General features: G+C 59.5%; 6 protein-coding genes, 1 non-coding gene and 20 pseudogenes across 9 annotated transcripts in view; 1 reads left to right on the top strand and 26 right to left on the bottom strand.

Moving 5' to 3' along the window:
* Window positions 1-1,889: 1,889 nt before the first annotated feature.
* On the bottom strand, window positions 1,890-2,068 carry LOC138940907 (U2 spliceosomal RNA; annotated as a pseudogene).
* Window positions 2,069-8,358: 6,290 nt separating this feature from the next.
* Window positions 8,359-8,538, bottom strand: LOC138940933 (U2 spliceosomal RNA; annotated as a pseudogene).
* A 6,280-nt stretch (window positions 8,539-14,818) lies between these two features.
* LOC138940906 (U2 spliceosomal RNA) lies at window positions 14,819-14,997 on the bottom strand (annotated as a pseudogene).
* Window positions 14,998-21,299: 6,302 nt separating this feature from the next.
* On the bottom strand, window positions 21,300-21,478 carry LOC138940905 (U2 spliceosomal RNA; annotated as a pseudogene).
* A 6,295-nt stretch (window positions 21,479-27,773) lies between these two features.
* On the bottom strand, window positions 27,774-27,952 carry LOC138940904 (U2 spliceosomal RNA; annotated as a pseudogene).
* Window positions 27,953-34,252: 6,300 nt separating this feature from the next.
* Window positions 34,253-34,432, bottom strand: LOC138940922 (U2 spliceosomal RNA; annotated as a pseudogene).
* Window positions 34,433-40,730: 6,298 nt separating this feature from the next.
* Window positions 40,731-40,909, bottom strand: LOC138940946 (U2 spliceosomal RNA; annotated as a pseudogene).
* Window positions 40,910-47,215: 6,306 nt separating this feature from the next.
* LOC138940903 (U2 spliceosomal RNA) lies at window positions 47,216-47,394 on the bottom strand (annotated as a pseudogene).
* On the bottom strand, window positions 47,221-52,466 carry LOC138940820 (uncharacterized). The gene is made up of 2 exons (XM_070310041.1): window positions 48,090-52,466; window positions 47,221-47,328 (listed from the first exon to the last, which is right to left on the bottom strand). Exons 1-2 carry the CDS (start codon window positions 52,464-52,466, stop codon window positions 47,221-47,223), a joined length of 4,485 nt encoding a protein of 1,494 aa, XP_070166142.1.
* Window positions 52,467-53,685: 1,219 nt separating this feature from the next.
* Window positions 53,686-53,866, bottom strand: LOC138940915 (U2 spliceosomal RNA; annotated as a pseudogene).
* A 6,299-nt stretch (window positions 53,867-60,165) lies between these two features.
* LOC138940909 (U2 spliceosomal RNA) lies at window positions 60,166-60,344 on the bottom strand (annotated as a pseudogene).
* Window positions 60,345-66,655: 6,311 nt separating this feature from the next.
* Window positions 66,656-66,835, bottom strand: LOC138940932 (U2 spliceosomal RNA; annotated as a pseudogene).
* On the bottom strand, window positions 66,661-71,884 carry LOC138940819 (uncharacterized). Its single transcript, XM_070310040.1, has 2 exons — window positions 67,508-71,884; window positions 66,661-66,768 (listed from the first exon to the last, which is right to left on the bottom strand). Exons 1-2 carry the CDS (start codon window positions 71,882-71,884, stop codon window positions 66,661-66,663), a joined length of 4,485 nt encoding a protein of 1,494 aa, XP_070166141.1.
* Window positions 71,885-73,113: 1,229 nt separating this feature from the next.
* On the bottom strand, window positions 73,114-73,293 carry LOC138940931 (U2 spliceosomal RNA; annotated as a pseudogene).
* On the bottom strand, window positions 73,119-78,357 carry LOC138940818 (uncharacterized). Its single transcript, XM_070310039.1, has 2 exons — window positions 73,978-78,357; window positions 73,119-73,226 (listed from the first exon to the last, which is right to left on the bottom strand). Exons 1-2 carry the CDS (start codon window positions 78,355-78,357, stop codon window positions 73,119-73,121), a joined length of 4,488 nt encoding a protein of 1,495 aa, XP_070166140.1.
* A 1,220-nt stretch (window positions 78,358-79,577) lies between these two features.
* LOC138940930 (U2 spliceosomal RNA) lies at window positions 79,578-79,757 on the bottom strand (annotated as a pseudogene).
* LOC138940816 (uncharacterized) lies at window positions 79,583-84,821 on the bottom strand. Its single transcript, XM_070310038.1, has 2 exons — window positions 80,442-84,821; window positions 79,583-79,690 (listed from the first exon to the last, which is right to left on the bottom strand). Exons 1-2 carry the CDS (start codon window positions 84,819-84,821, stop codon window positions 79,583-79,585), a joined length of 4,488 nt encoding a protein of 1,495 aa, XP_070166139.1.
* A 1,220-nt stretch (window positions 84,822-86,041) lies between these two features.
* LOC138940923 (U2 spliceosomal RNA) lies at window positions 86,042-86,223 on the bottom strand (annotated as a pseudogene).
* Window positions 86,224-92,522: 6,299 nt separating this feature from the next.
* LOC138940939 (U2 spliceosomal RNA) lies at window positions 92,523-92,703 on the bottom strand (annotated as a pseudogene).
* A 6,271-nt stretch (window positions 92,704-98,974) lies between these two features.
* Window positions 98,975-99,153, bottom strand: LOC138940963 (U2 spliceosomal RNA; annotated as a pseudogene).
* Window positions 99,154-105,437: 6,284 nt separating this feature from the next.
* LOC138940962 (U2 spliceosomal RNA) lies at window positions 105,438-105,616 on the bottom strand (annotated as a pseudogene).
* A 6,290-nt stretch (window positions 105,617-111,906) lies between these two features.
* LOC138940945 (U2 spliceosomal RNA) lies at window positions 111,907-112,085 on the bottom strand (annotated as a pseudogene).
* Window positions 112,086-114,123: 2,038 nt separating this feature from the next.
* LOC138940938 (U2 spliceosomal RNA) lies at window positions 114,124-114,304 on the bottom strand (annotated as a pseudogene).
* A 6,293-nt stretch (window positions 114,305-120,597) lies between these two features.
* On the bottom strand, window positions 120,598-120,778 carry LOC138940935 (U2 spliceosomal RNA; annotated as a pseudogene).
* A 6,288-nt stretch (window positions 120,779-127,066) lies between these two features.
* On the bottom strand, window positions 127,067-127,259 carry LOC138940925 (U2 spliceosomal RNA). The gene has a single exon (XR_011448089.1). It is a non-coding gene; the product is annotated as a U2 spliceosomal RNA (small nuclear RNA).
* A 2,285-nt stretch (window positions 127,260-129,544) lies between these two features.
* On the bottom strand, window positions 129,545-134,395 carry LOC138940731 (acyl-CoA:lysophosphatidylglycerol acyltransferase 1). 2 transcript variants are annotated; one of them, XM_070309874.1, is made up of 6 exons: window positions 134,076-134,395; window positions 132,035-132,252; window positions 131,740-131,954; window positions 130,223-130,511; window positions 129,953-130,104; window positions 129,545-129,875 (listed from the first exon to the last, which is right to left on the bottom strand). In XM_070309874.1, exons 1-6 carry the CDS (start codon window positions 134,174-134,176, stop codon window positions 129,639-129,641), a joined length of 1,212 nt encoding a protein of 403 aa, XP_070165975.1. In that variant the 5' UTR covers window positions 134,177-134,395; the 3' UTR covers window positions 129,545-129,638. The 2 variants fall into 2 exon arrangements, with proteins under 2 accessions (XP_070165975.1, XP_070165976.1); XM_070309875.1 differs by having other exon boundaries at window positions 130,238-130,511; window positions 134,076-134,386.
* Window positions 134,396-138,003: 3,608 nt separating this feature from the next.
* LOC138940689 (fumarate hydratase, mitochondrial) overlaps window positions 138,004-140,172 on the top strand; it is a 2,988-nt gene continuing 819 nt past the window's right edge. The window contains exons 1-6 of one of the 2 annotated variants that reach the window (XM_070309808.1): window positions 138,004-138,125; window positions 138,214-138,292; window positions 139,046-139,183; window positions 139,261-139,461; window positions 139,596-139,878; window positions 139,965-140,172. The exon at window positions 139,965-140,172 is cut by the window's right edge and continues 55 nt beyond it. In XM_070309808.1, coding sequence (XP_070165909.1) covers window positions 138,290-138,292; window positions 139,046-139,183; window positions 139,261-139,461; window positions 139,596-139,878; window positions 139,965-140,172 — 833 coding nt within the window. In that variant the 5' untranslated portion in view covers window positions 138,004-138,125; window positions 138,214-138,289. The other variant, XM_070309807.1, reaches the window with a different exon arrangement.

Here is a 140,172-nt window from a genome sequence, read left to right as displayed (position 1 = left end):
GCGGGGTGGGCGTCCTCGCACCACCCCTCGCCCCCCCGGATGCCTGCAGCGTCAGCGCGGCACTGAGATTCCGTACCGCGGTGCCAGCTGGGGATGTCATCGCTGGCTGGGCCCCTCTGGTGTTCCTCCCTGAAGAAGGGGGCCCCCGCGGTACGCCCCTGGCCGATGGTCGGGCCAGGGGGCCCGTCCGTGGCGCGCACTTCTCGGCCGGCACGCTTGACGCCCGAGATCTGCTTCTTGTTGTGGGACCCCCACAGGATGTCGTCGGGGGGGTCCTCTCGGGCGTCCTCCTCCATGCGCCCCCCATGCCGCCGAAGGATGGTGATTCGGCGGCAGGGGACCTCCTGGGGGGCGCGCGTGCCGGCCTGGATGCGCCGCTCTTCACGAGAGGCGCGCTCGTGGAACGCCGCAAATTCCTATTAAATGGGGGCCCCGCCTGGCTGGTGGTTGACGGCGGGGCCCCTGCGGCACTCCCTGTAGATGATTTGCCCCCGCTGGATGGTCTGCGGGGGCTTTTGCGCGCCTCTCTTGCCGCTTGTCCGGACGGGCATCTCCTATTGGCCGCGCCATCTTGGGCTGTGGATCCGCCATTATCCTGTGGATGCGCCTTACCTTTAGTTGCGGCGGCCGACGTCCTCCTAGTGGCGGCACCCAATATGGCGGCTGTCATGGCGGCCTGGGATGTCAAAATGGCCGCCCCACGTGTAGTTGTTGTGGCCAGCGACGAAGATGATGTGCGTGTCGCTGGCCCCGCTGCGGTGACAGCCGCGTAGGAGGGGGACTCTCCTGCTGCTCCGGATGATGTTCGAGCTCCTGTGGATGTTGTTGTTGCAGGTGGTGCGTGTGCTGTTGACGTCGTGGCCGCGGAGTGCGACGTGGGTGGCCGCGAGGAAGTGAGGCTTCGCGACGATGCTCCAGCCGACGCCGATGCAGATGGGGCCGATGCAGAGGCCCGGGTCCGCACACCTGAAACACCACCAATATTATTCAGAGTTCTTTGTGCTCCGCGTACTGTGCGACACGCAGCTTCTGTCCGGGGGACGTGCTCCTTCTCAAAATGTTCTTTAACGCGTCGGTAGGGGACCGCGCCTGTCCCCCTATAGTCGCATATGGAGCACACATACGCTATTGTGTCCCCCGGATGAAATTTACGAATGTGACGCGATAAATGCTGCGTGTCGCAAAAGTCGCCCCTCGACCTGACGTTTCGGTCGGTGCTGCCCCAGCATCGCGGGCAACATACCCGCTCCGCCAAGGGGTACGTCAGCACCACCTCGAGCGGGCTCTGCGCCATACCAATAATAAATGAATAAATAAATATAAACAATAAATAAAATTACGACGCGCGGCAAGCGCGGAACCCCGCGCGCGGGACGCGGAGGCGGCACGTGGCGGGATAACCTATGCAGGCACCCCGCGGCGGCGGATCGCGATGCGGCGCCCCGCCGTCACAACAACAGGTGCAACGATGCACCGCCGCACCGCGATGCACCACACGCACGCACCACACCCGCGCACCGCACACTCACCGCACTGCCGCACGTCACTCTCGGCGCAGAGCCCCAGGTCGAGGGAGCCCTAACCACAAACTCGCGGAGCACACGCGTCGCGGCACTTCACTTATACGCGCGCGGACACGAAAACACAAGTCGCTTCCCGGCAAAACGAATATCGCGGACACTCACTCGCGGAATATATAAATATACAATAAATAAAACTCTTCTCTGAGCTAAGTCTAACACTCTAAAGCCCACGCGCGAGAGAGAGGTTAGGTGCGCGTGGGCACCCCGAGGATCCAGTCTACCGCGCTGATTTCCGGAAACCTGGTGCAAGCAGGTTATCTGCCACGGGGTTGATACCTAATAACCTGATGGGGTTGTGCTTTACCAGATTATTAGGCCGTTCCTGACGGTACTGCAATGCCAGGCCGACCCGCGGCAGAGTCGGAGCAAGCTCCGGTCACCCGCCAGGTTCCAAAAATCAGTTTAATATTCTGAATCCCCTATGGGGATTGTATCAGATATTAAGCTGATAAGAACAGATAAATTGCCGTTTATTTTCCAGTTAATGTTCCCCGGGGGGACAGCACCCCCCCGGGGTGCGAATACAATTAAAAGCGGCAATTAGCCGCGCGCTAAAGAATTAAAATTATGGGCGGGAGACATTGGCCCCTCCCGCCAGTGGGCACTACAACTAACGCTCTGGGGGAGCACTAGCCTCCCCCAGGTCGGAAGAAATAAAAAGTTGATAATAAATTGCCCCGGCTGACAGACCGGGGCAATGCATATCAGTATCACAGCATTCGCCCCCGGGCCAATCACAGATAATGGGTCGGAGATAAAAGGACCCGGGGGCGCGCACGCGGCAAAAAATAAATAAAATTAAATATGTAAAAACGCGACGCATTCATACTCGACTAAAAAATAATATTAGGTACGCGGCATTCACACTCGGAACAGAAAGGCCCACACAACATGCAATAAAATAAATAAACATAACAGGTTAAAATAATAGATGGAGCAGGGCATAACCCTGCCCCCTCGCCGCCGCGAGCAAATAAATAAATAAAGTGGGCAAGACAACGCACTTAATAAATTACGCGACACACACACTCGGAACGCAAAATAAATAGATAAATAAAAACGAGGACGTTGGAAGTGCCGCACCTACGCATTGGTGGGCCAACGCCGGCGAATCGCGCGGGGGGGTGTCGCGAGCACCCCCTCAGCCGAGGGGCGGGAGGGAGCGGCGTACTGGCGCACGCCAGACACGTGCTCCACGTAGATGTCCCTAGCCCAGCGAATGGTATCCGAGACCATGAGGCGGCGCATCATCGAGGCGTAGGCGTTGCCAATCCTAAGCACTCTCAACACCGCCTCATTCCTCGGATCCCACGAGCCAAGGGCACCGACGACGAAGGCCGTCACTACGACGCGATATCCCCGCCGCTGGAGCTCCTCAGCCAAGGGCGAGTATTTGGCGACTTTCCTCGCCCTAGCCTCATCGAAGGACACCCAGCGGTTTTCGAAGGGGATCGTCACGTCGCAGATGACGACGCACTTGGAGCGCTCGTGCCAGACCACAAGGTCGGGCCGTAGCTCCCCAAGCTCGCCCTCCATGCCCTCAACCCGCCGGTTTACCCGCTTCTCCCCAGGCATACGGCAAGCCTTCCAGAGGCGGTGCAAGACGGTGTCATGTCTCAGCTGAATGGCAGCGGAATGCACCCCGCAGTGCCCTAAGACATGGGGAAGGGTCTCGGCTGCTGCCCCGCAACGCCGACACCTTCGGTCTGCCTCCCCCCAACGGCGTGCACCGTTGAGAGGGAGGACATCCAACTTGGCACGATGGATAAAGCGCCAGTCGGCGAAGCGAGTGAAGCTGCCGCCGCGGACATAGTGATTGCTCACACCCGCCCGCGACGACACCTCAAACACCTTCCCCTGATCGGGTTTACGCAACAGCGTACCCGCGTAGAATGCTGCCACCGCTGAGCGCAGACGAGTGACCACCTGGTTACGGGCTCCAGGTGGCACCTTTACCGCGTCGCCTCCGGGACGTCGGCACCCGACAATGAGCTCCTCGGTCGCCTCACACCATTCCCACCGAAGGGACAACCTCTCAGACTGCCTCCGCGCAGCATTCCGAGCCGTCGACCACAGGGAGCGCTCCCCTCCCTCGCGTAACCTCCCCTCCTGCGAACCAGAAAGGAAGGCCGCGATGTCCTCGTTGGTCGGAGGACCGCCAATCCGCCTGGCCACAACTCCCCGCAGAGACGCCCACGCGAGCGTCCTGACCGTCGCGTCGCCAGCCGTAAGCATACGGAAGACGTGCGCGACGGACAGGACGTCCGCGAGGTCAGCTAGCGGAAGTAGCCCACAACCCCCTCGTTTCGGGGGGAGGTAGACCACCTCCGCGCTGGCTCTCTGCGGGAGGTTGAGCCAGGCCTTGGCTTTACGGCGGATCTCTAGGTCCGCCGCCTTCAGGGGACGCTTCTCCACTGTGGCCCCCCGCAGCAGAAAGTCCATACGCGGCAGGATGTTGGTTGCCACTACCTCCAATTTCTGCCACGGGGCAAGGAGGGATCGGTCAACCGCGCGGAGATCCTCAAGGAGGCCCCCGATTGTGGCGAATGGCGTTTGGTCGACCGAGCAACCCGTCGGGATACCGAGATGGTGATACGGCTCACCGGACGCAAGGGGATGGACGGGCTCTCCCTGGATTTCGAAGGTCGTCGGTAGGACCCTGCCGCCTGCTCCTGCACCGATGTGCAGGGTGGCACATTTAGCAGGGTTGAACCGCAACCCCACCGACGATGCTCCGTCCTCTGCAGCAGCCAGAAGCCGCTGCATTCCCTCGGGCGTATCGGCAACGAGTGCAATGTCGTCCGCATACGCTAAAACGCTAAAGCGCGAGCCCAATAGATCGAACCCCGCATCGACATCGGTAATTGCACGCAGTACCGAGTCGATAGCGAGGTCAAATACTATCGGGCTCAGCGGACAACCTTGCCGAACCCCCGAACGAACAGGGATGGGGTCGGTGAACCCGTCGGCCGCGCGCACCCGCGTGGTGCATCCCTCATACATGGACTGCCATGTACGAACGATGCCCCCCGGCACCCCGGAGCGAACGAGAGCGCGGCGGATCACCGCGTGCGGGACCGAACCAAACGCGTTGGAAAGGTCCAGCCACGCGACGACCGCCTGCCGCCTAGTCCTCCGCGCATCAGTCAGGATCTCCTGCAGGACAAAGTTGTGCTCAAAGCACCCCTCGTCCCGCAGGAATCCCTTCTGTGCCGGACTAAGCTTGTTGTTGGTGACCGCCCAGTCGGTCAGACGATCGGCAACGAGCGCCGCGAAAAGTTTGGGGGCAGTGTCCCCCAGCGCGAGAGGGCGCCAGTTCTCCAACATATCCCGATCGCCTTTTTTGTACACCAATACGGTGTTGGAGGTCTTCCAAGACGCTGGGACTGCCTCGAGCCGATAACACGCGTTAAACAACGCGGTGAGGAGCCGCACTCCCGGATCCGCTCCACGGAGGTCACGGTAAGTGATACCGTCGGGACCCGGCGCAGAGTTCGTCATACGCCGGAGCCGACGGTCCACCTCCAACTCCGTGAAGGGATCCAGGAGCGCGGACTCCCCCTCATCGGCCAAGGGGTCAGCGCGCTCCACCTCCGCGCCCAGATTGTCCAGGAGTTCGCCGCCGCGGTACAGCCCTTCGAAGTACGCCTGAACCCGCTGTCTCGGCACTTGGCACGATTCAGCGGGCCCCTGCAGCACTTCTCGGACTGCCTTGCGACGGTTCGCCCTGTACAACGCCTGTATGCGCGTGGCTTCGCGCACCCAGCCCCCGCGCCCTTCTCCCTGCTGCTGGGGACCAGCCGGTGCCGGCCCCCTCCTGACGCCGTCTCGCGCCGGCACTCCCCCCTCACCCCGACGCGCCCGCGCCTCACGCGACCGATCCGGACGGTCGCGGGCGCCGGGTGCACCCCCGCCAACCGCTCTCGCTGCATCCTCCCCGAAGAAGGTGGCGACAGCAGCCGCCACCTCCTCCAGGTCCGCAATCGAGGCGACGGCCTCCACCCGCCCGACCAGCGCGTCACGAGCAGCCACACGTTGCCGCCTGTGCTGTCTTGCGACAGCCGCAGGGGCCGGTTGGCCACCGGACGGCAAGCCGGGCGGGGGGTTAGCACGCCGCGGGTTTCGGTGGTGCCCCCCGCCCCCGCTCCTAGAGACCGGCGGTGCCTCGCCGCTCGCTCCGGAGCCGCCGGCTACGGGAACGCCCCGCCGACGGCCCATCACCCCAGGGACACTTACTTGGGCACTCGGATGTCCCGCGATGCCTTCTTCAGCACGCTCTCCCGGTGCCCTCTCCACGCTTGTCCCCGGCTGTGGGATGCCCGCGGCAGCCCCTCGAACAGAGCGGATCAATGTCCGCTGAAGGACGACCGCGCAGGGTCGTATGTTAGGCGTCGAAGTTGTATTCGCCGGCGTTTGTGGCGGATGACCGGGCGTCCGCCTCAGCCCCACCGGCGTCGGGTCGTCGCTCCCGCTGGAGTCGCCGCTCCACCTCCTCCTCGCTCTTCGCCCCACGTGCCTCCTCCACGGCCCACCAGAGTCCCCCTCGTCCTCCGATGGCGATGAGGGGGGCGCCGCCCCCTGTTGCCGCCGCTCCTCCTGCCCTGGTGTTGAGGGTGTTGAAGGAAGGCGCATCCCGCCGACCACCTCCAACGGTGACCCCTCCAGGATGGTAGGGAGGGGGGAGGGTCTCGATGGTGTGACCCTCCCCGCGGTGTACCCCGTGGCCATCACGGGGGACCCGCACGTTGATGTGGTCACCGTCTGGGTGGTCAGCGTGGCGGATCCCGACGCTGCAGGCAAAGCTGGAGGTGTAATGACCCCCGCGCACACGCCGCAGATGGAAGGCGGCGTGGTGGGGGTCATTCGGGGGGGCGGGGTCCCTCGTTGCGGGGTGGGCGTCCTCGCACCACCCCTCGCCCCCCCGGATGCCTGCAGCGTCAGCGCGGCACTGAGATTCCGTACCGCGGTGCCAGCTGGGGATGTCATCGCTGGCTGGGCCCCTCTGGTGTTCCTCCCTGAAGAAGGGGGCCCCCGCGGTACGCCCCTGGCCGATGGTCGGGCCAGGGGGCCCGTCCGTGGCGCGCACTTCTCGGCCGGCACGCTTGACGCCCGAGATCTGCTTCTTGTTGTGGGACCCCCACAGGATGTCGTCGGGGGGGTCCTCTCGGGCGTCCTCCTCCATGCGCCCCCCATGCCGCCGAAGGATGGTGATTCGGCGGCAGGGGACCTCCTGGGGGGCGCGCGTGCCGGCCTGGATGCGCCGCTCTTCACGAGAGGCGCGCTCGTGGAACGCCGCAAATTCCTATTAAATGGGGGCCCCGCCTGGCTGGTGGTTGACGGCGGGGCCCCTGCGGCACTCCCTGTAGATGATTTGCCCCCGCTGGATGGTCTGCGGGGGCTTTTGCGCGCCTCTCTTGCCGCTTGTCCGGACGGGCATCTCCTATTGGCCGCGCCATCTTGGGCTGTGGATCCGCCATTATCCTGTGGATGCGCCTTACCTTTAGTTGCGGCGGCCGACGTCCTCCTAGTGGCGGCACCCAATATGGCGGCTGTCATGGCGGCCTGGGATGTCAAAATGGCCGCCCCACGTGTAGTTGTTGTGGCCAGCGACGAAGATGATGTGCGTGTCGCTGGCCCCGCTGCGGTGACAGCCGCGTAGGAGGGGGACTCTCCTGCTGCTCCGGATGATGTTCGAGCTCCTGTGGATGTTGTTGTTGCAGGTGGTGCGTGTGCTGTTGACGTCGTGGCCGCGGAGTGCGACGTGGGTGGCCGCGAGGAAGTGAGGCTTCGCGACGATGCTCCAGCCGACGCCGATGCAGATGGGGCCGATGCAGAGGCCCGGGTCCGCACACCTGAAACACCACCAATATTATTCAGAGTTCTTTGTGCTCCGCGTACTGTGCGACACGCAGCTTCTGTCCGGGGGACGTGCTCCTTCTCAAAATGTTCTTTAACGCGTCGGTAGGGGACCGCGCCTGTCCCCCTATAGTCGCATATGGAGCACACATACGCTATTGTGTCCCCCGGATGAAATTTACGAATGTGACGCGATAAATGCTGCGTGTCGCAAAAGTCGCCCCTCGACCTGACGTTTCGGTCGGTGCTGCCCCAGCATCGCGGGCAACATACCCGCTCCGCCAAGGGGTACGTCAGCACCACCTCGAGCGGGCTCTGCGCCATACCAATAATAAATGAATAAATAAATATAAACAATAAATAAAATTACGACGCGCGGCAAGCGCGGAACCCCGCGCGCGGGACGCGGAGGCGGCACGTGGCGGGATAACCTATGCAGGCACCCCGCGGCGGCGGATCGCGATGCGGCGCCCCGCCGTCACAACAACAGGTGCAACGATGCACCGCCGCACCGCGATGCACCACACGCACGCACCACACCCGCGCACCGCACACTCACCGCACTGCCGCACGTCACTCTCGGCGCAGAGCCCCAGGTCGAGGGAGCCCTAACCACAAACTCGCGGAGCACACGCGTCGCGGCACTTCACTTATACGCGCGCGGACACGAAAACACAAGTCGCTTCCCGGCAAAACGAATATCGCGGACACTCACTCGCGGAATATATAAATATACAATAAATAAAACTCTTCTCTGAGCTAAGTCTAACACTCTAAAGCCCACGCGCGAGAGAGAGGTTAGGTGCGCGTGGGCACCCCGAGGATCCAGTCTACCGCGCTGATTTCCGGAAACCTGGTGCAAGCAGGTTATCTGCCACGGGGTTGATACCTAATAACCTGATGGGGTTGTGCTTTACCAGATTATTAGGCCGTTCCTGACGGTACTGCAATGCCAGGCCGACCCGCGGCAGAGTCGGAGCAAGCTCCGGTCACCCGCCAGGTTCCAAAAATCAGTTTAATATTCTGAATCCCCTATGGGGATTGTATCAGATATTAAGCTGATAAGAACAGATAAATTGCCGTTTATTTCACAATTAATGTTCCCCGGGGGGACAGCACCCCCCCGGGGTGCGAAGTACAATAAAAAGCGGCAATTAGCCGCGCGCAAAATTAATTAAAATTATGGGCGGGGGACATTGGCCCCCCCCGCCAGTGGGCATTACAACTAACGCTCTGGGGGGGCACTAGCCTCCCCCAGGTCGGAAGAATAAAAATATGATAATAAATTGCCCCGGCTGACAGACCGGGGCAATGTATATCAAATCACAGCAACCGCCCCCGGGCCAATCACAGATAAAGGGTCGATAAAAAAGACCCGGGGGCGCGCACGCGGCAAAAAATAAATAAAATTAAATATGTAAAACGCGACGCATTCATACTCGACTAAAAAATAATATTAGGTACGCGGCATTCACACTCGGAACAGACAGGCCCACACAACATGCAATAAAATATAAAAACACAACAGGGTAAAATAATAAATGGAGCAGGGCAAGACCCTGCTCCCTCGCCGCCGCGAGCAAATAAATAAATAAAAGTGGGCAAGACAACGCACTTAATAAATTACGCGACACACATACTCGAGACGCAGAATAAATACGAGACGAGGACGTTGGAAGCGCCGCACCTACGCATTGGTGGGCCAACGCCGGCGAATCGCGCGGGGGGGTGTCGCGAGCACCCCCTCAGCCGAGGGGCGGGAGGGAGCGGCGTACTGGCGCACGCCAGACACATGCTCCACGTAAATGTCCCTAGACCAGCGAATGGTATCCGAGACCATGAGGCGGCGCATCATCGAGGCGTAGGCGTTGCCAATCCTCAGCACCCTCAGTACCGCCTCATTCCTCGGATCCCACGAGCCAAGGGCACCGACGACGAAGGCCGTCACTACGACGCGATATCCCCGCCGCTGGAGCTCCTCAGCCAAGGGCGAGTATTTGGCGACTTTCCTCGCCCTAGCCTCATCGAAGGACACCCAGCGGTTTTCAAAGGGGATCGTCACGTCGCAGATGACGACACACTTGGAGCGCTCGTGCCAGACCACAAGATCGGGCCGTAGCTCCCCAAGTTCGCCCTCCATGCCCTCCACCCGCCGGTTTACCCGCTTCTCCCCAGGCATACGGCAAGCCTTCCAGAGGCGGTGCAAGACGGTGTCATGTCTCAGCTGGATGGCGGCGGAATGCACCCCGCAGTGCCCTAAAACGTGGGGAAGGGTCTCGGCTGCTGCCCCGCAACGCCGACACCTTCTGTCCGCCTCCCCCCAACGGCGTGCACCGTTGAGCGGGAGGACGTCCAATTTGGCGCGGTGTATAAAACGCCAGTCGGCGAAGCGAGTGAAGCTGCCGCCGCGGACATAGTGATTGCTCACACCCGCCCGCGACGACACCTCGAACACCTTCCCCTGATCGGGTTTACGCAACAGCGTACCCGCGTAAAATGCCGCCACCGCTGAGCGCAGACGAGTGACCACCTGGTTACGGGCTCCAGGTGGCACCTTTACCGCGTCGCCTCCGGGACGTCGGCACCCGACAATGAGCTCCTCGGTCGCCCCACACCATTCCCACCGAAGGGACAACCTCTCAGACTGCCTCCGCGCGGCATTCCGAGCCGTCGACCACAGGGAGCGCTCCCCTCCCTCGCGTAACCTCCCCTCCTGCGAACCAGAAAGGAAGGCCGCGATGTCCTCGTTGGTCGGAGGACCGCCAATCCGCCTGGCCACAACTCCCCGCAGAGACGCCCACGCGAGCGTCCTGACCGTCGCGTCGCCAGCCGTAAGCATACGGAAGACGTGCGCGACGGACAGGACGTCCGCGAGGTCAGCTAGCGGAAGTAGCCCACAACCCCCACGTTTCGGGGGGAGGTAGACCACTTCCGCGCTGGCTCTCTGCGGGAGGTTAAGCCAGGCCTTGGCTTTGCGGCGGATCTCTAAGTCCGCCGCCTTCAGGGGACGCTTCTCCACTGTGGCCCCCCGCAGCAGAAAGTCCATACGCGGCAAGATGTTAGTAGCCACTACCTCCAGTTTCTGCCACGGAGCAAGGAGGGATCGGTCAACCGCGCGAAGATCCTCAAGGAGGCCCCCGATCGCGGCGAACGGCGCTTGGTCGACCGAGCAACCCGTCGGGATACCGAGATGGTGATACGGCTCACCGGACGCAAGGGGATGGACGGGCTCTCCCTGGATTTCGAAGGTCGTCGGTAGGACCCTGCTGCCTGCTCCTGCACCGATGTGCAGGGTGGCACATTTAGCAGGGTTGAACCGCAACCCCACCGACGATGCTCCGTCCTCTGCAGCATCCAAAAGCCGCTGCATTCCCTCGGGCGTATCGGCAACGAGTGCAATGTCGTCCGCATACGCTAAAACGCTAAAGCGCGAGCCCAATAGATCGAACCCCGCATCGACATCGGTAATTGCACGCAGCACCGAGTCGATAGCGAGGTCAAATACTATGGGGCTCAGCGGACAACCTTGCCGAACCCCCGAACGAACAGGGATGGGGTCGGTGAACCCGTCGGCCGCGCGCACCCGCGTGGTGCATCCCTCATACATGGACTGCCATGTACGAACGATGCCCCCCGGCACCCCGGAGCGAACGAGAGCGCGGCGGATCACCGCGTGCGGGACCGAACCAAACGCGTTGGAAAGGTCCAGCCACGCGACGACCGCCTGCCGCCTAGTCCTCCGCGCATCAGTCAGGATCTCCTGCAGGATAAAGTTGTGCTCAAAGCACCCCTCGTCCCGCAGGAATCCCTTCTGTGCCGGACTAAGCTTGTTGTTGGTGACCGCCCAGTCGGTCAGACGATCGGCAACGAGCGCCGCGAAAAGTTTGGGGGCAGTGTCCCCCAGTGCGAGAGGGCGCCAGTTCTCCAACATATCCCGATCGCCTTTTTTGTACACCAATACGGTGTTGGAGGTCTTCCAAGACGCTGGGACTGCCTCGAGCCGATAACACGCGTTAAACAACGCGGTGAGGAGCCGCACTCCCGGATCCGCTCCACGGAGGTCACGGTAAGTGATACCGTCGGGACCCGGCGCAGAGTTAGTCATACGCCGGAGCCGACGGTCCACCTCTAACTCCGTGAAGGGATCCAGGAGCGCGGACTCCCCCTCATCGGCCAAGGGGTCAGCACGCTCCACCTCCGCGCCCAGGCCGTCCAGGTGTTCCCCGCCGCGGTACAGCCCTTCGAAGTATGCCTGAACCCGCTGTCTCGGCACTTGGCACGATTCAGCGGGCCCCTGCAGCACTTCTCGGACTGCCTTGCGACGGTTCGCCCTGTACAGAGCCTGTATGCGCGTAGCTTCGCGCACCCAGCCCCCGCGCCCTTCTCCCTGCTGCTGGGGACCGGCCGGTGCCGGCCCCCTCCTAACGCCGTCTCGCGCCGGCACTCCCCCCTCACCCCGACGCGCCCGCGCCTCACGCGACCGATCCGGACGGTCGCGGGCGCCGGGTGCACCCCCGCCAACCGCTCTCGCTGCATCCTCCCCGAAGAAGGTGGCGACAGCAGCCGCCACCTCCTCCAGGTCCGCAATCGAGGCGACAGCCTCCACCCGCCCGACCAGCGCGTCACGGGCAGCCACACGTTGCCGCCTGTGCTGTCTTGCGACAGCCGCAGGGGCCGGTTGGCCACCGGACGGCAAGCCGGGCGGGGGGTTAGCACGCCGCGGGTTTCGGTGGTGCCCCCCGCCCCCGCTCCTAGAGACCGGCGGTGCCTCACCGCCCGCTCCGGAGCCGCCGGCTACGGGAACGCCCCGCCGACGGCCCATCACCCCAGGGACACTTACTTGGGCACTCGGATGTCCCGCGATGCTGTCTTCAGCACGCTCTCCCGGTGCCCTCTCCACGCTTGTCCCCGGCTGTGGGATGCCCGCAGCAACCCCTCGAACAGTGCGGACCATTGTCCGCTGGAGCACGACCGAGCAAGGTCGCGTGTTATGCGACGTTGTTGTATTCGCCGGCGTTTGTGGCGGATGACCGGGCGTCCGCCTCAGCCCCACCGGCGTCGGACCATCGCTCCCGCTGGAGTCGCCGCTCCACCTCCTCCTCGCTCTTCTTCCCACGCACCTCCTCCACGGCCCACCCGAGTCCCCCTCGTCCTCCGATGGTGATGAGGGGGGCGCCGCTCCTTGATGCCGCCGCTCCTCCCGCCCCGGTGTTGAGGGGGTTGAAGGAAGGCGCATCCCGCCGACCACCTCCAACGGTGACCCCTCCAGGATGGTAGGGAGGGGGGAGGGTCTCGATGGAGTGACCCTCCCCGCGGTGTACCCCGTGGCCATCACGGGGGACCCGCAAGTCGATGTGGTCACCGTCTGGGTGGTCAGCGTGGCGGATCCCGACGCCGCAGGCACAAATGGTGGTGTAATGACCCCCGCGCACACGCCGCAGATGGAAGGCGGCGTGGTGGGGGTCATTCGGGGGGGCGGGGTCCCTCGTTGCGGGGTGGGCGTCCTCGCCCCACCCCTCGCCCCCCCGGATGCCTGCAGCGTCAGCGCGGCACTGAGATTCCGTACCGCGGTGCCGGCTGGGGATGTCATCGCCGGCTGGGCCCCTCTGGTGTTCCTCCCTGAGGAAGGGGGCCCCCGCGGTACGCCCCTGGCCGATGGTCGGGCCAGGGGGCCCGTCTGTAAAGCGCGCTTCTCGACCGGCACGCTTGACGCCCGAGATCTGCTCCTTGTTGTAGGACCCCCACAGGATGTCGTCGGGGGGGTCCTCTCGGGCGTCCTCCTCCATGCGCCCCCCATGCCGCCGAAGGATGGAGATTCGGCGGCAGGGGACCTCCTGGGGGGCGCGCGTGCCGGCCTGGATGCGCCGCTCTTCACGAGAGGCGCGCTCGTGGAACGCCGCAAATTCCTATTAAACGAGGGCCCCGCCTGGCTGGTGGTGGACGGCGGGGCCCCTGCGGCACTCCCTGTAGATGATTTGCCCCCGCTGGATGGTCTGCGGGGGCTTTTGCGCGCCTCTCTTGCCGCTTGTCCGGACGGGCATCTCCTATTGGCCGCGCCATCTTGTCCTGTGGATCCGCCATAAGACTGTGGATGCGCCTTACCTTTAGTTGCGGCGGCCGACGTCCTCCTAGTGGCGGCACCCAATATGGCGGCTGTCATGGCGGCCTGGGATGTCAAAATGGCCGCCCCACGTGTAGTTGTTGTGGCCAGCGACGAAGATGATGTGCGTGTCGCTGGCCCCGCTGCGGTGACAGCCGCGTAGGAGGGGGACTCTCCTGCTGCTCCGGATGATGTTCGAGCTCCTGTGGATGTTGTTGTTGCAGGTGGTGCGTGTGCTGTTGACGTCGTGGCCGCGGAGTGCGACGTGGGTGGCCGCGAGGAAGTGAGGCTTCGCGACGATGCTCCAGCCGACGCCGATGCAGATGGGGCCGATGCAGAGGCCCGGGTCCGCACACCTGAAACACCACCAATATTATTCAGAGTTCTTTGTGCTCCGCGTACTGTGCGACACGCAGCTTCTGTCCGGGGGACGTGCTCCTTCTCAAAATGTTCTTTAACGCGTCGGTAGGGGACCGCGCCTGTCCCCCTATAGTCGCATATGGAGCACACATACGCTATTGTGTCCCCCGGATGAAATTTACGAATGTGACGCGATAAATGCTGCGTGTCGCAAAAGTCGCCCCTCGACCTGACGTTTCGGTCGGTGCTGCCCCAGCATCGCGGGCAACATACCCGCTCCGCCAAGGGGTACGTCAGCACCACCTCGAGCGGGCTCTGCGCCATACCAATAATAAATGAATAAATAAATATAAACAATAAATAAAATTACGACGCGCGGCAAGCGCGGAACCCCGCGCGCGGGACGCGGAGGCGGCACGTGGCGGGATAACCTATGCAGGCACCCCGCGGCGGCGGATCGCGATGCGGCGCCCCGCCGTCACAACAACAGGTGCAACGATGCACCGCCGCACCGCGATGCACCACACGCACGCACCACACCCGCGCACCGCACACTCACCGCACTGCCGCACGTCACTCTCGGCGCAGAGCCCCAGGTCGAGGGAGCCCTAACCACAAACTCGCGGAGCACACGCGTCGCGGCACTTCACTTATACGCGCGCGGACACGAAAACACAAGTCGCTTCCCGGCAAAACGAATATCGCGGACACTCACTCGCGGAATATATAAATATACAATAAATAAAACTCTTCTCTGAGCTAAGTCTAACACTCTAAAGCCCACGCGCGAGAGAGAGGTTAGGTGCGCGTGGGCACCCCGAGGATCCAGTCTACCGCGCTGATTTCCGGAAACCTGGTGCAAGCAGGTTATCTGCCACGGGGTTGATACCTAATAACCTGATGGGGTTGTGCTTTACCAGATTATTAGGCCGTTCCTGACGGTACTGCAATGCCAGGCCGACCCGCGGCAGAGTCGGAGCAAGCTCCGGTCACCCGCCAGGTTCCAAAAATCAGTTTAATATTCTGAATCCCCTATGGGGATTGTATCAGATATTAAGCTGATAAGAACAGATAAATTGCCGTTTATTTTCCAGTTAATGTTCCCCGGGGGGACAGCACCCCCCCGGGGTGCGAATACAATTAAAAGCGGCAATTAGCCGCGCGCTAAAGAATTAAAATTATGGGCGGGAGACATTGGCCCCTCCCGCCAGTGGGCACTACAACTAACGCTCTGGGGGAGCACTAGCCTCCCCCAGGTCGGAAGAAATAAAAAGTTGATAATAAATTGCCCCGGCTGACAGACCGGGGCAATGCATATCAGTATCACAGCATTCGCCCCCGGGCCAATCACAGATAATGGGTCGGAGATAAAAGGACCCGGGGGCGCGCACGCGGCAAAAAATAAATAAAATTAAATATGTAAAAACGCGACGCATTCATACTCGACTAAAAAATAATATTAGGTACGCGGCATTCACACTCGGAACAGAAAGGCCCACACAACATGCAATAAAATAAATAAACATAACAGGTTAAAATAATAGATGGAGCAGGGCATAACCCTGCCCCCTCGCCGCCGCGAGCAAATAAATAAATAAAGTGGGCAAGACAACGCACTTAATAAATTACGCGACACACACACTCGGAACGCAAAATAAATAGATAAATAAAAACGAGGACGTTGGAAGTGCCGCACCTACGCATTGGTGGGCCAACGCCGGCGAATCGCGCGGGGGGGTGTCGCGAGCACCCCCTCAGCCGAGGGGCGGGAGGGAGCGGCGTACTGGCGCACGCCAGACACGTGCTCCACGTAGATGTCCCTAGACCAGCGAATGGTATCCGAGACCATGAGGCGGCGCATCATCGAGGCGTAGGCGTTGCCAATCCTAAGCACTCTCAACACCGCCTCATTCCTCGGATCCCACGAGCCAAGGGCACCGACGACGAAGGCCGTCACTACGACGCGATATCCCCGCCGCTGGAGCTCCTCAGCCAAGGGCGAGTATTTGGCGACTTTCCTCGCCCTAGCCTCATCGAAGGACACCCAGCGGTTTTCGAAGGGGATCGTCACGTCGCAGATGACGACGCACTTGGAGCGCTCGTGCCAGACCACAAGGTCGGGCCGTAGCTCCCCAAGTTCGCCCTCCATGCCCTCAACCCGCCGGTTTACCCGCTTCTCCCCAGGCATACGGCAAGCCTTCCAGAGGCGGTGCAAGACGGTGTCATGTCTCAGCTGAATGGCAGCGGAATGCACCCCGCAGTGCCCTAAGACATGGGGAAGGGTCTCGGCTGCTGCCCCGCAACGCCGACACCTTCGGTCTGCCTCCCCCCAACGGCGTGCACCGTTGAGAGGGAGGACATCCAACTTGGCACGATGGATAAAGCGCCAGTCGGCGAAGCGAGTGAAGCTGCCGCCGCGGACATAGTGATTGCTCACACCCGCCCGCGACGACACCTCAAACACCTTCCCCTGATCGGGTTTACGCAACAGCGTACCCGCGTAGAATGCTGCCACCGCTGAGCGCAGACGAGTGACCACCTGGTTACGGGCTCCAGGTGGCACCTTTACCGCGTCGCCTCCGGGACGTCGGCACCCGACAATGAGCTCCTCGGTCGCCTCACACCATTCCCACCGAAGGGACAACCTCTCAGACTGCCTCCGCGCAGCATTCCGAGCCGTCGACCACAGGGAGCGCTCCCCTCCCTCGCGTAACCTCCCCTCCTGCGAACCAGAAAGGAAGGCCGCGATGTCCTCGTTGGTCGGAGGACCGCCAATCCGCCTGGCCACAACTCCCCGCAGAGACGCCCACGCGAGCGCCCTGACCGTCGCGTCGCCAGCCGTAAGCATACGGAAGACGTGCGCGACGGACAGGACGTCCGCGAGGTCAGCTAGCGGAAGTAGCCCACAACCCCCTCGTTTCGGGGGGAGGTAGACCACCTCCGCGCTGGCTCTCTGCGGGAGGTTGAGCCAGGCCTTGGCTTTACGGCGGATCTCTAGGTCCGCCGCCTTCAGGGGACGCTTCTCCACTGTGGCCCCCCGCAGCAGAAAGTCCATACGCGGCAGGATGTTGGTTGCCACTACCTCCAATTTCTGCCACGGGGCAAGGAGGGATCGGTCAACCGCGCGGAGATCCTCAAGGAGGCCCCCGATTGTGGCGAATGGCGTTTGGTCGACCGAGCAACCCGTCGGGATACCGAGATGGTGATACGGCTCACCGGACGCAAGGGGATGGACGGGCTCTCCCTGGATTTCGAAGGTCGTCGGTAGGACCCTGCCGCCTGCTCCTGCACCGATGTGCAGGGTGGCACATTTAGCAGGGTTGAACCGCAACCCCACCGACGATGCTCCGTCCTCTGCAGCAGCCAGAAGCCGCTGCATTCCCTCGGGCGTATCGGCAACGAGTGCAATGTCGTCCGCATACGCTAAAACGCTAAAGCGCGAGCCCAATAGATCGAACCCCGCATCGACATCGGTAATTGCACGCAGTACCGAGTCGATAGCGAGGTCAAATACTATCGGGCTCAGCGGACAACCTTGCCGAACCCCCGAACGAACAGGGATGGGGTCGGTGAACCCGTCGGCCGCGCGCACCCGCGTGGTGCATCCCTCATACATGGACTGCCATGTACGAACGATGCCCCCCGGCACCCCGGAGCGAACGAGAGCGCGGCGGATCACCGCGTGCGGGACCGAACCAAACGCGTTGGAAAGGTCCAGCCACGCGACGACCGCCTGCCGCCTAGTCCTCCGCGCATCAGTCAGGATCTCCTGCAGGATAAAGTTGTGCTCAAAGCACCCCTCGTCCCGCAGGAATCCCTTCTGTGCCGGACTAAGCTTGTTGTTGGTGACCGCCCAGTCGGTCAGACGATCGGCAACGAGCGCCGCGAAAAGTTTGGGGGCAGTGTCCCCCAGTGCGAGAGGGCGCCAGTTCTCCAACATATCCCGATCGCCTTTTTTGTACACCAATACGGTGTTGGAGGTCTTCCAAGACGCTGGGACTGCCTCGAGCCGATAACACGCGTTAAACAACGCGGTGAGGAGCCGCACTCCCGGATCCGCTCCACGGAGGTCACGGTAAGTGATACCGTCGGGACCCGGCGCAGAGTTAGTCATACGCCGGAGCCGACGGTCCACCTCTAACTCCGTGAAGGGATCCAGGAGCGCGGACTCCCCCTCATCGGCCAAGGGGTCAGCACGCTCCACCTCCGCGCCCAGGCCGTCCAGGTGTTCCCCGCCGCGGTACAGCCCTTCGAAGTATGCCTGAACCCGCTGTCTCGGCACTTGGCACGATTCAGCGGGCCCCTGCAGCACTTCTCGGACTGCCTTGCGACGGTTCGCCCTGTACAGAGCCTGTATGCGCGTAGCTTCGCGCACCCAGCCCCCGCGCCCTTCTCCCTGCTGCTGGGGACCGGCCGGTGCCGGCCCCCTCCTAACGCCGTCTCGCGCCGGCACTCCCCCCTCACCCCGACGCGCCCGCGCCTCACGCGACCGATCCGGACGGTCGCGGGCGCCGGGTGCACCCCCGCCAACCGCTCTCGCTGCATCCTCCCCGAAGAAGGTGGCGACAGCAGCCGCCACCTCCTCCAGGTCCGCAATCGAGGCGACAGCCTCCACCCGCCCGACCAGCGCGTCACGGGCAGCCACACGTTGCCGCCTGTGCTGTCTTGCGACAGCCGCAGGGGCCGGTTGGCCACCGGACGGCAAGCCGGGCGGGGGGTTAGCACGCCGCGGGTTTCGGTGGTGCCCCCCGCCCCCGCTCCTAGAGACCGGCGGTGCCTCACCGCCCGCTCCGGAGCCGCCGGCTACGGGAACGCCCCGCCGACGGCCCATCACCCCAGGGACACTTACTTGGGCACTCGTATGTCCCGCGATGCCTTCTTCAGCACGCTCTCCCGGTGCCCTCTCCACGCTGGTCCCCGGCTGTGGGATGCCCGCAGCAACCCCTCGAACAGTGCGGACCATTGTCCGCTGCAAGACGACCGAACACGGTCGTAAGTTAGGCGTCGTTGTTGAATTCGCCGGCGTTTGTGGCGGATGACCGGGCGTCCGCCTCAGCCCCACCGGCGTCGGACCATCGCTCCCGCTGGAGTCGCCGCTCCACCTCCTCCTCGCTCTTCTTCCCACGCGCCTCCTCCACGGCCCACCTGAGTCCCCCTCGTCCTCCGATGGTGATGAGGGGGGCGCCGCTCCTCGATGCCGCCGCTCCTCCTGCCCTGGTGTTGAGGGGGTTGAAGGAAGGCGCATCCCGCTGACCACCTCCAACGGTGACCCCTCCAAGATGGTCGGGAGGGGGGAGGGTCTCGATGGGGTGACCCTCCCCGCGGTGTACCCCGTGGCCATCACGGGGGACCCGCATGTCGATGTGGTCACCGTCTGGGTGGTCAACGTGGCGGATCCCGACGCCGCAGGCAACAGCGGTGGTGTAATGACCCCCGCGCACACGCCGCAGATAGAAGGCGGCGCGGTGGGGGTCATTCGGGGGGGCGGGGTCCCTCGTTGCGGGGTGGGCGTCCTCGCCCCACCCCTCGCCCCCCCGGATGCCTGCAGCGTCAGCGCGGCACTGAGATTCCGTACCGCGGTGCCGGCTGGGGATGTCATCGCCGGCTGGGCCCCTCTGGTGTTCCTCCCTGAAGAAGGGGGCCCCCGCGGTACGCCCCTGGCCGATGGTCGGGCCAGGGGGCCCGTCCGTGGCGCGCACTTCTCGGCCGGCACGCTCGACGCCCGAGATCTACTCCGTGTAGTTGGACCCCCACAGGATGTCGTCGGGGGGGTCCTCTCGGGCGTCCTCCTCCATGCGCCCCCCATGCCGCCGAAGGATGGAGATTCGGCGGCAGGGGACCTCCTGGGGGGCGCGCGTGCCGGCCTGGATGCGCCGCTCTTCACGAGAGGCGCGCTCGTGGAACGCCGCAAATTCCTATTAAATGAGGGCCCCGCCTGGCTGGTGGATGACGGCGGGGCCCCTGCGGCACTCCTCGTAGTCGATTTGCCCCCGCTGGATGGTCTGCGGGGGCTTTTGCGCGCCTCTCTGGCCGCTTGTCCGGACGGGCATCTCCTATTGGCCGCGCCATCTTGCCCTGTGGATCCGCCATAAGACTGTGGATGCGCCTTACCTTTAGTTGCGGCGGCCGACGTCCTCCTAGTGGCGGCACCCAATATGGCGGCTGTCATGGCGGCCTGTGATGTTAAGATGGCCGCCCCGCGTGTTGTTGTTGTGGCCAGCGACGGGGATGATCTTCGTGTCGCTGGCCCCGCTGCGGTGACAGCCGCGTAGGAGGGGGACTCTCCTGCTGCTCCGGATGGTCGGGATGCTCTCGTGGATGATGTAGTTGTTGCAGGTGGTGTCGATGTGGATGTCGTGGCCGCGGAGTGCGACGTGGGTGGCCGCGAGGAAGTGAGGCCTCGCGACGATGCTCCAGCCGACGCCGATGCAGATGGGGCCGATGCAGAGGCCCGGGTCCGCACACCTGAAACACCACCAGAATTAGTTAACGTTCTTTGTGCTCCGCGTACTGTGCGACACGCAGCTTCCGTCCGGGGGACGTGTTCTTTCTCGAAATGTTCTTTGACGCGTCTGTACGGGACCGCGCCTGTCCCCCTAAAGTTACATATAGAACACACGTATGCTATAGTGTCCCCCGGGTGGAATTTTCTAATGTGTCGTGATAAATGCTGCGTGTCGCAGAAGTCGCCCCTCGACCTGACATTTCTGTCAGTACTCCCCCAGCATCGCGGACAACACACCCGCTCCGCCAGGGGGTACGTCAGGACGACTTCGAGCGGGCTCTGCGCCATAACAATAAATTAGTAATAAATAAATAAACAGTTAATAAAATCTAGACGCGCGGCAAGCGCGGAACCCCGCGCGCGGAACGCGGAGGCGGCACGTGGCGGGATAACCTACACACGTGTGTATGCAGGCACCCCGCGGCGGCGGATCGCGATGCGGCGCCCCGCCGTCACAACAACAGGTGCAACGATGCACCGCCGCACCGCGATGCACCACACGCACGCACCACACCCGCGCACCGCACACTCACCGCACTGCCGCACGTCACTCTCGGCGCAGAGCCCCAGGTCGAGGGAGCCCTAACCAACAAAACTCGCGGAGCACACGCGTCGCGGCACTTCACTTATACGCGCGCGGACACGAAAACACAAGTCGCTTCCCGGCTAAACGAATATCGCGGACACTCACTCGCGGAATATATAAATATACAATAAATAAAACTCTTCTCTGAGCTAAGTCTAACACTCTAAAGCCCACGCGCGAGAGAGAGGTTAGGTGCACGTGGGCACCCCAGGGATCCAGCGTACCGCGCCGATTTCCGGAGACCTGGTGCAAGCAGGTTATCTGCCACGGGGTTAATACCTAATAACCTGATGGGGTTGTGCTTTACCAGATTATTAGGCCGTTCCTGACGGTACTGCAATGCCAGGCCGACCCGCGGCAGAGTCGGAGCAAGCTCCGGTCACCCGCCAGGTTCCAAAAATCAGTTTAATATTCTGAATCCCCTATGGGGATTGTATCAGATATTAAGCTGATAAGAACAGATAAATTGCCGTTTATTTTCCAGTTAATGTTCCCCGGGGGGACAGCACCCCCCCGGGGTGCGAATACAATTAAAAGCGGCAATTAGCCGCGCGCTAAAGAATTAAAATTATGGGCGGGAGACATTGGCCCCTCCCGCCAGTGGGCACTACAACTAACGCTCTGGGGGAGCACTAGCCTCCCCCAGGTCGGAAGAAATAAAAAGTTGATAATAAATTGCCCCGGCTGACAGACCGGGGCAATGCATATCAGTATCACAGCATTCGCCCCCGGGCCAATCACAGATAATGGGTCGGAGATAAAAGGACCCGGGGGCGCGCACGCGGCAAAAAATAAATAAAATTAAATATGTAAAAACGCGACGCATTCATACTCGACTAAAAAATAATATTAGGTACGCGGCATTCACACTCGGAACAGAAAGGCCCACACAACATGCAATAAAATAAATAAACATAACAGGTTAAAATAATAGATGGAGCAGGGCATAACCCTGCCCCCTCGCCGCCGCGAGCAAATAAATAAATAAAGTGGGCAAGACAACGCACTTAATAAATTACGCGACACACACACTCGGAACGCAAAATAAATAGATAAATAAAAACGAGGACGTTGGAAGTGCCGCACCTACGCATTGGTGGGCCAACGCCGGCGAATCGCGCGGGGGGGTGTCGCGAGCACCCCCTCAGCCGAGGGGCGGGAGGGAGCGGCGTACTGGCGCACGCCAGACACGTGCTCCACGTAGATGTCCCTAGACCAGCGAATGGTATCCGAGACCATGAGGCGGCGCATCATCGAGGCGTAGGCGTTGCCAATCCTAAGCACTCTCAACACCGCCTCATTCCTCGGATCCCACGAGCCAAGGGCACCGACGACGAAGGCCGTCACTACGACGCGATATCCCCGCCGCTGGAGCTCCTCAGCCAAGGGCGAGTATTTGGCGACTTTCCTCGCCCTAGCCTCATCGAAGGACACCCAGCGGTTTTCGAAGGGGATCGTCACGTCGCAGATGACGACGCACTTGGAGCGCTCGTGCCAGACCACAAGGTCGGGCCGTAGCTCCCCAAGTTCGCCCTCCATGCCCTCAACCCGCCGGTTTACCCGCTTCTCCCCAGGCATACGGCAAGCCTTCCAGAGGCGGTGCAAGACGGTGTCATGTCTCAGCTGAATGGCAGCGGAATGCACCCCGCAGTGCCCTAAGACATGGGGAAGGGTCTCGGCTGCTGCCCCGCAACGCCGACACCTTCGGTCTGCCTCCCCCCAACGGCGTGCACCGTTGAGAGGGAGGACATCCAACTTGGCACGATGGATAAAGCGCCAGTCGGCGAAGCGAGTGAAGCTGCCGCCGCGGACATAGTGATTGCTCACACCCGCCCGCGACGACACCTCAAACACCTTCCCCTGATCGGGTTTACGCAACAGCGTACCCGCGTAGAATGCTGCCACCGCTGAGCGCAGACGAGTGACCACCTGGTTACGGGCTCCAGGTGGCACCTTTACCGCGTCGCCTCCGGGACGTCGGCACCCGACAATGAGCTCCTCGGTCGCCTCACACCATTCCCACCGAAGGGACAACCTCTCAGACTGCCTCCGCGCAGCATTCCGAGCCGTCGACCACAGGGAGCGCTCCCCTCCCTCGCGTAACCTCCCCTCCTGCGAACCAGAAAGGAAGGCCGCGATGTCCTCGTTGGTCGGAGGACCGCCAATCCGCCTGGCCACAACTCCCCGCAGAGACGCCCACGCGAGCGTCCTGACCGTCGCGTCGCCAGCCGTAAGCATACGGAAGACGTGCGCGACGGACAGGACGTCCGCGAGGTCAGCTAGCGGAAGTAGCCCACAACCCCCTCGTTTCGGGGGGAGGTAGACCACCTCCGCGCTGGCTCTCTGCGGGAGGTTGAGCCAGGCCTTGGCTTTACGGCGGATCTCTAGGTCCGCCGCCTTCAGGGGACGCTTCTCCACTGTGGCCCCCCGCAGCAGAAAGTCCATACGCGGCAGGATGTTGGTTGCCACTACCTCCAATTTCTGCCACGGGGCAAGGAGGGATCGGTCAACCGCGCGGAGATCCTCAAGGAGGCCCCCGATTGTGGCGAATGGCGTTTGGTCGACCGAGCAACCCGTCGGGATACCGAGATGGTGATACGGCTCACCGGACGCAAGGGGATGGACGGGCTCTCCCTGGATTTCGAAGGTCGTCGGTAGGACCCTGCCGCCTGCTCCTGCACCGATGTGCAGGGTGGCACATTTAACAGGGTTGAACCGCAACCCCACCGACGATGCTCCGTCCTCTGCAGCAGCCAGAAGCCGCTGCATTCCCTCGGGCGTATCGGCAACGAGTGCAATGTCGTCCGCATACGCTAAAACGCTAAAGCGCGAGCCCAATAGATCGAACCCCGCATCGACATCGGTAATTGCACGCAGTACCGAGTCGATAGCGAGGTCAAATACTATCGGGCTCAGCGGACAACCTTGCCGAACCCCCGAACGAACAGGGATGGGGTCGGTGAACCCGTCGGCCGCGCGCACCCGCGTGGTGCATCCCTCATACATGGACTGCCATGTACGAACGATGCCCCCCGGCACCCCGGAGCGAACGAGAGCGCGGCGGATCACCGCGTGCGGGACCGAACCAAACGCGTTGGAAAGGTCCAGCCACGCGACGACCGCCTGCCGCCTAGTCCTCCGCGCATCAGTCAGGATCTCCTGCAGGACAAAGTTGTGCTCAAAGCACCCCTCGTCCCGCAGGAATCCCTTCTGTGCCGGACTAAGCTTGTTGTTGGTGACCGCCCAGTCGGTCAGACGATCGGCAACGAGCGCCGCGAAGAGTTTGGGGGCAGTGTCCCCCAGCGCGAGAGGGCGCCAGTTCTCCAACATATCCCGATCGCCTTTTTTGTACACCAATACGGTGTTGGAGGTCTTCCAAGACGCTGGGACTGCCTCGAGCCGATAACACGCGTTAAACAACGCGGTGAGGAGCCGCACTCCCGGATCCGCTCCACGGAGGTCACGGTAAGTGATACCGTCGGGACCCGGCGCAGAGTTCGTCATACGCCGGAGCCGACGGTCCACCTCCAACTCCGTGAAGGGATCCAGGAGCGCGGACTCCCCCTCATCGGCCAAGGGGTCAGCGCGCTCCACCTCCGCGCCCAGATTGTCCAGGAGTTCGCCGCCGCGGTACAGCCCTTCGAAGTACGCCTGAACCCGCTGTCTCGGCACTTGGCACGATTCAGCGGGCCCCTGCAGCACTTCTCGGACTGCCTTGCGACGGTTCGCCCTGTACAACGCCTGTATGCGCGTGGCTTCGCGCACCCAGCCCCCGCGCCCTTCTCCCTGCTGCTGGGGACCAGCCGGTGCCGGCCCCCTCCTGACGCCGTCTCGCGCCGGCACTCCCCCCTCACCCCGACGCGCCCGCGCCTCACGCGACCGATCCGGACGGTCGCGGGCGCCGGGTGCACCCCCGCCAACCGCTCTCGCTGCATCCTCCCCGAAGAAGGTGGCGACAGCAGCCGCCACCTCCTCCAGGTCCGCAATCGAGGCGACGGCCTCCACCCGCCCGACCAGCGCGTCACGAGCAGCCACACGTTGCCGCCTGTGCTGTCTTGCGACAGCCGCAGGGGCCGGTTGGCCACCGGACGGCAAGCCGGGCGGGGGGTTAGCACGTCGCGGGTTTCGGTGGTGCCCCCCGCCCCCGCTCCTAGAGACCGGCGGTGCCTCACCGCCCGCTCCGGAGCCGCCGGCTACGGGAACGCCCCGCCGACGGCCCATCACCCCAGGGACACTTACTTGGGCACTCGGATGTCCCGCGATGCTGTCTTCAGCACGCTCTCCCGGTGCCCTCTCCACGCTTGTCCCCGGCTGTGGGATGCCCGCAGCAACCCCTCGAACAGTGCGGACCATTGTCCGCTGGAGCACGACCGAGCAAGGTCGCGTGTTATGCGACGTTGTTGTATTCGCCGGCGTTTGTGGCGGATGACCGGGCGTCCGCCTCAGCCCCACCGGCGTCGGACCATCGCTCCCGCTGGAGTCGCCGCTCCACCTCCTCCTCGCTCTTCGCCCCACGTGCCTCCTCCACGGCCCACCTGAGTCCCCCTCGTCCTCCGATGGTGATGAGGGGGGCGCCGCTCCTTGATGCCGCCGCTCCTCCTGCCCTGGTGTTGAGGGGGTTGAGGGAAGGCGCATCCCGCCGACCACCTCCAGCGGTGACCCCTCCAGGATGGTAGGGAGGGGGGAGGGTCTCGATGGGGTGACCCTCCCCGCGGTGTACCCCGTGGCCATCACGGGGGACCCGCAAGTTGACGTGGTCACCGTCTGGGTGGTCAGCGTGGCGGATCCGGACGCCGCAGGCACAAATGGTGGTGTAATGACCCCCGCGCACACGCCGCAGATGGAAGGCGGCGTGGTGGGGGTCATTCGGGGGGGCGGGGTCCCTCGTTGCGGGGTGGGCGTCCTCGCCCCACCCCTCGCCCCCCCGGATGCCTGCAGCGTCAGCGCGGCACTGAGATTGCGTACCGCGGTGCCGGCTGGGGATGTCATCACCGGCTGGGCCCCCCTGGTGTTCCTCCCTGAAGAAGGGGGCCCCCGCGGTACGCCCCTGGCCGATGGTCGGGCCAGGGGGCCCGTCCGTGGCGCGCACTTCTCGGCCGGCACGCTTGACGCCCGAGATCGGCTCCTGGTCGTAGGACCCCCACAGGATGTCGTCGGGGGGGTCCTCTCGGGCGTCCTCCTCCATGCGCCCCCCATGCCGCCGAAGGATGGTGATTCGGCGGCAGGGGACCTCCTGGGGGGCGCGCGTGCCGGCCTGGATGCGCCGCTCTTCACGAGAGGCGCGCTCGTGGAACGCCGCAAATTCCTATTAAATGGGGGCCCCGCCTGGCTGGTGGTTGACGGCGGGGCCCCTGCGGCACTCCCTGTAGATGATTTGCCCCCGCTGGATGGTCTGCGGGGGCTTTTGCGCGCCTCTCTTGCCGCTTGTCCGGACGGGCATCTCCTATTGGCCGCGCCATCTTGGGCTGTGGATCCGCCATTATCCTGTGGATGCGCCTTACCTTTAGTTGCGGCGGCCGACGTCCTCCTAGTGGCGGCACCCAATATGGCGGCTGTCATGGCGGCCTGGGATGTCAAAATGGCCGCCCCACGTGTAGTTGTTGTGGCCAGCGACGAAGATGATGTGCGTGTCGCTGGCCCCGCTGCGGTGACAGCCGCGTATGAGGGGGACTCTCCTGCTGCTCCGGGTGTTGTGCGAGCTCCTGATGATGACGTTGTTGCAGGTGGTGTTGTTCTTGTAGACGTCGTGGCCGCGGAGTGCGACGTGGGTGGCCGCGAGGAGGTATGGCTTCGCGACGATGGTCCAGCCGACGCCGACGCAGATGGGGCCGACGCAGAGGCCCGGGTCCGCACACCTGAAACACCACCAATATTATTTAAAGTTCTCTGTGCTCCGCGTACTGTGCGACACGCAGCTTCCGTCCGGGGGACGTGCTCCTTCTCAAAATGTTCTTTTACACGTCTATAGGGGACCGCGCCTGTCCCCCTAAAATTGCATATTGAGCACACATACGCGATAGTGTCCCCCGGGTGGAATTTTCTTATGTGGCGCGATAAATGCTGCGTGTCACAAAAGTCGCCCCTCGACCTGACATTTCTGTCCGTACTCCCCCAGCATCGCGGACAACACACCCGCTCCGCCAGGGGGTACGACAGAACCACTTCGAGCGGGCTCTGCGCCATAACAATAAATGATAATAAAATAAATAATAACAATAAATAGAATTAAGACGCGCGGCAAGCGCGGAACCCCGCGCGCGGAACGCGGAGGCGGCACGTGGCGGGATAACCTATGCAGGCACCCCGCGGCGGCGGATCGCGATGCGGCGCCCCGCCGTCACAACAACAGGTGCAACGATGCACCGCCGCACCGCGACGCACCACACGCACGCACCACACCCGCGCACCGCACACTCACCGCACTGCCGCACGTCACTCTCGGCGCAGAGCCCCAGGTCGAGGGAGCCCTAACCAAAAACTCGCGGAGCACACGCGTCGCGGCACTTCACTTTTCGCGCGGAAGACACAAAATCACAAGTCGCTTCCCGGTGAACGAAAAATCGCGGACACTCACTCGCGGATATAAATAAACAATAAATAAATACTTCTCTGAGCTAAGTCTGGCCAACTAATGGATATAATGCCCACGCGCGAGAGAGAGGTTAGGTGCGCGTGGGCACCCCAGGGATCCAGCGTACCGCGCTGATCTTCGGAAACCTGGTGCAAGCAGGTTATCTGCCACGGGGTTGATACCTAATAACCTGATGGGGTTGTGCTTTACCAGATTATTAGGCCGTTCCTGACGGTACTGCAATGCCAGGCCGACCCGCGGCAGAGTCGGAGCAAGCTCCGGTCACCCGCCAGGTTCCAAAAATCAGTTTAATATTCTGAATCCCCTATGGGGATTGTATCAGATATTAAGCTGATAAGAACAGATAAATTGCCGTTTATTTTCCAGTTAATGTTCCCCGGGGGGACAGCACCCCCCCGGGGTGCGAATACAATTAAAAGCGGCAATTAGCCGCGCGCTAAAGAATTAAAATTATGGGCGGGAGACATTGGCCCCTCCCGCCAGTGGGCACTACAACTAACGCTCTGGGGGAGCACTAGCCTCCCCCAGGTCGGAAGAAATAAAAAGTTGATAATAAATTGCCCCGGCTGACAGACCGGGGCAATGCATATCAGTATCACAGCATTCGCCCCCGGGCCAATCACAGATAATGGGTCGGAGATAAAAGGACCCGGGGGCGCGCACGCGGCAAAAAATAAATAAAATTAAATATGTAAAAACGCGACGCATTCATACTCGACTAAAAAATAATATTAGGTACGCGGCATTCACACTCGGAACAGAAAGGCCCACACAACATGCAATAAAATAAATAAACATAACAGGTTAAAATAATAGATGGAGCAGGGCATAACCCTGCCCCCTCGCCGCCGCGAGCAAATAAATAAATAAAGTGGGCAAGACAACGCACTTAATAAATTACGCGACACACACACTCGGAACGCAAAATAAATAGATAAATAAAAACGAGGACGTTGGAAGTGCCGCACCTACGCATTGGTGGGCCAACGCCGGCGAATCGCGCGGGGGGGTGTCGCGAGCACCCCCTCAGCCGAGGGGCGGGAGGGAGCGGCGTACTGGCGCACGCCAGACACGTGCTCCACGTAGATGTCCCTAGACCAGCGAATGGTATCCGAGACCATGAGGCGGCGCATCATCGAGGCGTAGGCGTTGCCAATCCTAAGCACTCTCAACACCGCCTCATTCCTCGGATCCCACGAGCCAAGGGCACCGACGACGAAGGCCGTCACTACGACGCGATATCCCCGCCGCTGGAGCTCCTCAGCCAAGGGCGAGTATTTGGCGACTTTCCTCGCCCTAGCCTCATCGAAGGACACCCAGCGGTTTTCGAAGGGGATCGTCACGTCGCAGATGACGACGCACTTGGAGCGCTCGTGCCAGACCACAAGGTCGGGCCGTAGCTCCCCAAGCTCGCCCTCCATGCCCTCAACCCGCCGGTTTACCCGCTTCTCCCCAGGCATACGGCAAGCCTTCCAGAGGCGGTGCAAGACGGTGTCATGTCTCAGCTGAATGGCAGCGGAATGCACCCCGCAGTGCCCTAAGACATGGGGAAGGGTCTCGGCTGCTGCCCCGCAACGCCGACACCTTCGGTCTGCCTCCCCCCAACGGCGTGCACCGTTGAGAGGGAGGACATCCAACTTGGCACGATGGATAAAGCGCCAGTCGGCGAAGCGAGTGAAGCTGCCGCCGCGGACATAGTGATTGCTCACACCCGCCCGCGACGACACCTCAAACACCTTCCCCTGATCGGGTTTACGCAACAGCGTACCCGCGTAGAATGCTGCCACCGCTGAGCGCAGACGAGTGACCACCTGGTTACGGGCTCCAGGTGGCACCTTTACCGCGTCGCCTCCGGGACGTCGGCACCCGACAATGAGCTCCTCGGTCGCCTCACACCATTCCCACCGAAGGGACAACCTCTCAGACTGCCTCCGCGCAGCATTCCGAGCCGTCGACCACAGGGAGCGCTCCCCTCCCTCGCGTAACCTCCCCTCCTGCGAACCAGAAAGGAAGGCCGCGATGTCCTCGTTGGTCGGAGGACCGCCAATCCGCCTGGCCACAACTCCCCGCAGAGACGCCCACGCGAGCGTCCTGACCGTCGCGTCGCCAGCCGTAAGCATACGGAAGACGTGCGCGACGGACAGGACGTCCGCGAGGTCAGCTAGCGGAAGTAGCCCACAACCCCCTCGTTTCGGGGGGAGGTAGACCACCTCCGCGCTGGCTCTCTGCGGGAGGTTGAGCCAGGCCTTGGCTTTACGGCGGATCTCTAGGTCCGCCGCCTTCAGGGGACGCTTCTCCACTGTGGCCCCCCGCAGCAGAAAGTCCATACGCGGCAGGATGTTGGTTGCCACTACCTCCAATTTCTGCCACGGGGCAAGGAGGGATCGGTCAACCGCGCGGAGATCCTCAAGGAGGCCCCCGATTGTGGCGAATGGCGTTTGGTCGACCGAGCAACCCGTCGGGATACCGAGATGGTGATACGGCTCACCGGACGCAAGGGGATGGACGGGCTCTCCCTGGATTTCGAAGGTCGTCGGTAGGACCCTGCCGCCTGCTCCTGCACCGATGTGCAGGGTGGCACATTTAGCAGGGTTGAACCGCAACCCCACCGACGATGCTCCGTCCTCTGCAGCAGCCAGAAGCCGCTGCATTCCCTCGGGCGTATCGGCAACGAGTGCAATGTCGTCCGCATACGCTAAAACGCTAAAGCGCGAGCCCAATAGATCGAACCCCGCATCGACATCGGTAATTGCACGCAGTACCGAGTCGATAGCGAGGTCAAATACTATCGGGCTCAGCGGACAACCTTGCCGAACCCCCGAACGAACAGGGATGGGGTCGGTGAACCCGTCGGCCGCGCGCACCCGCGTGGTGCATCCCTCATACATGGACTGCCATGTACGAACGATGCCCCCCGGCACCCCGGAGCGAACGAGAGCGCGGCGGATCACCGCGTGCGGGACCGAACCAAACGCGTTGGAAAGGTCCAGCCACGCGACGACCGCCTGCCGCCTAGTCCTCCGCGCATCAGTCAGGATCTCCTGCAGGACAAAGTTGTGCTCAAAGCACCCCTCGTCCCGCAGGAATCCCTTCTGTGCCGGACTAAGCTTGTTGTTGGTGACCGCCCAGTCGGTCAGACGATCGGCAACGAGCGCCGCGAAAAGTTTGGGGGCAGTGTCCCCCAGCGCGAGAGGGCGCCAGTTCTCCAACATATCCCGATCGCCTTTTTTGTACACCAATACGGTGTTGGAGGTCTTCCAAGACGCTGGGACTGCCTCGAGCCGATAACACGCGTTAAACAACGCGGTGAGGAGCCGCACTCCCGGATCCGCTCCACGGAGGTCACGGTAAGTGATACCGTCGGGACCCGGCGCAGAGTTCGTCATACGCCGGAGCCGACGGTCCACCTCCAACTCCGTGAAGGGATCCAGGAGCGCGGACTCCCCCTCATCGGCCAAGGGGTCAGCGCGCTCCACCTCCGCGCCCAGATTGTCCAGGAGTTCGCCGCCGCGGTACAGCCCTTCGAAGTACGCCTGAACCCGCTGTCTCGGCACTTGGCACGATTCAGCGGGCCCCTGCAGCACTTCTCGGACTGCCTTGCGACGGTTCGCCCTGTACAACGCCTGTATGCGCGTGGCTTCGCGCACCCAGCCCCCGCGCCCTTCTCCCTGCTGCTGGGGACCAGCCGGTGCCGGCCCCCTCCTGACGCCGTCTCGCGCCGGCACTCCCCCCTCACCCCGACGCGCCCGCGCCTCACGCGACCGATCCGGACGGTCGCGGGCGCCGGGTGCACCCCCGCCAACCGCTCTCGCTGCATCCTCCCCGAAGAAGGTGGCGACAGCAGCCGCCACCTCCTCCAGGTCCGCAATCGAGGCGACGGCCTCCACCCGCCCGACCAGCGCGTCACGAGCAGCCACACGTTGCCGCCTGTGCTGTCTTGCGACAGCCGCAGGGGCCGGTTGGCCACCGGACGGCAAGCCGGGCGGGGGGTTAGCACGCCGCGGGTTTCGGTGGTGCCCCCCGCCCCCGCTCCTAGAGACCGGCGGTGCCTCGCCGCTCGCTCCGGAGCCGCCGGCTACGGGAACGCCCCGCCGACGGCCCATCACCCCAGGGACACTTACTTGGGCACTCGGATGTCCCGCGATGCCTTCTTCAGCACGCTCTCCCGGTGCCCTCTCCACGCTTGTCCCCGGCTGTGGGATGCCCGCGGCAGCCCCTCGAACAGAGCGGATCAATGTCCGCTGAAGGACGACCGCGCAGGGTCGTATGTTAGGCGTCGAAGTTGTATTCGCCGGCGTTTGTGGCGGATGACCGGGCGTCCGCCTCAGCCCCACCGGCGTCGGGTCGTCGCTCCCGCTGGAGTCGCCGCTCCACCTCCTCCTCGCTCTTCGCCCCACGTGCCTCCTCCACGGCCCACCAGAGTCCCCCTCGTCCTCCGATGGCGATGAGGGGGGCGCCGCCCCCTGTTGCCGCCGCTCCTCCTGCCCTGGTGTTGAGGGTGTTGAAGGAAGGCGCATCCCGCCGACCACCTCCAACGGTGACCCCTCCAGGATGGTAGGGAGGGGGGAGGGTCTCGATGGTGTGACCCTCCCCGCGGTGTACCCCGTGGCCATCACGGGGGACCCGCACGTTGATGTGGTCACCGTCTGGGTGGTCAGCGTGGCGGATCCCGACGCTGCAGGCAAAGCTGGAGGTGTAATGACCCCCGCGCACACGCCGCAGATGGAAGGCGGCGTGGTGGGGGTCATTCGGGGGGGCGGGGTCCCTCGTTGCGGGGTGGGCGTCCTCGCACCACCCCTCGCCCCCCCGGATGCCTGCAGCGTCAGCGCGGCACTGAGATTCCGTACCGCGGTGCCAGCTGGGGATGTCATCGCTGGCTGGGCCCCTCTGGTGTTCCTCCCTGAAGAAGGGGGCCCCCGCGGTACGCCCCTGGCCGATGGTCGGGCCAGGGGGCCCGTCTGTAAAGCGCGCTTCTCGACCGGCACGCTGGACGCCCGAGATCTACTCCGTGTAGTTGGACCCCCACAGGATGTCGTCGGGGGGGTCCTCTCGGGCGTCCTCCTCCAAGCGCCCCCCATGCCGCCGAAGGATGGTGAATCGGCGGCAGGGGACCTCCTGGGGGGCGCGCGTGCCGGTCTGGATGCGCCGCTCTTCACGAGAGGCGCGCTCGTGGAACGCCGCAAATTCCTGTTAAATGAGGGCCCCGCCTGGCTGGTGGATGACGGCGGGGCCCCTGCGGCACTCCTCGATGATGATTTGCCCCCGCTGGATGGTCTGCGGGGGCTTTTGCGCGCCTCTCTGGCCGCTTGTCCCGACGGGCATCTCCTATTGGCCGCGCCATCTTGCCCTGTGGATCCGCCATAAGACTGTGGATGCGCCTTACCTTTAGTTGCGGCGGCCGACGTCCTCCTAGTGGCGGCACCCAATATGGCGGCTGTCATGGCGGCCTGTGATGTTAAGATGGCCGCCCCGCGTGTTGTTGTTGTGGCCAGCGACGGGGATGATCTTCGTGTCGCTGGCCCCGCTGCGGTGACAGCCGCGTAGGAGGGGGACTCTCCTGCTGCTCCGGATGGTCGGGATGCTCTCGTGGATGATGTAGTTGTTGCAGGTGGTGTCGATGTGGATGTCGTGGCCGCGGAGTGCGACGTGGGTGGCCGCGAGGAAGTGAGGCCTCGCGACGATGCTCCAGCCGACGCCGATGCAGATGGGGCCGATGCAGAGGCCCGGGTCCGCACACCTGAAAGCCCACCAACATTAGAAATAGTTCTCTGTGCTCCGCGTACTGTGCGACACGCAGCTTCCGTCCGGGGGACGTGCTCCTTCTCAAAATGTTCTTTGACGCGTCTGTACGGGACCGCGCCTGTCCCCCTATAATTACAAATTGAGCACACGTATGCGATAGTGTCCCCCGGGTGGAATTTACGGATATGTCTAGATAAATGCTGCGTGTCGCAGAAATCGCCCCTCGACCTGACGTTTCGGTCGGTGCTGCCCCAGCATCGCGGGCAACATACCCGCTCCGCCAGGGGGTATGTCAGCACCACCTCGAGCGGGCTCTGCGCCATAACAAATATGAATAAATAAATAAATAAACAATAAATAAAATCTAGACGCGCGGCAAGCACGGAACCCCGCGCGCGGGACGCGGAGGCGGCACGTGGCGGGATAACCTACACACGTGTGTATGCAGGCACCCCGCGGCGGCGGATCGCGATGCGGCGCCCCGCCGTCACAACAACAGGTGCAACGATGCACCGCCGCACCGCGATGCACCACACGCACGCACCACACCCGCGCACCGCACACTCACCGCACTGCCGCACGTCACTCTCGGCGCAGAGCCCCAGGTCGAGGGAGCCCTAACCAACAAACTCGCGGAGCACACGCGTCGCGGCACTTCACTTTTTCGCACGCGAACACGAAATCACAACTCGCTTCCCGGCAGAACGAAAATCGCGGACACACACTCGCGGATTAAAATATACAATAAATAATACTCTTCTCTGAGCTAAGTCTAATAAGGCTAGAAGCCCACGCGCGAAGGAGAGGTTAGGTGCACGTGGGCACCCCAGGGATCCAGCGTACCGCGCCGATTTCCGGAGACCTGGTGCAAGCAGGTTATCTGCCACGGGGTTGATACCTAATAACCTGATGGGGTTGTGCTTTACCAGATTATTAGGCCGTTCCTGACGGTACTGCAATGCCAGGCCGACCCGCGGCAGAGTCGGAGCAAGCTCCGGTCACCCGCCAGGTTCCAAAAATCAGTTTAATATTCTGAATCCCCTATGGGGATTGTATCAGATATTAAGCTGATAAGAACAGATAAATTGCCGTTTATTTCAATAAATGTTCCCCGGGGGGACAGCACCCCCCCGGGGTGCGAATACAATTAAAAGCGGCAATTAGCCGCGCGCTAAAGAATTAAAATTATGGGCGGGAGACATTGGCCCCTCCCGCCAGTGGGCACTACAACTAACGCTCTGGGGGAGCACTAGCCTCCCCCAGGTCGGAAGAAATAAAAAGTTGATAATAAATTGCCCCGGCTGACAGACCGGGGCAATGCATATCAGTATCACAGCATTCGCCCCCGGGCCAATCACAGATAATGGGTCGGAGATAAAAGGACCCGGGGGCGCGCACGCGGCAAAAAATAAATAAAATTAAATATGTAAAAACGCGACGCATTCATACTCGACTAAAAAATAATATTAGGTACGCGGCATTCACACTCGGAACAGAAAGGCCCACACAACATGCAATAAAATAAATAAACATAACAGGTTAAAATAATAGATGGAGCAGGGCATAACCCTGCCCCCTCGCCGCCGCGAGCAAATAAATAAATAAAGTGGGCAAGACAACGCACTTAATAAATTACGCGACACACACACTCGGAACGCAAAATAAATAGATAAATAAAAACGAGGACGTTGGAAGTGCCGCACCTACGCATTGGTGGGCCAACGCCGGCGAATCGCGCGGGGGGGTGTCGCGAGCACCCCCTCAGCCGAGGGGCGGGAGGGAGCGGCGTACTGGCGCACGCCAGACACGTGCTCCACGTAGATGTCCCTAGACCAGCGAATGGTATCCGAGACCATGAGGCGGCGCATCATCGAGGCGTAGGCGTTGCCAATCCTAAGCACTCTCAACACCGCCTCATTCCTCGGATCCCACGAGCCAAGGGCACCGACGACGAAGGCCGTCACTACGACGCGATATCCCCGCCGCTGGAGCTCCTCAGCCAAGGGCGAGTATTTGGCGACTTTCCTCGCCCTAGCCTCATCGAAGGACACCCAGCGGTTTTCGAAGGGGATCGTCACGTCGCAGATGACGACGCACTTGGAGCGCTCGTGCCAGACCACAAGGTCGGGCCGTAGCTCCCCAAGCTCGCCCTCCATGCCCTCAACCCGCCGGTTTACCCGCTTCTCCCCAGGCATACGGCAAGCCTTCCAGAGGCGGTGCAAGACGGTGTCATGTCTCAGCTGAATGGCAGCGGAATGCACCCCGCAGTGCCCTAAGACATGGGGAAGGGTCTCGGCTGCTGCCCCGCAACGCCGACACCTTCGGTCTGCCTCCCCCCAACGGCGTGCACCGTTGAGAGGGAGGACATCCAACTTGGCACGATGGATAAAGCGCCAGTCGGCGAAGCGAGTGAAGCTGCCGCCGCGGACATAGTGATTGCTCACACCCGCCCGCGACGACACCTCAAACACCTTCCCCTGATCGGGTTTACGCAACAGCGTACCCGCGTAGAATGCTGCCACCGCTGAGCGCAGACGAGTGACCACCTGGTTACGGGCTCCAGGTGGCACCTTTACCGCGTCGCCTCCGGGACGTCGGCACCCGACAATGAGCTCCTCGGTCGCCTCACACCATTCCCACCGAAGGGACAACCTCTCAGACTGCCTCCGCGCAGCATTCCGAGCCGTCGACCACAGGGAGCGCTCCCCTCCCTCGCGTAACCTCCCCTCCTGCGAACCAGAAAGGAAGGCCGCGATGTCCTCGTTGGTCGGAGGACCGCCAATCCGCCTGGCCACAACTCCCCGCAGAGACGCCCACGCGAGCGTCCTGACCGTCGCGTCGCCAGCCGTAAGCATACGGAAGACGTGCGCGACGGACAGGACGTCCGCGAGGTCAGCTAGCGGAAGTAGCCCACAACCCCCTCGTTTCGGGGGGAGGTAGACCACCTCCGCGCTGGCTCTCTGCGGGAGGTTGAGCCAGGCCTTGGCTTTACGGCGGATCTCTAGGTCCGCCGCCTTCAGGGGACGCTTCTCCACTGTGGCCCCCCGCAGCAGAAAGTCCATACGCGGCAGGATGTTGGTTGCCACTACCTCCAATTTCTGCCACGGGGCAAGGAGGGATCGGTCAACCGCGCGGAGATCCTCAAGGAGGCCCCCGATTGTGGCGAATGGCGTTTGGTCGACCGAGCAACCCGTCGGGATACCGAGATGGTGATACGGCTCACCGGACGCAAGGGGATGGACGGGCTCTCCCTGGATTTCGAAGGTCGTCGGTAGGACCCTGCCGCCTGCTCCTGCACCGATGTGCAGGGTGGCACATTTAGCAGGGTTGAACCGCAACCCCACCGACGATGCTCCGTCCTCTGCAGCAGCCAGAAGCCGCTGCATTCCCTCGGGCGTATCGGCAACGAGTGCAATGTCGTCCGCATACGCTAAAACGCTAAAGCGCGAGCCCAATAGATCGAACCCCGCATCGACATCGGTAATTGCACGCAGTACCGAGTCGATAGCGAGGTCAAATACTATCGGGCTCAGCGGACAACCTTGCCGAACCCCCGAACGAACAGGGATGGGGTCGGTGAACCCGTCGGCCGCGCGCACCCGCGTGGTGCATCCCTCATACATGGACTGCCATGTACGAACGATGCCCCCCGGCACCCCGGAGCGAACGAGAGCGCGGCGGATCACCGCGTGCGGGACCGAACCAAACGCGTTGGAAAGGTCCAGCCACGCGACGACCGCCTGCCGCCTAGTCCTCCGCGCATCAGTCAGGATCTCCCGCAGGATAAAGTTGTGCTCAAAGCACCCCTCGTCCCGCAGGAATCCCTTCTGTGCCGGACTAAGCTTGTTGTTGGTGACCGCCCAGTCGGTCAGACGATCGGCAACGAGCGCCGCGAAAAGTTTGGGGGCAGTGTCCCCCAGTGCGAGAGGGCGCCAGTTCTCCAACATATCCCGATCGCCTTTTTTGTACACCAATACGGTGTTGGAGGTCTTCCAAGACGCTGGGACTGCCTCGAGCCGATAACACGCGTTAAACAACGCGGTGAGGAGCCGCACTCCCGGATCCGCTCCACGGAGGTCACGGTAAGTGATACCGTCGGGACCCGGCGCAGAGTTAGTCATACGCCGGAGCCGACGGTCCACCTCTAACTCCGTGAAGGGATCCAGGAGCGCGGACTCCCCCTCATCGGCCAAGGGGTCAGCACGCTCCACCTCCGCGCCCAGGCCGTCCAGGTGTTCCCCGCCGCGGTACAGCCCTTCGAAGTATGCCTGAACCCGCTGTCTCGGCACTTGGCACGATTCAGCGGGCCCCTGCAGCACTTCTCGGACTGCCTTGCGACGGTTCGCCCTGTACAGAGCCTGTATGCGCGTAGCTTCGCGCACCCAGCCCCCGCGCCCTTCTCCCTGCTGCTGGGGACCGGCCGGTGCCGGCCCCCTCCTAACGCCGTCTCGCGCCGGCACTCCCCCCTCACCCCGACGCGCCCGCGCCTCACGCGACCGATCCGGACGGTCGCGGGCGCCGGGTGCACCCCCGCCAACCGCTCTCGCTGCATCCTCCCCGAAGAAGGTGGCGACAGCAGCCGCCACCTCCTCCAGGTCCGCAATCGAGGCGACAGCCTCCACCCGCCCGACCAGCGCGTCACGGGCAGCCACACGTTGCCGCCTGTGCTGTCTTGCGACAGCCGCAGGGGCCGGTTGGCCACCGGACGGCAAGCCGGGCGGGGGGTTAGCACGCCGCGGGTTTCGGTGGTGCCCCCCGCCCCCGCTCCTAGAGACCGGCGGTGCCTCACCGCCCGCTCCGGAGCCGCCGGCTACGGGAACGCCCCGCCGACGGCCCATCACCCCAGGGACACTTACTTGGGCACTCGGATGTCCCGCGATGCTGTCTTCAGCACGCTCTCCCGGTGTCCTCTCCACGCTTGTCCCCGGCTGTGGGATGCCCGCAGCAACCCCTCGAACAGTGCGGACCATTGTCCGCTGGAGCACGACCGAGCAAGGTCGCGTGTTATGCGACGTTGTTGTATTCGCCGGCGTTTGTGGCGGATGACCGGGCGTCCGCCTCAGCCCCACCGGCGTCGGACCATCGCTCCCGCTGGAGTCGCCGCTCCACCTCCTCCTCGCTCTTCGCCCCACGTGCCTCCTCCACGGCCCACCTGAGTCCCCCTCGTCCTCCGATGGTGATGAGGGGGGCGCCGCTCCTGGTTGCCGCCGCTCCTCCTGCCCTGGTGTTGAGGGTGTTGAAGGAAGGCGCATCCCGCCGACCACCTCCAACGGTGACCCCTCCAAGATGGTAGGGAGGGGGGAGGGTCTCGATGGGGTGACCCTCCCCGCGGTGTACCCCGTGGCCATCACGGGGGACCCGCATGTCGATGTGGTCACCGTCCGGGTGGTCAGCGTGGCGGATCCGGACGCTGCAGGCAAAAGCGGTGGTGTGATGACCCCCGCACACACGCCGCAGATGGAAGGCGGCGTGTTGGGGGTCATTCGGGGGGGCGGGGTCCCTCGTTGCGGGGTGGGCGTCCTCGCCCCACCCCTCGCCCCCCCGGATGCCTGCAGCGTCAGCGCGGCACTGAGATTTCGTACCGCGGTGCCGGCTGGGGATGTCATCGCCGGCTGGGCCCCCCTGGTGTTCCTTCCTGAAGAAGGGGGCCCCCGCGGTACGCCCCTGGCCGATGGTCGGGCCAGGGGGCCCGTCTGTAAAGCGCGCTTCTCGACCGGCACGCTGGACGCCCGAGATCTACTCCGTGTAGTTGGACCCCCACAGGATGTCGTCGGGGGGGTCCTCTCGGGCGTCCTCCTCCAAGCGCCCCCCATGCCGCCGAAGGATGGTGAATCGGCGGCAGGGGACCTCCTGGGGGGCGCGCGTGCCGGTCTGGATGCGCCGCTCTTCACGAGAGGCGCGCTCGTGGAACGCCGCAAATTCCTGTTAAATGAGGGCCCCGCCTGGCTGGTGGATGACGGCGGGGCCCCTGCGGCACTCCTCGTTGTCGATTTGCCCCCGCTGGATGGTCTGCGGGGGCTTTTGCGCGCCTCTCTTGCCGCTTGTCCTGACGGGCATCTCCTATTGGCCGCGCCATCTTGCCCTGTGGATCCGCCATAAGACTGTGGATGCGCCTTACCTGTAGTTGCGGCGGCCGACGTCCTCCTCGTGGCGGCGCCCGAGATGGCGGCTGTCATGGCGGCCGATGATCCCAAGATGGCCGCCCCGCGTGTTGTTGTTGTGGCCAGCGACGGAGATGTTCTTCTTGTCGCTGGCCCCGCTGCAGTGACAGCCGCGTAGGAGGGGGACTCTCCTGCTGCTCCGGGTGTTGTGTGAGCCTCCGTGGATGATGTTGTTGCAGGTGGTGTTGTTCCTCTTGACGTCGTGGCCGCGGAGCGTGACGTGGGTGGCCGCGAGGAAGTGAGGCTTCGCGACGATGGTCCAGCCGACGCCGACGCAGATGGGGCCGATGCAGAGGCCCGGGTCCGCACACCTGAAACTCCACCAACATTTGTTATTGTCCTTTGTGCTCCGCGTACTGTGCGACACGCAGCTTCCGTCCGGGGGACGTGCTCCTTCTCAAAGTGTTCTTTTACTCTTCGGTAGGGGACCGCGCCTGTCCCCCTATAGTTGCATATTGAGCACACATATGCGATAGTGTCCCCCGGGTGGAATTTTCTTATATGGCGCGACAAATGCTGCGTGTCGCAGAAATCGCCCCTCGACCTGACGTTTCGGTCGGTGCTGCCCCAGCATCGCGGGCAACATACCCGCTCCGCCAGGGGGTATGTCAGCACCACCTCGAGCGGGCTCTGCGCCATAACAAATATGAATAAATAAATAAATAAACAATAAATAAAATCTAGACGCGCGGCAAGCACGGAACCCCGCGCGCGGGACGCGGAGGCGGCACGTGGCGGGATAACCTACACACGTGTGTATGCAGGCACCCCGCGGCGGCGGATCGCGATGCGGCGCCCCGCCGTCACAACAACAGGTGCAACGATGCACCGCCGCACCGCGATGCACCACACGCACGCACCACACCCGCGCACCGCACACTCACCGCACTGCCGCACGTCACTCTCGGCGCAGAGCCCCAGGTCGAGGGAGCCCTAACCAACAAAACTCGCGGAGCACACGCGTCGCGGCACTTCACTTTTTCGCACGCGAACACGAAATCACAACTCGCTTCCCGGCAGAACGAAAATCGCGGACACACACTCGCGGATTAAAATATACAATAAATAATACTCTTCTCTGAGCTAAGTCTAATAAGGCTAGAAGCCCACGCGCGAAGGAGAGGTTAGGTGCGCGTGGGCACCCCGAGGATCCAGTCTACCGCGCTGATTTCCGGAAACCTGGTGCAAGCAGGTTATCTGCCACGGGGTTGATACCTAATAACCTGATGGGGTTGTGCTTTACCAGATTATTAGGCCGTTCCTGACGGTACTGCAATGCCAGGCCGACCCGCGGCAGAGTCGGAGCAAGCTCCGGTCACCCGCCAGGTTCCAAAAATCAGTTTAATATTCTGAATCCCCTATGGGGATTGTATCAGATATTAAGCTGATAAGAACAGATAAATTGCCGTTTATTTTGAATTAATGTTCCCCGGGGGGACAGCACCCCCCCGGGGTGCGGATACAATTAAAAGCGGCAATTAGCCGCGCGCTATAAAAATTAAAAACTATGGGCGGGAGACAATAGCCCCTCCCGCCAGTGGGCACTAAAACTAACGCACTGGGGGAGCACCAGTCTCCCCCAGGTCGAGAAAATAAAACGGTGATAATAAATTGCCCCGGCTGACAGACCGGGGCAATGTATATCAGGATCACAGCATTTCGCCCCCGGGCCAATCACAGATAAGAGGTCGAGAATAAAAAGACCCGGGGGCGCGCACGCGGCAAAGAGTAAATAAAATTAAATATGTAAAAAAGCGCGGCACACACATACTCGGATAAAATACAATATTGGGACGCGACATTCGCACTCGGAACAGATAGGCCCACACAACATGCAATAAAATAAATAATAAACAAAACAGGGTTAAATAATAAAATAGAGCAGGGTGAGACCCTGCTCCCTCGCCGCCGCGAGTAAATAAATAAATAAAAGTGGGCAAGACAACGCACTTAATAAATTACGCGACACACATGCTCGGAACGCAGATAATAAATAAAACGAGGACGCCTGAAGTGCCGCACCTACGCATTGGTGGGCCAACGCCGGCGAATCGCGCGGGGGGGTGTCGCGAGCACCCCCTCAGCCGAGGGGCGGGAGGGAGCGGCGTACTGGCGCACGCCAGACACGTGCTCCACGTAAATGTCCCTAGACCAGCGAATGGTATCCGAGACCATGAGGCGGCGCATCATCGAGGCGTAGGCGTTGCCAATCCTCAGCACCCTCAGTACCGCCTCATTCCTCGGATCCCACGAGCCAAGGGCACCGACGACGAAGGCCGTCACTACGACGCGATATCCCCGCCGCTGGAGCTCCTCAGCCAAGGGCGAGTATTTGGCGACTTTCCTCGCCCTAGCCTCATCGAAGGACACCCAGCGGTTTTCGAAGGGGATCGTCACGTCGCAGATGACGACACACTTGGAGCGCTCGTGCCAGACCACAAGATCGGGCCGTAGCTCCCCAAGTTCGCCCTCCATGCCCTCAACCCGCCGGTTTACCCGCTTCTCCCCAGGCATACGGCAAGCCTTCCAGAGGCGGTGCAAGACGGTGTCATGTCTCAGCTGAATGGCAGCGGAATGCACCCCGCAGTGCCCTAAGACATGGGGAAGGGTCTCGGCTGCTGCCCCGCAACGCCGACACCTTCTGTCCGCCTCCCCCCAACGGCGTGCACCGTTGAGAGGGAGGACGTCCAATCTGGCGCGATGGATGAAACGCCAGTCGGCGAAGCGAGTGAAGCTGCCGCCGCGGACATAGTGATTGCTCACACCCGCCCGCGACGACACCTCGAACACCTTCCCCTGATCGGGTTTACGCAACAGCGTACCCGCGTAAAATGCCGCCACCGCTGAGCGCAGACGAGTGACCACCTGGTTACGGGCTCCAGGTGGCACCTTTACCGCGTCGCCTCCGGGACGTCGGCACCCGACAATGAGACTCTCGGTCGCCTCACACCATTCCCACCGAAGGGACAACCTCTCAGACTGCCTCCGCGTAGCATTCCGAGCCGTCGACCACAGGGAGCGCTCCCCTCCCTCGCGTAACCTCCCCTCCTGCGAACCAGAAAGGAAGGCCGCGATGTCCTCGTTGGTCGGAGGACCGCCAATCCGTCTGGCCACAACTCCCCGCAGAGACGCCCACGCGAGCGACCTGACCGTCGCGTCGCCAGCCGTAAGCATACGGAAGACGTGCGCGACGGACAGGACGTCCGCGAGGTCAGCTAGCGGAAGTAGCCCACAACCCCCGCGTTTCGGGGGGAGGTAGACCACTTCCGCGCTGGCTCTCTGCGGGAGGTTAAGCCAGGCCTTGGCTTTGCGGCGGATCTCCAAGTCCGCCGCCTTCAGGGGACGCTTCTCCACTGTGGCCCCCCGCAGCAGAAAGTCCATCCGTGGCAGGATGTTCGTTGCCACGACCTCCAGTTTCTGCCACGGGGCAAGGAGGGATCGGTCAACCGCGCGAAGATCCTCAAGGAGGCCCCCGATTGTGGCGAATGGCGTTTGGTCGACCGAGCAACCCGTCGGGATACCGAGATGGTGATACGGCTCACCGGACGCAAGGGGATGGACGGGCTCTCCCTGGATTTCGAAGGTCGTCGGTAGGACCCTGCTGCCTGCTCCTGCACCGATGTGCAGGGTGGCACATTTAGCAGGGTTGAACCGCAACCCCACCGACGATGCTCCGTCCTCTGCAGCAGCCAGAAGCCGCTGCATTCCCTCGGGCGTATCGGCAACGAGTGCAATGTCGTCCGCATACGCTAAAACGCTAAAGCGCGAGCCCAATAGATCGAACCCTGCATCGACATCGGTAATTGCACGCAGTACCGAGTCGATAGCGAGGTCAAATACTATGGGGCTCAGCGGACAACCTTGCCGAACCCCCGAACGAACAGGGATGGGGTCGGTGAACCCGTCGGCCGCGCGCACCCGCGTGGTGCATCCCTCATACATGGACTGCCATGTACGAACGATGCCCCCCGGCACCCCGGAGCGAACGAGAGCGCGGCGGATCACCGCGTGCGGGACCGAACCAAACGCGTTGGAAAGGTCCAGCCACGCGATGACCGCCTGCCGCCTAGTCCTCCGCGCATCAGTCAGGATCTCCTGAAGGACAAAGTTGTGCTCAAAGCACCCCTCGTCCCGCAGGAATCCCTTCTGAGCCGGACTAAGCTTGTTATTAGTGACCGCCCAGTCGGTCAGACGATCAGCAACAAGCGCCGCGAAAAGTTTGGGGGCAGTGTCCCCCAGCGCGAGAGGGCGCCAGTTTTCTAACATGTCCCGGTCACCCTTCTTATACACCAATACGGTGTTGGAGGTCTTCCAGGACGCTGGGACTGCCTCGAGCCGATAACACGCGTTAAACAACGCGGTGAGGAGCCGCACTCCCGGATCCGCTCCACGAAGGTCACGGTAAGTGATACCGTCGGGACCCGGCGCAGAGTTCGTCATGCGCCGGAGCCGACGGTCCACCTCCAACTCCGTGAAGGGATCCAGGAGCGCGGACTCCCCCTCATCGGCCAAGGGGTCAGCACGCTCCACCTCCGCGCCCAGGCCGTCCAGGTGTTCCCCGCCACGGTACAGCCCTTCGAAGTATGCCTGGATCCGCTGTCTCGGCACTTGGCACGATTCAGCGGGCCCCTGCAGCACCTCTCGGACCGCCTTGCGACGGTTCGCCCTGTACAGAGCCTGTATGCGCGTAGCTTCGCGCACCCAGCCCCCGCGCCCTTCTCCCTGCTGCTGGGGACCGGCCGGTGCCGGCCCCCTCCTAACGCCGTCTCGCGCCGGCACTCCCCCCTCACCCCGACGCGCCCGCGCCTCACGCGACCGATCCGGACGGTCGCGGGCGCCGGGTGCACCCCCGCCAACCGCTCTCGCTGCATCCTCCCCGAAGAAGGTGGCGACAGCAGCCGCCACCTCCTCCAGGTCCGCAATCGAGGCGACGGCCTCCACCCGCCCGACCAGCGCGTCACGAGCAGCCACACGTTGCCGCCTGTGCTGTCTTGCGACAGCCGCAGGGGCCGGTTGGCCACCGGACGGCAGGCCGGGCGGGGGGTTAGCACGCCGCGGGTTTCGGTGGTGCCCCCCGCCCCCGCACCTAGAGACCGGCGGTGCCTCGCCGCTCGCTCCGGAGCCGCCGGCTACGGGAACGCCCCGCCGACGGCCCATCACCCCAAGGACACCAACCTGGGCACTCGGATGTCCCGCGATGCTTTCTTCAGCACGCTCTCCCGGTGCCCCCTCCACGCTGGTCCCCGGCTGTGGGATGCCCGCAGCAACCCCTCGAACGGAGCGGACCATCGTCCGCTGCAAGACGACCGAACACGGTCGTAGGTTAGGCGTCGTTGTTACATTCGCCGGCGTTTGTGGCGGATGACCGGGCGTCCGCCCCAGCCCCACCGGCGTCGGACCATCGCTCCCGCCGGAGTCGCCGCTCCACCTCCTCCTCGCTCTTCTTCCCACGCACCTCCTCCACGGCCCACCCGAGTCCCCCTCGTCCTCCGATGGTGATGAGGGGGGCGCCGCTCCTTGATGCCGCCGCTCCTCCCGCCCCGGTGTTGAGGGGGTTGAAGGAAGGCGCATCCCGCCGACCACCTCCAACGGTGACCCCTCCAGGATGGTAGGGAGGGGGGAGGGTCTCGATGGAGTGACCCTCCCCGCGGTGTACCCCGTGGCCATCACGGGGGACCCGCAAGTCGATGTGGTCACCGTCTGGGTGGTCAGCGTGGCGGATCCCGACGCCGCAGGCACAAATGGTGGTGTAATGACCCCCGCGCACACGCCGCAGATGGAAGGCGGCGTGGTGGGGGTCATTCGGGGGGGCGGGGTCCCTCGTTGCGGGGTGGGCGTCCTCGCCCCACCCCTCGCCCCCCCGGATGCCTGCAGCGTCAGCGCGGCACTGAGATTCCGTACCGCGGTGCCGGCTGGGGATGTCATCGCCGGCTGGGCCCCTCTGGTGTTCCTCCCTGAGGAAGGGGGCCCCCGCGGTACGCCCCTGGCCGATGGTCGGGCCAGGGGGCCCGTCTGTAAAGCGCGCTTCTCGACCGGCACGCTTGACGCCCGAGATCTGCTCCTTGTTGTAGGACCCCCACAGGATGTCGTCGGGGGGGTCCTCTCGGGCGTCCTCCTCCATGCGCCCCCCATGCCGCCGAAGGATGGAGATTCGGCGGCAGGGGACCTCCTGGGGGGCGCGCGTGCCGGCCTGGATGCGCCGCTCTTCACGAGAGGCGCGCTCGTGGAACGCCGCAAATTCCTATTAAACGAGGGCCCCGCCTGGCTGGTGGTGGACGGCGGGGCCCCTGCGGCACTCCCTGTAGATGATTTGCCCCCGCTGGATGGTCTGCGGGGGCTTTTGCGCGCCTCTCTTGCCGCTTGTCCGGACGGGCATCTCCTATTGGCCGCGCCATCTTGTCCTGTGGATCCGCCATAAGACTGTGGATGCGCCTTACCTTTAGTTGCGGCGGCCGACGTCCTCCTAGTGGCGGCACCCAATATGGCGGCTGTCATGGCGGCCTGAGATGTCAAAATGGCCGCCCCACGTGTTGATGTTGTGGCCAGCGACGGAGATGTTCTTCGTGTCGCTGGCCCCGCTGCGGTGACAGCCGCGTAGGAGGGGGACTCTCCTGCTGCTCCTGGTGACCGGGATGTTCCTGCGGATGCTGTTGTTGTTGCAGGTGGTGTTACTCGTGACGTCGTGGCCGCGGAGTGCGACGTGGGTGGCCGCGAGGAGGCGAGGCTTCGCGACGATGGTCCAGCCGACGCCGATGCAGATGGGGCCGATGCAGAGGCCCGGGTCCGCACACCTGAAACACCACCAATATTATTCAGAGTTCTCTGTGCTCCGCGTACTGTGCGACACGCAGCTTCCGTCCGGGGGACGTGCTCCTTCTCAAAATGTTCTTTAACACGACGATAGGGGACCGCGCCTGTCCCCCTAAAGTTACATATTGAGCACACGTACGCTATTGTGTCCCCCGGATGGAATTTACGAATATGACGCGACAAATGCTGCGTGTCGCAGAAATCGCCCCTCGACCTGACGTTTCTGTCTGTGCTCCCCCAGCATCGCGGGCAACACACCCGCTCCGCCAGGGGATAAGTCAATACGACTTCGAGCGGGCTCTGCGCCATAACAATAAATTAATAATAAATAAAACAAAAACAATTAATAAAATTACGACGCGCGGCAAGCACGGAACCCCGCGCGCGGAACGCGGAGGCGGCACGCGGCGGGATAACCTACACACGTGTGTATGCAGGCACCCCGCGGCGGCGGATCGCGATGCGGCGCCCCGCCGTCACAACAACAGGTGCAACGATGCACCGCCGCACCGCGATGCACCACACGCACGCACCACACCCGCGCACCGCACACTCACCGCACTGCCGCACGTCACTCTCGGCGCAGAGCCCCAGGTCGAGGGAGCCCTAACCACAAAACTTCGCGGAGCACACGCGTCGCGGCACTTCACTTATACGCGCGCGGACACGAAAACACAAGTCGCTTCCCGGCAAAACGAATATCGCGGACACTCACTCGCGGAATATATAAATATACAATAAATAAAACTCTTCTCTGAGCTAAGTCTAACACTCTAAAGCCCACGCGCGAGAGAGAGGTTAGGTGCGCGTAGGCACCCCAGGGATCCAGCGTATCGCACCGATCTTCGGAAAACCTGGTGCAAGCAGGTTATCTGCCACGGGGTTGATACCTAATAACCTGATGGGGTTGTGCTTTACCAGATTATTAGGCCGTTCCTGACGGTACTGCAATGCCAGGCCGACCCGCGGCAGAGTCGGAGCAAGCTCCGGTCACCCGCCAGGTTCCAAAAATCAGTTTAATATTCTGAATCCCCTATGGGGATTGTATCAGATATTAAGCTGATAAGAACAGATAAATTGCCGTTTATTTTCCAGTTAATGTTCCCCGGGGGGACAGCACCCCCCCGGGGTGCGAATACAATTAAAAGCGGCAATTAGCCGCGCGCTAAAGAATTAAAATTATGGGCGGGAGACATTGGCCCCTCCCGCCAGTGGGCACTACAACTAACGCTCTGGGGGAGCACTAGCCTCCCCCAGGTCGGAAGAAATAAAAAGTTGATAATAAATTGCCCCGGCTGACAGACCGGGGCAATGCATATCAGTATCACAGCATTCGCCCCCGGGCCAATCACAGATAATGGGTCGGAGATAAAAGGACCCGGGGGCGCGCACGCGGCAAAAAATAAATAAAATTAAATATGTAAAAACGCGACGCATTCATACTCGACTAAAAAAATAATATTAGGTACGCGGCATTCACACTCGGAACAGAAAGGCCCACACAACATGCAATAAAATAAATAAACATAACAGGTTAAAATAATAGATGGAGCAGGGCATGACCCTGCCCCCTCGCCGCCGCGAGCAAATAAATAAATAAAGTGGGCAAGACAACGCACTTAATAAATTACGCGACACACACACTCGGAACGCAAAATAAATAGATAAATAAAAACGAGGACGTTGGAAGTGCCGCACCTACGCATTGGTGGGCCAACGCCGGCGAATCGCGCGGGGGGGTGTCGCGAGCACCCCCTCAGCCGAGGGGCGGGAGGGAGCGGCGTACTGGCGCACGCCAGACACGTGCTCCACGTAGATGTCCCTAGACCAGCGAATGGTATCCGAGACCATGAGGCGGCGCATCATCGAGGCGTAGGCGTTGCCAATCCTAAGCACTCTCAACACCGCCTCATTCCTCGGATCCCACGAGCCAAGGGCACCGACGACGAAGGCCGTCACTACGACGCGATATCCCCGCCGCTGGAGCTCCTCAGCCAAGGGCGAGTATTTGGCGACTTTCCTCGCCCTAGCCTCATCGAAGGACACCCAGCGGTTTTCGAAGGGGATCGTCACGTCGCAGATGACGACGCACTTGGAGCGCTCGTGCCAGACCACAAGGTCGGGCCGTAGCTCCCCAAGTTCGCCCTCCATGCCCTCAACCCGCCGGTTTACCCGCTTCTCCCCAGGCATACGGCAAGCCTTCCAGAGGCGGTGCAAGACGGTGTCATGTCTCAGCTGAATGGCAGCGGAATGCACCCCGCAGTGCCCTAAGACATGGGGAAGGGTCTCGGCTGCTGCCCCGCAACGCCGACACCTTCGGTCTGCCTCCCCCCAACGGCGTGCACCGTTGAGAGGGAGGACATCCAACTTGGCACGATGGATAAAGCGCCAGTCGGCGAAGCGAGTGAAGCTGCCGCCGCGGACATAGTGATTGCTCACACCCGCCCGCGACGACACCTCAAACACCTTCCCCTGATCGGGTTTACGCAACAGCGTACCCGCGTAGAATGCTGCCACCGCTGAGCGCAGACGAGTGACCACCTGGTTACGGGCTCCAGGTGGCACCTTTACCGCGTCGCCTCCGGGACGTCGGCACCCGACAATGAGCTCCCCGGTCGCCTCACACCATTCCCACCGAAGGGACAACCTCTCAGACTGCCTCCGCGCAGCATTCCGAGCCGTCGACCACAGGGAGCGCTCCCCTCCCTCGCGTAACCTCCCCTCCTGCGAACCAGAAAGGAAGGCCGCGATGTCCTCGTTGGTCGGAGGACCGCCAATCCGCCTGGCCACAACTCCCCGCAGAGACGCCCACGCGAGCGCCCTGACCGTCGCGTCGCCAGCCGTAAGCATACGGAAGACGTGCGCGACGGACAGGACGTCCGCGAGGTCAGCTAGCGGAAGTAGCCCACAACCCCCTCGTTTCGGGGGGAGGTAGACCACCTCCGCGCTGGCTCTCTGCGGGAGGTTGAGCCAGGCCTTGGCTTTACGGCGGATCTCTAGGTCCGCCGCCTTCAGGGGACGCTTCTCCACTGTGGCCCCCCGCAGCAGAAAGTCCATACGCGGCAGGATGTTGGTTGCCACTACCTCCAATTTCTGCCACGGGGCAAGGAGGGATCGGTCAACCGCGCGGAGATCCTCAAGGAGGCCCCCGATTGTGGCGAATGGCGTTTGGTCGACCGAGCAACCCGTCGGGATACCGAGATGGTGATACGGCTCACCGGACGCAAGGGGATGGACGGGCTCTCCCTGGATTTCGAAGGTCGTCGGTAGGACCCTGCCGCCTGCTCCTGCACCGATGTGCAGGGTGGCACATTTAGCAGGGTTGAACCGCAACCCCACCGACGATGCTCCGTCCTCTGCAGCAGCCAGAAGCCGCTGCATTCCCTCGGGCGTATCGGCAACGAGTGCAATGTCGTCCGCATACGCTAAAACGCTAAAGCGCGAGCCCAATAGATCGAACCCCGCATCGACATCGGTAATTGCACGCAGTACCGAGTCGATAGCGAGGTCAAATACTATCGGGCTCAGCGGACAACCTTGCCGAACCCCCGAACGAACAGGGATGGGGTCGGTGAACCCGTCGGCCGCGCGCACCCGCGTGGTGCATCCCTCATACATGGACTGCCATGTACGAACGATGCCCCCCGGCACCCCGGAGCGAACGAGAGCGCGGCGGATCACCGCGTGCGGGACCGAACCAAACGCGTTGGAAAGGTCCAGCCACGCGACGACCGCCTGCCGCCTAGTCCTCCGCGCATCAGTTAGGATCTCCTGCAGGACAAAGTTGTGCTCAAAGCACCCCTCGTCCCGCAGGAATCCCTTCTGTGCCGGACTAAGCTTGTTGTTAGTGACCGCCCAGTCGGTCAGACGATCGGCAACGAGCGCCGCGAAAAGTTTGGGGGCAGTGTCCCCCAGCGCGAGAGGGCGCCAGTTCTCCAACATGTCCCGGTCACCCTTTTTGTACACCAATACGGTGATGGAGGTCTTCCAGGACGCTGGGACTGCCTCGAGCCGATAACACGCGTTAAACAACGCGGTGAGGAGCCGCACTCCCGGATCCGCTCCACGAAGGTCACGGTAAGTGATACCGTCGGGACCCGGCGCAGAGTTCGTCATACGCCGGAGCCGACGGTCCACCTCCAACTCCGTGAAGGGATCCAGGAGCGCGGACTCCCCCTCATCGGCCAAGGGGTCAGCACGCTCCACCTCCGCGCCCAGGCCGTCCAGGTGTTCCCCGCCGCGGTACAGCCCTTCGAAGTATGCCTGAACCCGCTGTCTCGGCACTTGGCACGATTCAGCGGGCCCCTGCAGCACTTCTCGGACTGCCTTGCGACGGTTCGCCCTGTACAGAGCCTGTATGCGCGTAGCTTCGCGCACCCAGCCCCCGCGCCCTTCTCCCTGCTGCTGGGGACCGGCCGGTGCCGGCCCCCTCCTGACGCCGTCTCTCGCCGGCACTCCCCCCTCACCCCGACGCGCCCGCGCCTCACGCGACCGATCCGGACGGTCGCGGGCGCCGGGTGCACCCCCGCCAACCGCTCTCGCTGCATCCTCCCCGAAGAAGGTGGCGACCGCAGCCGCCACCTCCTCCAGGTCCGCAATCGAGGCGACGGCCTCCACCCGCCCGACCAGCGCGTCACGAGCAGCCACACGTTGCCGCCTGTGCTGTCTTGCGACAGCCGCAGGGGCCGGTTGGCCACCGGACGGCAAGCCGGGCGGGGGGTTAGCACGCCGCGGGTTTCGGTGGTGCCCCCCGCCCCCGCACCTAGAGACCGGCGGTGCCTCGCCGCTCGCTCCGGGGCCGCCGGTTGCGGGAACGCCCCGCCGACGGCCCATCACCCCAAGGACACCAACCTGGGCACTCGGATGTCCCGCGATGCTTTCTTCAGCACGCTCTCCCGGTGCCCTCTCCACGCTGGTCCCCGGCTGTGGGATGCCCGCGGCAGCCCCTCGAACAGAGCGGACCAATGTCCGCTGTAAGACGACCGCGCAGGGTCGTATGTTGTGCGATGATGTTGTATTCGCCGGCGTTTGTGGCGGATGACCGGGCGTCCGCCTCAGCCCCACCGGCGTCGGATCGTCGCTCCCGCTGGAGTCGCCGCTCCACCTCCTCCTCGCCCTTCGCCCCATGTGCCTCCTCCACGGCCCACCTGAGTCCCCCTCGTCCTCCGATGGTGATGAGGGGGGCGCCGCTCCTTGATGCCGCCGCTCCTCCTGCCCTGGTGTTGAGGGGGTTGAAGGAAGGCGCATCCCGCCGACCACCTCCAACGGTGACCCCTCCAAGATGGTCGGGAGGGGGGAGGGTCGTGATGGTGTGACCCTCCCCGCGGTGTACCCCGTGGCCATCACGGGGGACCCGCATGTCGATGTGGTCACCGTCTGGGTGGTCAGCGTGGCGGATCCCGACGCTGCAGGCAAAGCTGGAGGTGTAATGACCCCCGCGCACACGCCGCAGATGGAAGGCGGCGTGGTGGGGGTCATTCGGGGGGGCGGGGTCCCTCGTTGCGGGGTGGGCGTCCTCGCCCCACCCCTCGCCCCCCCGGATGCCTGCAGCGTCAGCGCGGCACTAAGATTCCGTACCGCGGTGCCGGCTGGGGATGTCATCGCCGGCTGGGCCCCCCTGGTGTTCCTTCCTGAAGAAGGGGGCCCCCGCGGTACACCCCTGGCCGATGGTCGGGCCAGGGGGCCCGTCCGTGGCGCGCACTTCTCGGCCGGCACGCTTGACGCCCGAGATCGGCTCCTTGTTGTAGGACCCCCACAGGATGTCGTCGGGGGGGTCCTCTCGGGCGTCCTCCTCCATGCGCCCCCCATGCCGCCGAAGGATGGAGATTCGGCGGCAGGGGACCTCCTGGGGGGCGCGCGTGCCGGTCTGGATGCGCCGCTCTTCACGAGAGGCGCGCTCGTGGAACGCCGCAAATTCCGATTTAATTCGGGCCCCGCCTGGCTGGTGGTGGACGGCGGGGCCCCTGCGGCACTCCTCGTCGTTGATTTGCCCCCGCTGGATGGTCTGCGGGGGCTTTTGCGCGCCTCTCTTGCCGCTTGTCCGGACGGGCATCTCCTATTGGCCGCGCCATCTTGTCCTATGGATCCGCCATTATCCTGTGGATGCGCCTTACCTCTAGTTGCGGCGGCCGACGTCCTCCTCGTGGCGGCGCCCGAAATGGCGGCTGTCATGGCGGCCGATCCCAAGATGGCCGCTCCACGTGTTGTTGTGGCCAGCGACGGAGATGTTCGACGTGTCGCTGGCCCCGCTGCGGTGACAGCCGCGTAGGAGGGGGACTCTCCTGCTGCTCCGGATGATGTTCGAGCTCCTGTGGATGTTGTTGTTGCAGGTGGTGCGTGTGCTGTTGACGTCGTGGCCGCGGAGTGCGACGTGGGTGGCCGCGAGGAAGTGAGGCTTCGCGACGATGCTCCAGCCGACGCCGATGCAGATGGGGCCGATGCAGAGGCCCGGGTCCGCACACCTGAAACACCACCAATATTATTCAGAGTTCTTTGTGCTCCGCGTACTGTGCGACACGCAGCTTCCGTCCGGGGGACGTGCTCCTTCTCAAAATGTTCTTTCACTCTTCTGTAGGGGACCGCGCCTGTCCCCCTATAATTACATATGGAGCACACATATGCAATAGTGTCCCCCGGGTGGAATTTTCTTATGTGACGCGATAAATGCTGCGTGTCACAGAAGTCGCCCCTCGACCTGACGTTTCGGTCGGTGCTGCCCCAGCATCGCGGGCAACATACCCGCTCCGCCAAGGGGTACGTCAGCACCACCTCGAGCGGGCTCTGCGCCATAACAATAATAAATGAATAAATAAATAACAAATAATAAAATCTAGACGCGCGGCAAGCACGGAACCCCGCGCGCGGAACGCGGAGGCGGCACGTGGCGGGATAACCTATGCAGGCACCCCGCGGCGGCGGATCGCGATGCGGCGCCCCGCCGTCACAACAACAGGTGCAACGATGCACCGCCGCACCGCGATGCACCACACGCACGCACCACACCCGCGCACCGCACACTCACCGCACTGCCGCACGTTACTCTCGGCGCAGAGCCCCAGGTCGAGGGAGCCCTAACCACAAAACTTCGCGGAGCACACGCGTCGCGGCACTTCACTTATACGCGCGCGGACACGAAATCACAAGTCGCTTCCCGGCAAACGAAAAATCGCGGACACTCACTCGCGGAATATAAATAAACAATGAATAAAATACTTCTCTGAGCTAAGTCAACTATTCTAACGAATATAATGCCCACGCGCGAGAGAGAGGTTAGGTGCACGTGGGCACCCCAGGGATCCAGCGTACCGCGCCGATTTCCGGAGACCTGGTGCAAGCAGGTTATCTGCCACGGGGTTGATACCTAATAACCTGATGGGGTTGTGCTTTACCAGATTATTAGGCCGTTCCTGACGGTACTGCAATGCCAGGCCGACCCGCGGCAGAGTCGGAGCAAGCTCCGGTCACCCGCCAGGTTCCAAAAATCAGTTTAATATTCTGAATCCCCTATGGGGATTGTATCAGATATTAAGCTGATAAGAACAGATAAATTGCCGTTTATTTTCAATAAATGTTCCCCGGGGGGACAGCACCCCCCCGGGGTGCGAATACAATAAAATTCGGCAATTAGCCGCGCGCAAAATACTTAAAATATGGGCGGGAGACAATGGCCCCTCCCGCCAGTGGGCACTACAACTAACGCTCTGGGGGAGCACTAGCCTCCCCCAGGTCGAAGAAATAAAAAAGTGATAATAGATTGCCCCGGCTGACTGACCGGGGCAATGTACATCAATATCACAGCATTTCGCCCCCGGGCCAATCACAGATAAGCGGTCAGAGATAAAAGGACCCGGGGGCGCGCACGCGGCAAAAGTATGATTAAAATTAATAATGTAAAACGCGGCACACACATACTCGACTAAAAAAAATAATTTTAGGTACGCGGCATTCACACTCGAGACAGGCAGGCCCACACAACATGCAATAAAATAAATAAACATAACAGGGTAAATGATAAAAATAGAGCAGGGTAGAGACCCTGCCCCCTCGCCGCCGCGAGCAAATATAAATAAAAGTGGGCAAGACAACGCACTTAATAAATTACGCGACATGTACACCCGGAACGCAAAATACAATAAATAAATAATAGACGAGGACGCTGGAAGTGCCGCACCTACGCATTGGTGGGCCAACGCCGGCGAATCGCGCGGGGGGGTGTCGCGAGCACCCCCTCAGCCGAGGGGCGGGAGGGAGCGGCGTACTGGCGCACGCCAGACACGTGCTCCACGTAAATGTCCCTAGACCAGCGAATGGTATCCGAGACCATGAGGCGGCGCATCATCGAGGCGTAGGCGTTGCCAATCCTAAGCACTCTCAACACCGCCTCATTCCTCGGATCCCACGAGCCAAGGGCACCGACGACGAAGGCCGTCACTACGACGCGATATCCCCGCCGCTGGAGCTCCTCAGCCAAGGGCGAGTATTTGGCGACTTTCCTCGCCCTAGCCTCATCGAAGGACACCCAGCGGTTCTCGAAGGGGATCGTCACGTCGCAGATGACGACACACTTGGAGCGCTCGTGCCAGACCACAAGATCGGGCCGTAGCTCCCCAAGTTCGCCCTCCATGCCCTCAACCCGCCGGTTTACCCGCTTCTCCCCAGGCATACGGCAAGCCTTCCAGAGGCGGTGCAAGACGGTGTCATGTCTCAGCTGGATGGCGGCGGAATGCACCCCGCAGTGCCCTAAGACATGGGGAAGGGTCTCGGCTGCTGCCCCGCAACGCCGACACCTTCTGTCCGCCTCCCCCCAGCGGCGTGCACCGTTGAGCGGGAGGACGTCCAACCTGGCGCGGTGGATGAAACGCCAGTCGGCGAAGCGAGTGAAGCTGCCGCCGCGGACATAGTGATTGCTCACACCCACCCGCGACGACACCTCGAACACCTTCCCCTGATCGGGTTTACGCAACAGCGTACCCGCGTAAAAAGCCGCCACCGCTGAGCGCAGACGAGTAACCACCTGGTTACGGGCTCCAGGTGGCACCTTTACCGCGTCGCCTCCGGGACGTCGGCACCCGACAATGAGCTCCTCGGTCGCCTCACACCATTCCCACCGAAGGGACAACCTCTCAGACTGCCTCCGCGCGGCATTCCGAGCCGTCGACCACAGGGAGCGCTCCCCCCCCTCGCGTAACCTCCCCTCCTGCGAACCAGAAAGGAAGGCCGCGATGTCCTCGTTGGTCGGAGGACCGCCAATCCGCCTGGCCACAACTCCCCGCAGAGACGCCCACGCGAGCGTCCTGACCGTCGCGTCGCCAGCCGTAAGCATACGGAAGACGTGCGCGACGGACAGGACGTCCGCGAGGTCAGCTAGCGGAAGTAGCCCACAACCCCCTCGTTTCGGGGGGAGGTAGACCACCTCCGCGCTGGCTCTCTGCGGGAGGTTGAGCCAGGCCTTGGCTTTACGGCGGATCTCTAGGTCCGCCGCCTTCAGGGGACGCTTCTCCACTGTGGCCCCCCGCAGCAGAAAGTCCATACGCGGCAGGATGTTGGTTGCCACTACCTCCAATTTCTGCCACGGGGCAAGGAGGGATCGGTCAACCGCGCGGAGATCCTCAAGGAGGCCCCCGATTGTGGCGAATGGCGTTTGGTCGACCGAGCAACCCGTCGGGATACCGAGATGGTGATACGGCTCACCGGACGCAAGGGGATGGACGGGCTCTCCCTGGATTTCGAAGGTCGTCGGTAGGACCCTGCCGCCTGCTCCTGCACCAATGTGCAGGGTGGCACATTTAGCAGGGTTGAACCGCAACCCCACCGACGATGCTCCGTCCTCTGCAGCAGCCAGAAGCCGCTGCATTCCCTCGGGCGTATCGGCAACGAGTGCAATGTCGTCCGCATACGCTAAAACGCTAAAGCGCGAGCCCAATAGATCGAACCCCGCATCGACATCGGTAATTGCACGCAGTACCGAGTCGATAGCGAGGTCAAATACTATCGGGCTCAGCGGACAACCTTGCCGAACCCCCGAACGAACAGGGATGGGGTCGGTGAACCCGTCGGCCGCGCGCACCCGCGTGGTGCATCCCTCATACATGGACTGCCATGTACGAACGATGCCCCCCGGCACCCCGGAGCGAACGAGAGCGCGGCGGATCACCGCGTGCGGGACCGAACCAAACGCGTTGGAAAGGTCCAGCCACGCGACGACCGCCTGCCGCCTAGTCCTCCGCGCATCAGTTAGGATCTCCTGCAGGACAAAGTTGTGCTCAAAGCACCCCTCGTCCCGCAGGAATCCCTTCTGTGCCGGACTAAGCTTGTTGTTAGTGACCGCCCAGTCGGTCAGACGATCGGCAACGAGCGCCGCGAAAAGTTTGGGGGCAGTGTCCCCCAGCGCGAGAGGGCGCCAGTTCTCCAACATGTCCCGGTCACCCTTTTTGTACACCAATACGGTGATGGAGGTCTTCCAGGACGCTGGGACTGCCTCGAGCCGATAACACGCGTTAAACAACGCGGTGAGGAGCCGCACTCCCGGATCCGCTCCACGAAGGTCACGGTAAGTGATACCGTCGGGACCCGGCGCAGAGTTCGTCATACGCCGGAGCCGACGGTCCACCTCCAACTCCGTGAAGGGATCCAGGAGCGCGGACTCCCCCTCATCGGCCAAGGGGTCAGCACGCTCCACCTCCGCGCCCAGGCCGTCCAGGTGTTCCCCGCCGCGGTACAGCCCTTCGAAGTATGCCTGAACCCGCTGTCTCGGCACTTGGCACGATTCAGCGGGCCCCTGCAGCACTTCTCGGACTGCCTTGCGACGGTTCGCCCTGTACAGAGCCTGTATGCGCGTAGCTTCGCGCACCCAGCCCCCGCGCCCTTCTCCCTGCTGCTGGGGACCGGCCGGTGCCGGCCCCCTCCTAACGCCGTCTCGCGCCGGCACTCCCCCCTCACCCCGACGCGCCCGCGCCTCACGCGACCGATCCGGACGGTCGCGGGCGCCGGGTGCACCCCCGCCAACCGCTCTCGCTGCATCCTCCCCGAAGAAGGTGGCGACAGCAGCCGCCACCTCCTCCAGGTCCGCAATCGAGGCGACGGCCTCCACCCGCCCGACCAGCGCGTCACGGGCAGCCACACGTTGCCGCCTGTGCTGTCTTGCGACAGCCGCAGGGGCCGGTTGGCCACCGGACGGCAAGCCGGGCGGGGGGTTAGCACGCCGCAGGTTTCGGTGGTGCCCCCCGCCCCCGCTCCTAGAGACCGGCGGTGCCTCGCCGCTCGCTCCGGAGCCGCCGGCTACGGGAACGCCCCGCCGACGGCCCATCACCCCAGGGACACTTACTTGGGCACTCGGATGTCCCGCGATGCCTTCTTCAGCACGCTCTCCCGGTGCCCTCTCCACGCTTGTCCCCGGCTGTGGGATGCCCGCGGCAGCCCCTCGAACAGAGCGGATCAATGTCCGCTGAAGGACGACCGCGCAGGGTCGTATGTTAGGCGTCGAAGTTGTATTCGCCGGCGTTTGTGGCGGATGACCGGGCGTCCGCCTCAGCCCCACCGGCGTCGGGTCGTCGCTCCCGCTGGAGTCGCCGCTCCACCTCCTCCCCGCTCTTCGCCCCACGTGCCTCCTCCACGGCCCACCAGAGTCCCCCTCGTCCTCCGATGGCGATGAGGGGGGCGCCGCCCCCTGTTGCCGCCGCTCCTCCTGCCCTGGTGTTGAGGGTGTTGAAGGAAGGCGCATCCCGCCGACCACCTCCAACGGTGACCCCTCCAGGATGGTAGGGAGGGGGGAGGGTCTCGATGGTGTGACCCTCCCCGCGGTGTACCCCGTGGCCATCACGGGGGACCCGCATGTCGATGTGGTCACCGTCTGGGTGGTCAGCGTGGCGGATCCCGACGCTGCAGGCAAAGCTGGAGGTGTAATGACCCCCGCGCACACGCCGCAGATGGAAGGCGGCGTGGTGGGGGTCATTCGGGGGGGCGGGGTCCCTCGTTGCGGGGTGGGCGTCCTCGCCCCACCCCTCGCCCCCCCGGATGCCAGCAGCGTCAGCGCGGCACTGAGATTTCGTACCGCGGTGCCGGCTGGGGATGTCATCACCGGCTGGGCCCCCCTGGAGTTCCTCCCTGAAGAAGGGGGCCCCCGCGGTACGCCCCTGGCCGATGGTCGGGCCAGGGGGCCCGTCCGTGGCGCGCACTTCTCGGCCGGCACGCTGGACGCCCGAGATCGGCTCCTTGTTGTAGGACCCCCACAGGATGTCGTCGGGGGGGTCCTCTCGGGCGTCCTCCTCCATGCGCCCCCCATGCCGCCGAAGGATGGTGATTCGGCGGCAGGGGACCTCCTGGGGGGCGCGCGTGCCGGTCTGGATGCGCCGCTCTTCACGAGAGGCGCGCTCGTGGAACGCCGCAAATTCCGATTTAATTCGGGCCCCGCCTGGCTGGTGGTGGACGGCGGGGCCCCTGCGGCACTCCTCGTCGTTGATTTGCCCCCGCTGGATGGTCTGCGGGGGCTTTTGCGCGCCTCTCTTGCCGCTTGTCCGGACGGGCATCTCCTATTGGCCGCGCCATCTTGTCCTATGGATCCGCCATTATCCTGTGGATGCGCCTTACCTCTAGTTGCGGCGGCCGACGTCCTCCTCGTGGCGGCGCCCGAAATGGCGGCTGTCATGGCGGCCGATCCCAAGATGGCCGCTCCACGTGTTGTTGTGGCCAGCGACGGAGATGTTCGACGTGTCGCTGGCCCCGCTGCGGTGACAGCCGCGTAGGAGGGGGACTCTCCTGCTGCTCCGGATGTTCGGGATGCTCCTGTGGATGTTGTGGATGTTGCAGGTGGTGTTGCTCTAGATGTCGTGGCCGCGGAGTGCGACGTGGGTGGCCGCGAGGAAGTGTGGCTTCGCGACGATGGTCCAGCCGACGCCGATGCAGATGGGGCCGATGCAGAGGCCCGGGTCCGCACACCTGAAACTCCACCAGAATTAGTCAATGTTCTTTGTGCTCCGCGTATATTGCGACACGCAGCTTCCGTCCGGGGGACGTGCTCCTTCTCAAAATGTTCCTTGACACGTCTATAGGGGACCGCGCCTGTCCCCCTAAAGTTACATATTGAGCACACGTATGCTATCGTGTCCCCCGGGTGGAATTTTCTGATATGACGCGACAAATGCTGCGTGTCACAGAAGTCGCCCCTCGACCTGACATTTCTGTCAGTACTCCCCCAGCATCGCGGACAACACACCCGCTCCGCCAGGGGGTACGTCAATACGACTTCGAGCGGGCTCTGCGCCATAACAATAAATTAATAATAAATAAATAAAAACAATTAATAAAATTACGACGCGCGGCAAGCACGGAACCCCGCGCGCGGAACGCGGAGGCGGCACGTGGCGGGATAACCTACACACGTGTGTATGCAGGCACCCCGCGGCGGCGGATCGCGATGCGGCGCCCCGCCGTCACAACAACAGGTGCAACGATGCACCGCCGCACCGCGATGCACCACACGCACGCACCACACCCGCGCACCGCACACTCACCGCACTGCCGCACGTCACTCTCAGCGCAGAGCCCCAGGTCGAGGGAGCCCTAACCACAAAACTTCGCGGAGCACACGCGTCGCGGCACTTCACTTATACGCGCGCGGACACGAAATCACAAGTCGCTTCCCGGCTAAACGAATATCGCGGACACTCACTCGCGGAATATATAAATATACAATAAATAAAACTCTTCTCTGAGCTAAGTCTAACACTCTAAAGCCCACGCGCGAGAGAGAGGTTAGGTGCACGTGGGCACCCCAGGGATCCAGCGTACCGCGCCGATTTTCGGAAACCTGGTGCAAGCAGGTTATCTGCCACGGGATTGATACCTAATAACCTGATGGGGTTGTGCTTTACCAGATTATTAGGCCGTTCCTGACGATACTGCAATGCCAGGCCGACCCGCGGCAGAGTCGGAGCAAGCTCCGGTCACCCGCCAGGTTCCAAAAATCAGTTTAATATTCTGAATCCCCTATGGGGATTGTATCAGATATTAAGCTGATAAGAACAGATAAATTGCCGTTTATTTTGAATTAATGTTCCCCGGGGGGACAGCACCCCCCCGGGGTGCGAATACAATAAAAAGTCGGCAATTAGCCGCGCGCAATATACTTAAAATATGGGCGGGAGACAATAGCCCCTCCCGCCAGTGGGCACTAAAACTAACGCGCTGGGGGAGCACTAGCCTCCCCCAGGTCGACGATATAAAAAGGTGATAAATAGATTGCCCCGGCTGACTGACCGGGGCAATGTATATCTAAATCACAGCAACCGCCCCCGGGCCAATCACAGATAAGAGGTCGGAGATAAAAGGACCCGGGGGCGCGCACGCGGCAAAAGAATAATAAATAAAATTAAATGTAAAACGCGACACACACATTCTCGGCTAAAATACAATATTAGATACGCGGCATTCATACTCGGAACAGACAGGCCCACACAACATGCAATAAAATATATAAAAATATAAAAACGGGTTAAAATAAAATTAGAGCAGGGCAAAACCCTGCTCCCTCGCCGCTGCGAGTAGATAAATAAATAAAAGTGGGCAAGACAACGCACTTAATAAATTACGCGACATGTACACCCGAGACGCAAAAAACAATAAATAAATAGGACGAAGACGCATGAAGTGCCGCACCTACGCATTGGTGGGCCAACGCCGGCGAATCGCGCGGGGGGGTGTCGCGAGCACCCCCTCAGCCGAGGGGCGGGAGGGAGCGGCGTACTGGCGCACGCCAGACACGTGCTCCACGTAAATGTCCCTAGACCAGCGAATGGTATCCGAGACCATGAGGCGGCGCATCATCGAGGCGTAGGCGTTGCCAATCCTCAGCACCCTCAGTACCGCCTCATTCCTCGGATCCCACGAGCCAAGGGCACCGACGACGAAGGCCGTCACTACGACGCGATATCCCCGCCGCTGGAGCTCCTCAGCCAAGGGCGAGTATTTGGCGACTTTCCTCGCCCTAGCCTCATCGAAGGACACCCAGCGGTTCTCGAAGGGGATCGTCACGTCGCAGATGACGACACACTTGGAGCGCTCGTGCCAGACCACAAGATCGGGCCGTAGCTCCCCGAGTTCGCCCTCCATGCCCTCAACCCGCCGGTTTACCCGCTTCTCCCCAGGCATACGGCAAGCCTTCCAGAGGCGGTGCAATACGGCGTCGTGCCTCAGCTGAATGGCGGCGGAGTGTACCCCACAATGACCTAAAACATGGGGAAGGGTCTCGGCTGCTGCCCCGCAACGCCGACACCTTCGGTCTGCCTCCCCCCAACGGCGTGCACCGTTGAGAGGGAGGACATCCAATTTGGCGCGATGGATAAAGCGCCAGTCGGCGAAGCGAGTGAAGCTGCCGCCGCGGACATAGTGATTACTCACGCCCGCCCGCGACGACACCTCGAACACCTTCCCCTGGTCCGGCTTACGCAACAGCGTACCCGAATAGAAAGCCGCCACCGCTGAGCGCAGACGAGTAACCACCTGGTTGCGAGCACCAGGTGGCACCTTTACCGCGTCGCCTCCGGGACGTCGGCACCCGACAATGAGCCCCTCGGTCGCCTCACACCATTCCCACCGAAGGGACAACCTCTCAGACTGCCTCCGCGCAGCATTCCGAGCCGACGACCACAGGGAGCGCTCCCCTCCCTCGCGCAACCTCCCCTCCTGCGAACCGGAGAGGAAGGCCGCGATGTCCTCGCTGGTCGGAGGACCGCCAATCCGCCTGGCCACAACTCCCCGCAGAGACGCCCACGCGAGCGTCCTGACCGTCGCGTCGCCAGCCGTAAGCATACGGAAGACGTGCGCGACGGACAGGACGTCCGCAAGGTCAGCTAGCGGAAGTAGCCCACAACCCCCGCGTTTCGGGGGGAGGTAGACCACTTCCGCGCTGGCTCTCTGCGGGAGGTTGAGCCAGGCCTTGGCTTTGCGGCGGATCTCCAAGTCCGCCGCCTTCAGGGGACGCTTCTCCACTGTGGCCCCCCGCAGCAGAAAGTCCATCCGTGGCAGGATGTTCGTTGCCACGACCTCCAGTTTCTGCCACGGGGCAAGGAGGGATCGGTCAACCGCGCGAAGATCCTCAAGGAGGCCCCCGATAGTCGCGAATGGCGTTTGGTCGACCGAGCAACCCGTCGGGATACCGAGATGGTGATACGGCTCACCGGACGCAAGGGGATGGACGGGCTCTCCCTGGATTTCGAAGGTCGTCGGTAGGACCCTGCCGCCTGCTCCTGCACCGATGTGCAGGGTGGCACATTTAGCAGGGTTGAACCGCAACCCCACCGACGATGCTCCGTCCTCTGCAGCAGCCAGGAGCCGCTGCATTCCCTCGGGCGTATCGGCAACGAGTGCAATGTCGTCCGCATACGCTAAAACGCTAAAGCGCGAGCCCAATAGATCGAACCCCGCATCGACGTCGGTAATTGCACGCAGTACCGAGTCGATAGCGAGGTCAAATACTATCGGGCTCAGCGGACAACCTTGCCGAACCCCCGAGCGAACAGGGATGGGGTCAGTGAACCCGCCGGCCGCGCGCACCCGCGTGGTGCATCCCTCATACATGGACTGCCATGTACGAACGATGCCCCCCGGCACCCCGGAGCGAACGAGAGCGCGGCGGATCACCGCGTGCGGGACCGAACCAAACGCGTTGGAAAGGTCCAGCCACGCGACGACCGCCTGCCGCCTAGTCCTCCGCGCATCAGTTAGGATCTCCTGCAGGACAAAGTTGTGCTCAAAGCACCCCTCGTCCCGCAGGAATCCCTTCTGTGCCGGACTAAGCTTGTTGTTGTTGACCGCCCAGTCGGTCAAACGATCGGCAACGAGCGCCGCGAAAAGTTTGGGGGCAGTGTCCCCCAGCGCGAGAGGGCGCCAGTTCTCTAACATGTCCCGGTCGCCTTTTTTGTACACCAATACGGTGTTGGAGGTCTTCCAGGACGCTGGGACTGCCTCGAGCCGATAACACGCGTTAAATAACGCGGTGAGGAGCCGCACTCCCGGATCCGCTCCACGAAGGTCACGGTAAGTGACACCGTCGGGACCCGGCGCAGAGTTCGTCATACGCCGGAGCCGACGGTCCACCTCCAACTCCGTGAAGGGATCCAGGAGCGCGGACTCCCCCTCATCGGCCAAGGGGTCAGCACGCTCCACCTCCGCGCCCAGGCCGTCCAGGTGTTCCCCGCCGCGGTACAGCCCTTCGAAGTACGCCTGAACCCGCTGTCTCGGCACTTGGCACGATTCAGCGGGCCCCTGCAGCACTTCTCGGACCGCCTTGCGACGGTTCGCCCTGTACAGGGCCTGTATGCGCGTAGCTTCGCGCACCCAGCCCCCGCGCCCTTCTCCCTGCTGCTGGGGACCGGCCGGTGCCGGCCCCCTCCTAACGCCGTCTCGCGCCGGCACTCCCCCCTCACCCCGACGCGCCCGCGCCTCACGCGACCGATCCGGACGGTCGCGGGCGCCGGGTGCACCCCCGCCAACCGCTCTCGCTGCATCCTCCCCGAAGAAGGTGGCGACAGCAGCCGCCACCTCCTCCAGGTCCGCAATCGAGGCGACGGCCTCCACCCGCCAGACCAGCGCGTCACGAGCAGCCACACGTTGCCGCCTGTGCTGTCTTGCGACAGCCGCAGGGGCCGGTTGGCCACCGGACGGCAAGCCGGGCGGGGGGTTAGCACGCCGCGGGTTTCGGTGGTGCCCCCCGCCCCCGCTCCTAGGGACCGGCGGTGCCTCACCGCTCGCTCCGGGGCCGCCGATTGCGGGAACGCCCCGCCGACGGCCCATCACCCCAAGGACACCAACCTGGGCACTCGGATGTCCCGCGATGCTTTCTTCAGCACGCTCTCCCGGTGCCCCCTCCACGCTGGTCCCCGGCTGTGGGATGCCCGCAGCAACCCCTCGAACGGAGCGGACCATCGTCCGCTGCAAGACGACCGAACACGGTCGTAGGTTAGGCGTCGTTGTTACATTCGCCGGCGTTTGTGGCGGATGACCGGGCGTCCGCCTCAGCCCCACCGGCGTCGGACCATCGCTCCCGCTGGAGTCGCCGCTCCACCTCCTCCTCGCTCTTCTTCCCACGCACCTCCTCCACGGCCCACCCGAGTCCCCCTCGTCCTCCGATGGTGATGAGGGGGGCGCCGCTCCTTGATGCCGCCGCTCCTCCCGCCCCGGTGTTGAGGGGGTTGAAGGAAGGCGCATCCCGCCGACCACCTCCAACGGTGACCCCTCCAGGATGGTAGGGAGGGGGGAGGGTCTCGATGGAGTGACCCTCCCCGCGGTGTACCCCGTGGCCATCACGGGGGACCCGCAAGTCGATGTGGTCACCGTCTGGGTGGTCAGCGTGGCGGATCCCGACGCCGCAGGCACAAATGGTGGTGTAATGACCCCCGCGCACACGCCGCAGATGGAAGGCGGCGTGGTGGGGGTCATTCGGGGGGGCGGGGTCCCTCGTTGCGGGGTGGGCGTCCTCGCCCCACCCCTCGCCCCCCCGGATGCCTGCAGCGTCAGCGCGGCACTGAGATTCCGTACCGCGGTGCCGGCTGGGGATGTCATCGCCGGCTGGGCCCCTCTGGTGTTCCTCCCTGAGGAAGGGGGCCCCCGCGGTACGCCCCTGGCCGATGGTCGGGCCAGGGGGCCCGTCTGTAAAGCGCGCTTCTCGACCGGCACGCTTGACGCCCGAGATCTGCTCCTTGTTGTAGGACCCCCACAGGATGTCGTCGGGGGGGTCCTCTCGGGCGTCCTCCTCCATGCGCCCCCCATGCCGCCGAAGGATGGAGATTCGGCGGCAGGGGACCTCCTGGGGGGCGCGCGTGCCGGCCTGGATGCGCCGCTCTTCACGAGAGGCGCGCTCGTGGAACGCCGCAAATTCCTATTAAACGAGGGCCCCGCCTGGCTGGTGGTGGACGGCGGGGCCCCTGCGGCACTCCCTGTAGATGATTTGCCCCCGCTGGATGGTCTGCGGGGGCTTTTGCGCGCCTCTCTTGCCGCTTGTCCGGACGGGCATCTCCTATTGGCCGCGCCATCTTGTCCTGTGGATCCGCCATAAGACTGTGGATGCGCCTTACCTTTAGTTGCGGCGGCCGACGTCCTCCTAGTGGCGGCACCCAATATGGCGGCTGTCATGGCGGCCTGAGATGTCAAAATGGCCGCCCCACGTGTTGATGTTGTGGCCAGCGACGGAGATGTTCTTCGTGTCGCTGGCCCCGCTGCGGTGACAGCCGCGTAGGAGGGGGACTCTCCTGCTGCTCCTGGTGACCGGGATGTTCCTGCGGATGCTGTTGTTGTTGCAGGTGGTGTTACTCGTGACGTCGTGGCCGCGGAGTGCGACGTGGGTGGCCGCGAGGAGGCGAGGCTTCGCGACGATGGTCCAGCCGACGCCGATGCAGATGGGGCCGATGCAGAGGCCCGGGTCCGCACACCTGAAACACCACCAATATTATTCAGAGTTCTCTGTGCTCCGCGTACTGTGCGACACGCAGCTTCCGTCCGGGGGACGTGCTCCTTCTCAAAATGTTCTTTAACACGACGATAGGGGACCGCGCCTGTCCCCCTAAAGTTACATATTGAGCACACGTACGCTATTGTGTCCCCCGGATGGAATTTACGAATATGACGCGACAAATGCTGCGTGTCGCAGAAATCGCCCCTCGACCTGACGTTTCTGTCTGTGCTCCCCCAGCATCGCGGGCAACACACCCGCTCCGCCAGGGGATAAGTCAATACGACTTCGAGCGGGCTCTGCGCCATAACAATAAATTAATAATAAATAAAACAAAAACAATTAATAAAATTACGACGCGCGGCAAGCACGGAACCCCGCGCGCGGAACGCGGAGGCGGCACGTGGCGGGATAACCTACACACGTGTGTATGCAGGCACCCCGCGGCGGCGGATCGCGATGCGGCGCCCCGCCGTCACAACAACAGGTGCAACGATGCACCGCCGCACCGCGATGCACCACACGCACGCACCACACCCGCGCACCGCACACTCACCGCACTGCCGCACGTCACTCTCGGCGCAGAGCCCCAGGTCGAGGGAGCCCTGACCACAAAACTTCGCGGAGCACACGCGTCGCGGCACTTCACTTATACGCGCGCGGACACGAAAACACAAGTCGCTTCCCGGCAAAACGAATATCGCGGACACTCACTCGCGGAATATATAAATATACAATAAATAAAACTCTTCTCTGAGCTAAGTCTAACACTCTAAAGCCCACGCGCGAGAGAGAGGTTAGGTGCGCGTAGGCACCCCAGGGATCCAGCGTATCGCACCGATCTTCGGAAAACCTGGTGCAAGCAGGTTATCTGCCACGGGGTTGATACCTAATAACCTGATGGGGTTGTGCTTTACCAGATTATTAGGCCGTTCCTGACGGTACTGCAATGCCAGGCCGACCCGCGGCAGAGTCGGAGCAAGCTCCGGTCACCCGCCAGGTTCCAAAAATCAGTTTAATATTCTGAATCCCCTATGGGGATTGTATCAGATATTAAGCTGATAAGAACAGATAAATTGCCGTTTATTTCACAATTAATGTTCCCCGGGGGGACAGCACCCCCCCGGGGTGCGAAGTACAATAAAAAGCGGCAATTAGCCGCGCGCAAAATTAATTAAAATTATGGGCGGGGGACATTGGCCCCCCCCGCCAGTGGGCATTACAACTAACGCTCTGGGGGGGCACTAGCCTCCCCCAGGTCGGAAGAATAAAAATATGATAATAAATTGCCCCGGCTGACAGACCGGGGCAATGTATATCAAATCACAGCAACCGCCCCCGGGCCAATCACAGATAAAGGGTCGATAAAAAAGACCCGGGGGCGCGCACGCGGCAATAAATAAAATTAAATATGTAAAACGCGACGCATTCATACTCGACTAAAAAATAATATTAGGTACGCGGCATTCACACTCGGGACAGACAGGCCCACACAACATGCAATAAAATATAAAAACACAACAGGGTAAAATAATAAATGGAGCAGGGCAAGACCCTGCTCCCTCGCCGCCGCGAGCAAATAAATAAATAAAAGTGGGCAAGACAACGCACTTAATAAATTACGCGACACACATACTCGAGACGCAGAATAACGAGGACGTTGGAAGCGCCGCACCTACGCATTGGTGGGCCAACGCCGGCGAATCGCGCGGGGGGGTGTCGCGAGCACCCCCTCAGCCGAGGGGCGGGAGGGAGCGGCGTACTGGCGCACGCCAGACACATGCTCCACGTAAATGTCCCTAGACCAGCGAATGGTATCCGAGACCATGAGGCGGCGCATCATCGAGGCGTAGGCGTTGCCAATCCTCAGCACCCTCAGTACCGCCTCATTCCTCGGATCCCACGAGCCAAGGGCACCGACGACGAAGGCCGTCACTACGACGCGATATCCCCGCCGCTGGAGCTCCTCAGCCAAGGGCGAGTATTTGGCGACTTTCCTCGCCCTAGCCTCATCGAAGGACACCCAGCGGTTTTCAAAGGGGATCGTCACGTCGCAGATGACGACACACTTGGAGCGCTCGTGCCAGACCACAAGATCGGGCCGTAGCTCCCCAAGTTCGCCCTCCATGCCCTCCACCCGCCGGTTTACCCGCTTCTCCCCAGGCATACGGCAAGCCTTCCAGAGGCGGTGCAAGACGGTGTCATGTCTCAGCTGGATGGCGGCGGAATGCACCCCGCAGTGCCCTAAAACGTGGGGAAGGGTCTCGGCTGCTGCCCCGCAACGCCGACACCTTCTGTCCGCCTCCCCCCAACGGCGTGCACCGTTGAGCGGGAGGACGTCCAATTTGGCGCGGTGTATAAAACGCCAGTCGGCGAAGCGAGTGAAGCTGCCGCCGCGGACATAGTGATTGCTCACACCCGCCCGCGACGACACCTCGAACACCTTCCCCTGATCGGGTTTACGCAACAGCGTACCCGCGTAAAATGCCGCCACCGCTGAGCGCAGACGAGTGACCACCTGGTTACGGGCTCCAGGTGGCACCTTTACCGCGTCGCCTCCGGGACGTCGGCACCCGACAATGAGCTCCTCGGTCGCCTCACACCATTCCCACCGAAGGGACAACCTCTCAGACTGCCTCCGCGCGGCATTCCGAGCCGTCGACCACAGGGAGCGCTCCCCTCCCTCGCGTAACCTCCCCTCCTGCGAACCAGAAAGGAAGGCCGCGATGTCCTCGTTGGTCGGAGGACCGCCAATCCGTCTGGCCACAACTCCCCGCAGAGACGCCCACGCGAGCGCCCTGACCGTCGCGTCGCCAGCCGTAAGCATACGGAAGACGTGCGCGACGGACAGGACGTCCGCGAGGTCAGCTAGCGGAAGTAGCCCACAACCCCCGCGTTTCGGGGGGAGGTAGACCACCTCCGCGCTGGCTCTCTGCGGGAGGTTGAGCCAGGCCTTGGCTTTACGGCGGATCTCTAGGTCCGCCGCCTTCAGGGGACGCTTCTCCACTGTGGCCCCCCGCAGCAGAAAGTCCATACGCGGCAGGATGTTGGTTGCCACTACCTCCAGTTTCTGCCACGGAGCAAGGAGGGATCGGTCAACCGCGCGAAGATCCTCAAGGAGGCCCCCGATAGTCGCGAATGGAGTTTGGTCGACCGAGCAACCCGTCGGGATACCGAGATGGTGATACGGCTCACCGGACGCAAGGGGATGGACGGGCTCTCCCTGGATTTCGAAGGTCGTCGGTAGGACCCTGCTGCCTGCTCCTGCACCGATGTGCAGGGTGGCACATTTAGCAGGGTTGAACCGCAACCCCACCGACGATGCTCCGTCCTCTGCAGCAGCCAGAAGCCGCTGCATTCCCTCGGGCGTATCGGCAACGAGTGCAATGTCGTCCGCATACGCTAAAACGCTAAAGCGCGAGCCCAATAGATCGAACCCCGCATCGACGTCGGTAATTGCACGCAGTACCGAGTCGATAGCGAGGTCAAATACTATCGGGCTCAGCGGACAACCTTGCCGAACCCCCGAGCGAACAGGGATGGGGTCGGTGAACCCGTCGGCCGCGCGCACCCGCGTGGTGCATCCCTCATACATGGACTGCCATGTACGAACGATGCCCCCCGGCACCCCGGAGCGAACGAGAGCTCGGCGGATCACCGCGTGCGGGACCGAACCAAACGCGTTGGAAAGGTCCAGCCACGCGACGACCGCCTGCCGCCTAGTCCTCCGCGCATCAGTCAGGATCTCCTGCAGGACAAAGTTGTGCTCAAAGCACCCCTCGTCCCGCAGGAATCCCTTCTGTGCCGGACTAAGCTTGTTGTTGGTGACCGCCCAGTCGGTCAGACGATCGGCAACGAGCGCCGCGAAAAGTTTGGGGGCAGTGTCCCCCAGCGCGAGAGGGCGCCAGTTTTCCAACATATCCCGGTCGCCTTTCTTATACACCAATACGGTGTTGGAGGTCTTCCAGGACGCTGGGACTGCCTCGAGCCGATAACACGCATTAAATAATGCGGTGAGGAGCCGCACTCCCGGATCCGCTCCACGAAGGTCACGGTAAGTGATACCGTCGGGACCCGGCGCAGAGTTGGTCATGCGCCGGAGCCGACGGTCCACCTCCAACTCCGTGAAGGGATCCAGGAGCGCGGACTCCCCCTCATCGGCCAAGGGGTCAGCGCGCTCCACCTCCGCGCCCAGATTGTCCAGGAGTTCGCCGCCGCGGTACAGCCCTTCGAAGTACGCCTGAACCCGCTGTCTCGGCACTTGGCACGATTCAGCGGGCCCCTGCAGCACTTCTCGGACCGCCTTGCGACGGTTCGCCCTGTACAAAGCCTGAATGCGCGTAGCTTCGCGCACCCAGCCCCCGCGTCCTTCTCCCTGCTGCTGGGGACCGGCCGGTGCCGGCCCCCTCCTGACGCCGTCTCTCGCCGGCACTCCCCCCTCACCCCGACGCGCCCGCGCCTCACGCGACCGATCCGGACGGTCGCGGGCGCCGGGTGCACCCCCGCCAACCGCTCTCGCTGCATCCTCCCCGAAGAAGGTGGCGACAGCAGCCGCCACCTCCTCCAGGTCCGCAATCGAGGCGACGGCCTCCACCCGCCCGACCAGCGCGTCACGGGCAGCCACACGTTGCCGCCTGTGCTGTCTTGCGACAGCCGCAGGGGCCGGTTGGCCACCGGACGGCAAGCCGGGCGGGGGGTTAGCACGCCGCGGGTTTCGGTGGTGCCCCCCGCCCCCGCTCCTAGAGACCGGCGGTGCCTCGCCGCTCGCTCCGGGGCCGCCGGCTACGGGGACGCCCCGCCGACGGCCCATCACCCCAGGGACACTTACTTGGGCACTCGGATGTCCCGCGATGCCTTCTTCAGCACGCTCTCCCGGCGCCCTCTCCACGCTGGTCCCCGGCTGTGGGATGCCCGCGGCAGCCCCTCGAACAGAGCGGACCAATGTCCGCTGTAGGACGACCGAACACGGTCGTAGGTTAGGCGTCGTTGTAGTATTCGCCGGCGTTTGTGGCGGATGACCGGGCGTCCGCCTCAGCCCCACCGGCGTCGGACCATCGCTCCCGCTGGAGTCGCCGCTCCACCTCCTCCCCGCTCTTCGCCCCACGCACCTCCTCCACGGCCCACCTGAGTCCCCCTCGTCCTCCGATGGTGATGAGGGGGGCGCCGCTCCCTGATGCCGCCGCTCCTCCTGCCCTGGTGTTGAGGGTGTTAAAGGAAGGCGCATCCCGCCGACCACCTCCAACGGTGACCCCTCCAGGATGGTAGGGAGGGGGGAGGGTCGTGATGGAGTGACCCTCCCCGCGGTGTACCCCGTGGCCATCACGGGGGACCCGCACGTTGATGTGGTCACCGTCTGGGTGGTCAGCGTGGCGGATCCGGACGCTGCAGGCAATAACGGCGGTGTAATGACCCCCGCACACACGCCGCAGATGGAAGGCGGCGTGGTGGGGGTCATTCGGGGGGGCGGGGTCCCTCGTTGCGGGGTGGGCGTCCTCGCTCCACCCCTCGCCCCCCCGGATGCCTGCAGCGTCAGCGCGGCACTGAGATTTCGTACCACGGTGCCAGCTGGGGATGTCATCGCTGGCTGGGCCCCCCTGGTGTTCCTCCCTGAAGAAGGGGGCCCCCGCGGTACGCCCCTGGCCGATGGTCGGGCCAGGGGGCCCGTCCGTGGCGCGCACTTCTCGACCGGCACGCTGGACGCCCGAGATCTACTCCGTGTAGTTGGACCCCCACAGGATGTCGTCGGGGGGGTCCTCTCGGGCGTCCTCCTCCATGCGCCCCCCATGCCGCCGAAGGATGGTGATTCGGCGGCAGGGGACCTCCTGGGGGGCGCGCGTGCCGGTCTGGATGCGCCGCTCTTCACGAGAGGCGCGCTCGTGGAACGCCGCAAATTCCTGTTAAATGAGGGCCCCGCCTGGCTGGTGGATGACGGCGGGGCCCCTGCGGCACTCCTCGTCGTTGATTTGCCCCCGCTGGATGGTCTGCGGGGGCTTTTGCGCGCCTCTCTTGCCGCTTGTCCGGACGGGCATCTCCTATTGGCCGCGCCATCTTGTCCTATGGATCCGCCATTATCCTGTGGATGCGCCTTACCTCTAGTTGCGGCGGCCGACGTCCTCCTCGTGGCGGCGCCCGAAATGGCGGCTGTCATGGCGGCCGATCCCAAGATGGCCGCTCCACGTGTTGTTGTGGCCAGCGACGGAGATGTTCGACGTGTCGCTGGCCCCGCTGCGGTGACAGCCGCGTAGGAGGGGGACTCTCCTGCTGCTCCGGATGTTCGGGATGCTCCTGTGGATGTTGTGGATGTTGCAGGTGGTGTTGCTCTAGATGTCGTGGCCGCGGAGTGCGACGTGGGTGGCCGCGAGGAAGTGTGGCTTCGCGACGATGGTCCAGCCGACGCCGATGCAGATGGGGCCGATGCAGAGGCCCGGGTCCGCACACCTGAAACTCCACCAGAATTAGTCAATGTTCTTTGTGCTCCGCGTATATTGCGACACGCAGCTTCCGTCCGGGGGACGTGCTCCTTCTCAAAATGTTCCTTGACACGTCTATAGGGGACCGCGCCTGTCCCCCTAAAGTTACATATTGAGCACACGTATGCTATCGTGTCCCCCGGGTGGAATTTTCTGATATGACGCGACAAATGCTGCGTGTCACAGAAGTCGCCCCTCGACCTGACATTTCTGTCAGTACTCCCCCAGCATCGCGGACAACACACCCGCTCCGCCAGGGGGTACGTCAATACGACTTCGAGCGGGCTCTGCGCCATAACAATAAATTAATAATAAATAAAACAAAAACAATTAATAAAATTACGACGCGCGGCAAGCACGGAACCCCGCGCGCGGAACGCGGAGGCGGCACGTGGCGGGATAACCTACACACGTGTGTATGCAGGCACCCCGCGGCGGCGGATCGCGATGCGGCGCCCCGCCGTCACAACAACAGGTGCAACGATGCACCGCCGCACCGCGATGCACCACACGCACGCACCACACCCGCGCACCGCACACTCACCGCACTGCCGCACGTCACTCTCGGCGCAGAGCCCCAGGTCGAGGGAGCCCTGACCACAAAACTTCGCGGAGCACACGCGTCGCGGCACTTCACTTATACGCGCGCGGACACGAAAACACAAGTCGCTTCCCGGCAAAACGAATATCGCGGACACTCACTCGCGGAATATATAAATATACAATAAATAAAACTCTTCTCTGAGCTAAGTCTAACACTCTAAAGCCCACGCGCGAGAGAGAGGTTAGGTGCGCGTAGGCACCCCAGGGATCCAGCGTATCGCACCGATCTTCGGAAAACCTGGTGCAAGCAGGTTATCTGCCACGGGGTTGATACCTAATAACCTGATGGGGTTGTGCTTTACCAGATTATTAGGCCGTTCCTGACGGTACTGCAATGCCAGGCCGACCCGCGGCAGAGTCGGAGCAAGCTCCGGTCACCCGCCAGGTTCCAAAAATCAGTTTAATATTCTGAATCCCCTATGGGGATTGTATCAGATATTAAGCTGATAAGAACAGATAAATTGCCGTTTATTTCACAATTAATGTTCCCCGGGGGGACAGCACCCCCCCGGGGTGCGAAGTACAATAAAAAGCGGCAATTAGCCGCGCGCAAAATTAATTAAAATTATGGGCGGGGGACATTGGCCCCCCCCGCCAGTGGGCATTACAACTAACGCTCTGGGGGGGCACTAGCCTCCCCCAGGTCGGAAGAATAAAAATATGATAATAAATTGCCCCGGCTGACAGACCGGGGCAATGTATATCAAATCACAGCAACCGCCCCCGGGCCAATCACAGATAAAGGGTCGATAAAAAAGACCCGGGGGCGCGCACGCGGCAAAAAATAAATAAAATTAAATATGTAAAACGCGACGCATTCATACTCGACTAAAAAATAATATTAGGTACGCGGCATTCACACTCGGAACAGACAGGCCCACACAACATGCAATAAAATATAAAAACACAACAGGGTAAAATAATAAATGGAGCAGGGCAAGACCCTGCTCCCTCGCCGCCGCGAGCAAATAAATAAATAAAAGTGGGCAAGACAACGCACTTAATAAATTACGCGACACACATACTCGAGACGCAGAATAAATACGAGACGAGGACGTTGGAAGTGCCGCACCTACGCATTGGTGGGCCAACGCCGGCGAATCGCGCGGGGGGGTGTCGCGAGCACCCCCTCAGCCGAGGGGCGGGAGGGAGCGGCGTACTGGCGCACGCCAGACACATGCTCCACGTAAATGTCCCTAGACCAGCGAATGGTATCCGAGACCATGAGGCGGCGCATCATCGAGGCGTAGGCGTTGCCAATCCTCAGCACCCTCAGTACCGCCTCATTCCTCGGATCCCACGAGCCAAGGGCACCGACGACGAAGGCCGTCACTACGACGCGATATCCCCGCCGCTGGAGCTCCTCAGCCAAGGGCGAGTATTTGGCGACTTTCCTCGCCCTAGCCTCATCGAAGGACACCCAGCGGTTTTCAAAGGGGATCGTCACGTCGCAGATGACGACACACTTGGAGCGCTCGTGCCAGACCACAAGATCGGGCCGTAGCTCCCCAAGTTCGCCCTCCATGCCCTCCACCCGCCGGTTTACCCGCTTCTCCCCAGGCATACGGCAAGCCTTCCAGAGGCGGTGCAAGACGGTGTCATGTCTCAGCTGGATGGCGGCGGAATGCACCCCGCAGTGCCCTAAAACGTGGGGAAGGGTCTCGGCTGCTGCCCCGCAACGCCGACACCTTCTGTCCGCCTCCCCCCAACGGCGTGCACCGTTGAGCGGGAGGACGTCCAATTTGGCGCGGTGTATAAAACGCCAGTCGGCGAAGCGAGTGAAGCTGCCGCCGCGGACATAGTGATTGCTCACACCCGCCCGCGACGACACCTCGAACACCTTCCCCTGATCGGGTTTACGCAACAGCGTACCCGCGTAAAATGCCGCCACCGCTGAGCGCAGACGAGTGACCACCTGGTTACGGGCTCCAGGTGGCACCTTTACCGCGTCGCCTCCGGGACGTCGGCACCCGACAATGAGCTCCTCGGTCGCCTCACACCATTCCCACCGAAGGGACAACCTCTCAGACTGCCTCCGCGCGGCATTCCGAGCCGTCGACCACAGGGAGCGCTCCCCTCCCTCGCGTAACCTCCCCTCCTGCGAACCAGAAAGGAAGGCCGCGATGTCCTCGTTGGTCGGAGGACCGCCAATCCGTCTGGCCACAACTCCCCGCAGAGACGCCCACGCGAGCGCCCTGACCGTCGCGTCGCCAGCCGTAAGCATACGGAAGACGTGCGCGACGGACAGGACGTCCGCGAGGTCAGCTAGCGGAAGTAGCCCACAACCCCCGCGTTTCGGGGGGAGGTAGACCACTTCCGCGCTGGCTCTCTGCGGGAGGTTGAGCCAGGCCTTGGCTTTACGGCGGATCTCTAGGTCCGCCGCCTTCAGGGGACGCTTCTCCACTGTGGCCCCCCGCAGCAGAAAGTCCATACGCGGCAGGATGTTGGTTGCCACTACCTCCAGTTTCTGCCACGGAGCAAGGAGGGATCGGTCAACCGCGCGAAGATCCTCAAGGAGGCCCCCGATAGTCGCGAATGGAGTTTGGTCGACCGAGCAACCCGTCGGGATACCGAGATGGTGATACGGCTCACCGGACGCAAGGGGATGGACGGGCTCTCCCTGGATTTCGAAGGTCGTCGGTAGGACCCTGCTGCCTGCTCCTGCACCGATGTGCAGGGTGGCACATTTAGCAGGGTTGAACCGCAACCCCACCGACGATGCTCCGTCCTCTGCAGCAGCCAGAAGCCGCTGCATTCCCTCGGGCGTATCGGCAACGAGTGCAATGTCGTCCGCATACGCTAAAACGCTAAAGCGCGAGCCCAATAGATCGAACCCCGCATCGACGTCGGTAATTGCACGCAGTACCGAGTCGATAGCGAGGTCAAATACTATCGGGCTCAGCGGACAACCTTGCCGAACCCCCGAACGAACAGGGATGGGGTCGGTGAACCCGTCGGCCGCGCGCACCCGCGTGGTGCATCCCTCATACATGGATTGCCATGTACGAACGATGCCCCCCGGCACCCCGGAGCGAACGAGAGCGCGGCGGATCACCGCGTGCGGGACCGAACCAAACGCGTTGGAAAGGTCCAGCCACGCGACGACCGCCTGCCGCCTAGTCCTCCGCGCATCAGTCAGGATCTCCTGCAGGACAAAATTATGCTCAAAGCAACCTTCGTCCCGCAGGAATCCCTTCTGGGCCGGACTAAGTTTGTTATTATTGACCGCCCAGTCGGTCAAACGATCGGCAACGAGCGCCGCGAAAAGTTTGGGGGCAGTGTCCCCCAGCGCGAGAGGGCGCCAGTTCTCCAACATGTCCCGGTCACCTTTTTTGTACACCAATACGGTGTTGGAGGTCTTCCAGGACGCTGGGACTGCCTCGAGCCGATAACACGCGTTAAACAACGCGGTGAGGAGCCGCACTCCCGGATCCGCTCCACGAAGGTCACGGTAAGTGATACCGTCGGGACCCGGCGCAGAGTTCGTCATACGCCGGAGCCGACGGTCCACCTCCAACTCCGTGAAGGGATCCAGGAGCGCGGACTCCCCCTCATCGGCCAAGGGGTCAGCACGCTCCACCTCCGCGCCCAGGCCGTCCAGGTGTTCCCCGCCGCGGTACAGCCCTTCGAAGTATGCCTGAACCCGCTGTCTCGGCACTTGGCACGATTCAGCGGGCCCCTGCAGCACTTCTCGGACCGCCTTGCGACGGTTCGCCCTGTACAGAGCCTGTATGCGCGTAGCTTCGCGCACCCAGCCCCCGCGCCCTTCTCCCTGCTGCTGGGGACCGGCCGGTGCCGGCCCCCTCCTGACGCCGTCTCTCGCCGGCACTCCCCCCTCACCCCGACGCGCCCGCGCCTCACGCGACCGATCCGGACGGTCGCGGGCGCCGGGTGCACCCCCGCCAACCGCTCTCGCTGCATCCTCCCCGAAGAAGGTGGCGACCGCAGCCGCCACCTCCTCCAGGTCCGCAATCGAGGCGACGGCCTCCACCCGCCCGACCAGCGCGTCACGAGCAGCCACACGTTGCCGCCTGTGCTGTCTTGCGACAGCCGCAGGGGCCGGTTGGCCACCGGACGGCAAGCCGGGCGGGGGGTTAGCACGCCGCGGGTTTCGGTGGTGCCCCCCGCCCCCGCACCTAGAGACCGGCGGTGCCTCGCCGCTCGCTCCGGGGCCGCCGGTTGCGGGAACGCCCCGCCGACGGCCCATCACCCCAAGGACACCAACCTGGGCACTCGGATGTCCCGCGATGCTTTCTTCAGCACGCTCTCCCGGTGCCCTCTCCACGCTGGTCCCCGGTTGTGGGGTGCCCGCAGCAACCCCTCGAACGGAGCGGACCATCGTCCGCTGAATGACGACCGAGCAAGGTCGTATGTTGGGCGTCGAAGTTGGATTCGCCGGCGTTTGTGGCGGATGACCGGGCGTCCGCCTCAGCCCCACCGGCGCCGGATCGTCGCTCCCGCTGGAGTCGCCGCTCCACCTCCTCCTCGCTCTTCGCCCCACGTGCCTCCTCCACGGCCCACCAGAGTCCCCCTCGTCCTCCGATGGCGATGAGGGGGGCGCCGCCCCTTGTTGTTGCCGCCGCTCCTCCTGCCCGGGTGTTGTGGGGGTTGAAGGAAGGCGCATCCCGCCGACCACCTCCAACGGTGACCCCTCTAAGATGGTAGGGAGGGGGGAGGGTCGTGATGGAGTGACCCTCCCCGCGGTGTACCCCGTGGCCATCACGGGGGACCCGCATGTCGATGTGGTCACCGTCTGGGTGGTCAGCGTGGCGGATCCCGACGCTGCAGGCAAAGCTGGAGGTGTAATGACCCCCGCGCACACGCCGCAGATGGAAGGCGGCGTGGTGGGGGTCATTCGGGGGGGCGGGGTCCCTCGTTGCGGGGTGGGCGTCCTCGCACCACCCCTCGCCCCCCCGGATGCCTGCAGCGTCAGCGCGGCACTGAGATTCCGTACCGCGGTGCCAGCTGGGGATGTCATCGCTGGCTGGGCCCCTCTGGTGCTCCTCCCTGAAGAAGGGGGCCCCCGCGGTACTCCCCTGGCCGATGGTCGGGCCAGGGGGCCCGTCCGTGGCGCGCACTTCTCGGCCGGCACGCTCGACGCCCGAGATCTACTCCGTGTAGTTGGACCCCCACAGGATGTCGTCGGGGGGGTCCTCTCGGGCGTCCTCCTCCATGCGCCCCCCATGCCGCCGAAGGATGGTGATTCGGCGGCAGGGGACCTCCTGGGGGGCGCGCGTGCCGGTCTGGATGTGCCGCTCTTCACGAGAGGCGCGCTCGTGGAACGCCGCAAATTCCTATTAAATTGGGGCCCCGCCTGGCTGGTGGATGACGGCGGGGCCCCTGCGGCACTCCTCGTTGCAGTTTTGCCCCCGCTGGATGGTCTGCGGGGGCTTTTGCGCGCCTCTCTGGCCGCTTGTCCCGACGGGCATCTCCTATTGGCCGCGCCATCTTGCCCTGTGGATCCGCCATTATCCTGTGGATGCGCCTTACCTCTAGTTGCGGCGGCCGACGTCCTCCTCGTGGCGGCGCCCGAAATGGCGGCTGTCATGGCGGCCGATGATCCCAAGATGGCCGCCCCGCGTGTTGTTGTTGTGGCCAGCGACGGGGATGATCTTCTTGTCGCTGGCCCCGCTGCGGTGACAGCCGCGTAGGAGGGGGACTCTCCTGCTGCTCCTGGTGTTGTGCGAGCTCCTGGGGATGATGTGGATGTTGCAGGTGGTGATGTTCGTGACGTCGTGGCCGCGGAGTGTGACGTAGGTGGCCGCGAGGAAGTGTGGCTTCGCGACGAAGCTCCAGCCGACGCCGATGCAGATGGGGCCGATGCAGAGGCCCGGGTCCGCACACCTGAAAGCCCACCATTATTAGATAATGTTCTCTGTGCTCCGCGTACTGTGCGACACGCAGCTTCCGTCCGGGGGACGTGCTCCTTCTCAAAATGTTCTTTGACGCGTCTGTACGGGACCGCGCCTGTCCCCCTATAATTACAAATGGAGCACACGTATGCTATAGTGTCCCCCGGGTGGAATTTACGGATATGTCTAGATAAATGCTGCGTGTCGCAGAAATCGCCCCTCGACCTGACATTTCTGTCCGTACTCCCCCAGCATCGCGGACAACACACCCGCTCCGCCAGGGGGTACGACAGGACGACTTCGAGCGGGCTCTGCGCCATAATAATAATAAATAAATAAATAAATAAACAAATAATAAAATAAAGACGCGCGGCAAGCGCGGAACCCCGCGCGCGGAACGCGGAGGCGGCACGTGGCGGGATAACCTATGCAGGCACCCCGCGGCGGCGGATCGCGATGCGGCGCCCCGCCGCTACAACAACAGGTGCAACGATGCACCGCCGCACCGCGATGCACCACACGCACGCACCACACCCGCGCACCGCACACTCACCGCACTGCCGCACGTCACTCTCGGCGCAGAGCCCCAGGTCGAGGGAGCCCTGACCACAAAACTTCGCGGAGCACACGCGTCGCGGCACTTCACTTATACGCGCGCGGACACGAAAACACAAGTCGCTTCCCGGCAAAACGAATATCGCGGACACTCACTCGCGGAATATATAAATATACAATAAATAAAACTCTTCTCTGAGCTAAGTCTAACACTCTAAAGCCCACGCGCGAGAGAGAGGTTAGGTGCGCGTAGGCACCCCAGGGATCCAGCGTATCGCACCGATCTTCGGAAAACCTGGTGCAAGCAGGTTATCTGCCACGGGGTTGATACCTAATAACCTGATGGGGTTGTGCTTTACCAGATTATTAGGCCGTTCCTGACGGTACTGCAATGCCAGGCCGACCCGCGGCAGAGTCGGAGCAAGCTCCGGTCACCCGCCAGGTTCCAAAAATCAGTTTAATATTCTGAATCCCCTATGGGGATTGTATCAGATATTAAGCTGATAAGAACAGATAAATTGCCGTTTATTTCACAATTAATGTTCCCCGGGGGGACAGCACCCCCCCGGGGTGCGAAGTACAATAAAAAGCGGCAATTAGCCGCGCGCAAAATTAATTAAAATTATGGGCGGGGGACATTGGCCCCCCCCGCCAGTGGGCATTACAACTAACGCTCTGGGGGGGCACTAGCCTCCCCCAGGTCGGAAGAATAAAAATATGATAATAAATTGCCCCGGCTGACAGACCGGGGCAATGTATATCAAATCACAGCAACCGCCCCCGGGCCAATCACAGATAAAGGGTCGATAAAAAAGACCCGGGGGCGCGCACGCGGCAAAAAATAAATAAAATTAAATATGTAAAACGCGACGCATTCATACTCGACTAAAAAATAATATTAGGTACGCGGCATTCACACTCGGAACAGACAGGCCCACACAACATGCAATAAAATATAAAAACACAACAGGGTAAAATAATAAATGGAGCAGGGCAAGACCCTGCTCCCTCGCCGCCGCGAGCAAATAAATAAATAAAAGTGGGCAAGACAACGCACTTAATAAATTACGCGACACACATACTCGAGACGCAGAATAAATACGAGACGAGGACGTTGGAAGTGCCGCACCTACGCATTGGTGGGCCAACGCCGGCGAATCGCGCGGGGGGGTGTCGCGAGCACCCCCTCAGCCGAGGGGCGGGAGGGAGCGGCGTACTGGCGCACGCCAGACACATGCTCCACGTAAATGTCCCTAGACCAGCGAATGGTATCCGAGACCATGAGGCGGCGCATCATCGAGGCGTAGGCGTTGCCAATCCTCAGCACCCTCAGTACCGCCTCATTCCTCGGATCCCACGAGCCAAGGGCACCGACGACGAAGGCCGTCACTACGACGCGATATCCCCGCCGCTGGAGCTCCTCAGCCAAGGGCGAGTATTTGGCGACTTTCCTCGCCCTAGCCTCATCGAAGGACACCCAGCGGTTTTCAAAGGGGATCGTCACGTCGCAGATGACGACACACTTGGAGCGCTCGTGCCAGACCACAAGATCGGGCCGTAGCTCCCCAAGTTCGCCCTCCATGCCCTCCACCCGCCGGTTTACCCGCTTCTCCCCAGGCATACGGCAAGCCTTCCAGAGGCGGTGCAAGACGGTGTCATGTCTCAGCTGGATGGCGGCGGAATGCACCCCGCAGTGCCCTAAAACGTGGGGAAGGGTCTCGGCTGCTGCCCCGCAACGCCGACACCTTCTGTCCGCCTCCCCCCAACGGCGTGCACCGTTGAGCGGGAGGACGTCCAATTTGGCGCGGTGTATAAAACGCCAGTCGGCGAAGCGAGTGAAGCTGCCGCCGCGGACATAGTGATTGCTCACACCCGCCCGCGACGACACCTCGAACACCTTCCCCTGATCGGGTTTACGCAACAGCGTACCCGCGTAAAATGCCGCCACCGCTGAGCGCAGACGAGTGACCACCTGGTTACGGGCTCCAGGTGGCACCTTTACCGCGTCGCCTCCGGGACGTCGGCACCCGACAATGAGCTCCTCGGTCGCCTCACACCATTCCCACCGAAGGGACAACCTCTCAGACTGCCTCCGCGCGGCATTCCGAGCCGTCGACCACAGGGAGCGCTCCCCTCCCTCGCGTAACCTCCCCTCCTGCGAACCAGAAAGGAAGGCCGCGATGTCCTCGTTGGTCGGAGGACCGCCAATCCGTCTGGCCACAACTCCCCGCAGAGACGCCCACGCGAGCGCCCTGACCGTCGCGTCGCCAGCCGTAAGCATACGGAAGACGTGCGCGACGGACAGGACGTCCGCGAGGTCAGCTAGCGGAAGTAGCCCACAACCCCCGCGTTTCGGGGGGAGGTAGACCACTTCCGCGCTGGCTCTCTGCGGGAGGTTGAGCCAGGCCTTGGCTTTACGGCGGATCTCTAGGTCCGCCGCCTTCAGGGGACGCTTCTCCACTGTGGCCCCCCGCAGCAGAAAGTCCATACGCGGCAGGATGTTGGTTGCCACTACCTCCAGTTTCTGCCACGGAGCAAGGAGGGATCGGTCAACCGCGCGAAGATCCTCAAGGAGGCCCCCGATAGTCGCGAATGGAGTTTGGTCGACCGAGCAACCCGTCGGGATACCGAGATGGTGATACGGCTCACCGGACGCAAGGGGATGGACGGGCTCTCCCTGGATTTCGAAGGTCGTCGGTAGGACCCTGCTGCCTGCTCCTGCACCGATGTGCAGGGTGGCACATTTAGCAGGGTTGAACCGCAACCCCACCGACGATGCTCCGTCCTCTGCAGCAGCCAGAAGCCGCTGCATTCCCTCGGGCGTATCGGCAACGAGTGCAATGTCGTCCGCATACGCTAAAACGCTAAAGCGCGAGCCCAATAGATCGAACCCCGCATCGACGTCGGTAATTGCACGCAGTACCGAGTCGATAGCGAGGTCAAATACTATCGGGCTCAGCGGACAACCTTGCCGAACCCCCGAACGAACAGGGATGGGGTCGGTGAACCCGTCGGCCGCGCGCACCCGCGTGGTGCATCCCTCATACATGGATTGCCATGTACGAACGATGCCCCCCGGCACCCCGGAGCGAACGAGAGCGCGGCGGATCACCGCGTGCGGGACCGAACCAAACGCGTTGGAAAGGTCCAGCCACGCGACGACCGCCTGCCGCCTAGTCCTCCGCGCATCAGTCAGGATCTCCTGCAGGACAAAATTATGCTCAAAGCAACCTTCGTCCCGCAGGAATCCCTTCTGGGCCGGACTAAGTTTGTTATTATTGACCGCCCAGTCGGTCAAACGATCGGCAACGAGCGCCGCGAAAAGTTTGGGGGCAGTGTCCCCCAGCGCGAGAGGGCGCCAGTTCTCCAACATGTCCCGGTCACCTTTTTTGTACACCAATACGGTGTTGGAGGTCTTCCAGGACGCTGGGACTGCCTCGAGCCGATAACACGCGTTAAACAACGCGGTGAGGAGCCGCACTCCCGGATCCGCTCCACGAAGGTCACGGTAAGTGATACCGTCGGGACCCGGCGCAGAGTTCGTCATACGCCGGAGCCGACGGTCCACCTCCAACTCCGTGAAGGGATCCAGGAGCGCGGACTCCCCCTCATCGGCCAAGGGGTCAGCACGCTCCACCTCCGCGCCCAGGCCGTCCAGGTGTTCCCCGCCGCGGTACAGCCCTTCGAAGTATGCCTGAACCCGCTGTCTCGGCACTTGGCACGATTCAGCGGGCCCCTGCAGCACTTCTCGGACCGCCTTGCGACGGTTCGCCCTGTACAGAGCCTGTATGCGCGTAGCTTCGCGCACCCAGCCCCCGCGCCCTTCTCCCTGCTGCTGGGGACCGGCCGGTGCCGGCCCCCTCCTGACGCCGTCTCTCGCCGGCACTCCCCCCTCACCCCGACGCGCCCGCGCCTCACGCGACCGATCCGGACGGTCGCGGGCGCCGGGTGCACCCCCGCCAACCGCTCTCGCTGCATCCTCCCCGAAGAAGGTGGCGACCGCAGCCGCCACCTCCTCCAGGTCCGCAATCGAGGCGACGGCCTCCACCCGCCCGACCAGCGCGTCACGAGCAGCCACACGTTGCCGCCTGTGCTGTCTTGCGACAGCCGCAGGGGCCGGTTGGCCACCGGACGGCAAGCCGGGCGGGGGGTTAGCACGCCGCGGGTTTCGGTGGTGCCCCCCGCCCCCGCACCTAGAGACCGGCGGTGCCTCGCCGCTCGCTCCGGGGCCGCCGGTTGCGGGAACGCCCCGCCGACGGCCCATCACCCCAAGGACACCAACCTGGGCACTCGGATGTCCCGCGATGCTTTCTTCAGCACGCTCTCCCGGTGCCCTCTCCACGCTGGTCCCCGGTTGTGGGGTGCCCGCAGCAACCCCTCGAACGGAGCGGACCATCGTCCGCTGAATGACGACCGAGCAAGGTCGTATGTTGGGCGTCGAAGTTGGATTCGCCGGCGTTTGTGGCGGATGACCGGGCGTCCGCCTCAGCCCCACCGGCGCCGGATCGTCGCTCCCGCTGGAGTCGCCGCTCCACCTCCTCCTCGCTCTTCGCCCCACGTGCCTCCTCCACGGCCCACCAGAGTCCCCCTCGTCCTCCGATGGCGATGAGGGGGGCGCCGCCCCTTGTTGTTGCCGCCGCTCCTCCTGCCCGGGTGTTGTGGGGGTTGAAGGAAGGCGCATCCCGCCGACCACCTCCAACGGTGACCCCTCTAAGATGGTAGGGAGGGGGGAGGGTCGTGATGGAGTGACCCTCCCCGCGGTGTACCCCGTGGCCATCACGGGGGACCCGCATGTCGATGTGGTCACCGTCTGGGTGGTCAGCGTGGCGGATCCCGACGCTGCAGGCAAAGCTGGAGGTGTAATGACCCCCGCGCACACGCCGCAGATGGAAGGCGGCGTGGTGGGGGTCATTCGGGGGGGCGGGGTCCCTCGTTGCGGGGTGGGCGTCCTCGCACCACCCCTCGCCCCCCCGGATGCCTGCAGCGTCAGCGCGGCACTGAGATTCCGTACCGCGGTGCCAGCTGGGGATGTCATCGCTGGCTGGGCCCCTCTGGTGCTCCTCCCTGAAGAAGGGGGCCCCCGCGGTACTCCCCTGGCCGATGGTCGGGCCAGGGGGCCCGTCCGTGGCGCGCACTTCTCGGCCGGCACGCTCGACGCCCGAGATCTACTCCGTGTAGTTGGACCCCCACAGGATGTCGTCGGGGGGGTCCTCTCGGGCGTCCTCCTCCATGCGCCCCCCATGCCGCCGAAGGATGGTGATTCGGCGGCAGGGGACCTCCTGGGGGGCGCGCGTGCCGGTCTGGATGTGCCGCTCTTCACGAGAGGCGCGCTCGTGGAACGCCGCAAATTCCTATTAAATTGGGGCCCCGCCTGGCTGGTGGATGACGGCGGGGCCCCTGCGGCACTCCTCGTTGCAGTTTTGCCCCCGCTGGATGGTCTGCGGGGGCTTTTGCGCGCCTCTCTGGCCGCTTGTCCCGACGGGCATCTCCTATTGGCCGCGCCATCTTGCCCTGTGGATCCGCCATTATCCTGTGGATGCGCCTTACCTCTAGTTGCGGCGGCCGACGTCCTCCTCGTGGCGGCGCCCGAAATGGCGGCTGTCATGGCGGCCGATGATCCCAAGATGGCCGCCCCGCGTGTTGTTGTTGTGGCCAGCGACGGGGATGATCTTCTTGTCGCTGGCCCCGCTGCGGTGACAGCCGCGTAGGAGGGGGACTCTCCTGCTGCTCCTGGTGTTGTGCGAGCTCCTGGGGATGATGTGGATGTTGCAGGTGGTGATGTTCGTGACGTCGTGGCCGCGGAGTGTGACGTAGGTGGCCGCGAGGAAGTGTGGCTTCGCGACGAAGCTCCAGCCGACGCCGATGCAGATGGGGCCGATGCAGAGGCCCGGGTCCGCACACCTGAAAGCCCACCATTATTAGATAATGTTCTCTGTGCTCCGCGTACTGTGCGACACGCAGCTTCCGTCCGGGGGACGTGCTCCTTCTCAAAATGTTCTTTGACGCGTCTGTACGGGACCGCGCCTGTCCCCCTATAATTACAAATGGAGCACACGTATGCTATAGTGTCCCCCGGGTGGAATTTACGGATATGTCTAGATAAATGCTGCGTGTCGCAGAAATCGCCCCTCGACCTGACATTTCCGTCCGTACTCCCCCAGCATCGCGGACAACACACCCGCTCCGCCAGGGGGCACGACAGGACGACTTCGAGCGGGCTCTGCGCCATAATAATAATAAATAAATAAATAAATAAACAAATAATAAAATAAAGACGCGCGGCAAGCGCGGAACCCCGCGCGCGGAACGCGGAGGCGGCACGTGGCGGGATAACCTATGCAGGCACCCCGCGGCGGCGGATCGCGATGCGGCGCCCCGCCGCTACAACAACAGGTGCAACGATGCACCGCCGCACCGCGATGCACCACACGCACGCACCACACCCGCGCACCGCACACTCACCGCACTGCCGCACGTCACTCTCGGCGCAGAGCCCCAGGTCGAGGGAGCCCTGACCACAAAACTTCGCGGAGCACACGCGTCGCGGCACTTCACTTATACGCGCGCGGACACGAAAACACAAGTCGCTTCCCGGCAAAACGAATATCGCGGACACTCACTCGCGGAATATATAAATATACAATAAATAAAACTCTTCTCTGAGCTAAGTCTAACACTCTAAAGCCCACGCGCGAGAGAGAGGTTAGGTGCGCGTAGGCACCCCAGGGATCCAGCGTATCGCACCGATCTTCGGAAAACCTGGTGCAAGCAGGTTATCTGCCACGGGGTTGATACCTAATAACCTGATGGGGTTGTGCTTTACCAGATTATTAGGCCGTTCCTGACGGTACTGCAATGCCAGGCCGACCCGCGGCAGAGTCGGAGCAAGCTCCGGTCACCCGCCAGGTTCCAAAAATCAGTTTAATATTCTGAATCCCCTATGGGGATTGTATCAGATATTAAGCTGATAAGAACAGATAAATTGCCGTTTATTTTACACAATTAATGTTCCCCGGGAGGACAGCACCCCCCCGGGGTGCGAGTACAATTAAAAGCGGCAATTAGCCGCGCGCTATATAATTTAAAATTATGGGCGGGGGACATTGGCCCCCCCCGCCAGTGGGCATACAACTAACGCACTGGGGGAGCACTAGTCTCCCCCAGGTCAACGAGATAAAACGGCGATAAATATATTGCCCCGGCTGACAGACCGGGGCAATGTACATCATATCACAGCATTTCGCCCCCGGGCCAATCACAGATGAGAGGTCGGAGATAAAAGGACCCGGGGGCGCGCACGCGGCAAAAGAATAAAATAAAATTAAATATGTAAAACGCGGCACACACATTCTCGGCTAAAATACAATATTAGATACGCGGCATTCATACTCGGAACAGACAGGCCCACACAACATGCAATAAAATATATAAATATAAAACAAAACAGGGTAAATGATAAAAATAGAGCAGGGTAGAGACCCTGCCCCCTCGCCGCCGCGAGCAAATAAATAAATAAAAGTGGGCAAGACAACGCACTTAATAAATTACGCGACACACACACTCGAGACGCAGAATAAATAATAAGACGAGGACGTTGGAAGTGCCGCACCTACGCATTGGTGGGCCAACGCCGGCGAATCGCGCGGGGGGGTGTCGCGAGCACCCCCTCAGCCGAGGGGCGGGAGGGAGCGGCGTACTGGCGCACGCCAGACACGTGCTCCACGTAAATGTCCCTAGACCAGCGAATGGTGTCCGAGACCATGAGGCGGCGCATCATGGAGGCGTAGGCGTTGCCAATCCTAAGCACTCTCAACACCGCCTCATTCCTCGGATCCCACGAGCCAAGGGCACCGACGACGAAGGCCGTCACTACGACGCGATATCCCCGCCGCTGGAGCTCCTCAGCCAAGGGCGAGTATTTGGCGACTTTCCTCGCCCTAGCCTCATCGAAGGACACCCAGCGGTTTTCGAAGGGGATCGTCACGTCGCAGATGACGACACACTTGGAGCGCTCGTGCCAGACCACAAGATCGGGCCGTAGCTCCCCAAGTTCGCCCTCCATGCCCTCAACCCGCCGGTTTACCCGCTTCTCCCCAGGCATACGGCAAGCCTTCCAGAGGCGGTGCAAGACGGTGTCATGTCTCAGCTGGATGGCAGCGGAATGCACCCCGCAGTGCCCTAAGACATGGGGAAGGGTCTCGGCTGCTGCCCCGCAACGCCGACACCTTCGGTCTGCCTCCCCCCAACGGCGTGCACCGTTGAGAGGGAGGACATCCAACTTGGCACGATGGATAAAGCGCCAGTCGGCGAAGCGAGTGAAGCTGCCGCCGCGGACATAGTGATTGCTCACGCCCGCCCGCGACGACACCTCAAACACCTTCCCCTGATCGGGTTTACGCAACAGCGTACCCGCGTAAAATGCCGCCACCGCTGAGCGCAGACGAGTGACCACCTGGTTACGGGCACCAGGTGGCACCTTTACCGCGTCGCCTCCGGGACGTCGGCACCCGACAATGAGCTCCTCGGTCGCCTCACACCATTCCCACCGAAGGGACAACCTCTCGGACTGCCTCCGCGCAGCATTCCGAGCCGACGACCACAGGGAGCGCTCCCCTCCCTCGCGTAACCTCCCCTCCTGCGAACCAGAAAGGAAGGCCGCGATGTCCTCGTTGTTCGGAGGACCGCCAATCCGCCTGGCCACAACTCCCCGCAGAGACGCCCACGCGAGCGTCCTGACCGTCGCGTCGCCAGCCGTAAGCATACGGAAGACGTGCGCGACGGACAGGACGTCCGCGAGGTCAGCTAGCGGAAGTAGCCCACAACCCCCTCGTTTCGGGGGGAGGTAGACCACTTCCGCGCTGGCTCTCTGCGGGAGGTTGAGCCAGGCCTTGGCTTTACGGCGGATCTCTAGGTCCGCCGCCTTCAGGGGACGCTTCTCCACTGTGGCCCCCCGCAGCAGAAAGTCCATACGCGGCAGGATGTTAGTTGCCACTACCTCCAGTTTCTGCCACGGAGCAAGGAGGGATCGGTCAACCGCGCGAAGATCCTCAAGGAGGCCCCCGATTGTGGCGAATGGCGTTTGGTCGACCGAGCAACCCGTCGGGATACCGAGATGGTGATACGGCTCACCGGACGCAAGGGGATGGACGGGCTCTCCCTGGATTTCGAAGGTCGTCGGTAGGACCCTGCTGCCTGCTCCTGCACCGATGTGCAGGGTGGCACATTTAGCAGGGTTGAACCGCAACCCCACCGACGATGCTCCGTCCTCTGCAGCAGCCAGAAGCCGCTGCATTCCCTCGGGCGTATCGGCAACGAGTGCAATGTCGTCCGCATACGCTAAAACGCTAAAGCGCGAGCCCAATAGATCGAACCCCGCATCGACATCGGTAATTGCACGCAGTACCGAGTCGATAGCGAGGTCAAATACTATGGGGCTCAGCGGACAACCTTGCCGAACCCCCGAACGAACAGGGATGGGGTCGGTGAACCCGTCGGCCGCGCGCACCCGCGTGGTGCATCCCTCATACATGGACTGCCATGTACGAACGATGCCCCCCGGCACCCCGGAGCGAACGAGAGCTCGGCGGATCACCGCGTGCGGGACCGAACCAAACGCGTTGGAAAGGTCCAGCCACGCGACGACCGCCTGCCGCCTAGTCCTCCGCGCATCAGTCAGGATCTCCCGCAGGACAAAGTTGTGCTCAAAGCACCCCTCGTCCCGCAGGAATCCCTTCTGTGCCGGACTAAGCTTGTTGTTGGTGACCGCCCAGTCGGTCAGACGATCGGCAACGAGCGCCGCGAAAAGTTTGGGGGCAGTGTCCCCCAGCGCGAGAGGGCGCCAGTTTTCCAACATATCCCGGTCGCCTTTCTTATACACCAATACGGTGTTGGAGGTCTTCCAGGACGCTGGGACTGCCTCGAGCCGATAACACGCATTAAATAATGCGGTGAGGAGCCGCACTCCCGGATCCGCTCCACGAAGGTCACGGTAAGTGATACCGTCGGGACCCGGCGCAGAGTTGGTCATGCGCCGGAGCCGACGGTCCACCTCCAACTCCGTGAAGGGATCCAGGAGCGCGGACTCCCCCTCATCGGCCAAGGGGTCAGCGCGCTCCACCTCCGCGCCCAGATTGTCCAGGAGTTCGCCGCCGCGGTACAGCCCTTCGAAGTACGCCTGAACCCGCTGTCTCGGCACTTGGCACGATTCAGCGGGCCCCTGCAGCACTTCTCGGACCGCCTTGCGACGGTTCGCCCTGTACAAAGCCTGAATGCGCGTAGCTTCGCGCACCCAGCCCCCGCGTCCTTCTCCCTGCTGCTGGGGACCGGCCGGTGCCGGCCCCCTCCTGACGCCGTCTCTCGCCGGCACTCCCCCCTCACCCCGACGCGCCCGCGCCTCACGCGACCGATCCGGACGGTCGCGGGCGCCGGGTGCACCCCCGCCAACCGCTCTCGCTGCATCCTCCCCGAAGAAGGTGGCGACAGCAGCCGCCACCTCCTCCAGGTCCGCAATCGAGGCGACGGCCTCCACCCGCCCGACCAGCGCGTCACGGGCAGCCACACGTTGCCGCCTGTGCTGTCTTGCGACAGCCGCAGGGGCCGGTTGGCCACCGGACGGCAAGCCGGGCGGGGGGTTAGCACGCCGCGGGTTTCGGTGGTGCCCCCCGCCCCCGCTCCTAGAGACCGGCGGTGCCTCGCCGCTCGCTCCGGGGCCGCCGGCTACGGGGACGCCCCGCCGACGGCCCATCACCCCAGGGACACTTACTTGGGCACTCGGATGTCCCGCGATGCCTTCTTCAGCACGCTCTCCCGGTGCCCTCTCCACGCTGGTCCCCGGCTGTGGGATGCCCGCAGCAACCCCTCGAACGGAGCGGACCATCGTCCGCTGTAGGACGACCGAACACGGTCGTAGGTTAGGCGTCGTTGTAGTATTCGCCAGCGTTTGTGGCGGATGACCGGGCGTCCGCCTCAGCCCCACCGGCGCCGAATCGTCGCTCCCGCTGGAGTCGCCGCTCCACCTCCTCCTCGCTCTTCGCCCCACGTGCCTCCTCCACGGCCCACCTGAGTCCCCCTCGTCCTCCGATGGCGATGAGGGGGGCGCCGCTCCTTGATGCCGCCGCTCCTCCTGCCCTGGTGTTGAGGGTGTTAAAGGAAGGCGCATCCCGCCGACCACCTCCAACGGTGACCCCTCCAAGATGGTCGGGAGGGGGGAGGGTCTCGATGGGGTGACCCTCCCCGCGGTGTACCCCGTGGCCATCACGGGGGACCCGCATGTCGATGTGGTCACCGTCTGGGTGGTCAGCGTGGCGGATCCGGACGCTGCAGGCAAAAGCGGTGGTGTAATGACCCCCGCGCACACGCCGCAGATGGAAGGCGGCGTGGTGGGGGTCATTCGGGGGGGCGGGGTCCCTCGTTGCGGGGTGGGCGTCCTCGCCCCACCCCTCGCCCCCCCGGATGCCTGCAGCGTCAGCGCGGCACTGAGATTACGTACCGCGGTGCCAGCTGGGGATGTCATCGCTGGCTGGGCCCCCCTGGTGTACCTTCCTGAAGAAGGGGGCCCCCGTGGTACGCCCCTGGCCGATGGTCGGGCCAGGGGGCCCGTCTGTGGCGCGCGCTTCTCGGCCGGCACGCTTGACGCCCGAGATCTACTCCGTGTAGTTGGACCCCCACAGGATGTCGTCGGGGGGGTCCTCTCGGGCGTCCTCCTCCATGCGCCCCCCATGCCGCCGAAGGATGGAGATTCGGCGGCAGGGGACCTCCTGGGGGGCGCGCGTGCCGGTCTGGATGCGCCGCTCTTCACGAGAGGCGCGCTCGTGGAACGCCGCAAATTCCTATTAGATTGGGGCCCCGCCTGGCTGGTGGTTGACGGCGGGGCCCCTGCGGCACTCCCTGTAGATGATTTGCCCCCGCTGGATGGTCTGCGGGGGCTTTTGCGCGCCTCTCTTGCCGCTTGTCCGGACGGGCATCTCCTATTGGCCGCGCCATCTTGGGCTGTGGATCCGCCATTATCCTGTGGATGCGCCTTACCTTTAGTTGCGGCGGCCGACGTCCTCCTAGTGGCGGCACCCAATATGGCGGCTGTCATGGCGGCCTGTGATGTTAAGATGGCCGCCCCGCGTGTTGTTGTTGTGGCCAGCGACGGGGATGATCTTCGTGTCGCTGGCCCCGCTGCGGTGACAGCCGCGTAGGAGGGGGACTCTCCTGCTGCTCCGGATGGTGTGTGAGCTCCTGATGATGACGTTGTTGCAGGTGGTGTTGTTCTCGTAGACGTCGTGGCCGCGGAGTGCGACGTGGGTGGCCGCGAGGAAGTGTGGCTTCGCGACGATGCTCCAGCCGACGCCGACGCAGATGGGGCCGATGCAGAGGCCCGGGTCCGCACACCTGAAACACCACCAATATTATTAAGAGTTCTTTGTGCTCCGCGTACTGTGCGACACGCAGCTTCCGTCCGGGGGACGTGCTCCTTCTCAAAATGTTCTTTGACGCGTCTGTATGGGACCGCGCCTGTCCCCCTAAAATTGCATATTGAGCACACATACGCGATAGTGTCCCCCGGGTGGAATTTTCTTATGTGGCGCGATAAATGCTGCGTGTCACAAAAGTCGCCCCTCGACCTGACATTTCTGTCCGTACTCCCCCAGCATCGCGGACAACACACCCGCTCCGCCAGGGGGTACGACAGAACCACTTCGAGCGGGCTCTGCGCCATAACAATAAATGATAATAAAATAAATAATAACAATAAATAGAATTAAGACGCGCGGCAAGCGCGGAACCCCGCGCGCGGAACGCGGAGGCGGCACGTGGCGGGATAACCTATGCAGGCACCCCGCGGCGGCGGATCGCGATGCGGCGCCCCGCCGTCACAACAACAGGTGCAACGATGCACCGCCGCACCGCGACGCACCACACGCACGCACCACACCCGCGCACCGCACACTCACCGCACTGCCGCACGTCACTCTCGGCGCAGAGCCCCAGGTCGAGGGAGCCCTAACCAAAAACTCGCGGAGCACACGCGTCGCGGCACTTCACTTTTCGCGCGGAAGACACAAAATCACAAGTCGCTTCCCGGTGAACGAAAAATCGCGGACACTCACTCGCGGATATAAATAAACAATAAATAAATACTTCTCTGAGCTAAGTCTGGCCAACTAATGGATATAATGCCCACGCGCGAGAGAGAGGTTAGGTGCGCGTGGGCACCCCAGGGATCCAGCGTACCGCGCTGATCTTCGGAAACCTGGTGCAAGCAGGTTATCTGCCACGGGGTTGATACCTAATAACCTGATGGGGTTGTGCTTTACCAGATTATTAGGCCGTTCCTGACGGTACTGCAATGCCAGGCCGACCCGCGGCAGAGTCGGAGCAAGCTCCGGTCACCCGCCAGGTTCCAAAAATCAGTTTAATATTCTGAATCCCCTATGGGGATTGTATCAGATATTAAGCTGATAAGAACAGATAAATTGCCGTTTATTTTCACAATTAATGTTCCCCGGGGGGACAGCACCCCCCCGGGGTGCGAAATACAATAAAAAGCGGCAATTAGCCGCGCGCAATATAGTTAAAACTATGGGCGGGAGACAATAGCCCCTCCCGCCAGTGGGCACTAAAACTAACGCTCTGGGGGGGCACTAGCCTCCCCCAGGTCGGAGAAATAAAAATGTTGATAATAGATTGCCCCGGCTGACAGACCGGGGCAATGTACATCAAAATCACAGCATTTCGCCCCCGGGCCAATCACAGATAAGCGGTCAGAAATAAAAGGACCCGGGGGCGCGCACGCGGCAAAAATATAAATAAAATTAATTATGTAAAACGCGACGCATTCATACTCGACTAAAATACAATAATAGGAACGCGGCATTCATACTCGGAACAGACAGGCCCACACAACATGCAATAAAATTTAAAAACAAAACAGAGTAAAATAAAATTAGAGCAGGGTGAGACCCTGCTCCCTCGCCGCTGCGAGCAAATAGATAAATAAGAGTGGGCAAGACAACGCACTTAATAAATTACGCGGCACATATACTCGGAACGCAAAATAATAAATAGGACGAAGACGTTGGAAGCGCCGCACCTACGCATTGGTGGGCCAACGCCGGCGAATCGCGCGGGGGGGTGTCGCGAGCACCCCCTCAGCCGAGGGGCGGGAGGGAGCGGCGTACTGGCGCACGCCAGACACATGCTCCACGTAGATGTCCCTAGACCAGCGAATGGTATCCGAGACCATGAGGCGGCGCATCATCGAGGCGTAGGCGTTGCCAATCCTCAGCACCCTCAGTACCGCCTCATTCCTCGGATCCCACGAGCCAAGGGCACCGACGACGAAGGCCGTCACTACGACGCGATATCCCCGCCGCTGGAGCTCCTCAGCCAAGGGCGAGTATTTGGCGACTTTCCTCGCCCTAGCCTCATCGAAGGACACCCAGCGGTTTTCGAAGGGGATCGTCACGTCGCAGATGACGACGCACTTGGAGCGCTCGTGCCAGACCACAAGGTCGGGCCGTAGCTCCCCAAGCTCGCCCTCCATGCCCTCAACCCGCCGGTTTACCCGCTTCTCCCCAGGCATACGGCAAGCCTTCCAGAGGCGGTGCAAGACGGTGTCATGTCTCAGCTGAATGGCAGCGGAATGCACCCCGCAGTGCCCTAAGACATGGGGAAGGGTCTCGGCTGCTGCCCCGCAACGCCGACACCTTCGGTCTGCCTCCCCCCAACGGCGTGCACCGTTGAGAGGGAGGACATCCAACTTGGCACGATGGATAAAGCGCCAGTCGGCGAAGCGAGTGAAGCTGCCGCCGCGGACATAGTGATTGCTCACACCCGCCCGCGACGACACCTCAAACACCTTCCCCTGATCGGGTTTACGCAACAGCGTACCCGCGTAGAATGCTGCCACCGCTGAGCGCAGACGAGTGACCACCTGGTTACGGGCTCCAGGTGGCACCTTTACCGCGTCGCCTCCGGGACGTCGGCACCCGACAATGAGCTCCTCGGTCGCCTCACACCATTCCCACCGAAGGGACAACCTCTCAGACTGCCTCCGCGCAGCATTCCGAGCCGTCGACCACAGGGAGCGCTCCCCTCCCTCGCGTAACCTCCCCTCCTGCGAACCAGAAAGGAAGGCCGCGATGTCCTCGTTGGTCGGAGGACCGCCAATCCGCCTGGCCACAACTCCCCGCAGAGACGCCCACGCGAGCGTCCTGACCGTCGCGTCGCCAGCCGTAAGCATACGGAAGACGTGCGCGACGGACAGGACGTCCGCGAGGTCAGCTAGCGGAAGTAGCCCACAACCCCCTCGTTTCGGGGGGAGGTAGACCACCTCCGCGCTGGCTCTCTGCGGGAGGTTGAGCCAGGCCTTGGCTTTACGGCGGATCTCTAGGTCCGCCGCCTTCAGGGGACGCTTCTCCACTGTGGCCCCCCGCAGCAGAAAGTCCATACGCGGCAGGATGTTGGTTGCCACTACCTCCAATTTCTGCCACGGGGCAAGGAGGGATCGGTCAACCGCGCGGAGATCCTCAAGGAGGCCCCCGATTGTGGCGAATGGCGTTTGGTCGACCGAGCAACCCGTCGGGATACCGAGATGGTGATACGGCTCACCGGACGCAAGGGGATGGACGGGCTCTCCCTGGATTTCGAAGGTCGTCGGTAGGACCCTGCCGCCTGCTCCTGCACCGATGTGCAGGGTGGCACATTTAGCAGGGTTGAACCGCAACCCCACCGACGATGCTCCGTCCTCTGCAGCAGCCAGAAGCCGCTGCATTCCCTCGGGCGTATCGGCAACGAGTGCAATGTCGTCCGCATACGCTAAAACGCTAAAGCGCGAGCCCAATAGATCGAACCCCGCATCGACATCGGTAATTGCACGCAGTACCGAGTCGATAGCGAGGTCAAATACTATCGGGCTCAGCGGACAACCTTGCCGAACCCCCGAACGAACAGGGATGGGGTCGGTGAACCCGTCGGCCGCGCGCACCCGCGTGGTGCATCCCTCATACATGGACTGCCATGTACGAACGATGCCCCCCGGCACCCCGGAGCGAACGAGAGCGCGGCGGATCACCGCGTGCGGGACCGAACCAAACGCGTTGGAAAGGTCCAGCCACGCGACGACCGCCTGCCGCCTAGTCCTCCGCGCATCAGTCAGGATCTCCTGCAGGACAAAGTTGTGCTCAAAGCACCCCTCGTCCCGCAGGAATCCCTTCTGTGCCGGACTAAGCTTGTTGTTGGTGACCGCCCAGTCGGTCAGACGATCGGCAACGAGCGCCGCGAAAAGTTTGGGGGCAGTGTCCCCCAGCGCGAGAGGGCGCCAGTTCTCCAACATATCCCGATCGCCTTTTTTGTACACCAATACGGTGTTGGAGGTCTTCCAAGACGCTGGGACTGCCTCGAGCCGATAACACGCGTTAAACAACGCGGTGAGGAGCCGCACTCCCGGATCCGCTCCACGGAGGTCACGGTAAGTGATACCGTCGGGACCCGGCGCAGAGTTCGTCATACGCCGGAGCCGACGGTCCACCTCCAACTCCGTGAAGGGATCCAGGAGCGCGGACTCCCCCTCATCGGCCAAGGGGTCAGCGCGCTCCACCTCCGCGCCCAGATTGTCCAGGAGTTCGCCGCCGCGGTACAGCCCTTCGAAGTACGCCTGAACCCGCTGTCTCGGCACTTGGCACGATTCAGCGGGCCCCTGCAGCACTTCTCGGACTGCCTTGCGACGGTTCGCCCTGTACAACGCCTGTATGCGCGTGGCTTCGCGCACCCAGCCCCCGCGCCCTTCTCCCTGCTGCTGGGGACCAGCCGGTGCCGGCCCCCTCCTGACGCCGTCTCGCGCCGGCACTCCCCCCTCACCCCGACGCGCCCGCGCCTCACGCGACCGATCCGGACGGTCGCGGGCGCCGGGTGCACCCCCGCCAACCGCTCTCGCTGCATCCTCCCCGAAGAAGGTGGCGACAGCAGCCGCCACCTCCTCCAGGTCCGCAATCGAGGCGACGGCCTCCACCCGCCCGACCAGCGCGTCACGAGCAGCCACACGTTGCCGCCTGTGCTGTCTTGCGACAGCCGCAGGGGCCGGTTGGCCACCGGACGGCAAGCCGGGCGGGGGGTTAGCACGCCGCGGGTTTCGGTGGTGCCCCCCGCCCCCGCTCCTAGAGACCGGCGGTGCCTCGCCGCTCGCTCCGGAGCCGCCGGCTACGGGAACGCCCCGCCGACGGCCCATCACCCCAGGGACACTTACTTGGGCACTCGGATGTCCCGCGATGCCTTCTTCAGCACGCTCTCCCGGTGCCCTCTCCACGCTTGTCCCCGGCTGTGGGATGCCCGCGGCAGCCCCTCGAACAGAGCGGATCAATGTCCGCTGAAGGACGACCGCGCAGGGTCGTATGTTAGGCGTCGAAGTTGTATTCGCCGGCGTTTGTGGCGGATGACCGGGCGTCCGCCTCAGCCCCACCGGCGTCGGGTCGTCGTTCCCGCTGGAGTCGCCGCTCCACCTCCTCCTCGCTCTTCGCCCCACGTGCCTCCTCCACGGCCCACCAGAGTCCCCCTCGTCCTCCGATGGCGATGAGGGGGGCGCCGCCCCCTGTTGCCGCCGCTCCTCCTGCCCTGGTGTTGAGGGTGTTGAAGGAAGGCGCATCCCGCCGACCACCTCCAACGGTGACCCCTCCAGGATGGTAGGGAGGGGGGAGGGTCTCGATGGTGTGACCCTCCCCGCGGTGTACCCCGTGGCCATCACGGGGGACCCGCACGTTGATGTGGTCACCGTCTGGGTGGTCAGCGTGGCGGATCCCGACGCTGCAGGCAAAGCTGGAGGTGTAATGACCCCCGCGCACACGCCGCAGATGGAAGGCGGCGTGGTGGGGGTCATTCGGGGGGGCGGGGTCCCTCGTTGCGGGGTGGGCGTCCTCGCACCACCCCTCGCCCCCCCGGATGCCTGCAGCGTCAGCGCGGCACTGAGATTCCGTACCGCGGTGCCGGCTGGGGATGTCATCGCCGGCTGGGCCCCTCTGGTGTTCCTCCCTGAAGAAGGGGGCCCCCGCGGTACGCCCCTGGCCGATGGTCGGGCCAGGGGGCCCGTCCGTGGCGCGCACTTCTCGGCCGGCACGCTCGACGCCCGAGATCTACTCCGTGTAGTTGGACCCCCACAGGATGTCGTCGGGGGGGTCCTCTCGGGCGTCCTCCTCCATGCGCCCCCCATGCCGCCGAAGGATGGAGATTCGGCGGCAGGGGACCTCCTGGGGGGCGCGCGTGCCGGCCTGGATGCGCCGCTCTTCACGAGAGGCGCGCTCGTGGAACGCCGCAAATTCCTATTAAATGAGGGCCCCGCCTGGCTGGTGGATGACGGCGGGGCCCCTGCGGCACTCCTCGTAGTCGATTTGCCCCCGCTGGATGGTCTGCGGGGGCTTTTGCGCGCCTCTCTGGCCGCTTGTCCGGACGGGCATCTCCTATTGGCCGCGCCATCTTGCCCTGTGGATCCGCCATTATCCTGTGGATGCGCCTTACCTTTAGTTGCGGCGGCCGACGTCCTCCTAGTGGCGGCACCCAATATGGCGGCTGTCATGGCGGCCTGAGATGTCAAGATGGCCGCCCCACGTGTTGTTGTGGCCAGCGACGGAGATGTTCGGCGTGTCGCTGGCCCCGCTGCGGTGACAGCCGCGTATGAGGGGGACTCTCCTGCTGCTCCAGATGTACGGGATGCTGTTGTTGTTGCAGGTGGTGCTCTTGTGGACGTCGTGGCCGTGGAGTGTGACGTAGGTGGCCGCGAGGAAGTGAGGCTTCGCGACGATGGTCCAGCCGACGCCGATGCAGATGGGGCCGATGCAGAGGCCCGGGTCCGCACACCTGAAAGCCCACCATTATTAGATAATGTTCTCTGTGCTCCGCGTACTGTGCGACACGCAGCTTCCGTCCGGGGGACGTGCTCCTTCTCAAAATGTTCTTTCACCCGACGGTAGGGGACCGCGCCTGTCCCCCTATATTCACATATTGAGCACACATATGCTATCGTGTCCCCCGGGTGGAATTTCCGAATGTGACGCGATAAGTGCTGCGTGTCACAGAAATCGCCCCTCGACCTGACATTTCTGTCCGTACTCCCCCAGCATCGCGGACAACACACCCGCTCCGCCAGGGGGTACGTCAGGACGACTTCTAACGGGCTCTGCGCCATAACAATAAACGAATAAATATATAAATAACAATAAATAACACTAAGACGCGCGGCAAGCACGGAACCCCGCGCGCGGAGCGCGGAGGCGGCACGCGGCGGGATAACCTATACAGGCACCCCGCGGCGGCGGATCTCGATGCGGCGCCCCGCCGTCACAGCAACAGGTGCAACGATGCACCGCCGCACCAAGATGCACCGCACGCACACACCACACCCGCGCACCGCACACTCACCGCACTGCCGCACGTCACTCTCGGCGCAGAGCCCCAGGTCGAGGGAGCCCTAACCACAAACTCGCGGAGCACACGCGTCGCGGCACTTCACTTATACGCGCGGACACGATATCACAAATCGCTTCCCGGCAAACGAAAAATCGCGGACATACACTCGCGGATTAAAATAAAACAATAAATAAATACTTCTCTGAGCTAAGTCTAGAATTTTAGAGGCTAAAAGCCCACGCGCGAAGGAGAGGTTAGGTGCGCGTGGGCACCCCGAGGGTCCAGTCTACCGCGCTGATTTCCGGAAACCTGGTGCAAGCAGGTTATCTGCCACGGGGTTGATACCTAATAACCTGATGGGGTTGTGCTTTACCAGATTATTAGGCCGTTCCTGACGGTACTGCAATGCCAGGCCGACCCGCGGCAGAGTCGGAGCAAGCTCCGGTCACCCGCCAGGTTCCAAAAATCAGTTTAATATTCTGAATCCCCTATGGGGATTGTATCAGATATTAAGCTGATAAGAACAGATAAATTGCCGTTTATTTTTCAGTTAATGTTCCCCGGGGGGACAGCACCCCCCCGGGGTGCGAATACAATAAAAAGCGGCAATTAGCCGCGCGCTATAAAAATTAAAATTATGGGCGGGGGACATTGGCCCCCCCCGCCAGTGGGCATTACAACTAACGCTCTGGGGGAGCACTAGCCTCCCCCAGGTCGGAAGAAAATAAAAATGTGATAATAAATTGCCCCGGCTGACTGACCGGGGCAATGTATATCCATATCACAGCAATCGCCCCCGGGCCAATCACAGATAAGAGGTCGGAGATAAAAAGACCCGGGGGCGCGCACGCGGCAAAGAATAAATAAAATTAAGTATGTAAAACGCGGCACACACATACTCGACTAAAAAACAATATTAGGTACGCGGCATTCACACTCGGAACAGACAGGCCCACACAACATGCAATAAAATAAATAAACACAACAGGGTTAAAAAATAAATAGAGCAGGGTGAGACCCTGCTCCCTCGCCGCTGCGAGCAAATAGATAAATACAAGTGGGCAAGACAACGCACTTAATAAATTACGCGACACACATGCTCGGAACGCAAAAAATAAATAAATACGAGGACGCCTGAAGTGCCGCACCTACGCATTGGTGGGCCAACGCCGGCGAATCGCGCGGGGGGGTGTCGCGAGCACCCCCTCAGCCGAGGGGCGGGAGGGAGCGGCGTACTGGCGCACGCCAGACACGTGCTCCACGTAAATGTCCCTAGACCAGCGAATGGTATCCGAGACCATGAGGCGGCGCATCATCGAGGCGTAGGCGTTGCCAATCCTAAGCACTCTCAGTACCGCCTCATTCCTCGGATCCCACGAGCCAAGGGCACCGACGACGAAGGCCGTCACTACGACGCGATATCCCCGCCGCTGGAGCTCCTCAGCCAAGGGCGAGTATTTGGCGACTTTCCTCGCCCTAGCCTCATCGAAGGACACCCAGCGGTTTTCGAAGGGGATCGTCACGTCGCAGATGACGACACACTTGGAGCGCTCGTGCCAGACCACAAGATCGGGCCGTAGCTCCCCAAGTTCGCCCTCCATGCCCTCAACCCGCCGGTTTACCCGCTTCTCCCCAGGCATACGGCAAGCCTTCCAGAGGCGGTGCAAGACGGTGTCATGTCTCAGCTGAATGGCAGCGGAATGCACCCCGCAGTGCCCTAAGACATGGGGAAGGGTCTCGGCTGCTGCCCCGCAACGCCGACACCTTCTGTCCGCCTCCCCCCAACGGCGTGCACCGTTGAGAGGGAGGACGTCCAATCTGGCGCGATGGATGAAGCGCCAGTCGGCGAAGCGAGTGAAGCTGCCGCCGCGGACATAGTGATTGCTCACACCCGCCCGCGACGACACCTCGAACACCTTCCCCTGATCGGGTTTACGCAACAGCGTACCCGCGTAAAAAGCCGCCACCGCTGAGCGCAGACGAGTGACCACCTGGCTACGGGCACCAGGTGGCACCTTTACCGCGTCGCCTCCGGGACGTCGGCACCCGACAATGAGCCCCTCGGTCGCCTCACACCATTCCCACCGAAGGGACAACCTCTCAGACTGCCTCCGCGCGGCATTCCGAGCCGTCGACCACAGGGAGCGCTCCCCTCCCTCGCGCAACCTCCCCTCCTGCGAACCGGAGAGGAAGGCCGCGATGTCCTCGTTGTTCGGAGGACCGCCAATCCGCCTGGCCACAACTCCCCGCAGAGACGCCCACGCGAGCGTCCTGACCGTCGCGTCGCCAGCCGTAAGCATACGGAAGACGTGCGCGACGGACAGGACGTCCGCGAGGTCAGCTAGCGGAAGTAGCCCACAACCCCCGCGTTTCGGGGGGAGGTAGACCACTTCCGCGCTGGCTCTCTGCGGGAGGTTGAGCCAGGCCTTGGCTTTACGGCGGATCTCTAGGTCCGCCGCCTTCAGGGGACGCTTCTCCACTGTGGCCCCCCGCAGCAGAAAGTCCATACGCGGCAGGATGTTAGTTGCCACTACCTCCAGTTTCTGCCACGGAGCAAGGAGGGATCGGTCAACCGCGCGAAGATCCTCAAGGAGGCCCCCGATAGTCGCGAATGGCGTTTGGTCGACCGAGCAACCCGTCGGGATACCGAGGTGGTGATACGGCTCACCGGACGCAAGGGGATGGACGGGCTCTCCCTGGATTTCGAAGGTCGTCGGTAGGACCCTGCTGCCTGCTCCTGCACCGATGTGCAGGGTGGCACATTTAGCAGGGTTGAACCGCAACCCCACCGACGATGCTCCGTCCTCTGCAGCAGCCAGAAGCCGCTGCATTCCCTCGGGCGTATCGGCAACGAGTGCAATGTCGTCCGCATACGCTAAAACGCTAAAGCGCGAGCCCAATAGATCGAACCCCGCATCGACATCGGTAATTGCACGCAGTACCGAGTCGATAGCGAGGTCAAATACTATGGGGCTCAGCGGACAACCTTGCCGAACCCCCGAACGAACAGGGATGGGGTCGGTGAACCCGTCGGCCGCGCGCACCCGCGTGGTGCATCCCTCATACATGGACTGCCATGTACGAACGATGCCCCCCGGCACCCCGGAGCGAACGAGAGCGCGGCGGATCACCGCGTGCGGGACCGAACCAAACGCGTTGGAAAGGTCCAGCCACGCGACGACCGCCTGCCGCCTAGTCCTCCGCGCATCAGTCAGGATCTCCTGCAGGACAAAATTGTGCTCAAAGCACCCCTCGTCCCGCAGGAATCCCTTCTGTGCCGGACTAAGCTTGTTGTTAGTGACCGCCCAGTCGGTCAGACGATCGGCAACGAGCGCCGCGAAAAGTTTGGGGGCAGTGTCCCCCAGCGCGAGAGGGCGCCAGTTCTCCAACATGTCCCGGTCACCCTTTTTGTACACCAATACGGTGATGGAGGTCTTCCAGGACGCTGGGACTGCCTCGAGCCGATAACACGCGTTAAACAACGCGGTGAGGAGCCGCACTCCCGGATCCGCTCCACGAAGGTCACGGTAAGTGATACCGTCGGGACCCGGCGCAGAGTTCGTCATACGCCGGAGCCGACGGTCCACCTCCAACTCCGTGAAGGGATCCAGGAGCGCGGACTCCCCCTCATCGGCCAAGGGGTCAGCACGCTCCACCTCCGCGCCCAGGCCGTCCAGGTGTTCCCCGCCGCGGTACAGCCCTTCGAAGTATGCCTGAACCCACTGTCTCGGCACTTGGCACGATTCAGCGGGCCCCTGCAGCACTTCTCGGACTGCCTTGCGACGGTTCGCCCTGTACAGAGCCTGTATGCGCGTAGCTTCGCGCACCCAGCCCCCGCGCCCTTCTCCCTGCTGCTGGGGACCGGCCGGTGCCGGCCCCCTCCTAACGCCGTCTCGCGCCGGCACTCCCCCCTCACCCCGACGCGCCCGCGCCTCACGCGACCGATCCGGACGGTCGCGGGCGCCGGGTGCACCCCCGCCAACCGCTCTCGCTGCATCCTCCCCGAAGAAGGTGGCGACAGCAGCCGCCACCTCCTCCAGGTCCGCAATCGAGGCGACGGCCTCCACCCGCCCGACCAGCGCGTCACGGGCAGCCACACGTTGCCGCCTGTGCTGTCTTGCGACAGCCGCAGGGGCCGGTTGGCCACCGGACGGCAAGCCGGGCGGGGGGTTAGCACGCCGCGGGTTTCGGTGGTGCCCCCCGCCCCCGCTCCTAGAGACCGGCGGTGCCTCGCCGCTCGCTCCGGGGCCGCCGGCTACGGGGACGCCCCGCCGACGGCCCATCACCCCAGGGACACTTACTTGGGCACTCGGATGTCCCGCGATGCCTTCTTCAGCACGCTCTCCCGGTGCCCTCTCCACGCTGGTCCCCGGCTGTGGGATGCCCGCGGCAGCCCCTCGAACAGAGCGGACCAATGTCCGCTGTAGGACGACCGAACACGGTCGTAGGTTAGGCGTCGTTGTAGTATTCGCCGGCGTTTGTGGCGGATGACCGGGCGTCCGCCTCAGCCCCACCGGCGTCGGACCATCGCTCCCGCTGGAGTCGCCGCTCCACCTCCTCCCCGCTCTTCGCCCCACGCACCTCCTCCACGGCCCACCTGAGTCCCCCTCGTCCTCCGATGGTGATGAGGGGGGCGCCGCTCCCTGATGCCGCCGCTCCTCCTGCCCTGGTGTTGAGGGTGTTAAAGGAAGGCGCATCCCGCCGACCACCTCCAACGGTGACCCCTCCAGGATGGTAGGGAGGGGGGAGGGTCGTGATGGAGTGACCCTCCCCGCGGTGTACCCCGTGGCCATCACGGGGGACCCGCACGTTGATGTGGTCACCGTCTGGGTGGTCAGCGTGGCGGATCCGGACGCTGCAGGCAATAACGGCGGTGTAATGACCCCCGCACACACGCCGCAGATGGAAGGCGGCGTGGTGGGGGTCATTCGGGGGGGCGGGGTCCCTCGTTGCGGGGTGGGCGTCCTCGCTCCACCCCTCGCCCCCCCGGATGCCTGCAGCGTCAGCGCGGCACTGAGATTGCGTACCGCGGTGCCGGCTGGGGATGTCATCGCCGGCTGGGCCCCCCTGGTGTTCCTTCCTGAAGAAGGGGGCCCCCGCGGTACACCCCTGGCCGATGGTCGGGCCAGGGGGCCCGTCCGTGGCGCGCACTTCTCGGCCGGCACGCTTGACGCCCGAGATCGGCTCCTTGTTGTAGGACCCCCACAGGATGTCGTCGGGGGGGTCCTCTCGGGCGTCCTCCTCCATGCGCCCCCCATGCCGCCGAAGGATGGTGATTCGGCGGCAGGGGACCTCCTGGGGGGCGCGCGTGCCGGTCTGGATGCGCCGCTCTTCACGAGGCTCGTGGAACGCCGCAAATTCCGATTTAATTCGGGCCCCGCCTGGCTGGTGGTGGACGGCGGGGCCCCTGCGGCACTCCTCGTCGTTGATTTGCCCCCGCTGGATGGTCTGCGGGGGCTTTTGCGCGCCTCTCTTGCCGCTTGTCCGGACGGGCATCTCCTATTGGCCGCGCCATCTTGTCCTATGGATCCGCCATTATCCTGTGGATGCGCCTTACCTCTAGTTGCGGCGGCCGACGTCCTCCTCGTGGCGGCGCCCGAAATGGCGGCTGTCATGGCGGCCGATCCCAAGATGGCCGCTCCACGTGTTGTTGTGGCCAGCGACGGAGATGTTCGACGTGTCGCTGGCCCCGCTGCGGTGACAGCCGCGTAGGAGGGGGACTCTCCTGCTGCTCCGGGTGTTGTGTGAGCCTCCGTGGATGATGTTGTTGCAGGTGGTGTTGTTCCTCTTGACGTCGTGGCCGCGGAGCGTGACGTGGGTGGCCGCGAGGAAGTGTGGCTTCGCGACGATGCTCCAGCCGACGCCGACGCAGATGGGGCCGATGCAGAGGCCCGGGTCCGCACACCTGAAACACCACCACTATTAGTTATTGTTCTTTGTGCTCCGCGTATATTGCGACACGCAGCTTCTGTCCGGGGGACGTGCTCTTTCTCAAAATGTTCTTTTACACGTCTATAGGGGACCGCGCCTGTCCCCCTAAAATTGCAAATTGAGCACACGTACGCTATTGTGTCCCCCGGATGAAATTTTCTTATATGACGCGATAAGTGCTGCGTGTCACAGAAGTCGCCCCTCGACCTGACATTTCTGTCAGTACTCCCCCAGCATCGCGGACAACACACCCGCTCCGCCAGGGGGTACGACAGAACCACTTCGAGCGGGCTCTGCGCCATAACAATAAATTAATAATAAATAAATAAAAACAATAAAATAAAATTAAGACGCGCGGCAAGCGCGGAACCCCGCGCGCGGAACGCGGAGGCGGCACGTGGCGGGATAACCTATGCAGGCACCCCGCGGCGGCGGATCGCGATGCGGCGCCCCGCCGTCACAACAACAGGTGCAACGATGCACCGCCGCACCGCGACGCACCACACGCACGCACCACACCCGCGCACCGCACACTCACCGCACTGCCGCACGTCACTCTCGGCGCAGAGCCCCAGGTCGAGGGAGCCCTAACCAACAAAACTCGCGGAGCACACGCGTCGCGGCACTTCACTTTTCGCACGGAATACACGAAATCACAAGTCGCTTCCCGGCAAACGAAAAATCGCGGACACTCACTCGCGGAATATAAATAAACAATGAATAAAATACTTCTCTGAGCTAAGTCAACTATTCTAACGAATATAATGCCCACGCGCGAGAGAGAGGTTAGGTGCACGTGGGCACCCCAGGGATCCAGCGTACCGCGCCGATTTCCGGAGACCTGGTGCAAGCAGGTTATCTGCCACGGGGTTGATACCTAATAACCTGATGGGGTTGTGCTTTACCAGATTATTAGGCCGTTCCTGACGGTACTGCAATGCCAGGCCGACCCGCGGCAGAGTCGGAGCAAGCTCCGGTCACCCGCCAGGTTCCAAAAATCAGTTTAATATTCTGAATCCCCTATGGGGATTGTATCAGATATTAAGCTGATAAGAACAGATAAATTGCCGTTTATTTTTCAGTTAATGTTCCCCGGGGGGACAGCACCCCCCCGGGGTGCGAATACAATAAAAAGCGGCAATTAGCCGCGCGCTATAAAAATTAAAATTATGGGCGGGGGACATTGGCCCCCCCCGCCAGTGGGCATTACAACTAACGCTCTGGGGGAGCACTAGCCTCCCCCAGGTCGGAAGAAAATAAAAATGTGATAATAAATTGCCCCGGCTGACTGACCGGGGCAATGTATATCCATATCACAGCAATCGCCCCCGGGCCAATCACAGATAAGAGGTCGGAGATAAAAAGACCCGGGGGCGCGCACGCGGCAAAGAATAAATAAAATTAAGTATGTAAAACGCGGCACACACATACTCGACTAAAAAACAATATTAGGTACGCGGCATTCACACTCGGAACAGACAGGCCCACACAACATGCAATAAAATAAATAAACACAACAGGGTTAAAAAATAAATAGAGCAGGGTGAGACCCTGCTCCCTCGCCGCTGCGAGCAAATAGATAAATACAAGTGGGCAAGACAACGCACTTAATAAATTACGCGACACACATGCTCGGAACGCAAAAAATAAATAAATACGAGGACGCCTGAAGTGCCGCACCTACGCATTGGTGGGCCAACGCCGGCGAATCGCGCGGGGGGGTGTCGCGAGCACCCCCTCAGCCGAGGGGCGGGAGGGAGCGGCGTACTGGCGCACGCCAGACACGTGCTCCACGTAAATGTCCCTAGACCAGCGAATGGTATCCGAGACCATGAGGCGGCGCATCATCGAGGCGTAGGCGTTGCCAATCCTAAGCACTCTCAGTACCGCCTCATTCCTCGGATCCCACGAGCCAAGGGCACCGACGACGAAGGCCGTCACTACGACGCGATATCCCCGCCGCTGGAGCTCCTCAGCCAAGGGCGAGTATTTGGCGACTTTCCTCGCCCTAGCCTCATCGAAGGACACCCAGCGGTTTTCGAAGGGGATCGTCACGTCGCAGATGACGACACACTTGGAGCGCTCGTGCCAGACCACAAGATCGGGCCGTAGCTCCCCAAGTTCGCCCTCCATGCCCTCAACCCGCCGGTTTACCCGCTTCTCCCCAGGCATACGGCAAGCCTTCCAGAGGCGGTGCAAGACGGTGTCATGTCTCAGCTGAATGGCAGCGGAATGCACCCCGCAGTGCCCTAAGACATGGGGAAGGGTCTCGGCTGCTGCCCCGCAACGCCGACACCTTCTGTCCGCCTCCCCCCAACGGCGTGCACCGTTGAGAGGGAGGACGTCCAATCTGGCGCGATGGATGAAGCGCCAGTCGGCGAAGCGAGTGAAGCTGCCGCCGCGGACATAGTGATTGCTCACACCCGCCCGCGACGACACCTCGAACACCTTCCCCTGATCGGGTTTACGCAACAGCGTACCCGCGTAAAAAGCCGCCACCGCTGAGCGCAGACGAGTGACCACCTGGCTACGGGCACCAGGTGGCACCTTTACCGCGTCGCCTCCGGGACGTCGGCACCCGACAATGAGCCCCTCGGTCGCCTCACACCATTCCCACCGAAGGGACAACCTCTCAGACTGCCTCCGCGCGGCATTCCGAGCCGTCGACCACAGGGAGCGCTCCCCTCCCTCGCGCAACCTCCCCTCCTGCGAACCGGAGAGGAAGGCCGCGATGTCCTCGTTGTTCGGAGGACCGCCAATCCGCCTGGCCACAACTCCCCGCAGAGACGCCCACGCGAGCGTCCTGACCGTCGCGTCGCCAGCCGTAAGCATACGGAAGACGTGCGCGACGGACAGGACGTCCGCGAGGTCAGCTAGCGGAAGTAGCCCACAACCCCCGCGTTTCGGGGGGAGGTAGACCACTTCCGCGCTGGCTCTCTGCGGGAGGTTGAGCCAGGCCTTGGCTTTACGGCGGATCTCTAGGTCCGCCGCCTTCAGGGGACGCTTCTCCACTGTGGCCCCCCGCAGCAGAAAGTCCATACGCGGCAGGATGTTAGTTGCCACTACCTCCAGTTTCTGCCACGGAGCAAGGAGGGATCGGTCAACCGCGCGAAGATCCTCAAGGAGGCCCCCGATAGTCGCGAATGGCGTTTGGTCGACCGAGCAACCCGTCGGGATACCGAGGTGGTGATACGGCTCACCGGACGCAAGGGGATGGACGGGCTCTCCCTGGATTTCGAAGGTCGTCGGTAGGACCCTGCTGCCTGCTCCTGCACCGATGTGCAGGGTGGCACATTTAGCAGGGTTGAACCGCAACCCCACCGACGATGCTCCGTCCTCTGCAGCAGCCAGAAGCCGCTGCATTCCCTCGGGCGTATCGGCAACGAGTGCAATGTCGTCCGCATACGCTAAAACGCTAAAGCGCGAGCCCAATAGATCGAACCCCGCATCGACATCGGTAATTGCACGCAGTACCGAGTCGATAGCGAGGTCAAATACTATGGGGCTCAGCGGACAACCTTGCCGAACCCCCGAACGAACAGGGATGGGGTCGGTGAACCCGTCGGCCGCGCGCACCCGCGTGGTGCATCCCTCATACATGGACTGCCATGTACGAACGATGCCCCCCGGCACCCCGGAGCGAACGAGAGCGCGGCGGATCACCGCGTGCGGGACCGAACCAAACGCGTTGGAAAGGTCCAGCCACGCGACGACCGCCTGCCGCCTAGTCCTCCGCGCATCAGTCAGGATCTCCTGCAGGACAAAATTGTGCTCAAAGCACCCCTCGTCCCGCAGGAATCCCTTCTGTGCCGGACTAAGCTTGTTGTTAGTGACCGCCCAGTCGGTCAGACGATCGGCAACGAGCGCCGCGAAAAGTTTGGGGGCAGTGTCCCCCAGCGCGAGAGGGCGCCAGTTCTCCAACATGTCCCGGTCACCCTTTTTGTACACCAATACGGTGATGGAGGTCTTCCAGGACGCTGGGACTGCCTCGAGCCGATAACACGCGTTAAACAACGCGGTGAGGAGCCGCACTCCCGGATCCGCTCCACGAAGGTCACGGTAAGTGATACCGTCGGGACCCGGCGCAGAGTTCGTCATACGCCGGAGCCGACGGTCCACCTCCAACTCCGTGAAGGGATCCAGGAGCGCGGACTCCCCCTCATCGGCCAAGGGGTCAGCACGCTCCACCTCCGCGCCCAGGCCGTCCAGGTGTTCCCCGCCGCGGTACAGCCCTTCGAAGTATGCCTGAACCCACTGTCTCGGCACTTGGCACGATTCAGCGGGCCCCTGCAGCACTTCTCGGACTGCCTTGCGACGGTTCGCCCTGTACAGAGCCTGTATGCGCGTAGCTTCGCGCACCCAGCCCCCGCGCCCTTCTCCCTGCTGCTGGGGACCGGCCGGTGCCGGCCCCCTCCTAACGCCGTCTCGCGCCGGCACTCCCCCCTCACCCCGACGCGCCCGCGCCTCACGCGACCGATCCGGACGGTCGCGGGCGCCGGGTGCACCCCCGCCAACCGCTCTCGCTGCATCCTCCCCGAAGAAGGTGGCGACAGCAGCCGCCACCTCCTCCAGGTCCGCAATCGAGGCGACGGCCTCCACCCGCCCGACCAGCGCGTCACGGGCAGCCACACGTTGCCGCCTGTGCTGTCTTGCGACAGCCGCAGGGGCCGGTTGGCCACCGGACGGCAAGCCGGGCGGGGGGTTAGCACGCCGCGGGTTTCGGTGGTGCCCCCCGCCCCCGCTCCTAGAGACCGGCGGTGCCTCGCCGCTCGCTCCGGGGCCGCCGGCTACGGGGACGCCCCGCCGACGGCCCATCACCCCAGGGACACTTACTTGGGCACTCGGATGTCCCGCGATGCCTTCTTCAGCACGCTCTCCCGGTGCCCTCTCCACGCTGGTCCCCGGCTGTGGGATGCCCGCGGCAGCCCCTCGAACAGAGCGGACCAATGTCCGCTGTAGGACGACCGAACACGGTCGTAGGTTAGGCGTCGTTGTAGTATTCGCCGGCGTTTGTGGCGGATGACCGGGCGTCCGCCTCAGCCCCACCGGCGTCGGACCATCGCTCCCGCTGGAGTCGCCGCTCCACCTCCTCCCCGCTCTTCGCCCCACGCACCTCCTCCACGGCCCACCTGAGTCCCCCTCGTCCTCCGATGGTGATGAGGGGGGCGCCGCTCCCTGATGCCGCCGCTCCTCCTGCCCTGGTGTTGAGGGTGTTAAAGGAAGGCGCATCCCGCCGACCACCTCCAACGGTGACCCCTCCAGGATGGTAGGGAGGGGGGAGGGTCGTGATGGAGTGACCCTCCCCGCGGTGTACCCCGTGGCCATCACGGGGGACCCGCACGTTGATGTGGTCACCGTCTGGGTGGTCAGCGTGGCGGATCCGGACGCTGCAGGCAATAACGGCGGTGTAATGACCCCCGCACACACGCCGCAGATGGAAGGCGGCGTGGTGGGGGTCATTCGGGGGGGCGGGGTCCCTCGTTGCGGGGTGGGCGTCCTCGCTCCACCCCTCGCCCCCCCGGATGCCTGCAGCGTCAGCGCGGCACTGAGATTGCGTACCGCGGTGCCGGCTGGGGATGTCATCGCCGGCTGGGCCCCCCTGGTGTTCCTTCCTGAAGAAGGGGGCCCCCGCGGTACACCCCTGGCCGATGGTCGGGCCAGGGGGCCCGTCCGTGGCGCGCACTTCTCGGCCGGCACGCTTGACGCCCGAGATCGGCTCCTTGTTGTAGGACCCCCACAGGATGTCGTCGGGGGGGTCCTCTCGGGCGTCCTCCTCCATGCGCCCCCCATGCCGCCGAAGGATGGTGATTCGGCGGCAGGGGACCTCCTGGGGGGCGCGCGTGCCGGTCTGGATGCGCCGCTCTTCACGAGAGGCGCGCTCGTGGAACGCCGCAAATTCCGATTTAATTCGGGCCCCGCCTGGCTGGTGGTGGACGGCGGGGCCCCTGCGGCACTCCTCGTCGTTGATTTGCCCCCGCTGGATGGTCTGCGGGGGCTTTTGCGCGCCTCTCTTGCCGCTTGTCCGGACGGGCATCTCCTATTGGCCGCGCCATCTTGTCCTATGGATCCGCCATTATCCTGTGGATGCGCCTTACCTCTAGTTGCGGCGGCCGACGTCCTCCTCGTGGCGGCGCCCGAAATGGCGGCTGTCATGGCGGCCGATCCCAAGATGGCCGCTCCACGTGTTGTTGTGGCCAGCGACGGAGATGTTCGACGTGTCGCTGGCCCCGCTGCGGTGACAGCCGCGTAGGAGGGGGACTCTCCTGCTGCTCCGGGTGTTGTGTGAGCCTCCGTGGATGATGTTGTTGCAGGTGGTGTTGTTCCTCTTGACGTCGTGGCCGCGGAGCGTGACGTGGGTGGCCGCGAGGAAGTGTGGCTTCGCGACGATGCTCCAGCCGACGCCGACGCAGATGGGGCCGATGCAGAGGCCCGGGTCCGCACACCTGAAACACCACCACTATTAGTTATTGTTCTTTGTGCTCCGCGTATATTGCGACACGCAGCTTCTGTCCGGGGGACGTGCTCTTTCTCAAAATGTTCTTTTACACGTCTATAGGGGACCGCGCCTGTCCCCCTAAAATTGCAAATTGAGCACACGTACGCTATTGTGTCCCCCGGATGAAATTTTCTTATATGACGCGATAAGTGCTGCGTGTCACAGAAGTCGCCCCTCGACCTGACATTTCTGTCAGTACTCCCCCAGCATCGCGGACAACACACCCGCTCCGCCAGGGGGTACGACAGAACCACTTCGAGCGGGCTCTGCGCCATAACAATAAATTAATAATAAATAAATAAAAACAATAAAATAAAATTAAGACGCGCGGCAAGCGCGGAACCCCGCGCGCGGAACGCGGAGGCGGCACGTGGCGGGATAACCTATGCAGGCACCCCGCGGCGGCGGATCGCGATGCGGCGCCCCGCCGTCACAACAACAGGTGCAACGATGCACCGCCGCACCGCGACGCACCACACGCACGCACCACACCCGCGCACCGCACACTCACCGCACTGCCGCACGTCACTCTCGGCGCAGAGCCCCAGGTCGAGGGAGCCCTAACCAACAAAACTCGCGGAGCACACGCGTCGCGGCACTTCACTTTTCGCACGGAATACACGAAATCACAAGTCGCTTCCCGGCAAACGAAAAATCGCGGACACTCACTCGCGGAATATAAATAAACAATGAATAAAATACTTCTCTGAGCTAAGTCAACTATTCTAACGAATATAATGCCCACGCGCGAGAGAGAGGTTAGGTGCACGTGGGCACCCCAGGGATCCAGCGTACCGCGCCGATTTCCGGAGACCTGGTGCAAGCAGGTTATCTGCCACGGGGTTGATACCTAATAACCTGATGGGGTTGTGCTTTACCAGATTATTAGGCCGTTCCTGACGGTACTGCAATGCCAGGCCGACCCGCGGCAGAGTCGGAGCAAGCTCCGGTCACCCGCCAGGTTCCAAAAATCAGTTTAATATTCTGAATCCCCTATGGGGATTGTATCAGATATTAAGCTGATAAGAACAGATAAATTGCCGTTTATTTTGAATTAATGTTCCCCGGGGGGACAGCACCCCCCCGGGGTGCGGATACAATTAAAAGCGGCAATTAGCCGCGCGCTATAAAAATTAAAAACTATGGGCGGGAGACAATAGCCCCTCCCGCCAGTGGGCACTAAAACTAACGCACTGGGGGAGCACTAGTCTCCCCCAGGTCGAGAAAATAAAACGGTGATAATAAATTGCCCCGGCTGACAGACCGGGGCAATGCATATCAGTATCACAGCATTCGCCCCCGGGCCAATCACAGATAATGGGTCGGAGATAAAAGGACCCGGGGGCGCGCACGCGGCAAAAAATAAATAAAATTAAATATGTAAAAACGCGGCACACACATACTCGACTAAAATACAATATTGGATCGCGACATTCACGCACGGAACAAACAGGCCCACACAACATGCAATAAAATATATAATACAAAACAGGGTTAAAAAATAAAAATAGAGCAGGGTGAGACCCTGCCCCCTCGCCGCTGCGAGCAAATAAATAAATATAAGTGGGCAAGACAACGCACTTAATAAATTACGCGACATGTACACTCGAAACGCAAATACAATAAATAAATAAAGACGAGGACGTTGGAAGTGCCGCACCTACGCATTGGTGGGCCAACGCCGGCGAATCGCGCGGGGGGGTGTCGCGAGCACCCCCTCAGCCGAGGGGCGGGAGGGAGCGGCGTACTGGCGCACGCCAGACACGTGCTCCACGTAAATGTCCCTAGACCAGCGAATGGTATCCGAGACCATGAGGCGGCGCATCATCGAGGCGTAGGCGTTGCCAATCCTCAGCACCCTCAGTACCGCCTCATTCCTCGGATCCCACGAGCCAAGGGCACCGACGACGAAGGCCGTCACTACGACGCGATATCCCCGCCGCTGGAGCTCCTCAGCCAAGGGCGAGTACTTGGCAACTTTCCTCGCCCTAGCCTCATCGAAGGACACCCAGCGGTTTTCGAAGGGGATCGTCACGTCGCAGATGACGACACACTTGGAGCGCTCGTGCCAGACCACAAGATCGGGCCGTAGCTCCCCAAGTTCGCCCTCCATGCCCTCAACCCGCCGGTTTACCCGCTTCTCCCCAGGCATACGGCAAGCCTTCCAGAGGCGGTGCAAGACGGTGTCATGTCTCAGCTGGATGGCGGCGGAATGCACCCCGCAGTGCCCTAAGACATGGGGAAGGGTCTCAGCTGCTGCCCCGCAACGCCGACACCTTCTGTCCGCCTCCCCCCAACGGCGTGCACCGTTGAGAGGGAGGACGTCCAATCTGGCGCGATGGATGATGTGACGCGATAAATGCTGCGTGTCACAGAAGTCGCCCCTCGACCTGACGTTTCGGTCGGTGCTGCCCCAGCATCGCGGGCAACATACCCGCTCCGCCAAGGGGTACGTCAGCACCACCTCGAGCGGGCTCTGCGCCATAACAATAATAAATGAATAAATAAAAACAATTAATAAAATTACGACGCGCGGCAAGCACGGAACCCCGCGCGCGGAACGCGGAGGCGGCACGTGGCGGGATAACCTACACACGTGTGTATGCAGGCACCCCGCGGCGGCGGATCGCGATGCGGCGCCCCGCCGTCACAACAACAGGTGCAACGATGCACCGCCGCACCGCGACGCACCACACGCACGCACCACACCCGCGCACCGCACACTCACCGCACTGCCGCACGTCACTCTCGGCGCAGAGCCCCAGGTCGAGGGAGCCCTAACCAACAAAACTCGCGGAGCACACGCGTCGCGGCACTTCACTTTTCGCACGGAATACACGAAATCACAAGTCGCTTCCCGGCAAACGAAAAATCGCGGACACTCACTCGCGGAATATAAATAAACAATGAATAAAATACTTCTCTGAGCTAAGTCAACTATTCTAACGAATATAATGCCCACGCGCGAGAGAGAGGTTAGGTGCACGTGGGCACCCCAGGGATCCAGCGTACCGCGCTGATCTTCGGAAACCTGGTGCAAGCAGGTTATCTGCCACGGGGTTGATACCTAATAACCTGATGGGGTTGTGCTTTACCAGATTATTAGGCCGTTCCTGACGGTACTGCAATGCCAGGCCGACCCGCGGCAGAGTCGGAGCAAGCTCCGGTCACCCGCCAGGTTCCAAAAATCAGTTTAATATTCTGAATCCCCTATGGGGATTGTATCAGATATTAAGCTGATAAGAACAGATAAATTGCCGTTTATTTTCACAATTAATGTTCCCCGGGGGGACAGCACCCCCCCGGGGTGCGAAATACAATAAAAAGCGGCAATTAGCCGCGCGCAATATAGTTAAAACTATGGGCGGGAGACAATAGCCCCTCCCGCCAGTGGGCACTAAAACTAACGCTCTGGGGGGGCACTAGCCTCCCCCAGGTCGGAGAAATAAAAATGTTGATAATAGATTGCCCCGGCTGACAGACCGGGGCAATGTACATCAAAATCACAGCATTTCGCCCCCGGGCCAATCACAGATAAGCGGTCAGAAATAAAAGGACCCGGGGGCGCGCACGCGGCAAAAATATAAATAAAATTAATTATGTAAAACGCGACGCATTCATACTCGACTAAAATACAATAATAGGAACGCGGCATTCATACTCGGAACAGACAGGCCCACACAACATGCAATAAAATTTAAAAACAAAACAGAGTAAAATAAAATTAGAGCAGGGTGAGACCCTGCTCCCTCGCCGCTGCGAGCAAATAGATAAATAAGAGTGGGCAAGACAACGCACTTAATAAATTACGCGGCACATATACTCGGAACGCAAAATAATAAATAGGACGAAGACGTTGGAAGCGCCGCACCTACGCATTGGTGGGCCAACGCCGGCGAATCGCGCGGGGGGGTGTCGCGAGCACCCCCTCAGCCGAGGGGCGGGAGGGAGCGGCGTACTGGCGCACGCCAGACACATGCTCCACGTAGATGTCCCTAGACCAGCGAATGGTATCCGAGACCATGAGGCGGCGCATCATCGAGGCGTAGGCGTTGCCAATCCTCAGCACCCTCAGTACCGCCTCATTCCTCGGATCCCACGAGCCAAGGGCACCGACGACGAAGGCCGTCACTACGACGCGATACCCCCGCCGCTGGAGCTCCTCAGCCAAGGGCGAGTATTTGGCGACTTTCCTCGCCCTAGCCTCATCGAAGGACACCCAGCGGTTTTCAAAGGGGATCGTCACGTCGCAGATGACGACACACTTGGAGCGCTCGTGCCAGACCACAAGATCGGGCCGTAGCTCCCCAAGTTCGCCCTCCATGCCCTCAACCCGCCGGTTTACCCGCTTCTCCCCAGGCATACGGCAAGCCTTCCAGAGGCGGTGCAAGACGGTGTCATGTCTCAGCTGAATGGCAGCGGAATGCACCCCGCAGTGCCCTAAGACATGGGGAAGGGTCTCGGCTGCTGCCCCGCAACGCCGACACCTTCTGTCCGCCTCCCCCCAACGGCGTGCACCGTTGAGAGGGAGGACGTCCAATCTGGCGCGATGGATAAAACGCCAGTCGGCGAAGCGAGTGAAGCTGCCGCCGCGGACATAGTGATTGCTCACACCCGCCCGCGACGACACCTCAAACACCTTCCCCTGATCGGGTTTACGCAACAGCGTACCCGCGTAAAAAGCCGCCACCGCTGAGCGCAGACGAGTGACCACCTGGTTACGGGCTCCAGGTGGCACCTTTACCGCGTCGCCTCCGGGACGTCGGCACCCGACAATGAGCTCCTCGGTCGCCTCACACCATTCCCACCGAAGGGACAACCTCTCAGACTGCCTCCGCGCGGCATTCCGAGCCGTCGACCACAGGGAGCGCTCCCCTCCCTCGCGCAACCTCCCCTCCTGCGAACCGGAGAGGAAGGCCGCGATGTCCTCGTTGGTCGGAGGACCGCCAATCCGCCTGGCCACAACTCCCCGCAGAGACGCCCACGCGAGCGTCCTGACCGTCGCGTCGCCAGCCGTAAGCATACGGAAGACGTGCGCGACGGACAGGACGTCCGCGAGGTCAGCTAGCGGAAGTAGCCCACAACCCCCGCGTTTCGGGGGGAGGTAGACCACTTCCGCGCTGGCTCTCTGCGGGAGGTTGAGCCAGGCCTTGGCTTTGCGGCGGATCTCCAAGTCCGCCGCCTTCAGGGGACGCTTCTCCACTGTGGCCCCCCGCAGCAGAAAGTCCATCCGTGGCAGGATGTTCGTTGCCACGACCTCCAGTTTCTGCCACGGGGCAAGGAGGGATCGGTCAACCGCGCGAAGATCCTCAAGGAGGCCCCCGATAGTGGCGAATGGCGTTTGGTCGACCGAGCAACCCGTCGGGATACCGAGATGGTGATACGGCTCACCGGACGCAAGGGGATGGACGGGCTCTCCCTGGATTTCGAAGGTCGTCGGTAGGACCCTGCTGCCTGCTCCTGCACCGATGTGCAGGGTGGCACATTTAGCAGGGTTGAACCGCAACCCCACCGACGATGCTCCGTCCTCTGCAGCAGCCAGAAGCCGCTGCATTCCCTCGGGCGTATCGGCAACGAGTGCAATGTCGTCCGCATACGCTAAAACGCTAAAGCGCGAGCCCAATAGATCGAACCCCGCATCGACATCGGTAATTGCACGCAGTACCGAGTCGATGGCGAGGTCAAATACTATCGGGCTCAGCGGACAACCTTGCCGAACCCCCGAACGAACAGGGATGGGGTCGGTGAACCCGTCGGCCGCGCGCACCCGCGTGGTGCATCCCTCATACATGGACTGCCATGTACGAACGATGCCCCCCGGCACCCCGGAGCGAACGAGAGCTCGGCGGATCACCGCGTGCGGGACCGAACCAAACGCGTTGGAAAGGTCCAGCCACGCGACGACCGCCTGCCGCCTAGTCCTCCGCGCATCAGTCAGGATCTCCTGCAGGACAAAGTTGTGCTCAAAGCACCCCTCGTCCCGCAGGAATCCCTTCTGTGCCGGACTAAGCTTATTATTATTGACCGCCCAGTCGGTCAGACGATCGGCAACGAGCGCCGCGAAAAGTTTGGGGGCAGTGTCCCCCAGCGCGAGAGGGCGCCAGTTCTCTAACATGTCCCGGTCGCCTTTCTTATACACCAATACGGTGTTGGAGGTCTTCCAAGACGCTGGGACTGCCTCGAGCCGATAACACGCGTTAAACAACGCGGTGAGGAGCCGCACTCCCGGATCCGCTCCACGGAGGTCACGGTAAGTGATACCGTCGGGACCCGGCGCAGAGTTCGTCATGCGCCGGAGCCGACGGTCCACCTCCAACTCCGTGAAGGGATCCAGGAGCGCGGACTCCCCCTCATCGGCCAAGGGGTCAGCACGCTCCACCTCCGCGCCCAGGCCGTCCAGGTGTTCGCCGCCGCGGTACAGCCCTTCAAAGTATGCCTGGATCCGCTGTCTCGGCACTTGGCACGATTCAGCGGGCCCCTGCAGCACTTCTCGGACTGCCTTGCGACGGTTCGCCCTGTACAGAGCCTGTATGCGCGTAGCTTCGCGCACCCAGCCCCCGCGCCCTTCTCCCTGCTGCTGGGGACCGGCCGGTGCCGGCCCCCTCCTAACGCCGTCTCGCGCCGGCACTCCCCCCTCACCCCGACGCGCCCGCGCCTCACGCGACCGATCCGGACGGTCACGGGCGCCGGGTGCACCCCCGCCAACCGCTCTCGCTGCATCCTCCCCGAAGAAGGTGGCGACAGCAGCCGCCACCTCCTCCAGGTCCGCAATCGAGGCGACGGCCTCCACCCGCCCGACCAGCGCGTCACGAGCAGCCACACGTTGCCGCCTGTGCTGTCTTGCGACAGCCGCAGGGGCCGGTTGGCCACCGGACGGCAAGCCGGGCGGGGGGTTAGCACGTCGCGGGTTTCGGGGGTGCCCCCCGCCCCCGCTCCTAGAGACCGGCGGTGCCTCGCCGCTCGCTCCGGAGCCGCCGGCTACGGGAACGCCCCGCCGACGGCCCATCACCCCAAGGACACCAACCTGGGCACTCGGATGTCCCGCGATGCTTTCTTCAGCACGCTCTCCCGGTGCCCTCTCCACGCTGGTCCCCGGCTGTGGGATGCCCGCGGCAGCCCCTCGAACAGAGCGGACCAATGTCCGCTGTAGGACGACCGCGCAGGGTCGTATGTTGTGCGATGATGTTGTATTCGCCGGCGTTTGTGGCGGATGACCGGGCGTCCGCCTCAGCCCCACCGGCGTCGGATCGTCGCTCCCGCTGGAGTCGCCGCTCCACCTCCTCCTCGCTCTTCGCCCCACGTGCCTCCTCCACGGCCCACCTGAGTCCCCCTCGTCCTCCGATGGTGATGAAGGGGGCGCCGCTCCTGGTAGCCGCCGCTCCACCTGCCCTGGTGTTGAGGGGGTTGAAGGAAGGCGCATCCCGCCGACCACCTCCAACGGAGACCCCTCCAAGATGGTCGGGAGGGGGGAGGGTCTCGATGGGGTGACCCTCCCCGCGGTGTACCCCGTGGCCATCACAGGGGACCCGCACGTAGATGTGGTCACCGTCTGGGTGGTCAGCGTGGCGGATCCCGACGCCGCAGGCAAAAGCGGTGGTGTAATGACCCCCGCGCACACGCCGCAGATGGAAGGCGGCGTGGTGGGGGTCATTCGGGGGGGCGGGGTCCCTCGTTGCGGGGTGGGCGTCCTCGCCCCACCCCTCGCCCCCCCGGATGCCTGCAGCGTCAGCGCGGCACTGAGATTTCGTACCGCGGTGCCGGCTGGGGATGTCATCGCCGGCTGGGCCCCCCTGGTGTTCCTTCCTGAAGAAGGGGGCCCCCGCGGTACGCCCCTGGCCGATGGTCGGGCCAGGGGGCCCGTCTGTAAAGCGCGCTTCTCGGCCGGCACGCTTGACGCCCGAGATCTGCTCCTTGTTGTAGGACCCCCGCAGGATGTCGTGGGGGGGGTCCTCTCGGGCGTCCTCCTCCATGCGCCCCCCATGCCGCCGAAGGATGGAGATTCGGCGGCAGGGGACCTCCTGGGGGGCGCGCGTGCCGGTCTGGATGCGCCGCTCTTCACGAGAGGCGCGCTCGTGGAACGCCGCAAATTCCTGTTATATATGGGCCCCGCCTGGCTGGTGGTTGACGGCGGGGCCCCTGCGGCACTCCTCGTAGTTGATTTGCCCCCGCTGGATGGTCTGCGGGGGCTTTTGCGCGCCTCTCTTGCCGCTTGTCCGGACGGGCATCTCCTATTGGCCGCGCCATCTTGCCCTGTGGATCCGCCTTTATCCTGTGGATGCGCCTTACCTGTAGTTGCGGCGGCCGACGTCCTCCTCGTGGCGGCGCCCAATATGGCGGCTGTCATGGCGGCCTGAGATGTCAAGATGGCCGCCCCACGTGTTGTTGTGGCCAGCGACGGAGATGTTCGGCGTGTCGCTGGCCCCGCTGCGGTGACAGCCGCGTATGAGGGGGACTCTCCTGCTGCTCCAGATGTACGGGATGCTGTTGTTGTTGCAGGTGGTGCTCCTGTGGACGTCGTGGCCGTGGAGTGTGACGTAGGTGGCCGCGAGGAAGTGAGGCTTCGCGACGATGGTCCAGCCGACGCCGATGCAGATGGGGCCGATGCAGAGGCCCGGGTCCGCACACCTGAAACACCACCACTATTAGTTATAGTTCTTTGTGCTCCGCGTACTGTGCGACACGCAGCTTCCGTCCGGGGGACGTGCTCCTTCTCAAAATGTTCTTTAACCCTTCTATAGGGGACCGCGCCTGTCCCCCTATAATTGCAAATTGAGCACACGTATGCTATAGTGTCCCCCGGGTGGAATTTTCTGATATGTCTTGATAAGTGCTGCGTGTCGCAGAAGTCGCCCCTCGACCTGACATTTCTGTCAGTACTCCCCCAGCATCGCGGACAACACACCCGCTCCGCCAGGGGGTACGACAGGACGACTTCAATTGGGCTCTGCGCCATAACAATAAATAATAATAAATAAATAAATAAACAATAAATAGAATCTAGACGCGCGGCAAGCGCGGGACCCCGCGCGCGGAACGCGGAGGCGGCACGTGGCGGGATAACCTACACACGTGTGTATGCAGGCACCCCGCGGCGGCGGATCGCGATGCGGCGCCCCGCCGTCACAACAACAGGTGCAACGATGCACCGCCGCACCGCGATGCACCACACGCACGCACCACACCCGCGCACCGCACACTCACCGCACTGCCGCACGTCACTCTCGGCGCAGAGCCCCAGGTCGAGGGAGCCCTAACCAAAAACTCGCGGAGCACACGCGTCGCGGCACTTCACTTATACGCGCGGACACGATATCACAAATCGCTTCCCGGCAAACGAAAAATCGCGGACATACACTCGCGGATTAAAATAATTCAAAAAACAATAAATAAATACTTCTCTGAGCTAAGTCTAGAATTTTAGAGGCTAAAAGCCCACGCGCGAAGGAGAGGTTAGGTGCGCGTGGGCACCCCGAGGATCCAGTCTACCGCGCTGATTTCCGGAAACCTGGTGCAAGCAGGTTATCTGCCACGGGGTTGATACCTAATAACCTGATGGGGTTGTGCTTTACCAGATTATTAGGCCGTTCCTGACGGTACTGCAATGCCAGGCCGACCCGCGGCAGAGTCGGAGCAAGCTCCGGTCACCCGCCAGGTTCCAAAAATCAGTTTAATATTCTGAATCCCCTATGGGGATTGTATCAGATATTAAGCTGATAAGAACAGATAAATTGCCGTTTATTTTCACAATTAATGTTCCCCGGGGGGACAGCACCCCCCCGGGGTGCGAAATACAATAAAAAGCGGCAATTAGCCGCGCGCAATATAGTTAAAACTATGGGCGGGAGACAATAGCCCCTCCCGCCAGTGGGCACTAAAACTAACGCTCTGGGGGGGCACTAGCCTCCCCCAGGTCGGAGAAATAAAAATGTTGATAATAGATTGCCCCGGCTGACAGACCGGGGCAATGTACATCAAAATCACAGCATTTCGCCCCCGGGCCAATCACAGATAAGCGGTCAGAAATAAAAGGACCCGGGGGCGCGCACGCGGCAAAAATATAAATAAAATTAATTATGTAAAACGCGACGCATTCATACTCGACTAAAATACAATAATAGGAACGCGGCATTCATACTCGGAACAGACAGGCCCACACAACATGCAATAAAATTTAAAAACAAAACAGAGTAAAATAAAATTAGAGCAGGGTGAGACCCTGCTCCCTCGCCGCTGCGAGCAAATAGATAAATAAGAGTGGGCAAGACAACGCACTTAATAAATTACGCGGCACATATACTCGGAACGCAAAATAATAAATAGGACGAAGACGTTGGAAGCGCCGCACCTACGCATTGGTGGGCCAACGCCGGCGAATCGCGCGGGGGGGTGTCGCGAGCACCCCCTCAGCCGAGGGGCGGGAGGGAGCGGCGTACTGGCGCACGCCAGACACATGCTCCACGTAGATGTCCCTAGACCAGCGAATGGTATCCGAGACCATGAGGCGGCGCATCATCGAGGCGTAGGCGTTGCCAATCCTCAGCACCCTCAGTACCGCCTCATTCCTCGGATCCCACGAGCCAAGGGCACCGACGACGAAGGCCGTCACTACGACGCGATATCCCCGCCGCTGGAGCTCCTCAGCCAAGGGCGAGTATTTGGCGACTTTCCTCGCCCTAGCCTCATCGAAGGACACCCAGCGGTTTTCAAAGGGGATCGTCACGTCGCAGATGACGACACACTTGGAGCGCTCGTGCCAGACCACAAGATCGGGCCGTAGCTCCCCAAGTTCGCCCTCCATGCCCTCAACCCGCCGGTTTACCCGCTTCTCCCCAGGCATACGGCAAGCCTTCCAGAGGCGGTGCAAGACGGTGTCATGTCTCAGCTGAATGGCAGCGGAATGCACCCCGCAGTGCCCTAAGACATGGGGAAGGGTCTCGGCTGCTGCCCCGCAACGCCGACACCTTCTGTCCGCCTCCCCCCAACGGCATGCACCGTTGAGAGGGAGGACGTCCAATCTGGCGCGGTGTATAAAACGCCAGTCGGCGAAGCGAGTGAAGCTGCCGCCGCGGACATAGTGATTGCTCACACCCGCCCGCGACGACACCTCGAACACCTTCCCCTGATCGGGTTTACGCAACAGCGTACCCGCGTAAAATGCCGCCACCGCTGAGCGCAGACGAGTGACCACCTGGTTACGGGCTCCAGGTGGCACCTTTACCGCGTCGCCTCCGGGACGTCGGCACCCGACAATGAGCTCCTCGGTCGCCTCACACCATTCCCACCGAAGGGACAACCTCTCAGACTGCCTCCGCGCAGCATTCCGAGCCGTCGACCACAGGGAGCGCTCCCCTCCCTCGCGCAACCTCCCCTCCTGCGAACCGGAGAGGAAGGCCGCGATGTCCTCGTTGTTCGGAGGACCGCCAATCCGCCTGGCCACAACTCCCCGCAGAGACGCCCACGCGAGCGTCCTGACCGTCGCGTCGCCAGCCGTAAGCATACGGAAGACGTGCGCGACGGACAGGACGTCCGCGAGGTCAGCTAGCGGAAGTAGCCCACAACCCCCGCGTTTCGGGGGGAGGTAGACCACTTCCGCGCTGGCTCTCTGCGGGAGGTTGAGCCAGGCCTTGGCTTTGCGGCGGATCTCCAAGTCCGCCGCCTTCAGGGGACGCTTCTCCACTGTGGCCCCCCGCAGCAGAAAGTCCATACGCGGCAGGATGTTAGTTGCCACTACCTCCAGTTTCTGCCACGGAGCAAGGAGGGATCGGTCAACCGCGCGAAGATCCTCAAGGAGGCCCCCGATTGTGGCGAATGGCGTTTGGTCGACCGAGCAACCCGCCGGGATACCGAGATGGTGATACGGCTCACCGGACGCAAGGGGATGGACGGGCTCTCCCTGGATTTCGAAGGTCGTCGGTAGGACCCTGCCGCCTGCTCCTGCACCGATGTGCAGGGTGGCACATTTAGCAGGGTTGAACCGCAACCCCACCGACGATGCTCCGTCCTCTGCAGCAGCCAGAAGCCGCTGCATTCCCTCGGGCGTATCGGCAACGAGTGCAATGTCGTCCGCATACGCTAAAACGCTAAAGCGCGAGCCCAATAGATCGAACCCCGCATCGACATCGGTAATTGCACGCAGTACCGAGTCGATAGCGAGGTCAAATACTATCGGGCTCAGCGGACAACCTTGCCGAACCCCCGAACGAACAGGGATGGGGTCGGTGAACCCGTCGGCCGCGCGCACCCGCGTGGTGCATCCCTCATACATGGACTGCCATGTACGAACGATGCCCCCCGGCACCCCGGAGCGAACGAGAGCGCGGCGGATCACCGCGTGCGGGACCGAACCAAACGCGTTGGAAAGGTCCAGCCACGCGACGACCGCCTGCCGCCTAGTCCTCCGCGCATCAGTCAGGATCTCCTGCAGGACAAAGTTGTGCTCAAAGCACCCCTCGTCCCGCAGGAATCCCTTCTGTGCCGGACTAAGCTTGTTGTTGGTGACCGCCCAGTCGGTCAGACGATCGGCAACGAGCGCCGCGAAAAGTTTGGGGGCAGTGTCCCCCAGCGCGAGAGGGCGCCAGTTCTCCAACATATCCCGATCGCCTTTTTTGTACACCAATACGGTGTTGGAGGTCTTCCAAGACGCTGGGACTGCCTCGAGCCGATAACACGCGTTAAACAACGCGGTGAGGAGCCGCACTCCCGGATCCGCTCCACGGAGGTCACGGTAAGTGATACCGTCGGGACCCGGCGCAGAGTTCGTCATACGCCGGAGCCGACGGTCCACCTCCAACTCCGTGAAGGGATCCAGGAGCGCGGACTCCCCCTCATCGGCCAAGGGGTCAGCGCGCTCCACCTCCGCGCCCAGATTGTCCAGGAGTTCGCCGCCGCGGTACAGCCCTTCGAAGTACGCCTGAACCCGCTGTCTCGGCACTTGGCACGATTCAGCGGGCCCCTGCAGCACTTCTCGGACTGCCTTGCGACGGTTCGCCCTGTACAACGCCTGTATGCGCGTGGCTTCGCGCACCCAGCCCCCGCGCCCTTCTCCCTGCTGCTGGGGACCAGCCGGTGCCGGCCCCCTCCTGACGCCGTCTCGCGCCGGCACTCCCCCCTCACCCCGACGCGCCCGCGCCTCACGCGACCGATCCGGACGGTCGCGGGCGCCGGGTGCACCCCCGCCAACCGCTCTCGCTGCATCCTCCCCGAAGAAGGTGGCGACAGCAGCCGCCACCTCCTCCAGGTCCGCAATCGAGGCGACGGCCTCCGCCCGCCCGACCAGCGCGTCACGAGCAGCCACACGTTGCCGCCTGTGCTGTCTTGCGACAGCCGCAGGGGCCGGTTGGCCACCGGACGGCAAGCCGGGCGGGGGGTTAGCACGACGCGGGTTTCGGTGGTGCCCCCCGCCCCCGCTCCTAGAGACCGGCGGTGCCTCGCCGCTCGCTCCGGGGCCGCCGGTTGCGGGAACGCCCCGCCGACGGCCCATCACCCCAGGGACACTTACTTGGGCACTCGGATGTCCCGCGATGCTGTCTTCAGCACGCTCTCCCGGTGCCCTCTCCACGCTTGTCCCCGGCTGTGGGATGCCCGCAGCAACCCCTCGAACAGTGCGGACCATTGTCCGCTGGAGCACGACCGAGCAAGGTCGCGTGTTATGCGACGTTGTTGTATTCGCCGGCGTTTGTGGCGGATGACCGGGCGTCCGCCTCAGCCCCACCGGCGCCGGACCATCGCTCCCGCTGGAGTCGCCGCTCCACCTCCTCCTCGCTCTTCGCCCCACGTGCCTCCTCCACGGCCCACCTGAGTCCCCCTCGTCCTCCGATGGTGATGAGGGGGGCGCCGCTCCTGGTTGCCGCCGCTCCTCCTGCCCTGGTGTTGAGGGTGTTGAAGGAAGGCGCATCCCGCCGACCACCTCCAACGGTGACCCCTCCAAGATGGTAGGGAGGGGGGAGGGTCTCGATGGGGTGACCCTCCCCGCGGTGTACCCCGTGGCCATCACGGGGGACCCGCATGTCGATGTGGTCACCGTCTGGGTGGTCAGCGTGGCGGATCCGGACGCTGCAGGCAAAAGCGGTGGTGTGATGACCCCCGCACACACGCCGCAGATGGAAGGCGGCGTGTTGGGGGTCATTCGGGGGGGCGGGGTCCCACGTTGCGGGGTGGGCGTCCTCGCCCCACCCCTCGCCCCCCCGGATGCCTGCAGCGTCAGCGCGGCACTGAGATTTCGTACCGCGGTGCCGGCTGGGGATGTCATCGCCGGCTGGGCCCCCCTGGTGTTCCTTCCTGAAGAAGGGGGCCCCCGCGGTACGCCCCTGGCCGATGGTCGGGCCAGGGGGCCCGTCTGTAAAGCGCGCTTCTCGACCGGCACGCTGGACGCCCGAGATCTACTCCGTGTAGTTGGACCCCCACAGGATGTCGTCGGGGGGGTCCTCTCGGGCGTCCTCCTCCAAGCGCCCCCCATGCCGCCGAAGGATGGTGAATCGGCGGCAGGGGACCTCCTGGGGGGCGCGCGTGCCGGTCTGGATGCGCCGCTCTTCACGAGAGGCGCGCTCGTGGAACGCCGCAAATTCCTGTTAAATGAGGGCCCCGCCTGGCTGGTGGATGACGGCGGGGCCCCTGCGGCACTCCTCGATGATGATTTGCCCCCGCTGGATGGTCTGCGGGGGCTTTTGCGCGCCTCTCTGGCCGCTTGTCCCGACGGGCATCTCCTATTGGCCGCGCCATCTTGCCCTGTGGATCCGCCATAAGACTGTGGATGCGCCTTACCTTTAGTTGCGGCGGCCGACGTCCTCCTAGTGGCGGCACCCAATATGGCGGCTGTCATGGCGGCCTGGGATGTCAAAATGGCCGCCCCACGTGTAGTTGTTGTGGCCAGCGACGAAGATGATGTGCGTGTCGCTGGCCCCGCTGCGGTGACAGCCGCGTATGAGGGGGACTCTCCTGCTGCTCCAGATGTTCGGGATGCTGTTGTTGTTGCTGTTGCAGGTGGTGTTAATCGTGTGGTGGACGTCGTGGCCGCGGAGTGCAACGTGGGTGGCCGCGAGGAAGCGAGGCCTCGCGACGATGCTCCAGCCGACGCCGACGCAGATGGGGCCGCTGCAGAGGCCCGGGTCCGCACACCTGAAACACCACCAGAATTAGTTAACGTTCTTTGTGCTCCGCGTACTGTGCGACACGCAGCTTCCGTCCGGGGGACGTGTTCTTTCTCGAAATGTTCTTTGACGCGTCTGTACGGGACCGCGCCTGTCCCCCTAAAGTTACATATAGAACACACGTATGCTATAGTGTCCCCCGGGTGGAATTTTCTAATGTGTCGTGATAAATGCTGCGTGTCGCAGAAATCGCCCCTCGACCTGACATTTCTGTCAGTACTCCCCCAGCATCGCGGACAACACACCCGCTCCGCCAGGGGGTACGACAGGACGACTTCGAGCGGGCTCTGCGCCATAATAATAATAAATAAATAAATAAATAAACAAATAATAAAATAAAGACGCGCGGCAAGCACGGAACCCCGCGCGCGGAACGCGGAGGCGGCACGTGGCGGGATAACCTATGCAGGCACCCCGCGGCGGCGGATCGCGATGCGGCGCCCCGCCGCTACAACAACAGGTGCAACGATGCACCGCCGCACCGCGATGCACCACACGCACGCACCACACCCGCGCACCGCACACTCACCGCACTGCCGCACGTCACTCTCGGCGCAGAGCCCCAGGTCGAGGGAGCCCTAACCAAAAACTCGCGGAGCACACGCGTCGCGGCACTTCACTTTTCGCGCGGAAGACACAAAATCACAAGTCGCTTCCCGGTGAACGAAAAATCGCGGACACTCACTCGCGGATATAAATAAACAATAAATAAATACTTCTCTGAGCTAAGTCTGGCCAACTAATGGATATAATGCCCACGCGCGAGAGAGAGGTTAGGTGCACGTGGGCACCCCAGGGATCCAGCGTACCGCGCCGATTTTCGGAAACCTGGTGCAAGCAGGTTATCTGCCACGGGATTGATACCTAATAACCTGATGGGGTTGTGCTTTACCAGATTATTAGGCCGTTCCTGACGATACTGCAATGCCAGGCCGACCCGCGGCAGAGTCGGAGCAAGCTCCGGTCACCCGCCAGGTTCCAAAAATCAGTTTAATATTCTGAATCCCCTATGGGGATTGTATCAGATATTAAGCTGATAAGAACAGATACTACACTTTGATCTTAGCTCAGAGAGCCGAGAAGCGATGCCTCCGCCTCGCCGCGCCGCGCTTTTAAGCTCTCTTCGCCGGATCTCACTCCCGACTTCTGCCCGCCCGGCTGCGCGACGCGGCGGCCGCCAGACAAACCTCGCGTATCCGCAGCCCGTTGCAGTAGTAGTGGTAGTAAATAGGCTCTAACCTATCTTCCTGTCACTTTACCAATGTTTATTCATTTTGTTTAATAGTATCAAAAACTTACGGTTGTGTATGTGTATATGGTGTGTGGGGAGCGTGTATATATGTGCGAAGACACATGCAAGTTTCCATCTTTTTCTCATCATGAAAGTTGACAAGAGTATTTTCGACTTTCAGCAAATACACGTTTCATTGACAAGGGTAGATTTGGATTGGGAAATTAATAAATTGCTTTCTCTGCTTTGCCCAAAGTACTTAGTTATTCTTCATATTTACAGAAGATTAGATTTATACATTGACATAACTGTGAAATCATCAAATAGATTCACAATCGCTGATAATATAACAACTGACCGATTGCCGATGAAATCTTTATAAAGTATGTATGGATATTGAATATGAGGACATTCAAAGAACGCGGTTTGTAAACCTTCGTACACGACACGTAGAAACCACTAAATTAGTTATGGGAGTAATATATAAAATTGTTCATATCTCTGAAACAATTGCGTTTTTGACCTATTTATTGACTATTTTACTTAGTATTGTGCATACTATCTACCATGTGCACTGAATGCTTTTCTTAACACTCAATACATGAGAAAACAGTTTTAAGGATGCACATTTAATGTATATAACAATTTTTAGCTTGATAAATTAGATTAAACTTATGATTAAATACGATAATATTATGATTTCACTATAAGAGGAATATAAAATATATACACGATCCTCACATGTCTTCTGTTCTCAAGACCAAGAACATTTGATAATTTATTTGACGTATAAATGTATGAAAAATGAATTAATAAAAAAATATAATTTTTTGGGTTTGGTGACAAAAATTATGTCTCATGTCTGTATTTCACATATATATAGTCCATACAATTTTTTTTTATTTTGACTTTTAGTTTTCAAACATATTACTTTTCTAACCCTAATTTTTATCAATAGAATTACGAACTTATTATTACAAAATTTCTAGAGGATAATGTTAAAAAATTATGCTTATAGAATGGACCATTTTTTTTCTTGAAAAATATTTTTTTTCCTACCATGAATGGATACTTTTTTTGAAAGATTCTATTCCGCACAGCAGTAGAAACTCTTCTCGCTATTATACATAGCAATCACATTTTATATAGAACACTTAATTAATCTGTAATCAACTTATATTATAAAACATACATGCAATGCTATGTATCATAATTTTTTTTTATTACAATGCCAGGTTCCACATAAATGTACGAATAAATACGCAAACATATGCATACATTGTAAGAGAAAATAGTAAAAGTTGATGTGAATTATCACATATACCTAAACTTGAGTGTCTATAAAATCGGATGTAACATTTATTATGCATACAAAATGTTCGAATTATTGGTGAAATCACCTCATATCGGTACATAATACATGTACTATGTTGTTTACATGTTTGCAAGAATTTAAAGCAAGAAATATTATAACATTTCTATAAAAGAGTTAATATACATATTCAATATTGTAGAACAGAAATTTATTTTCGTGTGTGTGTATATGTATTTTTTAAAATTTATATTGATTTTGTATATCATCCTATATATATATTTGAAATCATTACTGATGCAAATTTACAAGTCTATATATATAATCTAATATATACACCTACACACACACACATGCATATATATAATTCAAATAAAAATTACAAATTAGAAATCTGCGCATTATCAAGAATTTCGTTTTAGGTGTTATCAAATTTGTGAAAACACAATAATATAATAATTTATGAAAACAATTTTGTAATTTGCAATTAATATACGGTTTTGGGTAATTTAAAGAATATATGATAAAAATAATTTTGAAAATATATAGCAATCAATTATAAAGATCGGTTATTTGACAGTATTTATTTTTAATAAATGTAAAATGTATTGATATTTTGAGATTATATTTAAAATATGCTAACATTATAAGCTTTAATTCGTAGAACAACATAGATTATAAATGCTTAAATAGCTTTCAATTGTATTACACATTAAATAAAAATAGTCGTCACACTAATGATTCTTATAATGGATTTGCTTGTTAAATTTGATAATTCGTATATATTTCTTAGAATTGTTCTCATAGATATTAGTGTTCATTTAAGGCAAGGATATCTTACTTCGTTACTCTCTCTCTCTCTCTCTCTCTCTCTGTGATTCCCTTTGTAAACATTAATCATTGTACATGATGTATAAAATATCTTACCAAAAGCAAGATAGCACATATGCAAGCATGCTATAATGAATATAACTAGATGTTATGAAGAATAAATGAAGGACTAGGAATCTTAGTGGATCTTGATGTACTTTAGAACCACTTCTGTCTGATCCTTTTGTATCAAGAAACGTTCCATATTTGTAAAAATGCTCTAAGAGCGCTTCTTTTTCTGCCCATCTGTCATACAACCATTTGGATAATTGTTCTGGTTCGCGAGGAACCTATAACATCATATTATGTAAATATCATTACACGCATTCGAGCAATAAATCACGATATTTCAAGTCAGACTACTTACCACTGAACTAGGAAAAAGTCGATAGAATAATACCGTCTCACATGGGGATCTCGAACCAGTTATAATAGTAGGTAAGTCAAGCGGCTTACCTTGAGGATACGCTATTGTTATGTCAAGAATCCAACTAATTTCTGGTTTAGCTACTGTCATATCTATAGATACAAAATAGTACATTATTATAGAACAATTGTAATAATTTTGCAATGAGTAAAATTTTCATATACTATGAATAAATAAATTTTAAATAAAATACAAAAGAATTTTTAATACCAGATGCAGTCTTACTTGGTCGACTGTTTAATTGTTGATCTTGCATGTTCCTGTTTGATGCTGGTCCAAGAGTATCAAATATCGTCTGCATGGCTCCTACTCTTGGCAAAGTCACATTTTCAAGAATAGGTAAATTATTTTTCTTAGCGTATTTTTGTGAAGTTTCCCGTCTTTTGCATAGAAAACCTCCTTCTGGGAAGAGTACCATCCATTTTCTATCCCGTGGTATATAAGAATCTTTAAGATGTTTCTCTAATTGTTTTAAACTTTCTTCCCTTCGTTTACGGCCCTGTAGTTATCTAATATATAATAGTTGAAGATAATAGAGAGAAAGAGAAAAATAATGCATTCTTTTCCACATCAAATCATAGAAAAGTAGGGGCGGTATATCTATATTTAACAAAATCAATAAACTCTTAAAATTCCTAATTTCTATTATGTATCATGTTTATTAAATCGTGATGTTAAAAGTAAATATACCAAATACTTTCTCTTAGAGATGGTTTCTTTAATAAATAGCAACAAATCTTGATTGTCATATTTATTTTTGCTGGAAGTATAAAATATATGTTGATTTATTTATATGTATATGCATTTACTAACACAGGATAATAAAAAAGGTAGATTTTGAAATAAAGAAAGTTGACTTTGGATCAAGATCAAACATAAAGGTGATAGATTAAAATACATATAATTATATTCTGTATAAAATGTATTATCTTTACACCAATTGATTTCTCCTATTGTTTTACACATAAAGATATTAAGGTAAGATAATTGGAAACTGAATATTTTACATATTTCATAGTTTATATAAAATTATGTCATATGTTATGTTAAAATATAAAATATCTCGTAAACTATTCAATTTTTGGCCCTCCCTAACTTTTTACACCAAATATTGTAAAGAATGGATTTATATAAAAATTAGGGTAGTTCCATTTAAAAAAATTAAGTGGATTTTCCTATAACCTTGGCAGCACACATCTATGCCCAAGGATAAATTAATATTCCATCTTTTTTACTCTCTTTGAACCAAACAATTTGTATTTAAAACATTTTTTGCTATAATACATATTTTCGGAAGTGACAGTTTATAATACTTCAAATGCTCTACCTTGCATAAAATGCTTTTATGCTTTGTTAATATAAAAAGAATATCTTAAAATATAAATTTTAAATATTTAATTTGTAATAGCATTAAAAAAAGTAATAGAAATTGTTATAACTTGTTACTTTTTGAGTAATGGTAATGATAATCAGGTTTTTTTTTTTTTTTAAATCAGTAATGATAATGTTATTTTTTAGAAAAAGGAATGATAAAATGAGTTACTATAAAAAATAATTTTCTAAACTTTTGATTATTGCATATTTCATGAATGCAAATGATAGCAGATGAAAAAACTAATTAATTTTCATATTTTGCAAGAAAAAGATTTACTTGACTTCTCGTTTCTAATGTACTCAATATGTCTGCAGTGAGGAAACAGAAATTTAAGATGCAATTTCATACTTACTGATACAATAAAGAAATCTTGATGTAATATAGAAACAATTCCAAAATTAGTAAATTTGAATACTCTATCCATTATCCACATTAAATTGGGTAAAACATTTGGTTTGGCATTAAACGTTGTCATTAATATAGGAACATCACCAGTACTCTGATGATTTGCTATAACTAATGTTTTTTCACTTATAATCTGCTGTATATCATCACCTTGTTCTATTACTGTTGAACAAAAGATAATCGTACTTTAAGAATCTAAAACAGCTATCTCTTTTTTTAATTTATATATTATTAATACTTACTGTCGTAACCTGCAGACCAAGTCCACATTGATACCATTGCCAACAACCAGTGAAAAAATAGGCCCTCGATTCGCCAATATACTTGAGGTTGATATACTTTTACAGGAAACAATAACATCATCCATACTGCATATGTAGGTATACAGTAGACATTGTTCAATATCACAAATGCCGTCCGAGCAACACATTTCAATAAAGTCACTACGTTGCTAATTATTCTGCAAAATATATATTCCAATCAGGATTTTTTTGTGTCTAAATATTCTCAAATTATTTGTCTAATTTTCACAAAAAGGCAGATTATATAAATTTTAACCAAATTTTTAGTATGTTTCTTAATATCTTTTATATAAATTATTACAACATTTTATAAGACTTTTACTTTAACAGAAAATAAAATATCTTATAAGTATGCCAGAAGAAATAAAATTGTTTACAAATTGCTAAAAAAATATTTTATGTAGAATGTTTATATATATATATTTTCCCTTACTATAAATATAAATAGGAGTTTATATTATATACGTTATATGCACAAATTAATATTTTACATTAAAATTATTTTATATATATACAAATAAATTGATATATTAAAGCTACAAAAAATTTGAATGTTTTAAAGGCATGCAATTGTAGCCGGCAATTTTTCATTAAAATATAAAGAAAAATAATATATTACTTTGTATCTTGGATATAAGTGCATCTTACATCATGTAGCTATTACTTATTCAAATATAAGAAATAAATGCATCATATTGAGTGCAATTTGAATTGACATTTTAATTTAATATATATAATTTATATAATGATATATAAATAAATATACAATAAATATGTAAGGGAAAATATATATTGTATATATAAGATATAAATATATATAAAAATGGAAGCAAAATAAATTTTTTCCTATGATTTATTAATAATAACAAATTATTATTAACAGACTGTAATTATATCTAATCAATATAATTAATTAATTTATATATATATATATATATATATATATATATATATATATAATTAATACAGATTATAATTACATATATCTAAGAGTATGCACAAGAATTGCTGTATATTTTTTTGTTAATATACATGTTCTCTATCATAATATTAGGTAAGTTCAATTGAAACATAGTCTGAAACTTTTACGGAACAACCTTAGCCAACACATTTTAGTTGAATGTACCATATAGAACATTTTACATTGAAATTTAACCATTCAAGGAAGAGTCTCTGCATAGCCCACTTATGTACAATTACAGCATTAAAGAACCAAGCAAATTATGCAGTAGAATTCAAATTATATTGTATTTAAACAATAGCATTATATTGTTTCGAGATAATCAATGTATAATACATACAGGTTAACAAATTTAAAAACTGAAATTGTGCAGATATTGAATATAATTTATTATAACAAATCACTATTAAAAATAAAATTGCAGCTACAAAAATTGTATATAAAATGATTCATATGTTGTAGAAAAAATCGAGGATAACATATAATTAATATATTATTATATTTAATAATTTTTGTTACAATTAAATGATAAATGAAACATAAATAGCTCCAAAAGTAAAAATTTCAAAAATTTTGGACAAATACCAAAGCTATACATATAATAGATATAAAATTCTTTTCTATATATCATATGTGCACATATACATATGTACAGGTAACATGCATGTTTATTCAAGTAACGAAAATTTTATATATATATATATACATATTGTACTAATGACATTATGTGAAATTATTTATGACTGAAAGCTATAAAAAATGAAAGTTATATGTTTATCTCCTTTTCTCGGTCTTGCTCACTTCTTTCATACATGATATAAGGTTAGGATTAGGCATACATTTTGCCCATGAAATATACAAGTACAAATATATTATTCATACTGCGATATTTACAATGGGAAAAGAGAAAATTTTTATTTCTCGAGATATGTGTTATATATAAATATTTATCAATTTGAGAGAAAATGTAACAAATACCGCAAAAAATTATAACTTTTATGAGTGAGCGAACGTTTTTACCTGACGAAAATAGAGGCAGAGTCAGTCATCTTTAAAAACCACCATCCGTTGCAAAAAATCGAGGAAATTTCATACACTTTTTTCTCACCATATCCTCTCATATGCAGCTTACATAATAAATCATTATCCCGTACGAAACACGCAGTTCAACAAATTGTTTACATATTAAGAACTACTGCAACGCCGACATAAGTATATATCCATAGAATTCAATAAATATATATATGTATATATACATATATATGATCGTTCAATCTTCTGTTTTTCTACTATGTAATCCTTTTGTTAGATGCTTTATTCACCAATTACAGCGTAAATAAGCATTAATGATAAACGTATTTCTTATATTTACCGCTGATTAGACTTTAAATGATGTTCTCTCTTGTGTTGAAGAAATATTATATTATTCATCGTTTTTTTTTTTTTTTTGCTGTACTTTTGTATTCTACAATATGTATGTAAAATCACTCTTGTACGTAATTCACTGGCATGGCATGGTAGTCGACTCGACTCGATTAGACTCGACTCGATTCGACTCGACTCGATTCGACTCGACTCGATTCGACTCGACTCGATTCGACTCGACTCGATTCGACTCGACTCGATCCCATTAACATTCAAGAAACCTTGCGCGTAACGTTGTATTAAGGATCGACAGGAGAGACAGTAGAGACCTCTCGCGGGAAGCCGTGAATTACGAATTTGTAGTCTACGTCCTATAGCCAAAATAAAGAGAAAATCGGATTCTAATGATGATATTCGTATTCAGCAGCATCGTCTTCATAGACATACAGAGCGTTTTTTTGGAAAAATGATCAAAATAAAAATTCTAATACTAAACAAACACATACAGCTACTCGCAGATCAGGTGTAGTTACTCGCAAATTCATATTGTATTTATTACAAATTTGTGAAAGCTAAATTGCAAAATCCGGCTCTGTACGACTAATTATAACAATATAAAGAATACGTCAGAACAAGTTTCATGAAAAAATATGAATTTTTCGAGATGTAGGACAAAGACTACGAATTTCACCACATCTGTATCTAAAGTGCAGTTAACAGCAGAACATGGGGAATATTCCGTGGTGGCACACTGGCCGCGTGACAAGGAAAGATGATTGCGTTATCTTTGTCTATCTTTCATCGCGTATGTATAGCGTCCGTGAAGGCAAACACCGATACGTTGAGCCATGGATGCGGTTGGGAGATAATGTCAAACAAGGAACGACAATTGCGTGCTATCCTTGTTCCTCTAGCATATCGCTTTACGGCCGAAATACGGTCTGAAAATGCTTTCTGGCCTCTCGTGGCAGAAAGCAGTAATGCAACAAGATTAACGGGCGCCCATTCTTTGAGAATTTTATACTTGCATATATACATATTGCATATATATGTTTAAATTGTAGTTAAAATTGTACGTGCAATTAAATATTTTGTATGATGATCAATAATAATAGTAGGATATAATAGATAACAGAATAAACAAATATATAATATGTAAGACACGGGTGCCTGTTAGACTTACAACTAATGATTTGTTGCTTTATTACTATCGATACTTCGTGTATCATATCAGAGAGGGATAGAGATGAAGTAGTACAATTGTCAATTCTTATTTGATATTATTTTTTAACAGTTGTATAATTGCAGTTTCATAGATTAACAATTATATTATTTTTCTTCAATTGTTTACACCAATATTGCATAAATACATAATAATATAATAAGTACTAGCATCCCAGATAGCACAAGGATGTCCTTAGGACGTCCAAAGGGCATCCAGGACATACATGTAGGATATCCTCAGGATACCCCATTGTAATTCTCAGATCTCCTCTGGATGTCCTGAGGAAGAGTAAATGATAGCCGTATATTAACCTCTGGAGAATCCTGGGAGATACTGTGGAACATCCTAAGGATTTTTATAGGATATGTTAGGGATATTTTTCGTATGTTTCAAGGAGCAAATTTTAAAATTTAAATATAAATTAAAATTATGTTTTGTTATTTACTGCCAATATTAAAAATCTAATATTAAAAATAGTTCACCGTTGTTTAATATTTGAGGCTTTCGTGCTGTACATGAATATTTTAGGTTTGGCTCCCAGGTTTGAATTGTGTAATATTTTCTAAACAATCCAATATTTGAATTCCCTATGTTGGGATTGCATCAGAGATTGAACTGATAGAAAATAATTACATTTCTAATTTCCTGTCAGTTGCTCTTTGCAAGCTTTATATAATTCTCATGACCAAATCTCAAATACGAGTTCGCGTGTCGCATAGCGGTAAACAAACGAACTAGCGGTTGAATACTATTGTTTGTAAAGTTTTTGGAATGTTGCGAACAGTAACATTTCTCATGAAATATTAAATAAATAATAATTTTGGATATATGAAAATGTGCGCATCAAATTCAAGTATTAATATTAAACGAAATTAATGTTAACAATTAATTGCACATATATATGTCCTCTGGAAATCCAAAAGACATTCAATATAATAGACAGGGCAGATATATCCTATAGACATCCAGGGGTTATCCAGTGGACATTTATAGGACATTAATACTTATTATAATACATAAGATTTCTAAATTATATTAAATAGCCGACACAACTAAAAATAATTATGTATGCATATTAAATTTTTATAAATATATTTATAATAATATCTTAAAACATCCTACAAATGTCCTGAACCGTCCTGGACATATTCAGGATGATCCTGAGGATGTTTTGTGCTGTATGGGGATATATATATAAAATTTCAATTTACTTACTCGTTCATTCAAATATAACCTTAATCTTAATTATGATGTCGCGATGTTACCGCATCACTTAATATCATGTCTTAAGCGGGGAGCACACACTTTTGCATAAGCGCATAATTATTTTCCTTATGCATAAGGAAATTGACCAATCAAATTCCTTATGCTTATGATTATGCGTTTATGCAAAAGTGTGTGCTCCCCGCTATATACGTTACGTATGCACGCATGCACGCAGATATACATTATCTCTCAAGGCATATTTGCACACTCAAGCGAATAATTGTACATGAGCGCTGCAAACGCGCCTTGGGGGACAAAATCGCTTTGCATGTGTGCGTGCGAGCATACGTACGTGTCTGAAATCTTATGATCATGATTATTATGATAATGATGAAGAACGAAAAATGTCACATTTCTGGTATACGATTATTATTCCTCAGGATTGAGTGCACCAATCTTATTCAAACTAGTCGCAATTACTAACTAGTCGAAAGCTTGCATCCACATTGTATAAGAAAAGTGCCGTTAGATTTTTTATTAACGGCTTCGTTCCTGAGGAATTTTAATCGAAAGTTTATTAGACGTAAAACTCCGGATAAACTCTTGGTAGCGTCGCGGCCCCTGTACATAGTCAAACCATTGACAAGCCAGAAAGAAATTTTTTCATATACTTGGCGTCGCAATGCTGCCGCGTCGCTTGATAATGCTCGCGAGCGTTGCGGTCGTTAAGTAAACGCGTCCTATGTTGGCGGTTAGTTTGCACATAGTGAATCCTACGTGCAAACTAATCGCAACCGGCGTACCGTAAGTGAGAAAAAAGTATATTTGTAATGCTATTTTCTAAAAAAAAACATTTTGAATATCTCTGAGACATTTTTAAGACATTTTAGATTATACATGGACAGCTGCGGGACCAACATGGCGATCATGAGAAGCATGGAAACGATGTCGCTTCTCTGATTATGGCTGCGGTCGGGAAGACGCTAGAAATGCTTCGAAGCATTTGATTGACCAATCAGGACAAAAAGAGCAAAGATTTCTTTATTCTGATTGGTTAATGTAATGCTTCGAAGCATCTCTAGCGTCTTCTCGACCGCAACCTATATAAGACTCTACTCTCAGGCTTCTCTCTGTCTCTACATAGAAATCGAGAATTTATTTCTCAGATGTAACCTAAAGCTGGAGTTTTGCGTTGTCACCGCACGAGGTCTCTAATATCAATTCGAAGTTTGGCCGTCACTTCTGTCGACCCTTAAGTTTTCTTCTATTTTAAGGTTCTTGATATTATCTATAAAACAGATTGTTAGAATCGTTGAAAAAAATGACATTCAACATATTAAAGTACCATCTGTCTAATCACAGCTTGCGCCAATTGAAAAAGTTGATCACCACTAAAAGTTCACCACTAAAATTTCATATATCCACATCGGCAGTTACAATGGTAAGGTATAAATATAATTTGATGTGAAAAGTTTTAATCTTATATATATAATGGGATATTATTTATAAGAAAAAGGGAGACACAACGATTTGCAACTCATTTTTTTGCTATTAGGAAAAATTAAAGGAGAATTACTTTTCTAAATTTTTTAACATTTGTTTATATGTCATGAATCATTGTCAGTTTTACATAACATCTTAGTTTTATATATATATATATATATGTATATATATATATATATATATATAAATAACTAATATTCCTAATGTTTCTCATATATAATATAATTATTCGATTCGTTATTTCGGTTAAAAATTCTTGATAAAAATATGTGATAATTCTATTTTATAAAAGAAGAAAATTAATCATAAAAACAAGCTGTTTCAAATTATTTGATGGCTTATATGTGTATATACAAATAATATCCACACCTTTATTTGTCTTTTTGTTAAAATAATACATTTATTTTTCATTCAGTCTTCTATATTTTCTATCAATATATTACTAATTATGTATATGTGCACACACGCAACACACACACACACATACACACTATATTTCATAATCTTTTATATTATCTACTATATATACCTAGTACTATATTTATGAACTTATAGTTAATAATAATTTATTTAAATAATAGTGAAGATGCTTGTACGATTGTTATATAATTATTAATGTCAACATATATGTTTATATAATTATATATGTATATACAAATGTTTAATGTTAGAAATATGAATATTTGTGCAGGAGCAAGGACACATAGATTACAGAATAGAAAGAGATACATTTGGAGAATTAAAAGTTCCAAAGGATAAGTATTATGGCGCACAAACTGTTCGAGCATTAAAGAATTTTCCAATTGGTGATACATTTGAACGTATGCCTGTAAGAGTGATGCTATAAATTTGTCAAAGTTATTTTTCAGCTTCTTTTTTTAAATAATCCATAGATTATTTTTTCAGTATGGGGTAATAGTTGCTTTGGGTATATTAAAAAAAGCTGCTGCGGAAGTGAATAAAGATTATGGTCTGGATCCTAAAGTTGCTGATGCTATTAGTAGAGCTGCAGATGATGTAATAAGTGGAAAATTATATGATGATCATTTTCCTTTAATTATTTGGCAAACTGGATCTGGCACACAAACCCATATGAATGTCAACGAGGTTAAATTATACACATACACACACACATACATACATGTATATGTGTGTGTATTTATATATAAATTTCAACATTATATTAAATTATAACATTTATAATATCTCTTTTATTATTAAAAATGATTGAAAATGTTTAGGTTATTGCCAATCGTGCAATCGAAATACTTGGTGGAGAACTTGGTTCAAAAAAACCTGTGCATCCAAATGATCACGTTAATATGTCACAAAGTAGCAATGATACATTCCCATCAGCTATGCATGTAGCTATTGCTTTAGAAATTCATAAAGTCTTAATCCCAGGTTTGGACAAATTGCACAAAGCATTAAATGAAAAGGTGGAAGATTGGAAAGATATTATAAAAATCGGTAGAACGCATGCCCAAGATGCAGTTCCATTAACATTGGGTCAAGAATTTTCAGGCATATATCTTTCTCTTTTTTGGTTACTTATAAAATAACTCTCTTATAAGACATACACATTAAAATATCCATATTGTCTCATAAAGCATATACCACACAAGTTAAATATGGTATTGAAAGAGTGAAGGCTACACTTCCAAAATTATATCAATTAGCTCTTGGTGGCACAGCAGTCGGAACCGGATTAAATGCGCGAAAGGGCGCTGTAGACAAGATAGTGGCAAAAGTTGCACAACTTACTGGTTTACCATTTGTCCCTGCTCCAAATAAATTTGAAGCTCTGGCTGCACATGA

Source organism: Polyergus mexicanus, unplaced genomic scaffold (assembly GCF_030449975.1).
Source record: "Polyergus mexicanus isolate NDT 795.1 unplaced genomic scaffold, iyPolMexi1.0 SCAF_17, whole genome shotgun sequence".
Lineage (NCBI taxonomy): Eukaryota > Metazoa > Arthropoda > Insecta > Hymenoptera > Formicidae > Polyergus > Polyergus mexicanus.
The sequence above is the reverse complement of the archived record's forward strand: the minus strand, read 5'-3'. Positions and strand labels throughout refer to the sequence as shown.

Excerpts from the sequence above, each read along its gene's own strand:
- LOC138940731 (XM_070309874.1), bottom strand. The coding sequence starts at position 134,176 with ATGAGAGGATATGGTGAGAAAAAAGTGTATGAAATTTCCTCGATTTTT. Across the intron at positions 132,253-134,075 it reads TCTGCCTCTATTTTCGTCAG|AATAATTAGCAACGTAGTGA; the intron begins GTAAAAACGTTC and ends TATATTTTGCAG. Across the intron at positions 131,955-132,034 it reads TTGGTCTGCAGGTTACGACA|TAATAGAACAAGGTGATGAT; the intron begins GTAAGTATTAAT and ends TTTGTTCAACAG.
- LOC138940819 (XM_070310040.1), bottom strand. The coding sequence starts at position 71,884 with ATGACAGCCGCCATTTCGGGCGCCGCCACGAGGAGGACGTCGGCCGCC. Across the intron at positions 66,769-67,507 it reads ACGTGGAGCATGTGTCTGGC|GGGATTCAGAATATTAAACT; the intron begins GTGCGCCAGTAC and ends CAATCCCCATAG.
- LOC138940820 (XM_070310041.1), bottom strand. The coding sequence starts at position 52,466 with ATGACAGCCGCCATTTCGGGCGCCGCCACGAGGAGGACGTCGGCCGCC. Across the intron at positions 47,329-48,089 it reads ACGTGGAGCACGTGTCTGGC|GGGATTCAGAATATTAAACT; the intron begins GTGCGCCAGTAC and ends CAATCCCCATAG.
- LOC138940818 (XM_070310039.1), bottom strand. The coding sequence starts at position 78,357 with ATGACAGCCGCCATTTCGGGCGCCGCCACGAGGAGGACGTCGGCCGCC. Across the intron at positions 73,227-73,977 it reads ACGTGGAGCATGTGTCTGGC|GGGATTCAGAATATTAAACT; the intron begins GTGCGCCAGTAC and ends CAATCCCCATAG.
- LOC138940816 (XM_070310038.1), bottom strand. The coding sequence starts at position 84,821 with ATGACAGCCGCCATTTCGGGCGCCGCCACGAGGAGGACGTCGGCCGCC. Across the intron at positions 79,691-80,441 it reads ACGTGGAGCATGTGTCTGGC|GGGATTCAGAATATTAAACT; the intron begins GTGCGCCAGTAC and ends CAATCCCCATAG.